The sequence below is a fragment of the Bos indicus x Bos taurus genome, chromosome 7 (assembly GCF_003369695.1).
Source record: "Bos indicus x Bos taurus breed Angus x Brahman F1 hybrid chromosome 7, Bos_hybrid_MaternalHap_v2.0, whole genome shotgun sequence".
NCBI lineage: Eukaryota > Metazoa > Chordata > Mammalia > Artiodactyla > Bovidae > Bos > Bos indicus x Bos taurus.
This window is the reverse complement of record NC_040082.1, coordinates 14,050,269-14,160,976: the sequence shown is the minus strand read 5'-3', so window position 1 is coordinate 14,160,976 and position 110,708 is coordinate 14,050,269. Positions and strand designations below refer to the sequence as shown.

Genomic DNA, 110,708 nt, shown 5'->3' with positions numbered 1-110,708 from the left:
GGGTGCCATTTTCTTCTCCAATGCATGAAAGTGAAAAGTGAAAATGAAGTCGCTCAGTCATGTCCAACCCTTAGTGACCCCATGGACTGCAGCCCACCAGGCTCCTCCATCCATGGGAGTTTCCAGGCAAGAGTACTGGAGCACAGGCGGCTGCGACGGGCATGCTAAGTGCGGCCAAGAGGAGCCACCCACGTCCGAGGTCAGGGGCAGAAGCCGGGAGGACCCCATGCCCGAAGGGCAGCGGCCAAGAGGAGTTACCCCACGTCCGAGGTCAGGAGCAGCGGCCAAGAGTGCCAGGCTGCGATGGAGCAGGAATGGCCAAGAGGAGATACCGAGCATCTGAGGTCAGGAGTGGGTGGGGGCCAAGAGGAGATACCCAGCATCCGAGGTCAGGGGCGGCGACGAGAGGAGTTACCCCGCGTCCAAGGTCGGGGGCGGCACCAGGAGGAGATACCCCATGCCCCAAGCCAGAGGACAGGGGCAGCGGGCGGGAGGAGCTACCCCACGCCCCCACACCCGAGGCCAAGGGCGGCGGGTGGGAGGAGCAACCCCACACACGAGGCCAGGGTCGGTGGCCGGGGGGACCAACCCCACGTCCAAGGAGCCATGGCTGCTCGGGCACAGGAGGGCCTAGAGGAGCTATCCCACGTTGAAGGTCAGGAAGGGTGGTGGTGAGGAGATACCCCTCGTCCAAGGTAAGGAGCAATGGCTGCGCTTTGCTGGAGCAGCTGTGAAGAGATACCCCACGCCCAAGGTAAGAGAAACCCAAGTAAGACGGTAGGTGTTGCGAGAGGGCATCAGAGGGCAGACACACTGAAACCATACTCACAGAAAACTAGTCAATCTAATCACACTAGGACCACAGCCTTGTCTAACTCAATGAAACTAAGCCATGCCTGTGGGGCAACCCAAGACGGGTGGGTCATGGTGGAGAGGTCTGACAGAATGTGGTCCACTGGAGAAGGGAATGGCAAACCACTTCAGTATTCTTGCCTTGAGAACCCCATGAACAGTATGAAAAGGCAAAATGATAGGATACTGAAAGAGGAACTCCCCAGGTCAGTAGGTGCCCAATATGCTACTGGAGATCAGTGGAGAAATAACTCCAGAAAGAATGAAGGGATGGAGCCAAAGCAAAAACAATACCCAGCTGTGGATGTGACTGGTGATAGAAGCAAGGTCTGATGCTGTAAAGAGCAATATTGCATAGGAACCTGGAACGTTAGGTCCATGAATCAAGGCAAATTGGAAGTGGTCAAACAAGAGATGGCAAGAGTGAATGTCGACATTCTAGGAATCAGGGAACTGAAATGGACTGGAATGGGTGAATTTAACTCAGATGACCATTATATCTACTACTGCGGGCAGAAATCCCTCAGAAGAAATGGAGTGGCCAGCATGGTCAACAAAAGAGTCCGAAATGCAGTACTTGGATGCAATCTCAAAAACGACAGAATGATCTCTGTTCGTTTCCAAGACAAACCATTCAATATCACAGTAATCCAAGTCTATGCCCCAACCAGTAACACTGAAGAAGCTGAACGGTTCTGTGAAAACCTACAAGACCTTTTAGAACTAACACCCAAAAAAGATATCCTTTTCATTATAGAGGACTGAAATGCAAAAGTAGGAAGTCAAGAAACACCTGGAGTAACAGGCAAATTTGGCCTTGGAATACAGAATGAAGCAGGGCAAAGACTCATAGAGTTTTGCCAAGAAAATGCACTGGTCATAACAAACATCCTCTTCCAACAACACAAGAGAAGACTCTATACATGGACATCACCAGATGGTCAACACCGAAATCAGATTGATTATATTCTTTACAGCCAAAGATGGAGAAGCTCTATACAGTCAGCAAAAACAAGACCAGGAGCTGACTGTGGCTCAGACCATGAACTCCATATTGCCAAATTCAGACTTAAATTGAAGAAAGTAGGGAAAACCACTAGACCATTCAGGTATGACCTAAATCAAATCCCTTATGATTATACAGTGGAAGTGAGAAATAGATTTAAGGGCCTAGATCTGAGAGATAGAGTGCCTGATGAACTATGGAATGAGGTTCGTGACATTGTACAGGAGACAGGGATCAAGACCATCCCCATGGGAAAGAAATGTGAAAAAGCAAAATGGCTGTCTGGGGAGGCCTTACAAATAGCTGTGAAAAGAAGAGAAGTGAAAAGCAAAGGAGAAAAGGAAAGATATAAGCATGTGAATGCAGAGTTCCAAAGAATAGCAAGAAGCGATAAGAAAGCCTTCTTCAGCGATCAATGCAAAGAAATAGAGGAAAACAACAGAATGGGAAAGACTAGGGATCTCTTCAAGAAAATGAGAGATACCAAAGGAACACATCATGCAAAGATGGGCTGGATAAAGGAGAGAAATGGTATGGACCTAACAGAAGCAGAAGATATTAAGAAGAGGTGGCAAGAATACACAGAAGAACTGTACATAAAAGATCTTCAAGACCCAGATAATCACGATGGTGTGATCACTGACCTAGAGCCAGACATCCTGGAATGTGAAGTCAAGTGGGCCTTAGAAAGCATCACTACCAACAAAGCTAGTGGAGGTGATGGAATTCCAGTTGAGCTATTCCAAATCCTGAAAGATGATGCTGTGAAAGTGCTGCACTCAATATGCCAGAAAATTTGGAAAACTCAGCAGTGGCCACAGGACTGGAAAAGGTCAGTTTTCATTCCAATCCCAAAGAAAGGCAATGCCACAGAATGCTCAAACTACCACAAAATTGCACTCATCTCACACGCTAGTAAAGTAATGCTCAAAATTCTCCAAGCCAGGCTTCAGCAATATGTGAATCGTGAACTTCCTGATGCTCAAGCTGGTTTTAGAAAAGGCAGAGGAATCAGAGATCAAATTGCCAACATCCGCTGGATCATGGAAAAAGCAAGAGAGTTACAGAAAAGCATCTATTTCTGCTTTATTGGCTATGCCAGAGCCTTTGACTGTGTGGATCACAATCAACTGTGGAAAATTCTGAAAGAGATGGGAATACCAGACCACCTGATCTGCCTCTTGAGAAATTTGTATGCAGGTCAGGAAGCAACAGTCAGAACTGGACATGGAACAACAGACGGGTTCCAAATAGGAAAAGGAGTACATCAAGGCTGTATATTGTAACCCTGCTTATTTAACTTCTATGCAGAGTACACCATGAGAAACGCTGGACTGGAAGAAACACAAGCTGGCATCAAGATTGCCGGGAGAAATATCAATAACCTCAGATATGCAGATGACACCACCCTTGTGGCAGAAAGTGAAGAGGAACTAAAAAGCCTCTTGATGAAAGTGAAAGTAGAGAGTGAAAAAGTTGGCTTAAAGCTCAACATTCAGAAAATGAAGATCATGGCATCCGGTCCCATCACTTCATGGGAAATAGATGGGGAAACAGTGGAAACAGTGTCAGACTTTATTTTTCTGGGCTCCAAAATCACTGCAGATGGTGACTGCGGCCATGAAATTAAAAGATGCTTACTCCTTGGAAGGAAAGTTATGACCAACCTAAATAGCATATTCAAAAGCAGAGACATTACTTTGCCCACAAAGGTCCGTCTAGTCAAGGCTATGGTTTTTCCTGTGGTCATGTATGGATGTGAGAGTTGGATTGTGAAGAAGGCTGAGCGCCGAAGAATTGATGCTTTTGAACTGTGGTGTTGGAGAAGACTCTTGAGAGTCCCTTGGACTGCAAGGAGATCCAACCAGTCCATTCTGAAGGAGATGAGCCCTGGGATTTCTTTGGAAGGAATGATGCTACAGCTGAAACTCCAGTACTTTGGCCACCTCATGCGAAGAGTTGACTAGGAAAAGACTCTGATGCTGGGAGGGATTGGGGGCAAGAGGAGAAGGGGACGACAGAGGATGAGATGGCTGGATGGCATCACCGACTCGATGGACGTGAGTCTGAGTGAACTCCGGGAGTTGGTGATGGACAGGGAGGCCTGGCGTGCTGTGATTCATGGGGTCGCAAAGAGTCAGACACGACTGAGCGACTGATCTGATCTGATCTGATCTCCATGGGAAATAGTATGGGGGTTCTCAAAAAGTTAAAAACAGAACTATAACTCAGCGATTCTACTGCAGGATTAATGAAAAACACTAATTTGAAAAGATACATGTACCCCAATGTTCATAGTAACATTATTTACAATAGCTAAAGTATGGAAGCAACGTAAGTGTCCATCAACAAGTAAATGAGAAAAATGTAGCATGTGTATACATATATATACACACACACACAATTAAAGATTAGTCATAAAAGAGAATCAAGTTCTGCCATTTGCATCAACGTTGATGGACCTAAAGAGTATTATGCTTAGTGAAGTAGGTCAGATAAAGACAAATAGTGAATGCTATCTGAAAATATAAAGTAGTATAATATTGTTAATCAACTACACTTCAGTAAGAAACCAAAAAGCATGAAAGTTATATAGTTTTCACAACTGAAATATCATTCACGGGGTCACTGAATTTGAGCAATTATAAGTGTGCAGTAAAATTATAAAAAGTGTGCAGGTTGACTAAGCTGCAGTGAGGGTACTTAGGAGAATAGACCTGGTGCTTCACAGGTGCTCAATTAATACTCTTTTCTGCCTTTTCTTTCCATTTATTTGCCTTAAACATGCAAAGGAATGAAGCACGCCCAAGTCTCCTTTTTAACTAGAAAATGTTATATATAACTTACAGCATAAGAGAGAAATTAGCCAAATTTTTTAAGATCTGTTAGTGCTTGAAGGAACCTTCCATATGACCTAGGATAACTCTGTTTTTACAGATAAATGGTGCCAGTAATGGCACTTATGCCTTATCTGAGACCCCCATCACATAACATTATGTGCTAAATTTATGTGTTTAAACTAGAAACAGTTTGTGTCACCTTTGAGACCAATGTACAATTGCCTACAGGATGCTCTCTCACTGGAGACAAGTGTATTAGAATTTACTATTGAGAGGAGGCTTTTCATTATTTTAATGTGAAGATAAATTAGGCTGTTCTAGTATTTTAACTTTGCAACTTGATGCGAACCATCCAAACCCTGTGATCTCAAAGGACTAGCCCTTCGTTTCCATGAAGTGGTTGCATGGAAACAATCTCTCAGGGTGAAGATACGAATGTGAGGGGGGTGTCAGACCGACTTCCCTCAGCACCAAAGGAGATACCAGGGAGAAAGGGGGTTGGTTAACCACAGTGAGGGGCCAAGTGCCATAATGGTTGATGAACTGGATGGATGGATCGTACACGTATTCTACGTATGTTCAACAACTACACGTAGAAGCTGAAAATGAAGCATTTTCCTAAACTATTGTGAGGTCAGCCCAACGTGGGCCTTCTGTCTCAGGGTTGGGCTGGGAAACATAGGCTCCTAGACCATAGGCTGTGTGTGTGTGTGTGTGTGTGTGTGTGTGTGTTTGTACACATTCAGTCATGTCCCACTCTTTGCAGCCCATGGACTGTAACCCACCAGGCTCCTCCATGGAATTCTCCAGGCAAGAATACTGGAGTGAGTTGCCATTTCCAGCTCCAGGGGATCTTCCTGACCATGGGTGTACAGCCTGCTGTGTTTTTTTTCCCTACATTTTGACAGACCTCCTCCTATTGCCAGAAGGACAGGATCTTCAAGAAGTTCACAGTCATGGGAAAAGAGACAATATTAAAACAAAGTTTTCAAATTCAGAAAGAGAAAAACAGATATTATTAACATATTAGCATATTAACACATCTGTGTGAAATCTAGAAAAATGGTACAGATGAACCTATTTTCAGGGCAGGAACAGAGAGGCAGAGAGAGAACAGACATGCAGATACAGGGGGGAAGGGGAGGGTGGGGTGAGTTGGGAGATTCACAGGTAAACACTACCATGTGGCAGATAGTGGGGAGCTGCTGCATAGCACAGGGAGCCAGCTCAGAACTCTGTGATGACCCAGGGAGACGGGCTGCGGTGGTTGGGTAGGGACATCTAAGGAGTGCGTGTGTGTGTACACACGGCTGACTCACGCCACTGTACAGCAGAAACACAACACTCTAAAGCAATTCATGTTGCTGTTCAGTTGCCCAGCTGTGTCCAACTCTTTGCGACCCCATGGACTGCAGCAATTATACTCCGATTTAAAAAAAGAAAATCACCTACTTCACACGTTTAGTCTTTGTTTAGGAGGATATAACCTGGATGTCAGTTGCCCCTTTCCTTCCCCGAGTCCACGCCTGTAGTCTTTTCCTGCCTCGAGCTGACCTGAACTCAAAGCTCAGCACCTCTTCAAGGTGACTTCCCAGAAAACTCACTGCAGCCAGAGCATTCCTGAGTAATGGAGTTTTTCGAGGATCCCACAGGGGAGTCTGAGGGGGAAGAAGTTACCCTCACATGCCACAGCAGACAACTTCATCCTCACTCGCTGTCTGTCTCTTCACGGCCTCTTCCTTACCTGGTCATTTCTGGGGGAATTGTTTTCACTTACAGTCCTCATCCAAAGCACCAATGCACGCACGTGTGCATACACACACAGGCCTTGGGGACTGCTCACTCTTGCTCTAGACATCCCCCAGAACTTGGCATGTCTCTGCTGTCCGTGGCATCGTGCCTCAAGCATCTGCATTCAGTGCACAAGGCCAAGTCCATCAGGAGCTCGAGGAAGCTAATGGCTTGTCATTAGCCGCTGGCATCCCGTGTGAAAGGGCTGGTCTGTGGCTTTGTGTGCTCTGGACAGACGCCTTGCAATCTCAACCCTTCCTCCCAGCAGCTGATCAACTATTTAAAACAAACACGTTGTTCTTATAAAAGGAAACTTCAGCTACTTCTTTGGACCGGAACGGATTTCTTCCTAGTTTTTTTCTAGGCTAGCCATGAAAACTGGCTTATAATAGTGGAGCGCACCCTGGCTCCGTGTGAGACAAAGCAGCCACAAATTGCACCGGCAGAACGAGGAAGCCAGGCCATACTTTTAACATGCTTCTCATGGATCATTTCAATAAATATTTATAATCATCTACTATGCTCCAGCCCCCCATGCTAGGTGGGTACATGAGGCCCGACTGTGTAATATGAGCAGCTGGCTGCAGCTGGGAGGATGCCACCTGGGTCTTATAAACACGGCCTGCGTGGTGGGTGGTAAATAGTTAAGGGCACTCGGGTTCACAAGGAACTGAAGTGAGGGGTGTCGCAGTGGGAGGTTTTAAGCTCTGAGACTGGACGCGGCTACAGCGCTCATATAACAGCAACTGTGCTGAGCAGGGTGAGCTTGGGGAACACTCATTCCCCAGCCAACATTCATCTGAGGCTCATTTGGGGGTGCAGTGCAAGAAGCATCTCTCCGGACGCTGTTGAAGTGTCCGCATTGAAGGTCTTGTGTCCCATGGGGAGAACCAAAGACTGCTCTGATCTGTGCCGAGTAACCACACAGGTATTCCTCCCTAGGGGTGTTCCAAGCAAAGGACGAGAGGCAGGAAGTTAATTGCCTGTTTCAGTTTCATGCTAGGTTTCCCCTAAATTCTAATTGGCAATAAAAGAGCCTGGCTCCCCTCAACCTAAGTTGTAAGGGTGCTTTCTGGTGGGTGTTCCGCAGTGTAGCTAAGCAAGAATAAGGAGAGTGTTTCAAGAGGAACTTATAAAGCAAGGAGTCTTGACTTACATCTAAGTTCATTAGCACGGAGACGGCCTGTAGCTGCCTATAACTGAGAACCCACAGATGAATTCCCACAGTATGATTAATTAAATACGCTGCACAGAAAAGGTACCATCTCCTTGGCTTCTAGATGAGAGGCACTCACCTCAGTTATTCTAATTACTACCCTCTAGCCTGGGTTCCCTGGTGGCTCAGTGGGTAAAGAACCCGCCTGCCAATGCCAGGAGATGCGGGTTCGATCCCTGGTTCAGGAAGATCCCCTGGAGAAGGAAATAGCTACCCACTCCAGTATTCTTATCTGGGGAATCCCATGGACAGAGGAGCCTGGTGAGCTACAGTCCGTGGGGTCAAAAAAAGGGTTGGACATGACTTAGTGACTAAACAACAACAACCCTTTAGCCTCAGTAATTCAGAGGAGGAGTTCTGATCTTTGACCTCTCCAAGATCCGGGACAGTCTGCAGTAGTCTTTTAGAAGATGCTTGGGATGCAGCTTCAGCTGGCCAGTGGGAGAATTCTGGTGACGTCTACCTCAGCCCAGAGCTCACCAGGAACAGTCTGGATAGACTTGTCTGTCACAAAATGGCCTAGAGTCCACACAACTCTCATGGGATAAACCCAAGATTTTCACAGAGCCTAGAGGAAATTTGGGCGAAAATTGAAGGAATCCTGGAAAGTGTGCTCCTTGTGGGAGGACACTGGGGAAAGCTAGTTTCAGACAGAGTGGCCAAAACTGAAGTACTTCCCTCTGTATTCTGAGATGGGTGCTTAGCTAGCTCCAAAGGACACCCCATACCATCCTGTGAAGCGGCCAGGCACAGCTGTGTTCCAATAAAGGCAGCTGAGAAATCTGACGACCAAGAAAACTGTCCTGAGCGGGACCTGCTGCAGAAGGGGTTCTGGAAGGTGGTGCTTCCCCAGGGCAGCAGCATCTCCCAGGGAGGAAGAGCCACCTCATCCCGGAGGTGGAAAAGAGCTGGCAGGGGTCCTCCCCAGCGTCCGTGAGACAAGGGCCCTCACAGGGGACGCAGGAAGAGAGCTGGTCCTCAGAAGCGTTCCTGTGTGGCACTGATGGGGAGATGGTTGTAGACGGTTGTCCCAAGTGACTGTTGGAATGTGGTTCTAAGCAACATCACCCGAGTACAGACAGAACTGCCTCTCGGCCCCCTCGACCTATAGCTGCTCCATGGAAATGTCCTTTCAGTCTCTACCAGGCCAGTTCGGCAAACAGGCAGAAAAACACAGGGGGTGCATTCAGACAACATTAGTGAGAGGGATGGGTGTTCGGGTATACTGGGCACCAGACTTCAGTGGGAATGCAGTCTGGCAAATATTCCCTGCATCATTTTTGCAGCTTCAGTCTTCACACTGTTCATTTAAGGTGATGTCTTAGAGACAGGTGTTTCATGTTTCAAATACTGAACTCAGAGATGCTCCATAAATACGAACTGTTCACTGTGCAGATCCTTAAAAAGGAGGAAGTGTCTCTGGGGTGGTGGAAACTCTCCTTTGCTTCATGCAGGCCAGCCATTGACTGGTGAGCAGCATGAGAGAAACAGGTGGGTCATGGTTTCTAAGTGGAACAAGTGTATGAGGCTGCTCAGGTACTCAAATTCTTGTGTATTCTTGTCTTATTCCTTTACCTACTGTTGGTTTTTAGTTTATGGCCCTAGCAAAATAGTAGAGGCAGAAGATACAATAGGAGAGGCAGAAGAAAACTATAACCCAATATCCTTTATAAATAGAAATGCAAAAGTCTTACACTGAATATTAGCAAACTGAATCTAACAACATACATGAAGGATTATACATCACGATCAAGTAGTGTTTATTCCAGGATTCAAAGGTGGATGTAACAGTTCTGAAATTAACCCAAATCATTAACACATCACAGAAAAAAATAAAAACATGATCGTCTCATCAGATGCTGTAAAACATTTGATGAAACCTTAACAAAAACCAGCACACTTTCATGATAATAACACAGAACAAATTGAGAATAGAGATCTTCTTCAACCTGCTAAAGGGTTTCTATGAAACTGATAAATACCACACTTAAAAGATTTAAAGATTTTCTCCTGAGATCAGGAAAACAACAAAGATGTCTACTCTGAATACTGCTATGCAATGTTATACGTGAAGATGTTCCCAGGACAATTTGACAAGATTAAAGAAGTCAATGATTAATTAAAAAAACATAGTAAAAACATCCAGATTAGAAAAGAAATCAAACTATCTCTATTGCAGATGATAAGCAAAATATGTAAAAAAAATTAGCGAGCTTAAAAGGTTGAAGATTTACAAAACTCAGTTGTATTTCTAAACACTAACAATGAACAATCCAAAGAAGAAATTATGACACTAATTCCATATGCTGCTGCTGCTGCTGCTAAGTCCCTTCAGTCGTGTCTGACTCTGTGCGACCCCATAGACGGCGGCCCACGAGGCCCCCCCGCCCCTGGGATTCTCCAGGCAAGAACACTGGAGTGGGTTGCCATTTCCTTCTCCAATGCATGAAAGTGGAAAGTGAAAGTGAAGTCGCTCAGTCGTGTCCGACTCTTAGCGACCCCATGGACTGCAGCCCACCAGGCTCCTCCATCCATGGGATTTTCCAGGCAAGAGTACTGGAGTGGGGTGCCATTGAAATCAAAAAAACTAAAATACTTCAGAATAAATTTAACCCAAAAAAGTTCAAGATTTGTACACTGAGAACTATAAAACACTGCTGAAAGAAATTAAGATTGGGACAATATACTGTTAGGATGTCAATACTCCTCAAATTAACCCTAGAGATAGAACTTCTGTTCAATCAGAATCCCAGCCAGCTTCTTTATTGAAATTGATAGGTTGATCTAAAATTCCATGGAAATTCAAGCAACCTGAAATAGTCAAAAACAATCCTGAAGGGAGAACAGATTTGGACAGCGAACACGTCCAATTTCAAAACCAGCTACAAACACACAGTACTCAAGACATCATGGTACAGGCATAAGGACAGGCGATCAATGGGATAAAACTAACCCTAGAAATAAACCTATACATTTACGGTCAGTTGATTTGACAAGAATGCCAGGACAATTCAGTGGAGAAAAGATGGTCTCTATTCAACACGTTGTGCCGGAACAATTGTCTGCTGCTGCTGCTGCTGCTAATCGCTTCAGTCGTGTCCGACTCCGTGTGACCCCATAGACGGCAGCCCGCCAGGCTCCACCATCCCTGGGATTCTCCAGGCAAGAACACTGGAGTGGGTTGCCATTTCCTTCTCCAATGCATGAAAGTGAAAAGTGAAAGGGAAGTCGCTCAGTCGTGTCCGACTCTTCGAGGCCCCATGGACTGCAGCCCACCAGGCTCCTCTGTCCATGGGATTTTCCAGGCAAGAGTACTGGAGTGGGGTGCCATCGCCTTCTCCGAACAACTGGATACCATATGTAAAAAATGAATTTGGACCACTAACTCACACCATCATATATAAAAATTATCAAAATATATTTAAAGGCCTAAATATAAGTGCTAAAACTATTAAACTCTTAGAATAAACATAGGTGTAAATATTTATGACCTCGTTTTACTTAACCAGGCTCATTTTGCCCAAAGTGCATGAGATGCCAAGGTTTGCAGCAAAGGAGCTTTATTCACAAGGCAGCCAAGCAAGGAAATGGGAAAATTAGTCTCAGAGCCACCTCCCTGAAGGCAGGGTGCAGGTATTTATGGGATAAAGAATAAAATATTTTAAATCAACTATACCTCAATAAAAAAATAAGTTTTAAAAAAGAATAAAGCAGCAGGGCTCTCTGAAGCACAGGGAGTGTGACGAAAGGTGATTGGAAAAAGGTGTGGTAATGGTTGTTCTGAGCAGACCTAGCTAAGCTACAGGCCTCTGCACTTTCAAAAATGCAGCCACTCACCTAAAACTATAAAACTCCTAGAAAAGGACAGAGGTGGAACACTCTTTGACATAACTCATAGCAATATATTTTTTTAATCTGTCTCCCAAGGCAAAGAAATGAAAACAAAAATAGACAACAGAAATCCAATTAAATTGAAAAGCTTTTGCACAGCAAAGGAAACCATCAACAAAATTAAAGGACAACCTACCAAATGTAGGCAATATTTTCAAATAATATGACTGTTAAGAAGTTAATGTCTAAAATATTTCAACAGCTCATACCCACCAGTATAAAAAAAGAAAATCCAATTAAAAAATGGACAGAAGACTTGAAGATGTTTCCCAAAAAAAGACATACAGATGGCCAACAGGCACATGAAATATTCATCATTAATCAGAGAATGCAAATCAAAACCACAATGAGACATCACCTCACACCTGTCAGAATAGTATCAGCAAGTCTACAAATAACAAATGTGGAGAGAAGTAAACCCTTATACCCTGCTGGTGGGATTAGAAATTGGTGTAGCCACTGGGGAAAACAGTTTGGAGATTTCTCAAAACACTAAAAATAAAACTGCCATGTGATACAGCAATTCCACTCCCATGTATATGTAAAAAACAAAACAAAAAAAGCAACTACTTCAAGAAGATACATGCACCCAAAATTCAGAGCAGCAATAGCCAGGGTATGGAAGCAATTTAAGATGAATGGATAAAGATGTGATGTGTATACGTATGTGCTGGGCTTAGTCGTGTCCAACTTTTTGTGACCCCATGGACTATAGCCTGCCAGGCTCCTCTAGCCATGGGATTTTCCAGGCAAGGAAACTGGAGCAAGCAGCCATTTCCCACTCCAGGGGATCTTCTCAAGCCAAGAATCAAATCCACGTCTCTTACATCTCCTGCATTGGCAGTGGATTCTTTACCACTTGCGATAGTGGGAAGTATACATGTATGTACACACACACACATATATGTATATATATACACACATACAATATACATATACACACAATGGAATGTTACTCAGCCATAAAAACTAATGAAATTCTACCATTTCCAACAAGATGAGCCTATAGAGTATTATCCTTAGCGAAATAAGAGAAAGGCAAACACTGTGTGTTATCATGTATGTGGAATCTAAAAACCACAGCCCAGACCAACTCCTGGCGGGGTTGAAAGGAAGACAGCATTCCTTTTTCTTTGAGCCTTCAGAGAAGGGGAAAGTTAGGGTTAGGGTTAGGGGTTAGTGTTGGGGTTAGGGGTTAGGTTTATTGTTAGGGTTAGTGTTGGGGTTAGGGGTTAGGGTTATCGGGCATTGGGAGCAGGGTCAGGTGGAGGCAATGGAAGATCAGCACTGCCGTCGCCCACCTTTGTATTAGAATCGAGAACAGGTTTCTCCCCCTTCCCATTCTGCTGGGCCATAACTTTCCATATTCTTTGCGCAGGTTGATTCTGATGAAAGAATGTATATAGGGTATTCCTTCCCATTTTTCTTCCTGTTTCCAAAATAAATCCAGTTGCAACGTTGTATTGTAATTGAAGGCCATTTTTCTCTGAGCCTAAAGGGTGTTTGCACTATGCAAGGATATCAAAAGACACCATCTTTTTCTTTTCCATATTCAAACTTAAAGTCATTCGATTTTGGGGAGTGGGGCCTAGAGGGCTGCAAGGGAGAACTGAATTAGCATTTCTCACTTTGCAATGGGGAAAAAAATAATCTCATTTTGTTTCTAGATGGTTGCTGCAAAGAATCTTTCTTAGAGTACATGCTATAGTCATCAAGAAGCTCAGTCTCCAAGACTCAACCCTTAACACTTCAGACAATTGGACATAGATAAGATAAGAAAGATCAAAAATCACAGCCCTGGGCCTTTAACCCGGATGTGGGCTGCTTCAGCAGCTGTAAACTTTTATACTGTCTGTCCGAATCCAGCAAGCTGGGCCTCCAACCCACCATCTGGGTGGGACAGCCAGGCAATGAAGGCACAGGTGTGTCTCTTTAACAAAATTACTCACCGCAAACACGTCTTCCAAACCCCAAACTCCAAAACCATTTCTTCACTGCAAAACAAAGCTAAATTCCGCAGGTTGGCGGCACCTGGCTGGGGAAATCAGGAGGACGCTTGCTGGAACAAATGGACCAGGTAGTTGCTTGGACTCTGAGTACCCATAAGGGGCCAAGGAACCACAGAGGAAAGGTGTGTCTGGACTTACCTTCTGGCTAGCTCGCCAAACCTGTCACTGAACCAGGTACTACCTTGTTCTACTCAACACACACCAAGGCAAAACTCTGAGACACAGTGCTTGGGTGCTAAGTCTCTTCAGTTCACAGCAGAGTATTTATTTGCAAGGCAGCTAAGTAAGACTGAAAAACAAACCTCAAACTGCCCTCCTTGGAAAGCAAGAGGCAGGGTATTTTGGAATAAACAGCGGTCTGAGGGGAGCTCTGAGGCACTGGGATGCACAGAATGGAGACAGGTGATTGGAAAAAGATCTGGTGCTTCTAGTTAGGCGCAGGCGTAGTTCTCCACTGGTGTAGTTCTGCGCAGGCATAACTAGGCTATAGGGTCTTCTGCTTGGTTCAGAGATGGAAGTGCCTAACAGGATCTGAAGCTCATCAACAGGCTTCTAAGCAAACAACAAAACGTCAGTAAGCATACACACTTGTGCATTCCCAGTTGGAGGACAGATTGTCCTGTTCAGTCTTAACCAGCTCACCTCCAACTACATACAACTGACTTAAAGTTTCTGGAAAATAACTCAGTCAAACAACTTATTGCTTAGGCTACCTGTTGCTTGTTACTTGGAGGACAAGCAAGTCTTTTGTGAAAGTGAACGTGAGTGAAAGTCACTCAGTCGTGTCCAATTCTTTGTGACCCCATGGACTGTTTAGTTCCTGAAATTCTCCAGTTGAGAACACTGGAGTGGGTAGCCTATCCCTTCTCCGGGATCTTCCCAACCCAGGAATCAAACCGGGGTCTCCTGCATTGCGGGCAGATTCTTTACCAGCTGAGCCATAAGGGAAACCGAAGAATACTGGCATGGGTAGCCTCTCCCTTCTCTAGGAGATCTTCCCGACCCAGGAATCAAACTGGCGTATCCCGCATTGCAGGCGGATTCTTTACCAACTGAGCTATGAGGGAAAGGCAGCCTTGATTAGGTAGGGCGGGTGAAAGGAATTGGACTGATTACCCATGGTTTCCCTTGGCTTAGGCAATGGTGGTTTTTTTTTTGTTTTTACTGTATCACACCAAAAGCACAGCAACATAAGGAAAAATAGCTTTGAGTTCATAAGAATTTAAAACCTGAAAAAAATTATATATTTGGCAGCGCCAGGTCTTAGTTTTTAGCACGTGGGAACTTTTTAGTTGCAGATGCAAACCCTTGGTTATGGCATGCAGGATCTAGTTCCCTGTCCAGGGATGGAACTCGGGTCACCTGCATGGGGGGCTCAGAGTCTTGCCACTTTGGACAAACAGGGCAGTCCCAGAATTTAAAGCTTTTGTGCATCAAAGAACAGCATCAAGAAATGAAGGGACAAACCGCAGAATGGCACAAAATTTTCAAATCATACATCTGATAAGAGTTTGATTTTGATATGTAAAGAATGCATACAATTCAACAATAGAAAGACAAATAATCCTATTCTAAAATGAGCAAATAGACATTTCTCTGAGAAAGATGTACAAATAGTCAATAAGTACATGACAAGACGTTCAGCAGCATTAGTCATTAGGAAATGCAAATCAGAACGCAATTTGATACTACTTCGTAGTTATAATTTGTAAAATATGGAGAACAGTTTGGCTGTTCCTCAAAGAGTTCAACATAGAGTTATCCTGGGACTTAGCAATTTCACCCTCAGCTATCCACGAATTCAAAACATACGTTCATACAAAAACCTGTACATGAAAGCATGAATGTTCATAGCAGTATTATTCATAAGAGCTAAAGAGTAGAAACAACCCAGATTTCCATTAACTAATGTGTGGATTAAAAAACAAGACAAGTGGTCTGTCCATACAATAGAGTAATATTTGTCTGTGAAAATGAATGAACTACTGATACCTGTTACAAAATGGGTGAACCTTGAAAACAGTATGCTAAGTGAAAGAAGGGTGGAGAGACAGCTCATTGAGGAAACCGAGAAATTTCACCTTTTTCCTCATTCTTTCGCTCTTCTGATCCTGGACAGAAAGCTTGTGCTGGGAAGCTCTGATTGATATGCTTTCATTTCCGTAAACCATGAATGCCCAACATTGCCTCTGCAGCCCTTAGAGAACTTGGCACATAAGATTGAGTCCTGTGTCTGCCTGGGCTCACTGTATCTCAGTCCAGGTTGACTGGCCTAGAAATGAACACCTAGGGCAGGGCAAACATCACAATTTGGGCAGATCGAATCAAGTTCTGCAAACCCCACGCACGACCTTGGGTCTTACAGGGACTCAATCTATCCATTCAGAGGAGCTTTAGGGCTGGATAAGAAGCTGATTTTCAAGGTGGTCTCTGAGGTAGTGATAGAATAACCAGTGTGTCCCAATCTGCCTGAGAATTTCCTGACTTTAGCACTGAAAATCCTGCGTTTAACAGGGACCCCCTTACTCTTAGGCAAACTTGGTGGTTGGTCGCCCAAGAATGTTTCACAAATCATTGTTTACCTTCACTATGTTCAATATTCTCTACTTTTATTCTATTTGATTTTTTTAAAGTGCTGCCATGAACCACTACATTGCTTTCACATCTTCCTTATGTGACAGGACCCGTGCTGTTCTCAGTGGAAACAGCATCTGCTCAGTAGCAGATCACCCAGCAACTCCATATTTGTTTGACACAAAGTCCCCAAAGCCCATCAAGCACCAAAGTTTTTGTAAGGAGTGAATGCATTTTGCTTTTCTTCCACCTTATACAGATACATTTTGGATTCATTTCTATTCCTGATTGAACTTTAGAGCTACAGTGTGGTGGGTGAAAAAGAATGCCCCCCCCCAGGCCCCCCACCAAAGATGTCCACATTTAAATATTGGGAAGCTCTGAGTTTATTACCTTACAAAGCAAAGGAGAGTTAAGTTTGCAGATAGCATTAAGGCTGTTAATAGCAGACCTTAAAATGGGAAGATTATCCTGGATTATCCAGTTGAGCCCAATGGAGCCACAGGGGTCCTTAAGAGGGGAAGAGAACAGATCAGAATGGTTGGGTGTGAACAGGATCCCTCTGGCTTTTGCTGGCTTTGAAGATGGAGGAAGGGGCCCCACCTGCCAAGGAATGTGGGTCACCCTCTAGGAAGTGGATCTTACCCAGAGCCTCTGGAAAGGAATGCAGCCTGATTTTAGCCGGGTGTGACCCATGTCAGGCTTCTGGCCTACGGAAGGACAAGCGAGTAATATTATATGCTTAAGCCATTAAAGTTTGTGACAATTTGTTACAGTAGCAGCTTCAAACTAATCTGAGTGCACTTAGAAATATTTAATCTGACCACTTGCTAAGAAACCGGTAACTACAAATCCCACAATGCTTACCTCTGAGGAAGGAGCTCTAAGCTTCAGACAAGTTAGTACAAATCCAAGTCGAGTTTCTTAGCAACAAACGTATAAACAGCTTCAGAAGCAGCCAGGTGGAGAATAGAATCGCCCACATCTTCCAGACTCTGTCCCTTGGTACAAATTTCTGCATTTTTTTTACTTTAAAAAAGAACAGAGTTAATTTGAAAGATGTAGAAATCATCACTCATGATAATTTTCTCATTTATGGGAATTCGTTGAGTGATAAAAATTGAAGAAATGACGCTTCTTAGAGAGTCCCTGAGTAAAGATTATATCTAAATCCACAGTTAACATCTCTTAGGTCACAGATTCATTTGAAACTCTTTTTCAAAAAATGTACTTATATACCTACACACACAGCTTTGCACTTGGTTTTGTTGGCTTTACAGCCTCCTAAATGTTTATCAACTCGAGTTACAGCAGCTGGTTTAAATGACTATTCTCATGCTATCATAGTTGATATCAGTGAGAAATAAACGTCTTGGAAAACATTCATCCAATAGAGCACAAATTAGCACACTAGAAACAATATTATCTTTATTCTGGTTAACTCTGAGGGACTGGATTTTCTTCAAAGGGCTTATTATCTTTTTGCTTTGTCGTCAGCAGGATCTAAATCTGATCCTTCACTGGGAAAGGATGTGGACTCTGAAATCCTACAACTGTGAGCACTGCGGGAGTGACTTTATCAGCGGCAGGGCTCTGAAGTATCACTTTCAACAGAAGCATCTTGGAAAAGTTCACCGTGAAAAATGTGACCAAGAAGTCCTGAAGGGGAAGCAGCGAGGTCACAGTGAGGTACAGCGAGCGAAAGTGGGGGGCGGGGAGCCAGAATCTCCTCCTTTTCCTAAAACACTTGTGCTTTGTGTTTGTTGGTTCTGTTTTTTTCATTCTCTCATGAAGATTTATTAACAGAAAACTGAAAGGAAAAACTCGTGGCCACAGGCCACAGGTCAGATGCAGTGGTTAAAGCTGCGTGTCTCAGCCTTCTTGGCTCTAAATGACCCATCCTGCAGAGCTGCTGTGAAGGGCACTGGGCAGAATTCCCTGGACCCAGGCGTTATACCCAGGGCAGGCGCTATCGTAATTATTATTCCAAAGTGCTTGTGTGGGGATGGAGTCCTTGCAACCCTAGAATGTTTCACTTTTAATGTGCCCTTAGAGGTAGACTAATTGACTTCCCTTGCCTCCTTTCCCCTCCCCCATTTTACAAATGAAGGATCAAAGACCCAATTAGGTTGAGTGATTAGCCCAAGGCCTGCAAAAGTAAACATCAAAAGAAGAACTGGGCTCTCATTCTTCTGATTTTATAAAATATAAACTAGTGCTTTTTTAAAAATACTTTTTTCAGCAGTATGGTTCTCATGGTTCATTGCTTTATTAATCTGCAGCAGTTTTCCATCTGTGTCAAAAAAAAAAAAACACCAAAAACCCAAACTAATGGACTTTGCTATGTTTTGAGAACATAGAATGAGAATTCTCTGTGCCCATGAATGGGAGCATTTAGTGAGAAGCCAAATGAAAACCAGCAGATCTCTGAAATAGCTCATATAATTCCTGGATTAAGTATTTACTTTTTCTCAGTCTACACGTGACAGGTCAACCATGGAGACACACAAGCTACACTGGGAAAATCTAGAAGAAAGGAATGGAAAATATATGGATACAAACATATCAAAAACATGTAGGATGTGTTCTAGACGCTTTGGGACAGTCCTTAGTCGGGAGAACCATGAAATACAAGACCATCACTTTACAGCCCGCAAAAGAGGTAATGGAGATGCCCGGTGCCTTCCCTGTATGGATGTTCACGCCGCATAGAAGCTGTCTTGTGGCTTCCCTACGTCAGAGCGTTACAGGTTGTTTCCAAGAATGGCAAATAGAGAGTGCAGAGGGTGGAGCTAGTATATACTTGAGATTGTATACTCTTGGGGCATGCATGTGTACTAAGTCACTTCAGTCGTGTCTGACTCTGTGACCCTAAGGACTGTAGCCCGCCAGGCTCCTCTGTCCATAGGATTCTTCAGGCAAGCATACTGGAGTGGGTTGCCGTTCCCTCCTCTAGGGGATCTTCCTGATGCAGGGAATCGAACCTATGTCTCTTAGGTCTCCTGCATTAGCAGGCGGGCTCCTTACGACTAGTGCCACCTGGGAAGCCCATACTCTTGGGGGTGGGGGGTAATTCTGTAGAGGCACCTTGGAGGAGGAAGCTGGGAAACTGAGGCGTTGTGCAAAGAGACAACTCAGAAGCAGCAACAATGGGATAGAATGTCGGGATCCAAGTGGGAGTCAGATTATGGTCTGTCCGTCAGAAATTACCACAAAACTAACGTAATACACCTTCTGCCCTCATATTTATGGTTCTGTCCCCTAAAGTAACTGGTGGTTGCTGCTCTGTGAAAGTCTTTTAAGATAAAACTTTTTTCGGGAAACAATAATTGGCTCCGAATATAAAAGAGTCACTGAAAAGTGATCAGTTTTTAGTGAAATGTCCATAAAAGGAATGGTAACTGTGTTTCAAGCAAAGGAATCAAAATGTACAAAAACAAAAAAACCCCAATCTGTTAATTTGGCATAATTGATGAAATTTAAAGAAGGGGCTGTGTATCCTCTGAGTGTTAATGTAAAATTTATTATTGTTTAGTACTATGTTCTGATTTATAGTGTGATTTCTTCTGTGATCTGTGACTCTTTTGAAGTATGTGTTTTTAAAACTTTCTTAAAGTATGGGATATATTAGCTATTTTGTTACTGATTTCTCATTTAATTGCACATTGGTCAGAGAATGTAATCTGTGTGATATCAGTTCTCTGCTAAGTGTTGAGTTTTATCTATAGCTGAGTATATATTCAATTTCTGTGAAACTTCCATATGTGCTTGAAAGGGAAGGATCAGTTGAAAGTTCATTTCCAGAAAGGATTAGTGAGTTCTTCTTCAAGGCATTTGCCAGAGGCCTCTTTATAATTAATTCTCCATGATAATATGAATTTGTTATATAAACCTAAATGAAAGCCAGTTTATTATTGCAAATTCTCAGGGATTTTTTTGGTGTGTGTATGATCTATCCTGATGTCTTAAGCAGTAGAGAATCCACCTGCCAATGCAGGAGACACAGGAGATGCAGGTTCAAACCCTCAATTGGGAAGATCCCCTGGAGGAGAAAATGGCAACCTACTCCAGTATTCTTGCCTGGAAAATTCCATGGACAGAGGAGCCTGGCGGACTAAAGTCCATGGGGTCATGAAGAGTCAAACATGACTGAGCACGCACACACTATGATGTATCGAGTGCAAATTTATGAAATTTTCTGAACTGTTGAAAGGCATCAGGTATATGCCATCTCAAAATGTGCCAACTCAGCATATTGATTATTTTGAACTTCCCAGCGTCAGGGTCTTTTCCAATGAGCTGGCTCTTATAAGGTGACCAAAGTATTGGAGTTTCAGAATACTCAAGTCTGATTCTTGGTAGTTTTCATTTCTTTTCTGGAAAGGACTCTGTGAACATTAAAAAAAAAATAAGATCAATAAAATCTGTATGCTTTTCCTCTGGTTAATCAGTCTATTGTCAGTTTTGCTCACATGCCCCATTTACTGAACTTAAGAGTTCAGTTATTCAGTTCCTTCCTGTGAAGTGTGTGGCCAGTCTCGTCAGCATTTCTGTCTTAAAACACAAACACACACATCCACTAGCATACACGCCTCTAATGTCCTCATTTTAAAAAATGTACTCTCTCTTGATTTCTAGCTGTTGACTCAGTTTCTTCATTTTGAAAACACTGTGCGTGTCTAAGGCAAACATTCCGCAGGTAGAATTTGGCCTGTGGGCTGGCAGTTTAAGACCTTTAGAATAGATGGCTTAACTTAGAGTGCTTTATCCTGGGATCATTTTATTGAAACTTGATAACATACATGTTTTTCATTTAGAAACTTAAAGTGATTTATGAATCAGGGCAAAGACCTTTTCCTGACATAAGAATGGATATCTCAATTTATTCTCAGAGAAATTCAGCCATTTCTCTGTTGGGACTTAGGGTTAACATGCCAGCTAATTCCAGAGGGAGTGAACTCTGCTGGTTCCCCTCACGCCCTACCAGCAGAGACGGTAGGTCTCCCTGTGACAGAACAAGGCAGTCCTGGTAATTAACTAGACGTAACTTGCGTACAAAATTAGATGCTTGTGTCAGACACACACATATCTATTTCTGTGCAGCAAATGTCAAATATTGATCTTTTCTCTATGAAGCCCAAATGTCCACAGGATTTTCACCTCATAATATGTTGGAGTGTAAAGGTCCCCAAGAGCTACAGAGATTTGCAGACCGAAAAATCTGCCCTGCCTCTGGTTCTCAAAGAGCTGCTTGTGCAGCTGAGATCGGTACCCTGCTCCAGCTGATCCAGACTTCCTTTCCGGTGCCGGCCTCCCGAGTGATCCAGGTAATCTGAGCCCCCAGCCCTCAGGCTGGACCTCGCAGCCCTAAGGAAGCCATTCCTTTCTCCTGGAGGTGACGGACATCAAAAGGGCAGGGCCATGTGTTCAGAGGCCAGCTTCGCCTTCTGTAGTGGCTGTAAGAGGCCTGCTAGGAGCCCTTTGAAATGCCAGGGCAAGCTGCCGGCTGGTGGGGCAGGCACTCAACCATGTGACAGCTGGAACCCATTAAAGTTGGCAGTTTTTGCCCAAGGGGTGAAAGTGCCTTTACATTGGCAGGGCCAAAGACTTGGCTCTCACTAGACCGATGCTTTTAAATGCTTAAGGGAATTTCAGGCAAAGGAGGTACGCCTGTCCCCCAGAGCACTGTTTCATGCCTGAGCAACCTGCCTATGGAAGTAATTAGGTGCTGTCTTGATGGACTTCCTCTCAGCCTAAAGACAGTTCACTGTGTCCGGGAACAGTTGTCCACAGAGCGCAGGGTCATTCTGTGAAAACTGCCTTGAAGGAAAATACCCTGAACACAATGAAGGGGTCCTAACAACAATGATGGCGTGATTTCCCTTCTATCATTATTATTTATAATGTTAGTATCACTACTACATAGTATCTAATCAGTGTTTAGAGGGAAAAAAAAATATGGGACATAGTTCTGAGGGCTTTTTTTTTTTTTTTTTTACCATTTTTCCATTTCTTCATTTTAAAGTGCACACGATTGTTATAAAAGTATCTTTAAGCCTTGTCTATTTAAAATAAAAATGTTAACTTTTAATGTAACAATAGCAAAGATGATTTAAGAGTATGATTAAATGCTACCTAATAAGCAGTGGAAAAAGCCTGAATATGAAAGAGCATATTTTCTTCCACAGAAATAAAGCATGATCACAGGAGCTAGAAATGGGGAGTCAGAGTTCTATTCCCGTCCCACAAGGTGAAAACAAGGGCTGGTGATCAACTAAGTTGTGAAATTGCTGTGCCCTATATTCCATTCTTACCCCACTCCAGTACTCTAGCCTGGAAAATCCCATGGATGGAGGAGCCTGTTGGGCTGCAGTCCATGGTGTCGCCAAGAGTCGGACACGACTGAGCGACTTCACATTCACTTGTCACTTTCATGCATTGGAGAAGGAAATGGCAACCCACTCCAGTGTTCTTGCCTGGAGAATCCCAGGGACGGCAGAGCCTGATGGGCTGACGTCTATGGGGTCGCACAGAGTCGGACACGACTGAAGCAACTTAGCGGCATATACCATTCTTGGAGGTTGACTGTACATGTTAGCACATTACAAACTCTCTCTGGTTAAGGAAGCACTAAAAACTACATTTCCCACATTCACTTGCTACTGTGACAAAATGGGTTTCCTCAATTAGTTGCACTACCACAAGACTGAGTCCAGAACCGAGTGAAGTCAGAGCAAAGGCCGGAGGGCACAGGGTGCCTATTTCACCTGGTCCAGATGTAGCGGGTGCGGGATGACTTTGAAGCCGAGGGTTCTGGCAATGACTTCCTGTCTCTGGATTTTTAGCAGGGCAGGCATTTCTGGGATTGCACAGGCAGCTTCTCGATCCTTAGGTGTCAGCTAAGGCATATAATCCTAGAGTCAGCAGTTGCCATCACAGCTCTCAGAACAGGCTCTATAGCACAGGAAGCTCAGCTCAGTGCTCTGTGATGACCCCCGTGGGTGGATGGTGGTGGTGGGAGGGAGGTCAAAGAGGGAGAGGATATATGTGTACATATGGCTGATTCACGTCATTGTACAGCAGAAACTAACACAACACTGTAAAGCAATTATATTCTAGAAAAAAAAGGTTGGCTAGGTCGGTGCCAAGAATAAAACTGGCACATTGCTGCTTGCTTGAGCAAGCCCCATGGTGCCTGACGGAATGGGCTGTTGGAAGTCCTTAAGAAATTAACATGCAATAAATGGCAGAGGACTGAGAGCTTTACAGTGTTTTCTAAACTTCTTGAGAAATTGTGTTGTCACAGTCTGTTGACAGGTCGCTTTTACCTTGTGGATGTAATGTTCCCCAAATCATACGTAACAGCTTCTTTTACTGCTAAAGAGCGTCCTTTGGGAAATTGCAACCAAAGTTTTCTTTGAGTGCTAAGTAGAGCAAGGCTGTGCTGCTAACTAATTTAAGTTTTGACTTTTATAAAATTATATTTAGTTAAGAGATTTGCAATAAGTACTCATTAATTATAATGACAGAATACTTTATTGAACTCATTGGTGATCTATTTGGAAATATAGCAAACAAACGCCCTCCAGAAGCACCAGTCACTCAAGGTTTCAACTGGTAGGAATGGGTTTATTTCAGGACACCTAGGTACCACATGTACTAGTGGGGAATTTAATTCCCGCCTTTGTGGACTCCTCACAATCAAGTGGCTCTCAAGTAGAAACTCTGAGAACTTCTAGCTCTCGTTATTCATAAGGATTTTCAGACTTTTCCTGCAAATTCTGCTTTCTTCCCATAACTGAACCTAAGTTTAGTTGTGAACCATCGTAGATGACTTTCTTCTCCTGTCTTTTTTTACACCCCCCCCAGGTTGAGGGAAGATAAAGTAGCATATATTTAAGCTATTCACAGTGTTAATTGACTGAAACATGCTACAGCCAGGAATCTACACTTCCCTCAAGGTTAGCTGAGCTTTCCCCCACATCGTGCCCGCTGTCTTCACAGGGTGGTTCTTATGTGAAAGGGACCGACACCCAAGGATGCTCGGAGATTGACATCATCCTGCTCAGTGAGGTGTTTGCCGATGTGAACCATTTCAAGAAACAACTGAGAGAAGGGTTGGAGACTCTGAGAGAAAGCTTGACGCGAACTGCATATGGGAACAGGTCTGGGTGAATGCACTTCTGTGAATTCTTCATTTCAAAGGTGAAAAAGACTGCCAGAGGAAACTCAGCACAGGAGACCATTATTGAGTAATGTTACTTGTATAAGTGAACATTAAATTCTTGGGAGAAAACTTGGAGGGATTGCCCCGGGGGCATTTTTTTTTTTTAAAGACTTCTAGCTAAACTTTCAAGGAAATTCATGAATTTGAGATCCTATGATTTAAGGACTAATTATATCTTCTCCAATGCACCTTTATTCAATTTCCCTCTCTTAGCTGAAATCTGACCCTGAGGAATGCAAACAGGAAGGACTGAGAAAGGTGCCTCCAAGTAGGAAGAATCTTTGGAGACACATTTGTCTGATAAACATTCCCTTCAGCAATGTCCTGGGGTCGTTTGCTGAAATGGCTTTGCTGACATTACACGCAAGCTTTCTTTGCCCTCAATGTTGAATTCGCCAGCTAGACAGAACTTTTGTTTTTTTTGGTGAGTTACAAAAAGAAAAGAAGAAAGAAAAAACCTTGACACGTTGCTATTTATTTTTCTATTTCAATTTTACATCTTCTGCTATTTTATTCAGTCTAATGAATTGTGGATGAAAAAAAAAATACAAAAAACTATGTCGTAAAGTGAGTAAAGCATTTTTGGGGGAGAAAAATAGACCAGGCTGTGTGCCACTTCAATCCTAAAATAAGATCCATGTTTTAAAACAACGTCCCAGAACTGTTTATTAATTTAAATAATAGATTCATTACCAAGCCCTTGCTTCAAATTAGTATACAGAACTAGTTTGAATGTGTCTTTTAATGAAAAACACTACCTTTAGGAATACCAAACACCTACTAAATTGTGGTAGTTAGCAAAGACGTCAGATGAATGGCATGATGGTGACTATAATGAAGCACGCTGGGGTTGGAAAGGCAAAAAGGGAAGTGATGGAGTTTCACATACGATTACACTTTGAACAGGGAAAGACCACCTTTAAGAAAAGAAAAAAAAAAAAAGAAATAGGAGAATGTGTTTTTCATTTTTACCCATTGCTTCTTCCAAGTTTTCCCCATTAGATTTGTAAACTATAGGTTACATTATATCATTGTTATTATTATTTATCAAAATAGGACAGTTAAAGTACTCTCAAGGCACATTAAAAATAAGAGTTGGGGTATACCCTTTCCCTGGTGACCTTATTTGGAATCAGAATCTTTGTCCTTCACTGTAATGTCCTAATTCTATACTCCCTGCCCGCTCAGCGTCAAAGACCCTAATTGATGAGCTCTCCCTAACTCCTTTTCCTCTCCTCTGGATATCAGGCAGGCACTCTTCTCCTGGACAAAATATGCTTGAAGCTTTTATTTTGTTGGATTTCTAGAATGAATTTTGAAGTAGAACCTATGAAAAAGAACAGCTCTGAAAACCTTCATTTACTTGTTCTAATTGTTCCTAAAAACAAGCAAGCTCATTTTCTAAGTTCTATTCCTTCTATGCTTTCAACTCATTAAATAATTTAATTGACAAGCCTTTAAAGTTGAACCGAATTCCCAGGTAACCACCATCCTTTCCTTCATGTTTATTAAATGCCTATTCTTTTTCTCAGAGTGATTTTTCAAGGGGCTATAATGGTTTTAGTTCAGCGCAGAATATACCTTATCCCCTATTTTGTTTTGCTGACGATTTTGGCAAAAAAAAAAAGGAGCATATTTGCAGGATGAATGAGACTTTAAGGCAGCCTGAGTGGAAAGGATTGTGAAGTCAGGAAAGGAGATAGATTGTCCAGGATGTTGCCTTGTACTAATATCTGTATACAGCAGTTGCTTTTTCTGGCTTTATTCTCTGCTTTTCAGAGCAACCAAGACCACACTGTGACTCACTTGAAGGGCAAATTGAATTAAAAATGGAAAAGAAGCAGATATGTGAGTCTGACAGTTGGTTTTGACTCCCACCCACTGAGAGAGTAAAAACGTTTATTGTTTCAGTTGATACCTGGTTTTTGGTGATATATTGTTTGTTGCTGTTATTTTTAAAGCTATTCAGTTACTTTATTTTGAAAGATGAGTGTGAGAAAAGCCTTTCTTGTCCTTTGGAACAAGTCCACGTTTTAACCTACCAGTAACAGCAACTGTTCTATGTCAGTCATTTTCTGGGCGCTGCTTATGAATGAAACCTCAGGAGACTTGCCCCGTAAGCCCAAAGTACTAGAAATCGTTTATGCACCAGAGGCACGGGGCTCCTTTCTGCACACACTGGTGTGTTTATTATTGAAAACCACAATGGGGAAACGTATTCTGAGCTTTTAATAAGACACTGCTGTAAAAAATGCATCATGTCTATAACTTGTTAGTTATGTTTGTGATTGGGATTTCTGCCCATTAGCTCTTATTTCTAATTGCTTTGATTTAGAGATCTTAGAAAAACAAGAAGCCCTCTTTATATTATCAGGTCAGATAACTTAAGACCCTTTTCTGATACATGACCCTTTTAAAGCCACAGGACAGGACAGAGTTGTCCTGACAAGACATGGCCAAGATAAAACATGTTGATGGATTAGGCTGAAATCAAGTGGACAGTGGCAAATATATCATCTGAGGACTCATGATCAAGCACTGCCAGGATCCATGTCCCATTTCCACTGATATTAATAGCAAAAATATTTTGAGATACTCATTGGATATTAAATTGCATGTAAATTAGCCTAGGATAGTACTGACATTCTCATTAATCTTGACCCATTCTAAAAGTGATCTGAACTCCCCAATTGATTCAATCTCTCATTTAAGCCCTCTGGCATTCACAAGAGTAAACTTTATCCACGTAGGACAGAGTCTACCAAACACAGAGTTTTTATATTGAGCATAGCAAAATCTGCCTCTAAATGATGATAGGAGTGTTAGGCTACTGGTTTGTTTCACTCCTTTCACCCTTCCTGACTGAGAGAGAAGGATATAGTCATGATAATAATGATTTAACATATTCCTTTGGTGGTGTGTGTATGTGCTCAGTCATGTCCGACTCATTGCGACCCAGTGGACTGTAGCCCACCAGGCTCCTCTGTCCACAGGATTTCAGGCAAGAATGCTGGAGTGGGTTGCCATTTCCTCTTCTAGGGGATCTTCCCAACCCAGGGATCAAACTCGAGTCTCCTGTGTCTCCTGCATTGGCAGGTGGATTCTCTACCACTTGAGCCACCTTCATGTTCTTGACATTTAGAGAAAAGTGCTGAGGGGATTTAAAATTTCAGAAATCTTGTTCAATTCAAACGAAAGGACATTATATATGCAATTTTTTTTTTTTTTCATTTTGGATGATGCCTTTTGGCTTGTCTTTCAGGTCACAGTCTCTTCTGCTATATGTAATTTTTGTTAAATTTTTCTGTAATTTCTTAAGTTCAATTATTTTTTTCGGTTCTGTAATTTCCATTTTTTAATATATAGAAAATCTATCTCTGGTTTAATTTTTCATCTTTTTGTCTCCTTGTGCTATCTGTTCCTCTGTTCACTGAACATATTAATCAGTTAAAATCTCATCCATTTATGCCAATATTTGGATCACCTATGGGGTCTGTTTCTACAGTTTGGTTTTCTTCTTAGTTTAACATGTTATAGCCCTGTCTCTTAGAATTCCTAGTGATTTGAAATTTCATTTCTAGTGATTTAAAGATTAAAACCAGGGCCCTGTGCATTAAACATCTTAGATGCTTTAGCTGATGGTCTCTTTTTCCAGAGAGGGGTATCCTTTCCTCACCAAATGGATAGAATAAGAGTTGATCACCCAGGTCGCACCCCCAAACCCATTGACTAAAACTATCTGGAGGTGAGCCAAGGCATCAATACTTCTTAAGGACCTCCAGCTGTCTCCAACATGCCGCTGAGTTCCTCAGCATTACAGTCCAGCAGCTTCACCAAGTCCTCTCCTCTAACCTTTGTCTCCACAGTCCCCGAGACTAAATCCCGATGCATGTTGTCTCAGCCTGGACAGACTACCTACACCTCCATTCAGCTTTTCAAGATGACGTTTTGCTTCATTTCATAACCATACCTGTCCCAGGCATCTTCAGAACTCAGCAGATGTTTGGAGGGAAAAGCAGGTCATATCTTGAGTTCAATTCTCCACCCTTCCCTTCTCATCATGCTTGTGATTTCCAAGTCTTTGCATTGCTTCAGCCTCATAAGCTTGATAAAGTTCTACTTGTTTCTTGAACCCCCAAAGCTTCTCCCTGTCCAAAGTCTTTATTTTCAGCTTCTTGTCTATTTCCCAAATCAGCGTATGTCCCCAGGAAACAAGGCAGCTGACTATGAGTCCATCTCTCCACAATCTGCCGCCCCAGTCCTCACTAAATCCTGACCTTTCTAGCAGCAACCCTCCAGTACCTCTAAGACACACATGCATATAATTTTTTAAATCGAGTTTTCCAGTTGTTCCCAATGAGCATTGGTTGGCTGTTCACTATTCCCTTATACTCAGAAATAGAAGTCTAGTTCTCTTATTTCATTTAATCATATTCATAATTAACAGTATCTTATGCCCCAATCCATGTTTAGATAATAATTCATTTAAAAATTATTCATCATCTACTATGTGTCAGATACTAGGGATAGAACAGTGAACAAAACAAACAGTTCCTGCCTGTGTGCACCTTATACCCCCCTACAAGAGAAATAAATAATACAATGCCAAGCGGTCCCAAGGCTATGGTTTTTCCAGTAGTCATGTATGGATGTGAGAGTTGGACTGTGAAGAAAGCTGAGTGCCGAAGAATTGATGCTTTTGAACTGTGGTGTTGGAGAAGACTCTTGAGAGTCCCTTGGACTGCAAGGAGATCCAACCAGTCCATTCTGAAGGAGATCAGTCCTGAGTGTTCTTTGGAAGGACTGATGCTAAAGCTGAAACTCCAATACTTTGGCCACCTCATGCAAAGAGTTGACTCATTGGAAAAGACTCCGATGCTGGGAGGGCTTAGGGGCAGGAGGAGAAGGGGACGACAGAGGATGAGATGGCTGGATGGCATCACCGACTCGATGGACATGAGTTTGAGTGAACTCCGGGAGTTGGGGAGAAGGCAATGGCACCCCACTCCAGTACTCTTGCCTGGAAAATCCTATGGACGGAGGAGCCTGGTGGGCCGCAGTCCATGGGGTCGCTAAGAGTTGGACAAGACTCAGCGACTTCACTTTCACTTTTCACTTTCCTGCATTGGAGAAAGAAATGGCAACCCACTCCAGTGTTCTTGCCTGGAGAATCCCAGGGACGGGGGAGCCTCGTGGTCTGCCATCTATGGGGTCACACAGAGTCAGACACAACTGAAGCGACTTAGCAGCAGCAGCAGCTGCCGGGAGTAGGTGATGGACAGGGAGGCCTGGCGTGCTGCGATTCATGGGGTCGCAAAGAGTCAGACACGACTGAGCGACTGAACTGAACTGAACTGAAGAAACATAAAACAGGGTAAGGAGATAGGGAATAGGGAAGGAGTTCTTGTTTTAAAGGATGGCCAGGAAAGGCCAAATGGGGCAGCAGGGACCTGAATGAAGCCGGCATCCAGCTGTGCGAATTATTTGAGTTAATTGTAGTCCAGATAGAGGAACAGAAACTGCAAGGTCCAGGGAAGGGAACGCCCCTGGCATGCCCAAGAAGGTGCCAAGGGAGCACCAAGGCTAGAAATAGGTGAAGGATGGTCAAAACTCATCTCATTTTTCTCTTTTCTTTCTCTAATCATTCATACAATGTCATGCTTCTTTTCTAAGGATACTAATGGGAAAGAGAACACCACTGTCTCTAAGATTCAGTTTTTTATGTACTGAAAGTCTTCACAGCCATTCCTTTGAGATCATGGCTTACTATGATATCCTGGGACCTACACCTTCCACAGGTAAGGTTTATTTGTTTGGTTTCCCAAGAAACCTTTAAAATGGCTATTGATTTAATATGTATTTATGGGGGACTGACCACATCCAGATACAGTACTGAGCTAGGCTTCTGGAAGAACTGAATCGCTTATTGGTTTTGGAAGTCACTTTTTTTCCCCTGCAGTGTATTAACACCAGTCATCCTTATGTTACCAGTTTTAAGAAGTAGGATCAAGTATGAACTAGTTGTCCAATATAACAAGGGCCTTCCAAAGTGGTGCTGGGGGTGAAGAACCACCTGCCAAGGCAGGAGATGTAAGAGACCTGAGTTCCATCCCTGGGTTGGGAAGATCCCCTGGAGGAGGGCATGGCAACCCCTCCCGCATTATTGCCTGGAGAATCCCATGGACAAAGGAGCCTGGCGGGCTATAGTCCACAGGGTCACAAAAAGTCAGACACAACTGAAATGACTAAAGCATGCATGCCAGTATAATAGAGTGGGAAAAGAACACAGAACAAGTTTGGACTTGGCCTGCAAGGAGCTGCTTTTTATTTATTTATTTATTTTTTAAATTGAAGAATAATTGCTTTACAGAATTGTGTTGGTTTCTACCAAATATTGATATGAATTGACCATAGGTTTACATATGTTCCCTCTCTCTTGAACTTGCATCCCTAAGATTTTGTGGTATCTAGAGTGAGATATCGGAGAAGGCACTGGCAACCCACTCCAGTACTCTTGCCTGGAAACTCCCATGGATGGAGGAGCCTGGTGAGCTGCAGTCCATGGGGTCGCTAAGAGTCAGACACGACTGACCGACTTCACTTTCACTTTTCGCTTTCCTGCATTGGAGAAGGAAATGGCAACCCACTCCAGTGTTCTTGCCTGGAGAATCCCAGGGACGGGGGAGCCTGGTAGGCTGCCGTCTATGGGGTTGCACAGAGTCGGACATGACTGAAGTGACTTAGCAGCAGTAGCAGCATCAGAGTGAGATATGAAGCATAACCACTAATAATACTCAGAAAAGGGGAGATAGAGTATCTCCATTTTAGGCAAAAATATGAGGGCCCTATTATGGATTGGATGTTTGTGTCCCGCAAAATTCACACTTTGAAGCCTACCCCCAGACGAGATCGTCTTGAGGTGAGGCCTCTGAGAGGTGTCAACAATTCGGTTTAGATGACATCATGGGCGTGAGGCCCAGTGATGGGATTCATGCCTTTTGTTAGAGGAGACACCGGAACTTCGTCTCTCAACCACATGAACAGGGAGTGGGAAGTCAGCCTTCACCTCCAAGGTAAGCCAGGAAGAAGGCTCTCACCAGGAACCAAATTTTCCAACACCGTGATCATAGACTTCCCAGCCTCCAAAACTGAGAAAATAAATAATTTCTGTTGTTTAAGCCACCTCATCTGTGTTATCTTTGTTTTAATAGCCCAATCAGAGTCTCAGATGACTCAGGGATTTATATAGATGTAAATGTAGCCTCTAGAAAACTTGGGGCTTGAGTGTAAGTGTCTGCTTGACTGAAACATTGGTATATTCTCTGCAGGGCAAAATGTAGAATGGAAAAGGCCATAGCAATGTGTGAGCCCTGCTCTGGCTTAGCAGCAGGTATCAAATATGTTCATTGATCTATTGATTCATATACTCGATTCAACCATCATTTCTGGAATACCTACCTCGTACCATTAAATACTTAACAATGAATTCCGTAGGAGCTCAATATTTTTGCTCTTTTGGAGCTCACATTTGGGAGAGGAGAGGTTCATGAGCCACTAATCCTTAAATATTTCCTTCCTCTCTCTGTGTCTTTGTACTATGTGTCTCCTGATAAACCTTTCTTGTCCCATCCTACTCTCAGCCTTGAAAGTTTCTCCTTACCCTTCAAGACCTGGTGCACCTCTGGTGACCTTCCTTCCCTCATCAGTCCTTTCTGGACTTGCCTCTTCTGTATTCCAATGGAATCCCCCATGGTTTGCTGCTGGAACATGTTCCCCTTATATTGCCATTGTGCATTGCATTTGGAGGTCTTTGAGGATAAATTTTGCATTTGTGCCTGAAGTGAAAATGAAAGTCACTCAGTTGTGTCTGACTCTTTGGGACCCATGGACTGGGATTCTCCAGGCCAGAATACTGGAGTGGGTAGCCTTTCCCTTCTCCAGGAGGTCTTCCTAACCAGGGATTGAACCCAGGTCTCCTGCATTGCAGGAGGATTCTTTACCAGCTGAGCCACCAGGGAGCCCGCATTTGTGCCTAGAACTTTTTTATTCAATAAATATGCATTGGAAAAGGGAATGAATGAGTATAGCATTGATCCTACCCTTTCTCAGCCAAACTCCAGTGGAATATGTTGACTTTCTTAATCTGGTTCTTTACTTATCAGCACTGTTGGACAATGAGCTGCTCATATTAAAATTCTGTTGTGCTATAATTTGTCAATACATATGTTCTGCATGCCTACCATGTTCTAGGAACTGTGTTAGGCCTGGGGGCACAAATATGAATAAGACATAGTTGACTTTATAGTCTGGAGGGCCTTACAGTCTGGAGACACACAAATAGGTCATTTTATTATAATATCATCTACATTGGGCAGAGATAAGGAGAACTCTGAGATAAGAAGGGCTACTAGGAAGGAGGGTGTGAACTCAGCCCAACCTGAGTTTTTAGTAACCCTATGATACTCTTCCGGGAGAAGGCAATGGCACCTCACTCCAGTACTCTTGCCTGGAAAATCCCACGGATGGAGGAGCCTGGTAGGCTGCAGTCCATGGGGTCGCTAGGAGTTGGACACGACTGAGTGACTTCACATTCACTTTTCACTTTCATGAATTGGAGAAGGAAATGGCAACCCACTCCAGTGTTCTTGCCTGGAGTATCCCAGGGACAGGGGAGCCTGGTGGGCTGCCGTCTATGGGGTTGCACAGTCGGACACGACTGAAGTGACTTAGCAGCATGATACTCTTCCTGAACCTATGATGTTTTTTAAATGTTGTGATTTATCCCACACCTATTACATGGCATATATAATTCTCATTGCCTTAAGATTAATCTGATAAATGAACCTGCACAAGAAACCTGAAAAGAAGCTATTTTCCCAGTTTGAATATTTAAAAACTGAGCCTTAGAAAAGTTAAGAAACTTGCCCACATTTATGTAGTTAGTAAATGTAAGAACTGGGATGACAATCCAGGTCTCTCTCCTTGTGTAGGCCCTGTGTAGACTGACATGACATCAAAGTTATGTAATACACAGTACATACTGGGCTTGAGGCCAAGTCTCAACTCTATTTCACATTATCTATGTGAACTTAGGTAAGTCATGAGAAACTCTGAAGCCTTGCTTTTCATCTATAAACTGAGATAAGAAAGTTACCTCAAGGACAGTTGTAAGAATCAAAAGATTTAATTTCAAATCACATAGCATGCAACTGTATTTAGTTCAATGAATATTTATTAAGAAAAGATACTTCCTTCTCCTTAGGTCTCACCATAGCCCATGAAGCTCTCATGTTTGTGTAAAATGCTTTTTTTTTTTTCTTGTGTGCAGACTTCAAAAGCACAATTGTTAGCCATCTCTTGGGTAGTCTTGAGAATCTGAGTTTATATCAGTAGCTCTGAAGCTAGAATGTCTCCCAGTGGGGCATAAGTATATTTTTACTCTGGCTTCTAATTCCCCTGAGTTCTTGAGCACAGTTGTGTGAAATGAATTTTTAAAAGACTGAAATTATTATGTAACCCTGCTTCTCTCCACTGATGATGGGGAATGGGTTTGACAGGAGAGGAGCAATTTAGAGAAGTCCTAGGATTCCAGGGAATTTTAATGGGCAGCTAAATGTTGCCAGTGATTGTCAGAGCAAGACTCAGATGATCACGTCAAATCCTCACAGGCATCTTAATATTATTCCCTGCACATCTCACATCTATGCTAGACAATTAATAGTTTGCCCCTTCTGCCACAATGAAGCCCAAAGCCATGAGGTTTGATAAGGGTGTGGTTGACAGTATTTCTGCTCCAGATATGATTCCAGATCAGCAGTAGCAGCATCACTTAAGAACCTGTTAGACATACAGAATCTTGGGCACCACCCTAGACCTACTAAGTTGGAAACTGCATTGCAAAAGATCTCCAAGTGACTCTTGTACTCATTAAAGTCTGAGAAGTATGGAATTAGCCTCTGATTAGGAAGCATTTGGGCTCAGATCTCACCTGTGACATAGGATAGTAAAATGGCATTAGATGGCTTGACTTCCTAGCTGTGTGACTTTGGGAAACAATTTCTCCAACCCTATTTCCTTATTTGTGAATGGGAGATAATAATAGTTGCTACATCAATGGTTGTTAAAGAGGAAATATGTTAATAAATGTAGAGTGCTTAGAATATTTACTTGACTAATGGCAAGGGACCCAAGTATGACTGTTTTACAAAAGATGATGGTGATAAAATAAACTCATCTAAGTCACAACAGAGTAGGAACAGACAGTCACAAGCCTCAAAAATAATTTAAGTTAGAGACCACCAACTTAGGTTCCTGTCAGTGAAGAATCTTGAAGTAGGGGAAATGTTGATACAGAGGTGGGTTTGAGTAGATAATCTCTGGGTCAGCCAAGACGCCTTATCAGATAATAGGAAAAGGTCATCAAATATCTGATACACCTATTGTATACCCAAATTTAAGTTAAAATATTGCTTCTCTACCTTTTATCATCATAAACCTGAGTTTTTGTCTAAGTCTGTTTGCTAAAAAAAGTTAGACCGTCAGTAAAATTCAAAGGGTATTTTAAGAGTTGTAATGACTGTTGCCTTGTAAGTTTAGGACTAGAATCTATTGGCTCTAACAGCATTTATGAGAATATTTGCCATAAACAGCTTCATTTGTTCATCTATATTTATTACAGGAATCTGATTTTACTCTCAATCCTGTTGATCATCAGTCTACTCTTCTGTCTCCGATTTGGCCCTAAACAAGTGGACCTGTATAAAAGGACTGTACAGACACTCTTAAAATTAGAAATCCAGATAAAGGCATAAAGCTTTTTTTTTTTTTTTTTTTACAGTGTTTTACAAGTAAAATAGTTTCTTGCCAATTAACCTAAAACTATGTATTGCAGAATCTAAATGTGCCATGATTAACAAGTGTGTCATTGTGTGACAATTTAATTGGGCAGGACAGGTACATATAAAGGTATACAAAATAGATTCATATTCAGTTCAGTTCAGTCCCTCAGTCGTGTCTGACTCTTCGTGACCCCATGAATCACAGCACGCCAGGCCTCCCTGTCCATCACCAACTCCCAGAGTTCACTCAAACTCACGTCCATCGAGTCAGTGATGCCATCCAGCCATCTCATCCTCTGTCGTCCCCTTCTCCTCCTGCCTCCAATCCCTCCCAGCATCAGAGTCTTTTCCACTGAGTCAACTCTTCGCATGAGGTGGCCAAAGTACTGGAGTTTCAGCTTTAGCATCATTCCTTCCAAAGAAATCCCAGGGCTGATCTCCTTTAGAATGGACTGGTTGGATCTCCTTACAGTCCAAGGGACTCTCAAGAGTCTTCTCCAACACCACAGTTCAAAAGCATCAATTCTTACATCCATACATGACCACAGGAAAAACCATAGCCTTGACTAGATGGACCTTTGTTGGCAAAGTAATGTCTCTGCTTTTCAATATGCTATCTAGGTTGGTCATAACTTTCCTTCCAAGGAGTAAGCATCTTTTAATTTCATGGCTCAAGTCACCATCTGCAGTGATTTTGGAGCCCCCAAAAGTAAAGTCTGACACTGTTTCCACTGTTTCCCCATCTATTTCCCATGAAGTGATGGGACCATATGCCATGATCTTCGTCTTCTGAATGTTGAGCTTTAAGCCAACTTTTTCACTCTCCACTTTCACTTTCATCAAGAGCCTTTTTAGTTCCTCTTCACTTTCTGCCATAAGGGTGGTGTCATCTGCATATCTGAGGTTATTGATATTTCTCCCGGCAATCTTGATGCCAGCTTGTGTTTCTTCCAGTCCAGCGTTTCTCATGATGTACTCTGCATATAAGTTAAATTAGCAGGGTGACAATATACAGCCTTGACGTACTCCTTTTCCTATTTGGAACCAGTTTGTTGTTCCATGTCCAGTTCTAACTGTTGCTTCCTGACCTGCATACAGATTTCTCAAGAGGCAGGTCAGGTGGTCTGGTATTCCCTTCTCTCAGAATTTTCCACAGCTGATTGTGATCCACACAGTCAAAGGCTTGGCATAGTCAATAAAGAAGAAATAGATGTTTTTCTGGAACTCTCTTGCTTTTTCCATGATCCAGAGGATGTTGGCAATTTGATCTCTGGTTCCTCTGCCTTTTTTAAAACCAGCTTGAACATCAGGAAGTTCATGGTTCACGTATTGCTGAAGCCTGGCTTGGAGAATTTTGAGCATTACTTTACTAGCGTGTGAGATGAGTGCAATTGTGCGGTAGTATGAGCATTCTTTAGCATTGCCTTGCTTTGGGATTGGAATGAAAACTGACCTTTTGAAGTCCTGTAGTCACTGCTGAGTTTTCCAAATTTTCTGGCATATTGAGTGCAGCACTTTCACAGCATCATCTTTCAGGATTTGGAGTAGCTCAACTGGAATTCCATCACCTCCACTAGCTTTGTTCATAGTGATGCTTTCTAAGGCCCACTTGACTTCACATTCCAGGATGTCTGGCTGTAGGTCAGTGATCACACCATCGTGATTATCTGGGTCGTGAAGACCTTTTTTGTACAGTTCTTCTGTGTATTCTTGCCACCTCTTCTTGTGTCTAATTGGGAAAATTTAAGTAGATTATGATAAAAGATACTGGACATTTATATATCATTCAGTTAGAATAAGCACAACCTGACTTAATGATGTTTTGTGAGATTTTATGATGTTTTATGAGTAGTAATAAGATAGAGATGTCTATTTGGTCATGCTTGCTATTTAACCTCGTCTTCCTCCCTCATTAATGTAGTGCTAACTGCCAGATTGTTTTCAATGTGACCAAAAGGCATCTTTTAAAGTCATCTCTATTTTTGTAAATAGAATCAATTCCTTCAAGTGTCCAGGTAGTAGACTGTCTTCTGAAAATATATATACAGATAATAACCACTTAGATAATTAAACAGAAGAGATTGTATAGGTTCTTGTGCACAGAGCATTATGGTATTTAGTTTATATGCTGGATGATATTTGCAAACGGTAATGAAATTTGCTTCTGAGAAATAAACTTCCTCTGCTGATAGAAAATTTTCCTCCTCAGATGAGAAAGATTTCCCTGCACTAGCGTTTGCTCCGTTTGAACTGCTCTGGCACCATAATGTCGGAGTTTCCTCTTTGAATCACTGGGGTAGACCGTGATAACTCTCCTAAGTACAGAAATGGTTTTGTTTTAAATGCTGAAGTTCTAACTAAACAGAGTAACATAGCTCGTTGGTACCGCGGGAAACCAGGAGAGGAAAGGAGGGGGAAAGTCTCACGGTTGTCTTTGTTCCCTGGTGTTTACAGATTTAAAACTTCACCTTTACTGCAAGCTATACCCTTGTAAGGACAGTGACGAGGCCCAGCTGTGTGCCTTGGCCCTCGTACGATACCAAGTGGATTTCGTCAAGGCCTCTGTCGTAAGGGTGAAGGAGCTCATTCGTTTAATGATACATTGGCTCAAGACATCATTTGCCAGCCCCACCGAAGAGAACAAGTATGTAACCAGCACATGGGTACCCGTGAGCCTTTCGATTTTCACGTTCCTTTTCTCTGCTCTTTCAGGTCCCACGTCTTTCTTTGGTAGGCAGAGCGAATACGTGTAGAGAGGGAAAGAGAGAGAGAGAAAGGAGAGAGAGAGAATGAGGGTTGTTATAAAATACGGAACATCTGTCTTCTATTATTCCAGGTATAACAAAACGATTTGGTAGAAACCAAAATACTCAGTGGCATAACCAAATGGGTTGCTGCAAGGAAGGAAGGCCCAGGAAAGGAAAAGGGAAACTGTTAGCATGATCTGCACGAGTCCTTCAGTGTTCACATTTGGTGTGCCTTCCACTGTAGGCGATTCTAACAGAGCAGAGTCATCCTCTGTGGAGATGCTGCTGCTGCTGCTGCTAAGTCGCTTCAGTTGTGTCTGACTCTGTGTGACCCTATAGATGGCAGCCTGCCAGGCTCCCTCGTCCCTGGGATTCTCCAGGCAAGAACACTGGAGTGGGGTGCCATTGCCTTCTTCTGTGGAGATGGGCCGCCTCCAAAGTTGATGATGTGGCTGTTGTAGTCTTTTTCCCTCGCTTTGATAGCAACAGACTCTAATGTAAAGTAAAGGGATGTGAGGGAGACTCAGATACTGGTTTTAAGTACTATAAGATAAACTTTTGAAAAACAGCTAGAATATAGTTATATGAATTCTCCATTTGGCAGTAAAAGCAGAGACGGGGTTTATTATAACATATTTATATATGGCCATTTTCTACATGGAATAAATCTTCATCTTTATATGAAGTTGTTAACAATCTTGATTTGTTCATCTGAATCACACTCTGTTTACTCTTTATATGTTTCTCTGTTTAATATTGATGATAATATTAGGCGGTTTGTTAAAACATACATTACTCCTGTGTAGTTACCGCCTATCTCTATGCATCTCTAACCATCCTATATATTTTTTTCTCTTTTGGTTGAGTAAAAATTTACTAGTGAAAACAGAAAAAGAAATAAACCTTCTTACCTTGAGGAGATTTTTGGTCAGATGACAAGCCTGGTTTTGAAATCTAACAAAAATTTTTTTTTTTTGGTAGTGGAAAGCATTTACAGGTCTGCAAGAAGAAACTTATGTATTAATGTAGCAGAAAAATCATTCTAAGACTTAAAAAGGTGGTATTGTGGGGAATTTGGACCACATATGTCCCAATATGATAATTGGTTTTCTATTTTGGGAAAGTAATCTGGCAATGTGTATTAAGTATTTATTATGTGTTAAGGATTTTAAAATATTTGAACCATTTGTCAACTTAATTCCCCTCTGAGTTAAAAAGAAAAAAAAAGGTAAAAGTCAGAAGTAAAATAAATATTTCTTACTATTTGGTTTTAAAAGAAGAATTGAGGCCATTTGTATTAAAATATCATTAAAAAAGAGTATGCAAAATGAAGATTTTAAAAAGAGAGATCCGAAATGCTTAGATGAACTACCCTTACAGAAAATAAATCACATTAAAAAAAGTAATTTGTGTAAGCATACTCAGAATAGTGCTACTAAAGATAATGAAAATTGGGAAGGAAAATTTCCCTGAGGTGCAAGTAAATTTGTCATATAATTTTGATGAACTACTATTCAAGAAAAGTTTGGGAAACATGGAAACATTTACATGAAACAATTTCAAATGACTAAAACAGGATACAAAATAATATGAACACATATCAGAGCTATATAAATATATATGTAATAATGGTATAAAAATGTGAAGTAAAATAGTTCAATGCTTATTAAGTCTCCCCCGACCTCTACTATATTTTCTTTCATAAAATGTGAAGAACATCTCCTGCTTGAGTAACTTCCAACCATGATTTACTTTGGGCATTTGGGAACATCAGTAGAAATGGATTTTAAATCCTGTGTTCATTGTTGACAGCCCCTGAGGGAGAATCACAGGGACTGAGCTACTGATTATCTGAAATCACTGAAATGACTCACTATTCATTACCAGGACAAGAGACTTTGTCTACTTTTAGTTTTTCTATTTCCTTCATTGAGGTAAAAACAAATGTTTAATGTAATAGTAGGAAAATGCTACTCTGTTTCCCCTAAATTCTATTAGAGGAAAAAAATTGCATAATTTTGCAATATATCATCAAAAGATATTTCTATGACTAATGGATGCCAAGGCAGTAAAAACACATATTTGGATATCAACCATTATGAAATCCTAAAATTCTCATGTTGGATTTTTTCCTCTTTTCCTCCCAAGTTTGTTTATCAACTTTCATTTTTTCCCCTGATAAATAAACTACAATTTAAAAGACTTAATATAAAAAAAGCAAACACATTTCTTTCTTCATCTTCAATCCCCAACTCCCAACAATGTGTTTAGAGCATATTCTCCAAGTTTGTTTTCTGTGTATGCTTAATTTTTTAAAATGTATTTGCTGTTTATTGTTTTAAAATTTTTTCGGTTAATCTACATTGTATCTTTAGATCTGTACATTGTGAGCTATCTTGCTTCTTGTACAGGACAACACTGTCTAAAATAGAAAGTGAGGTTCAAATACGAGCCTCATATGCAATATGATATATTCTAGTAGCCACATTAAAGAGGTAAAAAGTAATAGGCGAAAGTAATTTTAATATTTACCCGGTATATCCAAAATGTTATCTTTATAATATGAAATCAACGAAAAAATCACTCACATATTTTACTTTCTTTATATTTCTTGAAAATATAGTATATACTTAAACTAGCCACGTGTCAAATGCTCATATTCACATATGGCTGGGGGCTGCCATCTTGGACAGTGCAGTAGGACATGTACCATGAAATCATCTAATTAGTCCCCTACTGATAAACATTCCAGTATTTACTATTTCAAACAATAAAATAAAAAACATACTTTTGTTTATATCTGTCTTTGAGTACTTGTAGATGTTTCTACAGAGTGAATTCATGGAAGTGAAAAATGCTAGGTCAATAGGATGGAACAAGTCAAATTTTAATAGAATTGACTCCAAAAAATACTTTATTAATTTAGAGTTTCACCTATAGAGTGTTCATCTCCTCACAAACTCACCGATGTTGGATATTAAAATTCCTGCTTTTCGCCAATCGGGTTGATGGAAATATTGTTATTATTTGCTAAGTAGTGAGATTGAGAGTGAAATTTCATCCTGTTAATTGCCTTTAGAGCTGGGATTTTTCTCATAACTGAATAAACTTGTCTTCACTTTCTGGGTTCATTCTGTGTCTAGATTTCGGAGACTTCCCTCCTCTTACACAGTGGAGCTCCTCACCATATATATCTGGGAACGGGCGGAGAAGCCCCTGTCCTTCAGCCTGGTGCAGGGAATGAGGGCAGTCCTCAAACTTCTGGTTCAATACGCAGATATCGACGTGGTTTGGCACCGACACTATCCTCGCAAGTTCCCCGTTCTTGTAAAAGTTACCCAGAAGCGCACGAGGTAACTGTTTCTCTTCCCTACCCCCTTAGGATATAGGAAATGGGTCTGTCATCAAGGAAGGAAGTCTGGAGCAAAGAGTAGCTTTAATGGGATTCAGTGTAAATGAGACGGCCCTGATTACTACAAAGTCATTTCCTTTAATTGCTTCTCACAGAACTCTAATTCTAAAGTGCGAATTAAGAGGAATTTGAGCACAACGAATAGAATGTGGTTATAGACAACAAGTGAAGTGGAAACAGAAGACCTAATCCAGGGAGGACAGATTTCCTCAGTTGGGAAGGGAAAATGAGTAGGAGTCAGGGTTGGTGGGGTTCCAACAGGCCTGGCTGGTCCTCCCATGGTTCCCGGGGATTCCTTTTCTTAACAGAATTACATCTTTAACTCCAGCATTCCCCTCTTCTACCAATATGGCATCTCTGGTGGTTCAGACGGTAAAGAATCCACCTGCAATTCAGGAGACCTGGGTTCGGTCCCTGAGTTGGGAAGATCTCCTGGAGGAGGGCATGGCAACCCACTCTAGGATTCTTGCCTGGAGAATCCCATGGACAGAAGAGCCTGGTGGGTTACAGTCCATGGGGTCGCAAAGAGTCGGACACGACTGTAAGCACACAGCACAACCATCCGGCAAATTGAAACTGGTTTAGAAATGGAGAGTGGGAGGTTTGTTTTGCTTTGTTTTAGGCCATTCATTTTAGACCCTGTAAATCCTACTGTCAACGTGTGTGACACCTGCAATGCCTGGGATGAAGTTGCCCATGTGGCGAAACTTAGCTTACGGAAGCCTCTCTTCAGCGGAGTGAGAGCTGAGCCCCCCTGGCTTTTCACAGATGCCTGGTAAACTGGGTGAGGAGCTACTTACTGTCCTTGCATTTCTGTGGAGAAATAAAAAGGGTTCAAAACGTATTGCCAAGAAGAACACTCTGGATGAAAAGCAATGTGAAGAAAATTGTCTAAATGTAATTAACCACTTTAGTGAACCCAATCTTTAATAAACATCGCTTCAGATAAAGAGATCTGCTTCAGCCTTTAAGAGAATTGAATTCCCCTCCCCCATTTTTTGGATTCACTTGCTTTGGTGGCCTTGTGACCAGAAAACATTCAAAAAAAAAAAAAATCCAAGTGTCGACAGTAAACAAATAAATAAAGCCCCAAAATCCATTGAGAGAGGATTAACTGAAAGGGTAAAATAGCTCCCATTTTTTAGTTTTAGTTCATTAAAGTTTCAGGTTGACTTTTCTTTTTTAATACTTCATTTTTGTTTATTTGGCTGCATCCATCTTAGGGGTGGCATGAGGGATCTTTCTTGCAGCATGCAGGCTGTGTAGTTGTGGTATGTGGGCTTAGTTGCCCTGGGGCATGTAGTATCTTAGTTCCCTGACCAGGGATCCAACCCAGTCCCCTGTACTGGAAGGCAGATTTTTAACCCCTGGACCACCAGGGAAGTCATTCCTGTTAACTTTTCAATTCTGACAACTAGGTACTTCCCTGGGTCACCTGCATTTTCAGAATTTTCACTATGAAAACCTGCTCGCACTAAGTACTGTCTATTTACTTGCAGACATCATCTAGCTAATTACTACATGGAAATATGGAAATATCTGAGAGCTACACGAGGGATTGCCTCAGAATAAATTGTTTCCAAAAGCATTTTATGGCTACCTGCGTCAGAACTCCCGGGTCAGAGTGGAAAGGTTCGCACGGTGCTCAACCTTGAGTTGGGTGAGCAAACTCTCTGCGCTATTGCACTTTCCAGTTTTGCCACGACTGGTTTTCATTGTTGGGATCCACTGTTTTCTTTTTTATTAAAAGCATTAACAGCCACTGATAATGAAAGCCAGGACCCACCAGAAATAGACCAGAGGAAGTTTCCTGACTCCCCAGCATAGCAACAATTCATCAGCACTGAAGATACATGAAGTGTGACTGCAGAGTAAGGCCAGCGATCAGGCTTCTCCACACAACAGAACTCTTTACATACAAATGAGCACCATTCCCTCCGGCCAGCCCTCAGAGAGCCTGTGTGCTTATTGCAGTGCTGTGATTGGTCTGGAAACACTTTTAGATTTCCCCTCCAGGGGGAAAATGTTCTTTTGAACATCCTTAATGGTGACAAAAGTTGTTCTTTGAGGGTGAATTTGATTTTTGGAAATGGTACAATGTATTCAGAGTGAACATCTGGTCTACCCAGAATCCTGTTCCCCGACTAGTAGTTGGAGAGGCATTTCTTCTATTATTCACTCTGTCTCTGAAGTCTCTTGAGGAGAAACAGTTTCAAAAGTGCCCTGGGAAATGGCCACATTTTCCCTGTGTTCCTATCTGAACCCGTATTTGCCTGAGGTGACTATGGCTCCCAACCTGGTCCAAGTCACGGAGGTGGCCCTCCCTGCTTTATCACTAGTTCCGGGTGGGCAGACCTGAGACTTGGGTGACTGAGTCAACGGAAACGCCACTATGGTCCTCAGTTCTGGATTCACCACTGCCGGGAAGAGAATGTCTCACTCTGCTACGATGTAAGAATGAAACTGCTGGCCGCCATCTTGCTGCTCCAAGGGGAGAGAGCCTTACTAAAAATGGAGCCAACACAAAAGAAAGGAGATTTGAGAAATGAGTAGTGACACAAATGAATGTGCGCACATCTGTATAGTGAGAGAGATCAAGTACTGATTTATGCTCCTGGATCCAGACGTACTGGATCAGAGTAAGCACTGTCCCAGGACTCGTTTGTGTCAATAAACTCCCCCTTTTCAGACAATGGACTCCCCTTTTGGCTAGTAGGTTTGATTTGGGTTTGCCTTGCTGCACTTGTGCATGCTAAGTCGCTTCATTTGTGTCCAACTCCTTGCGACCCCATGGATTGTAGCCTGCCAGGTTCCTCTGTCCATGGGATTCACCAGGCAAGAATACTGCAGGGGTTGCCATGCCTTCCTCCAGGGGATCTTCCCCACTCAGGGGTCGAACCTGTGTCTCCTGCTTTGCAGGTGGATTCTTTACTGCTGAGCCACTGGATAATCCTGACTAATTAGTGAGTGATTACTAACTAATCCTATAGAACAAAGCCAGGTCTGATGAAGGAATTAACTGATCAAGCAAGGAGTAAGGAAGGCACCAAGGCACGATGACGATCATTCACTGAATGTTCCTCGAGTAGAAATTCAGATTCAACTATACTTACTACCTGCTAAGTATTAGGACTAATAGTTGAGATACTGAAATAAACTAGTCTGTTCAGGATGGTAAGGTGCTTTCTGCTGACAAAAGAAACTGATTTTATTCCTTCGCTCACATGGACTTAGAGGGCTTTCCCACAGAGGCGTTCGTGACAGAAATGTCTTTGGCAAAGACAGCACTCTTGAGCACTGTCAAATTACATTATTAGTTTTCCAAGGTGATTAATTTTTAAAGATGCAACATTTATTTGAGATTATGAATTCTATCTGTAAACATTGAATTCTATTTCCCTCTGTTCGTGTGGAACATGAGAACACAGGAATTTCTGTGAAGGGGAGGAAAAACACGAGGGTTAGCACATAATATGTAAATTTGTTGCAGATTTGGGAAGGCCTCCTGGCTGGTGTGAGAGCTTACATTGGGGGCAATGAGTGGGCAGAAATCTGACTCTCTTGCCAGGCCTAAGTCTGGTTTCCTCAGCAGCATTTCTGTTGCTTCTATTTCTACTGTTTTGCCTCATGTCAGTTTTCTTGGTCTCTTCTCAGGAGGAAAAGTCCAGGTAAATCTAGAGTCATTTTGCTCTGAAGTTAGTAAGGTGAGATTTCTTTGGTTGCCAAGTGCTGATCCAGTCAGCTAAAGAGTTAGTGAATTTACTGCCGGCGGTGTGGGCTGGCCGCTCTTTCTGTTTCCTCGGGGCCTCATAGTCTCACCTTCTAATTGTGTTTCTGCCTCTTTTTGCATCTGCTGTCTACACTGACCACCTTCTTCTCGTCCTCCTGACCAGCTTCCTCTGTTGACGCATCATTCCTTTTTCCTCATCCTTTCAACTTGCACAGCACTCGTCAACCTGACTCTTCCAATTGAGCTCCCATCTCGAACTGCCAAATTCCTTCCATGTTTCTTGGTTCCCATTCCTGAGGGGGATGGACTGATCAGTCCCGTTTGCAGTTTTGAGCCAGATTACCCAGAATCACTGGCTAGCTCTGGGACATCCGTGCTCAGGATGGGGCAGTGCCGTGGGGGTGTCCACTGAGGACACCAAGGAAGTAGGGGAGTGAAGGGGTGGGAGAGTGCAGCTCCACGTCCGGTGCCTGTGTCTTTTCTGCAGGACCTGCACAGAGGCTTAGTAGCTGCCATTTTTAGGTCATCCAATGTTCCTATTTCTAGTGATGCCAGTTGTTAGAAATTTTCAAAGTGTGTTTGTGGGATAGGCAGGAAGGAAAGCACTTCTTTAGTAAGTCAGCAAGTAGAAGAAGCTGTGATCGGAAGAAGAAACAAGTGATGGCAAGGGGTGGGGTATTGTCAAGCTAATCTTGGGGTGGGGGTGGGGAGCAAAGAGAAAACAAAGGGACTGTCTGGAGAACCAGTTTGAGATGAAGACATATGCCCTAGGGAGGTCTTCAGTAATATGCCTGAGACCCACAGCTCTCTCCCTTATTCTACTCTCCCCTGCCTACAACCTAGAGCTGTATTATGTCCCATAGATCCATTTGTAAATTACCCTGTTGTTTATATGGGGTTTCCCAGGTGGCACAGTTGGTAAAGAATCTGCCTGCTGATGCAGGAGATGCAAGAGACACAGGTTTGATCCCTGGCTTGGGAAGATCCCCCAGTGTTCTTGCCTGGGAAATCCCAGGGACAGAGAAGCCTGGTGGGCTACAGTCCATGGGGTCGCAAAGAGTCAGACATGACTGAGCACGCATGCATAGTGCATATATATATTTGTTTACATAGGCTCATCTGGGAAACTTGCCATCATTTATGACCTTGCTCCTGTGGAAAAATGCATTGTTAGGATTGAACAACTGAATTACAAATGGACTTGTGAAACATGCTTGCTGCTAAAATTGGGAACTGCCTATAAATAGATAGCAATCCAGGACTTTCACTTGGGAACCAACGATCACTAGAGAATCAACAGCTCTCAGGAAATACTTCTGCTTCCCTTTCCCACAACTTACTTTGCACCAAGAGAGAATGTGCTACCAGGGTTGGGTGAGGTTTAAAGAAATGACTTTAACCATAAGCTAATAGAAGATTTTCACAGTTTCCAGTAAAGAGATTAAAGCTAATTCCAAATGTTGGAGCCAAAGTGATAAAAAGAGTGGGAGCTACTCTCTTGGGAGAGAAAAGGCAGCTAGCCCTTCTGCTTCTCTGTAGCTCCAGGAGAGTGAAGAGGCAACCTCCCCTGTCCTCCTTTATTCCTTTCTGTACTCTCCACCAAGAGGCTGATTATGTTAGGCCAAGGCTGTGCTGCCTACTAAAGAATGTGCTAAGTAGCTCTTGGCCAAAAGAACTCAAATTTAAGTGTGATCAGAAACACCTGGTGAAGTGGTAAATAATCCAGACTCTCTCCTGGAATTTGGTTAGCGGGTCTGGGCATGGACCAGGAACTTGTATTTTTAAAGGATGATTCTGGTACAGGTAGTTTGTGTGGCATATTTGAGAAAAAGTCTGGACCTGGAACAGATCTGTCTCTCCTGCTAAGATAAGATGTGTGTGTGTGAACACACGCTTGCCCAACTTTAGTTCTGGGCTCCAGGAAAGCCTCTTGCCCAAGCAAAAGGTTTTGCTCCTACCTAAATCAGAAGAGCTCAATGTCTTTAATTTGGGGCCAGTGCCAAGTTAAGTAACAGCTCCCACTAGTTAGGCCGCAGGCCTTTGAGCCAGAACTTCCTGGGTAGAACCATGGTTCTAACCTTATTGCACATTGGAACTACCTGGGACCTCTAAAAAATACTGATGGCTGGGTCCCACTTCCAGAGAGTCTGATTTCATTGATCTGGGGATCGTCTGAATAGCTAGGATCTATTAAATCTCCTTGAATATTTCTAATGTGAGCCAAAGTTGAGAACTACTGGGGTAGGGAAAATATTTTCATTTCCCTGGAGCCCTGGCTAAAAATAATCTTAATATTCACCCTTTAAAATGGTGGACACCATAGAAGAAATCTTGAGTTTTGCATTTCTGCAAGGTAAAACAAAACAAAACAAAAATCAACAATATACAAGAGCTAATGTCTTAAATAGTCCTTACCTGTAAACATAGTCAGGGATAATAAAAATATTCTTAGTCTGGCTTCTTTTGTCATTTGGCAAGAAAGAGAGGCATGGCATGACAGAACTGAGAACCCTCTAAAGTATTTCAGAGATTAAGTCAACTACAACAATGCTCCTGATGTCAAAAACTTTCTCTAAAGAAATTGAAAGGTGTTCAGCTTTTATGTTTTCTTTCTTGTTTTCCTGAGACCTAGCTGATCAGATTTATCATTGATGTGGGTACAGCATTTCAAGAATATCTATGGCTTGATTCTTTTCCTTTTCTAGAAATAGGTGAATGAATGTAACAGCAAACATATTGAACAAATGGACGACCAAATTCTGATCATTAGAGGAACAATGACTTTATTAAATCTGTGATATTCTGATATGTTCATACAAGTTAAGTGACTAATTTTCTTTAAGCGGTTTTTTTCATAACAATCTGGGGTATTTGGGTTTTGTGAAAATTAAACTATCTCTTGTCACAAATCAGTGCAATTCTTTTTTTTTTAATTTTTAAACATTTTTTTTTTAATCAGTGCAATTCTGTATTTAAGGATGATGACATTGGTCTCAGAGACAGGTTAATGGGACTATGTCTGAGTTATATTGGAGCCCTGCTGAAAAGTTTAAGAAACTGTAAGTAGATATGCAAAAATTAAGAGTTTTAAACTGGGCGTCCTTTCAACAGAGCAATGTATGGATTTTGGGGAGTTTCACATACACTCTGAAACAGTCTGTGTAATTTTGAATGTAATTGTTTCATCCTGTTTTCCTAGGATAAGGTCCATAGCTTCTATCAGATTCTTAAAGAATTTATAACCACAAAATGTTAGAACCCAGGGTTCTATATATTTAAGTAGAGAATCCTCCACTCCAGGCCCATTCAACACAGTGTGTTATTGAGAAGATATAGAAAATGAAAAATAACAATAGTCTACTTTGCTGTTCAACCCTGCTAGTCTCAAGGCCAGAATTACATATGTTTGTGTGATATACCTTGGAAGGAAAGTTATGACCAACCTAGATAGCATATTGAAAAGCAGAGACACTACTTTGCCTGCAAAGGTCCGTCTAGTCAAGGCTATGGTTTTTCCAGTGGTCATGTATGGATGTGAGAGTTGGACTGTGAAGAAAGCTGAGCGCCGAAGAATTGATGCTTTTGAACTGTGGTGTTGGAGAAGACTCTTGAGAGTCCTTTGGACTGCAAGGAGATCCAACCAGTCCATTTTAAAGGAGATCAGCCCTGGGATTTCTTTGGAAGGAATGATGCTAAAGCTGAAACTCCAGTACTTTGGCCACCTCATGTGATGAGTTGACTCACTGGAAAAGACTCTGATGCTGGGAGGGATGGGGGCAGGAGGAGAAGGGGACGACAGAGAATGAGATGGCTGGATGGCATCACCGACTCAACAGATGTGAGTCTAAGTGAACTCCGCGAGTTGGTGATGGACAGGGAGGCCTGGCGTGCTGCGATTCATGGGGTCACAAAGAGTCGGACATGACTGAGCGACTGAACTGAACTGAACTGATGTGATATACCGACAGACATTAGGTCTTAGCTGATACTGATTTGTGATAAATGAACATCAAAGGGAGTGGCAAAGATTCTGACTTTTGCTTATTTTGCTGAAACTCCCACACCGTGGCGGGAAGAGTGGGCAGTTTTGACCAGCCAGGAAAAGTTAATAGTGGCCAAGCCAGAGCCTCTGCTTCCAGTGTACGGAATGGGTACAGTTTTTCTAACTGCCAGGCAGAGACTACATTTAATATTTTCTAGCCGATTCCTGTTCCTGCATCTAGTTAGATAATGTCAGCCTGAGGTGGTCATTGTTAAAGACTGCAAATGCAGTACAGAAGTACCTACTTTTCATCACACCTAACACGGGAAGCTGTATCTTTTCTGAAATGATAAAGAGTAATGACTTCTTAAAAACATTACTTTAAATAGGATGTGATTTAATTTTAAAATGTATTCACTTACAGATATTAATTCTAATTTCTATTTGGGAATTTCTTCTAGGTGGCATTTAGCCTCATCATGGGGAGGGATGTGATTGTTTTTTGTTAAAACAATATTTTAAATAAAATGTATCTAATATTATATAGTATTATGTCTGCAAGACATTTGAGTAGGGAAGGTATATAGCTAAATTTTTCCCTGGGGTGAGAAATCTGATGTGTGAAGTTAAGTTTTATTGATAAGGCTACTTCCAAAATACATGCTCAGTATACAGTTTCTTGGGGATTCAAGGAGTGACAGTTAGCATTGTAGATATTTAGGTATGAAGCTACAACTATCACATTTTTGTAAACATTAGTGTAATTATAATGGTTTCAGCTTTCATGAAAGTTAATGCGCATTTGCCTAAACAGGAAGAAAAGGAAATCTTATTGAAAACTGAGAAAAGTGTTTTTATTAAATTTGACATTGGAGTAAATGCAAGATAATCCATCCCGTGTTAAAACTAAGGAACTATGTGTAAGTGTTTAAAACTGGCACTGCTGCCATTCTTAAGTTTGAGTGACGGAGAACCATAAAAATGGTTTGCATTTGCTTTTGGTTTTCTAATCAGTTGGTTGACCCAAGCCATTTTAAAAGAGACATGGCAATGTTTTGTCCCTCCTTTAGAGAAGAGTCCAGTAATTTAAACGGGAAAGTGACACTACATCTGAGCTACTGGTGGCTTAAGTTCCCGAACAACAACAAAGACAATTAACAATTCCTTTTCTCTAATGCAGGAGAAACAAATCAAATGTAAATATAAGTACTGTTAAATGCTAATAATTTTTCAAAACGTTGTCGTCTTAGAAATGCCAGTAACTGTCCCCAGTATAGATATATGACTGAGGTGGCAGACATAAAAATAAAGCACTTCATCTGTTTGCAAATTAAAAATGCACGTGACTGAGGACTCACAAAAACTGGATATTAATTCTTCTTGAGGAAAACAAGTAAGGTGCTAACCTGGGTGCCATTTATCCCCATATGGAAGAGCGGGCTTTAAAAAATTAGGACAATGACAATTTAAGCCCCATTACACTTATATAGTATTTTCATACCATTACCACTTCAAAATCTTTGATGGTGGGATGTCCAGATAAAATCCCCGCTGAAGTTTTATGTTACACCTGCTGCTGCTGCTGCTAAGTTGCTTCAGTCGTGTCCGACTCCGTGCGACCCCATAGACGGCAGCCCACCAGGCTCCCCATCCCTGGGATTCTCCAGGCAAGAACACTGGAGTGGGCTGCCATTTCCTTCTCCAATGCATGAAAGTGAAAAGTGAAAGTGAAGTCGCTCAGTCGTGTCCGACTCCTAGTGACCCCATGGACTGCAGCCTACCAGGCTCCTCCATCCATGGGATTTTCCAGGCAAGAGTACTGGAGTGGGGTGCCATTGCCTTCTCCGTATGTTACACCTAGTGGAGTGTAAATGATCTTGCAGCTGACAAAGCTTAAGAAGAAACTCTGACTCCTGGATATTTTAAAAAATAATCCATATTGTTTATTTAATCCCAAGTATTTTTTAATTGCTATCATGCTACTTTCCCTAGTCCTGGCTGGTGTTTTTTTCGGAGTTGCTACACTGGTTCTTTCTTTGAAACAACATACGTAATCCAGCAAGGCACATGTCAGCCAGGCTTCAGGTTGAAGCCAGGCCTGGGAAATATTTTCCAAACAATCCCGTCTTCATCCTTTCGGCCTGAGGTGGAACTATTGAGAACTCAATGGGGAAACTGCACTGAGGGGGACGTTGGGTCCTATAAGGGTCCTACTATTCTTGAGATACTGTGCATGGAATAAGTGAGGAGAATTACTACCGCCTTCACATAGCATCTGGAAGTGCTAAAGCCTCTGATGACCAAACCTCTCCATGAGCTTCCTCATGGGAGAGTCCGGCTTCTGCCCACCTTGGGGGCAACTGGGACCTGGTCTTGCTAGTGATAGCCACAAAGGGCCGTGAGGCTCAGCTGATCATCACTGGGTGAAGAAGCGTCAGGATCACTGTAGATCTGCGTCAGGGCTAAACTCAGGATCTCTTTCTTTTCTTTGTAAAACCGTAGTTCTTGTCCTGCTTTCCTGGCTTCCTCCAGCTCCCTCAGGGCCATTCGCAGCTCTTGGGAGAGAATTCCTGGTGACTCCCGCTCCTTCATGATCCAGTCTAGGGCCATGTGGCTGCGCATCTTTTCATCCAGGGAGTACTGGGAATAATAGGAGATGACTTCCTGGGAACCAAGAGACAAGGTCCAGGGCATCAGTGAAGAGCAACAAAAGTACCTGGGCTCATGGCCTGCTGATACTTCGTTTCCTATGCCTCCACCCCCCACCCCAGCACACAAACACCCATGGGGGTTCTACCGACAACCAAACCTCTCTGATGTTCATGAACGGAAGCCCAACCCCAGGACACACCTCTTAAAGGATCAAAATGACTTAAGTTGGTACCCAAAGTAAAGGTCTCCAGGTTGAATCAAAACACTGCCACCAGGAATGACCTAAAATTATTCACAGAACAGAGCTCTAACCTCACTGGAAAATATATGTTCCTTTGAAACTGTATTGTTACAACAATTAGTATGAGCTTTACCTCATTTATTTATAATCCTTCTGCCCAACATTAGCTGCTTTGGCAAGATAGAAGGAAACAACTGCTCAGAAGGATTTGGGCAGAACTGGGTTTGGTCACACCCACTGTAGAAAACAGGAAGCTTTGAGTCAGGACAAGACTTAGACACCAGGAGAGTCAGCTTCCTACCTGCTGTGTTGTTAGCATAACGAAGATGACAGACTAAACAGCTCACAGTCACTATGGGAAGGACCCTAACAATTATGGAAGATAGGTATTATCATCACTGATATCATAATGGTAACTTTATGTGCACTGTCTCTTACTTTCTGCAGACAATGCAAAATTAGTCACTATCTTCCAATTCTCGTGTTTAAAATTCGCCCGTACACTGTAATGTCATGTATAAGTTTGATGAACGCTCTTTAAAAAGACCTTGTGGACTGGATGTGTTGCTTATTTTTATTTTCAAGAACATATGGTATTTATTTATGACCTTAACAAATTAAAAACAATCACGGAAAAGTGTTTGTAACCAACTCGGCATGTTTCAAAGGCTTTTTATGAAATCAAAGGAAAAGAAAAAAATAGCCAAAGCCATTGTCAGCTACTCATTTCTTTTGCATCTTTGACATTTTGAAAGCCAGGCTTTCTAGGCAAAGAACAAAAACTCCTGGGGCAGCAGCGCATGGAAAACTTTTACATCCGCCCTCATCTTGCTGCCTAGTAGAGGCTGTGCTCCTCATACAACTTCCTGTTAGCAAATTCTCAAAAATAAACTACTATCCTCGAAATCTAGTGGGATAAAGGAAGAACAAATCTTCAGTGATAGTAGGGTGAGAACCATTAAGTGCATGGGAGGGGCTTGCCTTTGCCACAAGAAAGGGGGCAGGATGCTTTTCATAGATGGCTAAGAAATAGTGAGGCCCTGTCTCTGAAAAATAAAGAAGGAACTTCCAAACCCCAAAACTGAAGTGACTGGAAAAAAAAAAAAAATTGAAGTTATAGAAAACAAAAACAAAAAATTGAAGTGATGGAAATACCATGTCTCCCACCTTTATAATCAGTTCTGTTACCCACTGGGAACATTTGGTGGGGGTGAGAAGAATCCTCCTGCTATAAATAACTACCTGTTCTCGGTGAGGAGGTTTGGAGGCGGCGCAGACTCACATTTCTTTCTGCTTTGAAGAGTGGGAGGGGGCACACTGCATGGAGTAGATGCCGTATCTGACTTAGGAACGAAATCTGTCTTACTGATCCCTCCATTCTAGCGTTCAGTACAGGTGTCTAAATCTGTCCTATGGCCAGCCGACATTCTTCTTAGTGTGTGTGGTCAGACCCTGATGCAACCAGACTGATATATCTAGATCTAAATCTAGATAGATATATCAGAGAGAGAGATACCACATAGAGATATACCATATATATATATATATATATATATATATATGTATGTATATGTTAGTACACTTATATGTTGCACATATAGTTATGTGCACATAATATTACATATATATGTTAGCATATACATATATACATGTTAGTATACGTATACTTCCCTGGTGGCTCAGACAGTAAAGTATCTGTCTGCAATGAGGGAGATCTGTGTTTGATCCCTGGGTTGGGAAGATCCCCTGGAGAAGGGCATGGCAACCCACTCCAGTATTCTTGCCTGGAGAATCCCCATGGACAGATGAGCCTGGCAGGCTACAGTCCAGAGGGTCTCAAAGAGTCGGACACAATGGAGTGACTAAGCACAGTATATATATATATATATATATATATATATATATATATATATATATCTCCTCTGCTTTTAATAAATAAGGTGCTAAACAGAGAAAAATTCAAATAAAGGAACCTCAGTGGAAGATGCCATACAACACAAACCTGCTTTTTATTGGCAAAATCTCACCTGTCGGGAACATTTTGTTTCACGAAGGGCTTTGAGGCTTCCATTCCAGTGCAATAGTTGGAAAATGGTCATAAGCTCCTATAAAACCCAAATGTTTGTCATTAGTCTCAAAGCAGAAATGTGAAAGAAAGTGCCTCAGTGATTGCTGAAGAGGTCATAACCCTAACTCCAACTATATCAGGCAAATGGAATACACAGTACTGTCAGAACACTTTGAGACTTTTCAAATACCACAGTCGTAGGCTTCCGGAGCGTTTTTCCTTCCCTCCTCTGTTTTATCTATATTTGGCACGAACTATTAAATAATGGACAAATACCTCTCAACAGTGTAAACACATACGCTGTAACAATTTTACACCCAGGAAGCTATATAAATATACCAGCACATCTTCGAATAATGTGTAGGCAAGGCTATTTATTGCATCATGTAAAAAAAACTGCCTGAGACTGGCAATATTTTAAATGTTCATTTTTAAAGGAATGGTTAAATGAAATGGTTACAAAAAGGAATGGTTAAATCCTGAAGTGTAGCATAATATAGCACCCCCAAATATGCAACTTTGGTATATTGATTATTTTGAGCTATAACTACTTAAAAACTGCAAACAGAGGAAGAGGCTTTCTCTGAACTCCCCTTATGTCCCAAAAGACAGATCCTCCAAAAGGAACTTAATTGGTATAGATCCCTTCTCCAGAAGTTTTATCAACCAGGGTATACTGACTCTTATCACAGAAGTAGAAACTGAAGTCCACTCCATGCTCAGCCAAACTTTGTCTCTATCATATCTCCTATCTATTCCTCTAAGGATCAATTCATCTTTCTTAAAGATTATCTCCTTTCTCCTAAGGGGCTTCCCTGGTGGCTCAGCAGTAAAAGATCTGCCTGCCAATGCAGGAGATCTAAGAGACACAGGTTCGACCCCTGGGTGGGGAAGATCCCCTGGAGGAGGAAATGGCTGCCCATTCAAGTATGCTTGCCTGGGGAATCCCACGGGCAGAGCACCAGGTGAAGCCTGATGGGCTATAGTCCGTGGGTTGCAAAGATTCAGACATGACTGAGCAACTGAGCAGGCGCACATGCGCTTTCCTGAGAGGCCCACACCCCCTCTCCCCTCCGTATTAAGATAGAATTTAATCCTGAATTCTAAGCCACCTTGTGGAGGTCCTCATTTTTCCCTGGGTATCTCTCACACATACGTGAGGTGTACTTCTGTTTTTCTCTTCTGAATCTGTCTTTCATTACAGGAGTCTCGGCTAAGAATTCAGAAGGATAAAAAAGAAAATGATTCTTTCTCCCTTACAACATGGTCGTCCTAGTAAATACAAGGCAATCACAAAGGGTGAGAAGGCTCTCTCGTTCTAATGTAGAGTCTCTGTGTGGTGTTGTTAAAAGCAAGGTGTCCAACATGTATACTGAGTGCTACTACTTGATTAAAAAAGAATTAGAAGATGCCTATAAATATTTGCTTGTAAATGCCTAGAAGAGTTCTGACAAGATACAAAAGAATCTGGCAACATGAGTCGCCTCTGGGGAGAAAAATGGAGCGAGACTTTCCTCCGACACTCATTTGTACCTTTTGAGCTTTGAACCAAGTGACAATATGCCATATGAAAATAATTTAAATTTTAAAAAATTCAGGCCAAAAAATAAATATAGAGCATATAATGGACAAACTACAGAAACTGTAAAATACCTCTGAGTTTATAAATTCAGTCAAGAAAATGCCTTAAAATATGACCAATAAGGATGAATTAATATTAAAGCCACCCACAGTTTTCACATTCAACGGCCAGGGCTGAGCACAGCATTTAGCCTTTCTGTCAGCATCATCCTTTCCCTGCATGATACCGAGTGCAAGCTAACATGTATTCAACATACTGAAGAATTTGTTTTTCCAATCTGATTAGGATTAGCAGTCTTCCGTAGGAGTCGGACACGACTGAGCGACTTCACTTTCACTTTTCACTTTCATGCATTGGAGAAAGGAATGGCAACCCACTCCAGTGTTCTTGCCTGGAGAATCCCAGGGTTGGGGGAGCCTGATGGGCTGCCGTCTATGGGGTCACACAGAGTCGGACATGACTGAAGCGACTTAGCAGCAGCATTGAAGTTACCTACATTTTTTTTTTCTTTTTTGATCAGAGAAACATCTACAGTGGATTAGTGGTAGTACAAACCACAGCCACATACCTATTGGAAAATAACAATACAGTTAAGGAACTTCCTGGTGATGAGACAACTTATGAAAGCTTAACATTTGAATAGATGTCTATGCCCATTCAAAAAAAAAAAAAGTGGACTTTTATTGTCTTTATGTCTGCTTGCTCTGGAAAACGTTTTCACTATGAAATCTGGAGACATAAGCTCAGTTTGAGATTACAGTTTCCTTGAAATTATGAGGTAAAATTTAAAGAGATAAGATCATCAGAATAAATATTCTCATGTCTAAATGTCTCATGTCTGAATAGCACTATTCTCATGTTTAAATTGCCCCTAGAATGTAATGCTTTTCTTCTTTTCAGTTTAGGATTTCGTGTATGTATTACTACACGGTAAGCACCACAAGAACACACTTTGTTAGTCGCTCAGTTGTATCTGACTCTTTGTGACCCTATGGACCGTAGCCCACCATTCCTCTGTCCATGGAATTCTCCGGGCAAGAACACAGGAGAGGGTTGCCATTCCCTTCTCCAGGGGATGTTCCTGACCCAGGGATCAAACTCGGGTCTCCCACACTGCAGGCAGATACTGTCTGAGCCATCAGGGAAGCCCAAGAACAGACAGAGACCTTGGTAAGGGCAGAACCATGTGTTTCCATTAATTAGAATCTGACATGGACACCAGCTGAGCCACACACTGACCCCATGTCTGCATGCCCAGGGTCCTGGGTCCAGGGCCCGGGGAACTCACCCTTCTTATGGCTCCTCTCCACTTCTCTCTGCCCCCTTCCAGATTTCCACTCTGTCACAGCACTGTGCTGCTTTGGGAAAGTGAGAATCTTTTGTTCCCAACCAAATCCATAATCTATCTGGCTCCCACCACTGTGCCTTTTACCAAGATAACCCCAGTGGCTGAGGAAGGCAAACTTGTGTTGCCCTCCTTGCTATACCCTCAGGCCTACTCACCGAATGCTTTGCAGACATAAAAAGAAATGGATAGGAACGCTGTTTACGTTCTGATATGAAGCAGTCTCCGTGGTGTTACAGGAGGGACAATATTGACAAATGTTTTATTTTAAGACTCCTCTTAAATTTTGCATTTTATTGTATATGTCTGTTTCCTTAAAGAAGACAACGAATGCCACTCCTCTCCTTTCCTCATCCTGCAATCTTCACATAATGTCGACAACCCAGAAAGAGGTATTGAGTTTATTCTGTGACTTCAGTAACCCTCCTGGCATCGTCCTTGTATCCATGTGGCCCAGTTTGAGAAACAACCTATTGCTAACAGAGCTCTTAATTCCATCCTTTGATAACTGTCCCGCCCTCACAATGTATTTTCCCTCCCATGTCCTCTAAGCTTTCATTCTTATTTTTGTGCCAAGCCCCTCATCCATATAAATTTCTGTTGTGTCACTCAGCAACCCTCCTAACACTGTGGAACTCACAATTCTGTGAACAGAACTGGAAATCTTTCTCATATCCCTTGGCAACCTACCCCTCTCATAAAACTTCCCCACTGAGACTTGGACTGTTTTTGCCTGCAGGAGGAGGATTATCCTCCTCACCTCCTCTGGTTTGTCTAAATTTCTATCCTGTCATCAAGCAGTTCTTTCCTCTGCAGTAACACAACTGCCTCTTCTTCCCTGCAGCTCTTGTTCCTAAATCCCCTAGGAAAGATAACCTTCTTTCTACCTTCTTACTTTGTGTCCTGATCTATAGTGCTTGCCCTCCTCTCTGGAGGAGGATAACAGATCTTACCATCGTTACATGAAGTATACTGAAATATTTCCACATTCTCCCTGTCCCATTTCTTTATTTCCCCTCCCATGACCAAGAATTGATGCTTTTGAACTGTGGTATTGGAGAAGACTCTTGAGAGTCCCTTGGACTGCAAGGAGATCCAACCAATCCATCCTAAGGGAAATCAGTCCTAAATATTCATTGGAAGGACTGATGTTGAAGCTGCAATTCCAATACTTTGGCCACCTAATGCGAAGAGCTGTCTCATTGGAAAAGACCCTGATGCTGGGAAAGATTGAAGGCAGGAGAAGAAGGGGACGACGGAGGATTAGATGGTTTGATGGCATCACCGACTCAATGGACATGGGTTTGAGTAAACTCCAGGAGTTGGTGATGGACAGGGAGGCCTGGCGTGCTGCAGTCCATGAGGTCGCAAAGGGTCGGATACGACTGAGTGACTGAACTGAACTGACCTGAACTGACCAAGTTTGCTATCTTCAGATCTTCCTGAAGCTGTGTGAACCCTGGCTCAACCCCAGGAAATCCTTGCGTGCTTATCATTGATGCCATTGGAAATCCTTGCATTATGAAAGACTGGCAAGGAGAGGGTGGCTGTGGGCTTCTGTGAGGACTCAGTTCCTAGTTTTCCCGTGACTCCTCACTGCCTGGTCTTCTCAGCCTTGTTTTCTACTTGTTGAAGCCCTATCATTTTGAATGAAGTCTGTTTGGTGGGCTTATCTGTCCTGCTTCTTCCTCACTGAAGTCTTTGAGCTGTGTTTGTAACGTAGGCTGACCTAGAAGCCTGGCTCCTCTCCATGGGCTTACAGATAAACAAGAAGCTGGCCTAGAGGTGGGGTTAAGACTAGGGCCAGGTGAGTGAAGCAAGACTTAAGGTGAGTCACATAAGTTCAGGGTCTGTTATTTAAATCCTATCTTTATTTAAAATTTGGATGTTTCATTTGTCATAGATTTTTGCACATTTATTTTGAGTTTTAAATGTATTACATTATAATATTATTTGCCTTGATTACTGAATTTTTGTTGCTCCTTTAAATTTTGTACCCCAGTTGAATGCTTGACTCTTCTTACCCTAGTCTGGGCTGTTCTGGGGATCTTGTGTCAGGGACAAGGGCAGTTTCACGAGCTTGTGATCTGTGCAGTCACACAGGCTTTGAGCTTGGTTTAGTGCTTTACTATCTTTAAATTCATAGCAATTTTTGAACAAAAGGCCTTAAACTTTCATTTTGCACCAGGCCCCATACATTATGTAGCCAGTTCCCTTTACCAAATATTAGTACTCTTGCCTGGAAAATCCCATGGACGGAGGAGCCTGGTGGGCTGCAGTCCATGGGGTCACTAAGAGTCGGACACGACTGAGCGACTTCACTTTCACTTTTCACTTTCATGCATCGGAGAAGGAAATGGCAACCCACTCCAGTGTTCTTGCCTGGAGAATCCCAGGGACGGGGGAGCCTGGTGGGCTGCCGTCTATGGGGTCGCACAGAGTTGGACACGACTGATGCGACTTAGCAGCAGCAGCAGCAGTTGCTCAGTTGTGTCTGACTCTTTGTGACCCCATAGACTGTAGCCCACCAGCCTCCTCTATCCGTGGAATTCTGCAGGCTAGAATACTGGAGTGGGAAGCTATTTCCTTCTCCAGGGGATCTTCCTGACCCAGAGAACGAACCTGGGTCTCCTGCACTGCAGGCAGATTCTTTACTGTCTGAGCCTCAGGGAGCCCCCATAAGTAAATTTGAAATCAAATGGTGAATTGAGTCCTGTGTTTTCTTTCTCTCCAGGAACATTGGAGTTGTAGCTTTTGTTGTACAGCTTTTCTGGTTCATGTTGTCATTAAATTAGATGTCATTAGATTCATTAAATCTAACCCAACAACAACTGGGGTCTGTCCTCACAGAGCTTCCTGGTGTTGCCTCCTACGAGAAACGATGTGTGGCCTCCCAGCTACTTCGCAGGGAGAAAATGAACACTGCTTCTCTCTGGAACTCTGTCTGGGAGACTGGCTTGGTTCTGTGATTCATCAGGAATAAGAAAAACAAACAGTGTAAATGGAGAACTTGAAAAGCAGGTGGGCACCATCTCCCAACCCAAGAGAATGGATTTAAGAGGAAATTTGTTTATGGGATGAGGTTTTAAAAGGCAACCTTGAGAATTTAGCAAAGATGTAAATAAACAGCTCATCTTTGGATTGCATTAGGCTTCAGAATAAATATATTAACCAGCTTCAGTCAAAGTCTGCCTTGAATCTGACCTTGACAAGACCCAGTGGCTAGAGCTGCCACCATCCCACCCCTGCAAACATGAGGCAGTTTCTCTACGGAGAGAGGCAAGGCTACCTTAAGCAGGCACCCCAGCCTCCCGCCCTGAAGTGAAGGTAAGCAGAAGCCGATCAGGTTTCTTCCGAGCTCTGCCTCCTTAAAGGCCCCCCTGGAAAGCCTGAGGGCAGTCAGGAGACACCAGGCTTGTTTTTAGACTGTATAGTCATCCGTAGCTAGATACAAACACACATCTATTACCCACCAGGGGGACTGAATTGCTGTGTTGACTGCAGACAGCCCAGGCCTGTGGTCAATTCCCATTATGAGCAGAAACAAGTTGAAGCATTTAACCCAGGCCACGGAGGAATGTGTAGGAAACCAGCAGGCAAGCTGGGGCTGGAGGAAGGAAGAGGGATGTACTTCATGGCCCTCCCTGTGGGTTGCCAGCATCCCTACTGGGAGGAGGGAGTTTGGATTTTTCCTGCTGTCATGTCTTCCTCTACCTCTGTCTCTCATCCGGCACCCAGCCTCCTTTACAAGAATTTATGAAGCATTTCCACAATATGAGTCAAATTATTATTTCACATTCTTAAATACCTTACTACGCAGACCACACAGAAGACATGCAGCCCATCGTAAGGCAATTAAAAAAAAAAAAGTATTACTAAAAGGTGGTTGAGTACAGCCTTTCATAGTACTTGGACAGAATTTAAAAATTAAAAAAAATTTTTTGCCTTCCTTATATTTGGCAGACTAACCCACTGCATTTAAAAAAAATCATTCTTGATTTTTCTGAAAAGAGTTACTAAATCCCATACAAGCTACCATGTTCTTGGCCAGGCAACACTCATTCTGTAAGGAAAAAAAAAAGTACAATATTCTTTTGTCAGGGAGAGAGGAGAAATTAAAATAAATGATTTCTTTCTTAGGGAATCATTGTGCTAAATGCTTTATAAATGCCACATTGTATAAGTCCCACAAAAAGTCTACACAGTGGACATCATGATTCTTATTTTGTAGATGAGAAAAACTGAGTCTCAGAATGGCTGAGTTCACAGGCGACAAGTGGTAGAACAGGCTTGGCTCTTGGATCTGTATGATTTGTTTTAGTTTGTGTTCCTTCTCTTGTGTCATGCGCCTCCCTTTCATGTTTCCTCTGACTTTAGATTGTTATGGGATATAAAAAATGACTCTTGCCAGTTTCACTCTTGTATTCTATAGCAGGGCTTCCCCCATAGCTCAGTTGGCCAAGAATCTGCCTGCAATGCAGGAGACGCAGGGCCCTGAAGCATTTATTGCTGGGAAGCTACTTTGTCCTCTTCTGGAGACTTTAGGTTAGATAAAGCTGTCAGGGGAGTCCATCCAGTAGCCTCTGGCATTTCAAGTAAAGCAGTCCTTCTTCAGAAATATATATCTATCAGTTGTCATTTTTTACTGAGCATTTGCCATATGCCAGGAACCGTTCTGAACTCCCTATGCAGTCTCGTTTAATCTCCACAATGGCACAGTGAGGTAGCACTGCTATTATTGCTACTATTATTCTTCCTGATTTATGTACAAATGAGGAAACAGATTTAGAGGTGGGCAGCCGAACCCACTCCCCAGCCAGGGCTGAGAACCACTGGCTGCTGCAAGCCGCTGTCTACACCAGAAGGTGAGCTTCAGGGTCTTTTGCAAACCAAGACAAGCAACATCAAAGGTCAGTGAGACCACAACTGCTTAAGGAGAAATCTGGATGACTGAGATCTTCCTAGGAAAGGATGAGAAAAGAGCGATTTTGCTTTAATCAAACAAGAGAGTGGTGAGTGAAATTAATGAATTTTAATGGGCAGGATGGACATATCCACCTGAGAAGTGGCTGTGGCACTGTAATCGGAAAAGAGTTTGAAAGGTACCAAAGATGGTATTTGAAAGCTGGCTTTAGGGTTCAGCTACACCACCACTGTAAATTATACCACGATGAACATTTTTGCCCATAAAACTTTATATTCTGATTGCTTCTTGGAATCTAACCTAAAATAATATAAATCTTGGAGGAAAAGTCTCCTTATTATAACACTGCATATTGATTCTTAGTAGCATTGATGTATATGGATGGTCAACTGTATTCAAATTTAATTTTTTAGAGAGCATACTTTTCATTCTCAACCACTATTGAATTTTTGTCTGTCAAGCCCAGTATAGGATAATAGTCAAAATATGAACTCAGAAATCAGACTGCCTGGGTCTGAAGCCAGGCTGTGCCATTTACTAAGCTGTATGACATACTTCCTTCAGTGATGACATGGGTATAATAAATACTCATACATTTACCGTAAAGGTTAAATTATGGTAAGATTTGTTAAATGCTTAGCACAGTGCCAGACAAGGTGAGCATTCGATGAGTGTAAGCTATTCTTCTTCTTCTTACTACTAATATAATTAATTTACAAATAACAGGTAATATAGTGCCTTAGCTCTGGTATTGCTTGTCAGCATGGAATGAAAACAGCTAGAGCTTGCTAAATTTTTTTATTTACTTAATGATAGGAGATGGCAGATCTTGTTTAACAAAAATACCATAACGGATGGGGAAATTATTTAATATACATTGCAGTCACCTTCATCTATAACTTCTGAAAATTAAGAACCAAACAGTCATGAGCAGTATTTCAAGCTGTTTGATTTGATTTAAAGGGGAGCTTTATACTGAAAAGCTGGTAAAGTCTTAACAGGGTCATAAGATGGTAATGTTCCCTACCTGTTTCTTAGCTCAAGTCTTCTACTTTCTTTGAAGAAGCAAAGATCGTGCCTTGTTGACTTGTTTGTTTTAGCCTACTACAGTGCTGCTAAAAGAGAGTTATAGTGCTGGATTCTAAGACGGTTAAATTAAAATGACCAAAATAAACAGAGAGCTGTTTGTGATAAGACTGGCATTCCCCCAGGCTTCTAGGGGCTGTGTAGCAAAATAAACATGTGGCAGGTACCTGAAACTCTAGCATGGTCTTCCCCATGTTTGACTCCAACATGTAGTGATAGGCTCCGATGCTGGTGCTCGGGTCGTCTGCATCATCCAAAGTGCCCTTGGGAAGGAAGCAGGAAAGGAAAGCGTCACGGATGTTTCTTCCTCTTCTTTGGGGGTCATGAATGAATCCTGTGGCCCCACGGTGAAACTCCTGTGCTTCTAACCCTTCAGGTGTGCACCTTATAACCATGTCCAGCTGATCTGGGATAAAAGCCTTAATCTCACCATCTCTAAGTGAAGAGGATTTTGAAGTTGATTTGAATCTAGCTTTTCATTAGAATGTTAACTGATTATATACTCAAAAAGAATAATGATACTAAAGCAGAAATTCCCACACCTCTATAGGGTTTTTGTTGGTAGTGGCATTAATGCCACCCTAATGAGCGGCCATAAAATTAAAAGGCGCCTACTCCTTGGAAGGAAAGTTATGACCAACCTAGACAGCATATTAAAAAGCAGAGACATCACTTTGTCAACAAAGGTCCATCTAGTCAAGGCTATGGTTTTTCCAGTGGTCATGTATGGATGTGAGAGTTGGACTATAAAGAGGGCTGAGCGCTGAAGAATTGATGCTTTTGAACTGTGGTGTTGGAGAAGACTCTTGAGAGTCCCTTGGACTACAAGGAGATCCAACCAGTCCATCCTAAAGGGGATCAGTCCTGGGTGTTCATTGGAAGGGATGATGTTGAAGCTACAACTCCAATACTTTGGCCACCTGATGTGAAGAGCTGACTCACTGGAAAAGACCCTGAGTCTGGGAAAGATTGAGGGCAGAAGGAGAAGGGGACGACAGAGGATGAGACGGTTGGATGGCATCACCGACTCAATGGACATGGGTTTGGGTGGACTCCGGGAGTTGGTGATGGACAGGGAGGCCTGGCATGCTGTGTGGTTCATGGGGTCACAAAGAGTTGGACATGACTGAGCGACTGAACTGAACTGAACTGAATGAATGGTTGCCCTTTGAGGCTGTTTTCATCCATTATTGAAATCTTGAAATGCTGACTTGCTTCATAGGATTCTAATGATCACCAAGCAAATTATGTAATTAACAGGGAAAAAATTCTCCAGTTGTATGGACCATTCATATTTTACCACTATGATCCTTTTTTTTAAATTTATTTATTTTTTAATTTGAAGGTTCAAGAGAGAGGGGACATACATACACCTATGGCTGATTCACGTTGATGTTTGACCACCGTGATTCTCAATGGGAACTTTTCATAATAGGCTGGTGTTCAACCCGGAGACATGGATTTTGGTTTATATTTTTTCAATTCTGGGCCACTTAATCTTTAAGAAACAAGGTGGGTGGGTGATGGGGAAAAATGAAATTCCCCTTCAATATTTGGTTATGGGGAGTGGCAATAAAAAAGCTAACATGAGCTCTGGAATGGCACTGGGGCCTGCCCTTCAATATCCCATGGCCTTGGATTCCTGGGAAGGTGGGCAATGGCTTTGTGAGACTGAGCAAACAGCTGCCAGCCTCAGATAGCCGCAAATTTATAGCTTTTGAATGCAATAACATTAACACACTACTGCCGAAATATTTATGTTGGCTTTTTAAATATCCCAGAGGAAATCCATCCAGAAGCCTATGAACCATGTATATTCTCCTTCCTTAGAAATTTCCATGAAAAAAAAATGATAAATTACATTTACACTGAGGACCCCTCCCTGCTCCTGAGTAAATTCCACACATATAAATCAGGCATCATTTTCCTAACTTCTCTTCCTCAAAGGCACTTGAAATTTACAGGGTAGAAAAATAAAGGCTTCCTTTCATCCTCAGAGCAGAGACAGACCAGAGCTCCCTGAAGTCTCTCTGCCAGGACAACCACTATCAGTCCCTGCCGCTCTCCCCCTCATCGCTTCTCTGTGTGATAAGAGCATTTATGAGGGGGGAAGGCAGCCAAAAAGGTCACAGCTGGTGTGATAATGTCACCTTCCTTATCAGTAGCTTCTCCAGAATGACAGAACCTTGACTTGCACAGTCAGGTTAAGGGAAGCAGGAGTGAAAATCTCAGGGTTGATCCATGCTAAAGGCGAGGCAGAAGGTAGCTTATCTCTTTGGTAATGCCCTTTGGTTTCTGCACTTTTGGTAATGCCCTTTGGTTTCTGCACTTTAAGGACACATAGGGAGACGCCTGCCCCAGGTGAGCCCCAAGGCTTCCTCCGTGGTAAAAATGGTTTATAGTTTGGAGGTACAAGGATCAGCAGCACCAAATAATTCATGGAGCAAATAATCTACTCCTAGATTGGCGAGAAAATGTCCTGTCTAAATATCTAAGACATAGGTTGGCTCTCAAAGTACTTTGCATTTAATTACATCTATTACAGAAATTTCCCGAGCTCTCGGAATAAAGTAATCGATATTAAGTGTGATAACTCTAACATCTAACAAATATTAGGCATACAGCTTTTCTCATAGCTAAGCAGTTAGTGGGTTTCCCTTGTGGCTCAGCTGGTAAAGAATCTACCTGCAATGTGGGAGACCTGGGTTTGATCCCAGGGTTGGGAAGATTCCCCTGGAGAAGGGAAAGGCTACCCACTCCAGTATTCTGGCCTGGAGAATTCCATGGACTGTATCGTCCATGGGGTTGCCAAGAGTCACACACAACTGAGCGACTTTCACTTCACTTCACTTCAAGCAGTTAGTATTTCCTTAAAAACATAGATTGCAGGACCTCGTGCTGGCTGGGGAATTGGCACTTTTAACAAGCGCTTCAGATAATTTTTATGATTAGTCAAGTTTGGGAAAAACTGAACTTCTTTATGTCTAGGTTAAAGTGGTATTCAACTGCATGCATCCTTAGGCCCTAAAAGAATCAGTGCTCCTCAAACAGCAAATACCCAAATAAACAAATCAAGATGGATAATTCGATCCACTTTGATAGACAGTGTGATTAATTGTGATCCAGGAAGGCTAAAGAATCTTGCTGAGACATGGCTAGGGAGACAGCCCCAATATCATGATTTTCAATCTAAGTGCTCTTTTTGTTGAAAATTAATGATTTAATGGGTTAAAAAAAAAAAAAAAAAAAAAACCTGCACAGTTCTTAAAGAACTTGTACACATTAGCATCTCCCAAGATTCAAAGGCCTCAGTACTCGCAGTATAGCCAGCTCCCCCTTCCCTGGTGGGTACTCACGCTGGTGGAGGCAACTGCTTCCTGCACACTCTCCATAATGAATTCCTTGGTGATCCGGCGAGAGGGCAGCTCGTTGAAGAGGGAGTTGATTAGGGCCACTTTAGCTGCATCCCGTCTGGCCTCAGCTCTACTTAAGCAGCACTTAAGAAGGGAAGGAGAAAAGGAGTCGTTAAAGAATCTGGCATCTCATCATTTCGCCCCAACTCAATGGGTCTCTGGACATTTATTTCTATTTATACATTTACTGTCCGCATCTATTCTTCCACAGCCATTGCTAATCCCCTTGATGATCATGCAGACTTTCTTGCAGCCCCAGAGCCCATGCAAATGTCTTGGTTAGTCTTCAAATGTTTTAGTGTTATTTCACAGTCACTGAATGCCTACTATGTACGAGAGGCTTTCACGCTCTGTTAATAAATAATAACAAAAGTAATAATGGCAACTGTTCTGTGCTCAGTGATTGCACTCATTACCAGGGCCCTCCTCAAATCTTTATTTCAGAGAAAAGAAAGTAAGGAACGAAGGAAAATGGGAGACACGTTTAATACCATAATTAAAAACGTATATTCTGGAGTCAGACTCCTTGGGTTCCGATTCCAACTCTGGAACTTACTAGTTGAAAAACCAGGGACAAACTTGTCTTTCTGTGCCTCAATTTCCTCCTCTCTAAATGGGAATAATAGTGGTCCCTGTGTCGTAGGGTTGAGGATAGGCTCAATTCATTAATATAGAGAAAGCACTGAAAATACTCAGAATGTGGTAACACTCTATGAGAGTACCTCAGGCTTACGTGTTTTTAACTTTCAGGTTAGGACCAAGTGGCTTCTGTGAACGATGGTTTGGGCTTTTGCTCTTTAGTGTTGGATGGCAATCTACAAGCTTTTCAGGTTGCTTCAGGCAGCAACGCCCTTCAAGCTTTGGACCTCTCTTAAGGTTTAGGCCAGCTGCCTCAAACCAGGGCTGTGGAGACTGGGAGAGGTGTCTCTGCAGTTATGGATCTGGCTGGAAATATTTGTACAGGATACGAATTCTGAGTCAGTAGTCTTTCACTAAAGCTTGGGTACCGCCTCTTCCAGGAGACCTTCCCTGAGCACTCCCAGTTGCAGGCTGGGAAGACCAGCATCCATAAGAGGCACACACCACACTGAGGTGTAATTGTCTACTAGCGCTCTGCCGCCCAACCCCAGGCTGTGAGCAACCTAAGGGCCGAGTCTTTGACCTAATCTCTCTCTGTCTTTGCACCTGCAACATAGTTTGTTGAATGAATAATTGAATATAGCCTAGGAAATTGAAAGCACCCATCACTAAAGTGACTGACAAAGTATTTAAGAAGTCCTCTTAAAGAAGAGAATTTAAGATATACACTTATTAATTTTTAAAAGTCCCATTTCAATATACCCTTTGTTGTATTCATAATCCAGTAATAGAAAAATATACTAATATGTGAATTGCAGAGGGGAAAACTGGCCTTTTAGTTAGGCGCTCTGAGAGTACTCGTTTTGCCCGAGTGTAGGATATGTTTATTATTCTTTGGAAAATCAGTTTCCTGTTAAAAAGCAAACAGAGTTTTTGCAAATATTACCTGACATCTGTAAAAGCAGCTCATTTTAATAAGAATTTGCTGTATGAAACATATAATAATGCCGTTGGGGTTTTAGAATTTAGAGAATTAGATTCAGATCTGGGCACTCTTAAGAAACTTTATATAACTTTCTATCTAAATAATAGCAATTTAAACCATCTTTCATAGAGCGAGACCTAGTAAACACGACTTAGATAAAAGAAGCTATCTATTTTAAATAAGACCAGCTAAGTACTAGATCAAAGGCGCCACATACATTTACAACCAAATGGCACTGCTTCTGAGATCAAAGTGCTGCAGGGCTGAGAGAACAGAAAAAGCCTTTACCCAGAAAGCATGGAAAAGGACTCTGAGACTTAACCAGTATCGGGATTTTTAAAGAAGACACATGTCTTTACTTATTTTATTGTTTCAATGTACAGAATCTTTGGTTAAAATGGGGGAGAAAGTGTACCAATTAATAAGTACATAAAATAAAATAAATTCTGAGCCATCAAAGGCTTTCCTTGCTATTGTTCTTTGCATTTCTGAAAGACAAGTACTTCAAAATGTCTATAATGTTAACCAGCCGCTTTCTTTTAAATTTTGGAGCTACAAATCCGAGCCAGTAAAACTGCATATTTTTCTTTAGGGATCTTTTAGTGGGAACTCTCAAACTGAAAGGACCTATGTTTGGACAAGAAATTTGGCCAAAAGCAATCTGCTTGGCAAATCTAAATCAGAGTGTGGATTGTGCTGTAAGCACAGGCACTGTGAGAGTTACCATCAAACAGTGGGAAATGCTGCAAGAAAATAAAATATGGTAAGTGACAGGACGTTTTATTGATGTGTCCAAACTGGTCGTCAAAGACATCATTTGGGGAGTGAATGAAGTATGATGTTATTTCAAAGCAACTTCCTGCTGGAATTGGACTCCCCAGGTTGTATGGTTTATTCTTGCTGTTTGTCAGCCAGACCCCAATCATAAATACAGATTTGTAAACCATGACTTATCCGCTAACATTCTTACTTGTTAACACAGAGAGACAACTTCTGTCCTTTGCACTTTGTGAAAGTGCAGGGCTGGAATATTTAATAGTCAAGGTTTTACTAAAGTCAGCTGTGGATTTCTTCAGCATGTGCAGCCACATGTTTTTCAAGAGGCTAGAAGACCCCACTCAGACATTTATCTTGATGCTTGGATGCCTTTCATTTGCCGGTAGATTATAAACAACTATAATCATTTCAAAGCCTCTCAGCTCTAAAATTAAAGCCAAAAAAAAAAAAAAAAAAAGAGCATCTGTGGCATTGCTCAGGAAACTATTTAAAGGTGGGGGTAGCCAGCCTCTGAGAGAACCCCCAGTGATCTCTGCCTCCTGGTATTCACATACTTGTACAGCCCACTCCCATACTGTATGGGGTTGGTCTGTGTGACCAACAGAATACAGCAGAAGCTATGGTACGTCACATTTGACATTAGGTTATAAAAGGCACTGTGGTCCTTCCGGTCGCACTTGCTTTCTCTCTAGGAAGAGTGAGCTGCTGTGTTGTGAGTAGTCCTACTGAAAGGTACACATGCAAAGAATCTAACTGATTCCTACTGCCAAGAGCCTTCTGAGGGAGATTGGAAGCTGATCCTCCAGACCCCATCAAGCCTTTAGATGTCTGTGGCTCCAGGCTTGACTGCAACCTCTGGGAGACCCTGGGCCAGAACTACCCAACCAAGCGGCTTCCAGATCCCTGATCCTCACAAAGAGTGAGACAATGAGAAGTTTTGTGGCGATCTGTTACCCAGCCACAGATAGCTAACACAGAAGCTTTGCTCCCACCAGGTAATCGGGAACTTCTTCAGCCCACCCTTGAGGTCTGTCTGTCCTAGTTGCTCAGTCGTGTCCGACTCTTTGCAATCCCATGGACTGTAGCCCGCCAGGCTCCTCTGTCCATGGGATTTTCCAGGCAAGAATACTGGAGTGGGTTGCCATTTCCTTGAGGCAGAGCTCACTAATAATAATCCTTGTTGCTGGGTGCTGAGCTAAGCTGTTCCAGGTGGTGCTAGTGGTAAAGAACCCACCTACCAATGCAGGAGACGTAAGAGACGTGGGTTTGATCCTTGGATCCAGAAGATCCCCTGGAGGAAGAAATGGCAACCCACTCCAATATTCTTGCCTAGGAAATCTCATGGACATAGGAGCCTGGCAGGCTATAGTCCACGGGGTCCCAAAGAGTTGGACACGACTGAAGTGACTTGGCATGCACGCACAAGCTGAGTGTTTTATGTCGATTGTCACATTTAGTTATCACCACAATCTTGTAAGGTTTATTTTATTGTGATCCTTACTTTTCCCCTTGAGAAAACAGAGGTTATATAGCCCAAAGTCATACAACTTAAAAAATTATCAAAGCAAGATTAAACCCCCTGTCTGTCAGACTTGAAAGCCCAGATTTTTAACCACAACACTATTCCTGCTTGTCGCAGAAATGGTCACCCACCTTGGAATAGAGAAGAGATATAATTTGGCTAAACTCTCCCAGCATTCCCCAAATCAGTATAGATAGTACTTTGAGTGAGTGAAGTCGCTCTGTAGTGTCCGACTCTTTGTGACCCCATGGACTGTAGCCTACCAGGCTCCTCTGTCCATGGGATTTTCCAAGCAACAGTACTGGAGTGGGTTGCCATTTCCTTCTCCAGGAGATCTTCCCAACCCAGGGATCGAACCCAGGTCTCCCGCATTGTAGGCAGACGCTTTACTATCTGAGCCACCAGGGAAGTCATACTTTAGCCCAAGCTAAATACTTGGTACTCTGTGGATTGTTTTGACATAAGATTCCAAGAATATCTCCTCCCATTCCCACATGATGAACTCAACTCCTTTTAAAAGAAAAGGCCAAGGAAGAAGTAGTGTAGTGTCTCAAGAAATTGTCCTCAGTGATGCAGGCATGTGCTAACAATTATATTAATATCATCTTCTCTCCTATGTCCTTTTGGTTCTTTTCTTCACCTGGACTGTAGGGATAAGGAAAATGGAGAAAGACCAGCTGTGACTAGAACAAGAGATCAACTGTCAGTCCCTGTTAGAATTTTCTTGTGCTGTCTGGAATTGTTCCCTTGGTTAAGAATGGAGCCAAGAGACTTGAGAGTTTTACCACACAAATTTTAAGGGTTTTACCTCAACAACTTTAAGATATATTTGGTAACCCTTCAAGAGCAAAAAGTCATTTAAATTAAACTTCTCCGGCTCCACCGGATGAGAAATTCTCTCAAGACCAGCTCCTTCTGGCTCTTTATTTTATTTTGGATGTGAGATCATTGACAAGCTACTAGGAGCCCACAGGGTATGTTATAAAGACCATTGCTAAGCCTCAGCTAGCAGTCCAAACCAAAAATTCGAAACCTTTAGTTTTCATCGTAAGATCACCTGGGGAACTTGATAACATGTACATTCCCAGTCAGAGTCTCTTCAGATGGACTGCAGTTGGGGTCTGCATTTTAACAAGCTTCCCAAGTGATTCTGAGGCAGGTGGATCCAGGACTATCCTTAGAGGAATGCTGCTCTAGCTTCTGTCCGTTCTGTGTCTCATTTCTAATCAGCAGAGGCGGAACCAGGTTTTGTGTGGGACCTGAAGCTTACACAGTTTGAGGGATTTTGTATGAGAAAAGCAATAAGAAATCACACATTTTAAAAATTGGCCTGTGATTTGAAGTAACCTATGCAGCAGAAGTTTCACTGGCTTCATGGTTGAGAGGGAGAACAGTCTCTGGTCACCACTGTATGTGGGGTTTTCCTCTTCACACCAACTAACTCTCTTGTGCCAGCTGGGTATGCTACAGTTCAGTTCAGTCACTCAGTCATGTCTGACTCTTTGAGACCCCATGAACCGCAGCACGCCAGGCCTCCCTGTCCATCACCAACTCCCGGAGTCCACACAAACTCATGTCCATTGAGTCGGTGATGCCATCCAACCATCTCATCCTCTGTCATCCCCTTCTCTGCCTGCCCTCAATCTTTCCCAGGATCAGGGTCTTTTCCAATGAGTCAGCTCTTCGCATCAGGTGGCCAAAGTATTGGAATTGCAGCTTCAACATCAGTCCTTCCAATGAACACCCAGGACTGATTTCCTTTAGGATGGACTGGTTGGATCTCCTTGTAGTCCAAGGGACTCTCAAGAGTCTTCTCCAACACCACAGTTCAAAAGCGTCAATTCTTCGGTCCAACTCTCACATCCATACATGACCACTGGAAAAACCATAGCCTTGACTAGATGGACCTTTGTTGACAAAGTGATGTCTCTGCTTTAATTTAATATGCTGTCTAGGTTGGGTATGCTACAGTTTAACTCAATTCTGAAACTGTCCACCTGGAGATAGCATCAGATTCCATAGATGGCTCTGTCCTACCAGATGACCCCACTTCAGACGCCAATCACACAAGTCCAGGCTGTGCCCTGTGTTTCTGACCAAACTGCTAAAAATGACAGACTCCTACAACTCCTTCCTCAGCATCCATCATTTGCTAGAACAGTTCAGAGAACTCATAAAAATTAGTTACCTACTAGATTATTGATTTGTTATAAAAGGATACAACTCAGGAACAGTAAGAGAAAGATGCATAGAGCGAGGTGTGTGTGGAAGGACTCTGTGCTTCCACACCTTCTCCCAGCACCACCAACCTAGAAGCTGTCTGAATCCCACCATTTAGGACTTGTATGGAGTCTTCATAACATAAGCGTGATTGACGAAATCTTTGGCCACTGGTGCATAAATCAATCTTTGGCTCCTCTCCCTTATCAGGTCAGAGGTCGGGGCTGAAAATTGTAAACTTCTCATTATATGGCTGATTCTCCTAGCAACCAGGCGCCATCACTATGAGCTTCCCCAAAAGCCACTTCATTAACATAAACTCAGGTGTGGTATAACCCTTTATTTGTTATGAATACTAAAAGATACCTTTATCACTCTTATGACTTAGGAAATCCTAGGGGTGTCAGGGGCTGTTGGGCAGGGGCCAAACCAAATATATATGTCATTATCAATCTCAATATCGCAATAGTATATCCACCTCTGCTAACATGAAACAGCCTAATTTCTCACTAGAGAAATTACTTTTACACAAAAGTTAGGGACAGCAGCATTCAGGTTGAAAAAAAATCATTTATGACTATTCTTCTAAAATTAAGCCTTTAGGAATTATATAGGCTCTTCTAACTTAACTAAAGTCTCAATATTCCTTTTTACTCAGCAGTTCTTATTTCATCATGATAATTTTCCATGTGTCATACTATACAACAGAAAAATTAAACCAAGATTTATTGGTTTAATAAATAAACAGGACAGTCAGTGGGCTGTCCTGAAATAAAATGGTAGTTAGTCCATTTTTTTAGGATGTACAGAAATTTTAAAAATTCATTGAAATAAAATTTTAGCAGTCATGTACATATTATAAACATAGAAATGCCTAATAAGATACTAGTTTTATTGTTAATTATTGATAACAATAAAAATTGAAATTATTATAAGTGCATTACTACTCACAGAAACATTTTCCAGCCAGGATGACACAGTTTATATTCTGAATATTAACTTTCCTAGTATTCCTCATTTTATTAACAGTTTTTCCCATGCTTTGTATTAGAACATGTATTGAGTGACTGTTTCTGGATACTAATATTTTTCTGTCCATACACCCCAACTATAGGGCTTTCAAAAGAAAGTCTGTGGAAAGATATCAATATAAGTGACTTTTCTCCGTTTTAAACAATAGACTTTTTAGAATTTTTCACATTTGCATTTTAAAGACATCAAGAAAAATAAAAGTGTGCAGATCCCAAATCAAGTTAGGTACACTTTATTCTGTGCCTACCAGTGGTGGCTGAGGAGCTGAAAAGTGGTTGTTAAGGAGCAGGTTTTTGCAAAAGACCCGTCGTGTATTATACATTTGACAGACTGTGTCTACATGTAGACTCGGAGCTGAAGACGCCATCTTCTCTGGGGCCAACAGCAGGTCAGTGTTATTTAGTGGCCTTTGCTCAATAGCACATCGGACCCAAGGGGCTCTCCCAAGCTGGGGCTTTGCAGGTGGCAAAACCAAATAAACGGACTCTGTGCGAGGTGAGAATTCTTGCCCAGATTCTTTAGGCTGTCAAGCCTGTCATTCAGGTGGTGGGGGGCATTTGCTGGTATGACTCCGAGTCCAAGTCTCAGCAAGCGACTTGCAGAGTTTGTGTGTACGGCCTGCCAGCTCTGGTCAGTGTCACCAACACCTCGGTTTCATCCTGACAGCAAGCCATCAGCACAAAGAATGCCACACAAACCAGGCCCTGATGCTAATTGTCCCCCTTTCAGTTCTTTAAGACCTCGACTGCCCTGGTCTAAGCATGAACATGTGCATATGCTCCAATTTATCTAATTGTGGATATATTAGCTTTTTTTTTTTTTCCTTCCCAGATGGTGATGAGAAAAAGGGCAACCGTTAAGACTCAATCACCCAAGTTAATATGGTGTCTCTTCCCCCATAGGTCAGGCTGGCTGTAAATACATTGGGAACAATTTGGAGCTCTGTGTGTGCTGGGAATGGGGTGAGGGGCGGGGGGTGGGCGGGCAATGGTTTTTGCTAGCTGTGGGGGAGGGGCTGGTCTGGGAGTCCAATTTTCAGGGAAAACTCACCCAGTTCCTGTCAACTGAAAGAAACGTTTCACGCACATGGTGGGTCAGAATGTTATTTTTATAATATAAACCACCTGGCCTCCTCCTCCTTTACCTCTGCTGCAAACGCTATTCTACACACATACCTAGACCCAGGTCCCTGGCAACTATTACAAAACCATGTTGTGCTTGGCTCCTGGAGGTTTTTTTTCTTTTCCCTTTTTTCTTTTCTTCTTATTCTTTTTTTTCAAGTTAAGGTGAAGACAAGATGGATTGATCAGAGCTCAAAGTTTTGGTTTATTTTTACAGTTGCTTTGATGTAAAAGGACTTGGCTCTGATTGTGTGGAGAGAGATGCAGGGATGGAGTGGGGAAAGGTGAAGTCAGCCTTTCTTCCTCACTCAGCAACTCCTAAGACTGTGAGCATCTTCCTCAAGTTTAACAGCAAAGGCTGGGGATTGTCCCTCTGGAGATTGTCCCGAGTCAATTTACCTGGAGCCTTTCCCCAAGCATTATCTTTCACTATATGTGGAGGTTCTATTAGGAACAGCAATAACTATCTCTGTTCACTTTGCTTGATGAAAAGTCAGCAAAGAGTTCTGGGTGATAACCAGGTCTCATTAAAACAATACTCACTTCCAGTTTCACAGGCAAGCCATTAAAGCCTGGATCATTAGCTGACATATGACTTTCAAATGGGAAGGGGTTTTAACTAATCTTCCTATCTTTGAGTCTCATTAGTTGCCAAACAGGATGCTTTCCTGTGGAGATTTCTACCAGGAAATACCTCCTTTAGAAGTTAAGTTACATTGCATAGCACGTCGTGCGTCTGCGTCAAGGTATACACATCCAGTGACAAAGAAGAGGTCGTGGCTGATTTCAGACAGTAATAGTTGACATTAAAACAGAATTAGTGCAAGGCAGTAGTCTCAATTTCATGGCAGGAACTAAATCTTTCTTTGGAGCATGGAATGTTAAGGCTAGGCCTTATTTAATAATCAGTAAAAAGAGAACATTACAATTCCATTTAGCCATGACTATGAATTAATCAAATTTTCTCCTAGTCCTTCTCTCTTGGGAAAAAACTTAATTTTATAAACTTAGTTCATTGTGATCTAATACTTTAGAACAAAAATAAGAATCATGCAACCTATGAAAGTCTAAAATATGTTTTATATCTGATAGTAAAGTGCGTTTATTGCCTTAAAAATGTTGTTGTTCAGTTGCTGTCATGTCGAACTCTATGCGACCCCATGGACTGCAGCATGCCAGGCTTCCTGTTCTTCACTATCTCCCAGAGTTTGCCCAAACTCATGCTTATTCAGTCACTGATGTCATCCAACCATCTCATTCTCTGTTGCCCTCTTCTCCTCTGCCCTCAATCTTTCCCAGCATCAGGGTTTTTTTTTTTTTTTCCCCAATGAGTCAGCTTTTCGCATCACATGGCCAAAGTATTGAAGCTTCAGCACCAGTCCTTCCAATGAATATTCAGGGTTGATTTCCTTTAGGGATTGACTGGTTTGATCTCCTTCCTGTCCAAGAGACTCTCAAGAGTCTTCTCCAGCATCAGTTTGAAAGCATCAACTCTTTGGCGCTCAGCCTTCTTTATGGGTGGTGGCATGGAGTCAAGCACATGTGCTAGAGTCAGGGGAGGACTTGAATCCTAGTCCTGCTGATGTAGAAGTGTGCTTTAAGGTGCTCCTTTCACTCTTTTTGAGCCTTAATTTCATCATATATACTTTTGGGGAGGGGTGTGGACTAGAGATACTATAGCCCTGAAAGTAACTAAAACAAATGAAACATACCTATCCTTCTTTTGGGTAGTATGTACCTTGGAAAAGTAGTTTTTCCAGGTGACTGGCTGTAGAAGAGTAGTCTTTCCAGGCAAAGGCTTTGGTGTGAAAACCAACTAGCATGAACATGGAAGGCCTCTCAGAGACAGTGCTTTGGAAGAAACTCATCTGCTCCGAGTGTTTTCCCACTTACTTCTCCCAACTGTGTGACCTTGCTACACGTGCCATATACCGGTTGAAAATGAAAAGAAAAGAAAAAAATCAATCAACATATTTTTATGGAAATATTAAATGTTTCAATTTTATATGGTGCTTGGCATGATACAAAAAGCCCAAGTACCACAAAATAGGTGAAAAAAAAGTATGGTACCGTAATGAATTAGTGTTCTAAACGTCAAATAAATTAAACTATCACATCAATGTTTTAGCCAGGGGATATATTTTTTATACGATCAAAACTCATATACATAAATAATCACATGGTGTAGTATTATACTCAAAAGAGTTTTTACTTTTTATTCCAAATAAGAATAAAATGCACTAACCCAAATCATTCTAGCAGACTATAGGGAAGCCTATGTCACTGGCTTGAAAACAAAAACTTGAATCACAAAACTTTTAATCAAAATATAAAATAAGAGAAAATACTCAATTAAGTTCCCCCTTTTGGATTTGGAAACAAAAACAGCTGCTGAAACAATGAGTGGCTTTCCTTCTGAGTTCATCAAGAGGGGAGCCAGACGTTGAGCTGATGGCTCTTGTGTTGCTCTTATTGTAAAAAATGGAAATTATTGCAAGTTTTCATGGTCATGATATGTGGCTAGGGAAGGATTAACTGCCTAGACAAAAATGGCATGGAGAGAATACATCCAAAATGCATGAATTCATACTCAATGCCTGCAGTATTAGAAGACAGTTTCTTTTATAAAAGACAATAAGCACTAATGTGTTTCAGTATAACTTTCTAAAAGAAAATAGTTGAGTAACAATAGATTGTTCTTTTTATTGTTTAGAAATTCAAAAACAACTCATATTTTCACTTCTCTTTTTCTATACCAAAGTCGTTTATGAAGACATGGTTAAAAGACAGATTTATGGTTGATTTATCTCCCTCTGGCTCTGTTTTTTAGGGGGTTGTGGCATAAAAACTAACTGAAAATTCTTCAATTAGTCTTCTTGGACACAAGCCTCCCATTTACTTCAGTGGGAGGTTTCTTTTCATAAAACCAGTGGTTTGTGTCCACCAGAGCCTTTTGACTGCTTTCCTTTGATTAATCAGAAGACTAAGCTCAGTCTGAATACCGCTTTTCTAAAGAATGAATGGGCGTAATCTCTTAGAGCTTTCATGAACCAGAAGGATTAATCCTGCAATCCAGTCCCATACTCCACTTCAAGTATTTTCAATTACTTGGCACCATTGGAGGTGACGTCCATGGCTCAGTAAGAAGGCTACTGCTGGCATAATGATTTCTCCATGTCCCAGCACATGGTCTTGGCGTTAATAATCCACAGTGAAATGATTTGCAATGCACAAGGGTGACATTTGATTATGTGAGAGGCATTGCAGGAATGAGCATGTAGGCTCTCACAGACCAACTGCTGGCAAAAATATGATGAAATGTTATGTGGTGAAAATAGCATTTAAGATGGTCTCTGAAGAACCAAGAAAAGTGTATGGACATTGGTTTTGGAGAAATTTTGTTTTTCTCTTTTTTCCTTCCTGGTTTTCCTTTCTCAAATCACATTTTTGGGAGCCAAATGGGTTAAGATTTGGCAGCCAATCACCCAAGCACATTTTCAAAACATATTTGATTCAGGAAATTCTGGATCTTTTAAAGCAAGGATGTTAACAATCCTCCTGAGAACCTTAAAATATGATGGTTTAAACATAAGGAAAAGGAAACCCTGAAATGATCAGAGAAATCACTAAGAGGCCACCTTGCTGAAGAGTTCAGTTTTTAAAATTTTGTTTCCTATTTTTTAGAGACCACAAGGAAGATGGTAAATTTACTACATATGGAAAGTCTTACCATTTGGGATAGAAATTTATGGGATGATTGGGAAATTCATAGTTCTCAAGGCAGCAAATACAAAAACAAAACATTAAAATTTCTTAGACTTACATCCTCTAGATCTATTCACAGATCTGTCAAATGTATTATATTCTAAGTACATTGTAATAAATGTAGTTATTACATATGAACAAACATAACACATCCCTGGTGTGAGTATGGCCAAATATTGGTTATGTGAGATTGTGGGTGGAGGAAAAGTTACTTTGCATAAATGAAAGTCAGAATTAGAAGGCTTTTTCTTAAATCAATAAGTTAAAATTAATCCATTTTACAAACTAATCACAGACAGGAACACAATGATATCAGCTGATTTTAATGTTACTGATTTTTCCTTCCTAGCCCACCATCTTGCAGAGTTAGGTGAAATACCTTAGTTGATGTATTATGTTGTATATAGTAGTATACACTGTTTTGTATATCAGTCAATAGTGATAATATTCTAAAAAAGGACAAATATAAACTTCATTGATTTTTTTGATTTGTTATTCATCATTTAGTTATTCATTCAACTTCCCTGGTGGTTCAAATGGTAAAGAATCTGCCTGCAATGCAGGAGACCTGAATTTGATTCCTGGGTTGGGAAGAGTCCCTGGAGAAGGGAATAGCTACCCACTCCAGTATTCTTGTCTGGAGAATTCCATGGACAGGGGAGCCTGGTTGGGCTACAGTTTATGAGGTTGCAAAGAGTCAGACACGACTGAGCAACTATCACTTTTTTCCTTTTCAATAACATTTATTAGGCACTTACTATATGCAAAACACAGTACTTGACATTTTAGCGATATAAGGATAGAGACTCTGTCCCTGGGGCACTTACGTTGTATTCTAGAGACGGAACATGCACATAAGTAGCTGTTGTTGCTGTTTGGTCACTAAGTCATGTCCCACTCCTTTGTGACCCTATAGGTTGTAGCCCACCAGGCTCCTCTGTCCATGGGATTTTCCAGGCAAGAACACTGGAGTGGGTTGCCATTTCCTTCTCCAGGGGATCTTCCTGACCCAGGGATTGAACTCAAGTCTCCTGCATTGTAGGCAAATTCTCTACCACTGAGCCTACGGGGAAGCCCCATAAGTAGCGTAAGGTAAAAAAACATTAAATACTAGAAGAGAAACAAGGATAACTGCTTTGGAAAATCAGAGGAGGTAGAGACTTCTAATAGGAAGATTCAGGGAAAATTCATGGAGAATGTGCTATCTGAGTGAAGTCTGGGAAGGCAGGCAGGGTTTAGACATGAAGAGAAGGTGGCGATAGAACTTCATAAGTAGGTCACACTCACAAATGTCTTTCTTATTTATCTTTTCAAAGATATAGTTTTTGATTTTGTTGACCAGGTTTGCCAGTTTGGGCCCTATGTTATATCAGATCCCCCAAAGGTATCCTACATATAAATCCAATCTACCTTAAAAGAAATCAAAATCCCCGCAAACAGTGAAATCAATGACGAAAGTCCTTTGATCCATGAACAGAATGCTGTCCCTAAGTCTCATGCAGTCACAGAGTTGTGTAACTTTTGTTATGAACTTGCTTGGAATATAGTGGGCCATTTCAATATGAAAATCCGTGCTGCTTTAAGTCAAAGAAATTTTCTTTGTCTTTGTATTAATACAAATTCTTCTTTGTATTTATTTCTTAGTATTTGTTTCGTCCCCCTATTTCCTTTGTCTCTTTCTAGAACTCTTATTGGGAGAAGGCAATGGCACCCCACTCTAGTACTCTTGCCTGGCAAATCTCATGGATGGAGGAGCCTGGTGGGCTGCCATCTATGGGGTTGCACAGAGTCGGAGACGACTGAAGTGACTTAGCAGCAGCAGAACTCTTATTAGATGAATGTTTACCTCCAGGATTAGTCCCACGTTTCCTGTCCTGTCTTTTTTCCATCTCTTTGTCTTTTTGCTCTAAGTTCCAGAAAATTTACTTTGTTATTTAGTTTTTACTTTGTTATCCTTTATCAGTTTGTCTGTGATCTATGTCTCAGTTCAGTTCAGTTCAGTCACTCAGTCGCGTCCGACTCTTTGCAACCCCATGAATCGCAGCACGCCAGGCCTCCCTGTCCATCACCAACTCCGGAGTTCACCCAGACTCACATCCATCGAGTCAGTGATGCCATCCAGCCATCTCATCCTCCATCATCCCCTTCTCCTCCTGCCCCCAATCCCTCCCAGCATCAGAGTCCTCTCCACTGAGTCAACTCTTCGCATGAGGTGGCCAAAGTACTGGAGTCTCAGCTTTAGCATCATTCCTTCCAAAGAAATTCCAGGGCTGATCTCCTTCAGAATGGACTGGTTGGATCTCCTTGCAGTCCAAGGGACTCTCAAGAGTCTTCTCCAACACCACAGTTCAAAGGCATCAATTCTTCGGCGCTCAGCCTTCTTCACAGTCCAACTCTCAGATCCATACATGACCACGGGAAAAACCATAGCCTTGACTAGACGAACCTTTGTTGGCAAAGTAATGTCTCTGCTTTTGAATATGCTATCTAGGTTGGTCATAACTTTCCTTCCAAGGAGTAAGCATCTTTTAATTTCGTGGCTGCAGTCACCATCTGCAGTGATTTTGGAGCCCCCAAAAATAAAGTCTGACTATGTCTACTTATCTATTTACTCACTTTTTTATTTTATTGTTCCAATCTGGCAATGACATTTTAAATTTCCTGTTTTCCTGCTTGCTTCTTTTTTCATAGCTACTTTAGGGATATTTATCTTTTCATAATTTTCTGAAGATACTTTTTGTAATACTCTTTTAGGTACTCTGCTGTTTGAATTGTTTCTGTTCTTTTATTTGTTTGCCTTTTTTCTTTTGCTTTTCTTCAAATGTTTGGTGATCTTTAGATTTTGACATTCGTGGACACAAAAATAAAACCCAGATTATTTAAGCAGCTGGCAAGACCTTGCTCTGTGGCCGAGTAGGTCTGTTTTCTTAGGAGGCCTCCCCTGAATGGAAGTCTGATGCAAGCTCTGTATGAGTGGGCAGCCTTCACCTTGAATGCTCAGCGATGGACCCGCAGACTCACAAGGATTAGAGAATCCTCTTCTCAGTCGCTGCCTTTCTTTCCCCTCCCCTGTCCCTCATTCATGCCTAAGTGTCTAGGGTTACATCAAGTTCTGTTCTAAAGCTTCTAGACCACTTTCAAATCATCCTCATCAGGCAATTCACTTTCACTAGTCAGATGTAAAAATCTACTGCTGACCACAGCTCAGGGCAGAAGAAGGCAAGACCCCACTGGCTGGCAGTGTCCAAAGTTTTGAAAGCAATTCTTTAAAATTACCCCATGCTACTGTCAGAGTAAGTCTTCTGAAACATGTTTGAATATATCTTGCACCTGCTCAGAATCTTTCAAGGGTTTTGATTTTATATAGAATAAAACCTATTCTTCATTGCGAAGCATGAAGACACTTACAGCTTGATGTGAGAGCCTAACCATCTACCATTTCATTGCCACAGACACACTTAGGCTCCTCACATTCCGAAAATGCCTGTGGTTCTCTCATTCCATGCCTGTGTACACTCTGTTCGCTAGGCTGAGAATGTCATCTTGCCTTCACCAATTGGCAAAGACACCCTCAATTGCACATCTCCGTTTGTGATTGCTTCCTGTGAATTCTTTTTTGACTTTCCCTAGGCAGACGTAGGGTTGTGGGTCTATTTATTAAACTACATCTTCCCTTCACTCCACAAAGGATTTGAAATAATATAAAACAGATACATGGTAACCGGATGAAATAAAATGAGTGAGGCACACTGAGTTCAAAGGGAGAGTAAAAGTAGAAATATAAATAATATCAAGTATGTGATTAGTCCTAAAAATTACATGATGCAGAGTTTTATAGATTTATACTACAAACAGATACACTGAAATCTTGCCTCTGAACTTCTTAGTTGTCAAAACTAAGAGGGGAAATTGAGTTCTTCTGAGTTTCACATTGTCCATAAACTACAGTTGAGGCATTTTTGCCAGCTATCGAAAATTAAGAAAGTTCACTGCACCAAAGGGCTATTTACAAAAGTAATTGGTAAACTGAGAAGTTCTTACCTTTATGCCTTCATTGACCCTTGAATATAATGATGTAATCACTATAACTTTTTTTGTACATTTCTTTCCTCCAAGTATGGACCATATATCCTCATTACTTGGCCCAGTGCTTGGTATTTCCTAGTCACTCAATGAGTATTTGTTGCACACACTGGATAATCTGATGCTGATTGTTTGTACAAACCATCTAGGGGTACAGCTAGAAATGTATCATCATTTATACCCCTTTCATAAACATAATAAAGAATTAACCAACTGGAAGAATCTTTATACTAATGATCAGAACAATACTTAGAATACCTCTATAACCAGATAAACACGTTGCATGTATATCTCATATGACTCCCAACCAACCGCATGGGTACTACTTCCTATCTCAAAGTCAGGGAAATACATAAGCGTTTCCCCAAGGTCTACAGGTATTCAGAACAGAACTTGGGATTAGCACAGGTGCCTTGAACCCAGCCCTGTGACTCTCAGCCTTTGCTGTAGGTTCATGCTCTGGTGTGTAGTAGATTGATTACTATTTGATTACAAATTTCATGAACGTGAAGATTTCCTACTGATGGAAAGGCCCTGATGGAAGGACTTTGCCCAAGTTCCTTTGTTCTCTAAGGCTTATTCCAAAATGTTTGAGGGAAAAGGGAGCAGCTATCAGGCAAATAAAATGCTATAAAATTCATTTTCCACAAAGCAATATCAGGGGATAGCACCCTAATTAAAAACTACTCAATTTAAAAGCCAGAACCTCTGACCAATTTTTCTCTTATGTAATGGCATATGGCACAACTTTTTTTTCATTACAACCAAGAAAACTTAATGATGTTACCATTTTATAAAAAGGCTTACTCTATGTTATCTCCATCAACTTTCACTGATCAGTTTATGGTTTCTTACCTGAAAATTGCCAAAACAGCTTCCTCCTGGGAGGGTCACATAACTCACGTAGGGTGGCCCAGGAGATGGCAGCGACTCGTAGACCACCACACCTTCACTTGGGAACGCAGCCCTCCGCTGCTGCTTGCTTTCCCAAAATTCCTGTAACATCGACACAACATTCACTGAAAAAGACAAGAAAAATAATCAGTAATTAAGGGTGGATATAACCCTGGCAAAAACAATATTTTATTTGTGGGTTGGATCATGTAACATGTCATTTCCAGTGTAAGGAAAACAGAGTATGTGTATGTTCTGGTGGGGTGGGGGTGGAGTCCTTTCAGTTGTGAAAGAGGCAAATACTATTTAGCACAAAATTGTTTAATTTTTCATGAGCATGGCTGAAGGGGTTTGGCACCATAATTCTAATGACATTGCAGTCTGTTACAATTACAATTTAATTTTTGATATCAAATTAAAAATCTCTTCCTTCTTTGACAATTTTCCTTAAAAATTCTGTCCAGAGCTATGATTATCCATGAATCCCATTTCTTATAGATCCTTAGACCTGCAAAGGGAAAGCTAAATTCAAAGGTAAAAATACAAGCAATGAAACTTTCATTGGAACTCACCTATTTTAAGATTTAAGAGGAGAAAAGCAGAGAGAAGAAAACTCTTTCATGCTCCTCTCCACCCTAATCTAAAAGAGAATGAAAGCAATTGTGTAATAAGCAAGAGGCTGGGGGCGGGAAAACAAACTCTGAGTGAAACTAATAACATGGAAACCTTGTTAAGGACCACGTCTGTTAGATGACTTCAGAAAACATAGTAATGGCCACAGCCATGTGTTTTGGATTAAATGACCTGTGATAGCCTGCAGAAGTTCCAGATCAAATTAGCTTGGTTTGTTTATCCTCTACTGCAAATTGAATTGTGGAAATTAACAAGGATAATAGAATTGTAGAGGCAAAGGAGACCCTATAGGTCACACAGGCGAAACTGCTCCATGCCTGAATTCCTTGCACAGCTCCACTGACAGCTGCTCATCTGCCCTGATTCTGAACATGTGGAAGGACCTGGTCCTTGGCACATCGTAAGGTGGACCATCTCAAATGCTAATGGTTTTAACTATAAAAAGGTCCTTTTGGGGAGTGAGCTGAAATCTGCATTCCTATAATGTTCCTGCAAGCGGGCTATCTCTCATTTCTGGGACTATGACCTCAGAGAAGTTAATCCCCATCTTCACAAGAAAACCCACTATGTACTTGAAGGTGGCATAGGAAATATGTTGTTTTTGCCTACCTAGCACTTGCTTTTCCTCTTTGTAGGAAAAGCCTAAAAGCTTGCTTTAAAGAACCACCCTTCTTTCAATCATGTCTTCTCCAGGGCTGAAGGATGGATATTACCTGAAAGTCAAGTCACTTAGGGTCAATAATTTTTGTTGGGAATAGTGGAAGACTGGATTCTCCTTTTTCACTAGATTGTTGAGGGTATGGGAGAGAAGTGTGGTGCTGCCCCAGAAAGGGGGAAATCACGGCTGAAAAGAAAGCCAGCATAGAGAAGGGCAGAACCAAGAGACAGGGAAAGAAAAACAGTTCTCATGTCATAGTTTGAGCTCCTGAACCAACACACCTGCTTTTTCCTTAAGCCATTTTGAATTGGTGTCTCTCACTTGTATATGAAAGCGGACTAATGTAGAAAGCTCTCAGGTTTCCTCAAGTTCTAGATTAAATAGCTTTTTTCTTTCAAACATTCTTTGTGTAGTATGGTGTCTAGGCCCTTTGACATCCTCCTGATATATTTCTGAATATATGTGCTTCAAAATGTAGGGCTTTGCTATTTTGCAGGAAATTAGGAGAGTCACAGTTTGATCTAGAGGCAAAAATATTTCACAACCACCTTCTAAGCTGTTGAATAGAGCACCTGGCTCTTTTACTTCATTCTTAGGTCACTGATCAGCTTCCAGTTTACAGGGCATAGTTCAGGAAAATTATCGAGATGCCTAAGGAATTGGATGTCTGTATATATTTAAGAACTGCAGTTTTTAGTATTTAAGATGTGTTTTGGGAAATAAACTGGGAAATATAAGACTGTCAGGGGGGATAATTGAATTAACCAATAAAATGTATGCTGATTGGTCAAGGTGAGCTTGGTAATTACAGACATTTTTCATTCATTCAAAAATATTTGAAGTGATATTTTCTACCAGTTGACGTCACTCAGAATAGAACTTTTATTTCCTAAATTGTATTTCTGCTCCCTATCTTTCACTCCCTCCCATGTCCAGGAAAACAAGTAGTTTTTGAGCCAGCTGATCTGTCTTTCTACTTGTAGGTGACCTCCAGAATTCAGCAGTGATGTCTTGAAGATTAAAGCAGTGATGTCTTGAAGCCTAAAACCCAAACCAGCGGTCTGTGGCTCTGATAGTCAGCAAGGGCCATTAGGCTGCTATTTTAAGTTAGTTCATTGCTGAATGATGTTCAGCTAAGACCTGGAGTAAGTAGATGAAGACTCATACTTATCTAGGTAAAATGAACACAAGAATTTTGGCATGTAAAACTGTGTGGATTAGAGTTCAAAGTACATCCTAAGTAAAATTTATGGAGGAATAAATGTAGCAGTTTTCAGATCTTTTATTCTGCAACTTTGAAGGATTTCTTTGATGGTCTTATGTATGTCATCACCTCTGAAGAGTGCAACATATGTCATGCACACACACAACTCATCTTTCTATCTCTATCTCCTCTTGTCGACTGGAAAACCAGATGAATGGAGTGCAGAGGGAAGAGGGCCAGCTTGTTGTTTGGAATTCCCAAGATCAGCATATCTGAAGATGCTTTATTTATGAAACACACGCTTCTTTATTTTTTTGAAGTAGTAACAACAAAGTTCACCGACAGCGTCAAAGAGAACGCTAACAAAGGGTCAACTCTGCTGAAGAAACCACCCAAACTTGAGGAAAGGCCTCATGGCCAGTTTAGACTCCAGCAGCAGCTGCACCTTCATGGACCAGCCAATGATCCTGACTTTCTCGTTACAAACTTAGGCCACTAAGCATGCAATATCTCTCCTCACATCTAGGGACCCATCTGTGCCTGTGCTCAGGTCCACCTTACTTCCTTCAGTCTCACATGAATTTGTGTCGCTTCTACTCGGCATTGTTCTAATAGTCATTCTCTTGACCTTCTATTTTTAAATGTTTCTTCTCCTCCCTGCTTCTCAGCAGCCATATGTATGCCCAAGACAACAATAAATGAATAATCAATCAAAAGAAGTACTCGGCCTTGGGACTACTTTTGGTTACTAGTTATTAAAATTTTCTCAATATAGCCCAAGCTGCTGGAAAGAATATTCTGTATTACTCTCTCTGCTTCTCTATCTTCCATTCATTTTTAACTCACCACAGTCTGGCGTTCTGCTACATTAAGCTTCTGAAACGACTCTGGCAAATGTCACTAATTCTAATTTTCAGTCCATATTTATTTGACCTCTAGCTGCATTTGACACAGCTGATAAATTTCTTCTAGACACTTTCATATCCCTAGCCTTTTTTGACTGTATTCTCCCTGTTTCTATCGTTTCTTCTGAGTCGTTTTTATGGGTCTCTCTTCCTCTGCTCACCCTTCACGGTGTTTTGCATGAGAGTCTTGTCTTTGTCTTTTCTTGCTTCACTCTGTTGCTCTTGAATGACAGAAACTATTTCTATTCATCCATCTACCATAATATATGCCAGTGGTTACATTCTCCTGTAACTTCAGCATTGTTAATAGATCTTTCCGTTTTTTTGTTGCTTAAATTCAACCTATTGCTCAAACTCAACCCATTTGCTTTTCCATAAACTCTTTTCCTGAGCCACTTAAAAAGTGGTATTATCATCTACCCAGTCACACAAATCAGAAAACTGACAGGAACTTTCAACTTAATTTCCTCTTTCCAGACCTAATAAGTGCTAGAGTTCTGTCACTTCCATATCCCGATGTCTCTGATCACCACTTCCTCTCCATTAATATTGCCATTGCTTCATGGGTTCACATCTCACCGTATATACTGCAGTACCCTTCTGACTCCAGCCACCCCCCATCTAACCCATCCCCAGTGGTTCCCAGGTAATCTTTCTGAATGTCACGGTTGATTAAATCACTCCCATCTTAAAATCCTTCTGTGAGTTCCTCATTACCTGCAGAGCAAATAACTCCTTGGTAAGTCATAGAAGGCCCTATATCTTGATTCTCTTTCTCATTCCAAACTTCTCTCCTCAAATCACACCCCAGGCCCCCCTCTCTCTCAGGCTTTTTATGCTACTAGCAAGCCCCTTACTTCTGTTTGCCCTCTTGAATGCCTTTCCATTCTCTGTCATCTTCCTGGCTGGCACCTACTCATTTTTTTTTTAAGATCTGCCTCCAGAAATAGCTTCTTAAAAATGAAAACAAACCCAAAATAATCTCTAAACCCTTCCCCTGGAAATTGTAGTTCTCTGAGAGATAGCATGGATATTACTTGGGGACTTGTTAGAAATGCAGGGTCTCAGGCCCCACTCCAGACCTACTGAACCAGAGTCTACATTTTTAACAAGATTCTCAGGCAATCTGATGCACATTAAAGTTGGAGAAGCCTTGGGTAAGGTAGGAAGAAGTTGCTCTTCTTGTCTCCCTTATCACGTGCCTATTATATGCCAGGTATTAGGCATTTTCTCATTTAATTCTTACAACACCTTCTAGAAATAGGTATTATCATCCACAACTTAGAGATAAGAAGTTAAAAGATGCTCAGGGTACAGTCCAGTCACACAGCTATTAACTCTCAGCCTTGGGATTTTTAACTTAGTTTGGTCTGGATGTATAGTCTTCCTCTTTGCTCATTCTGAGCCACTCCTAATTATAATGGAATTTAAGTTGTTTTCATGCGTGTCTACATCTATCAGGAGGATTTTAGAAGCATAATAAATGTTGGTTGAACAGCTGATGCCATGAAAGTTATGCAAGACGTGCTGCCTTTGTGAAGTCGTCGGTAGGGAAAGTGTAGGGGACCCTGCACAAGAATTACCTCACCTACCATTTTCGATGGACCATTTTTCTGATGCTTGTCTTTGGCAGTCAAACAAAGCAAAGGGTTCATATTTGTATTTCTCCATGTACATGATTCGACACATTTCCAGCTTGGAATTGTCACAGTGAATGTCAGTCTGTGTCATGTGAACAGGTGTCCTGATCAACCTTCAGCCAATACTCTGCTCTGGCTAAAAGCAGCACTGTAAACCCCCAACAGTCACGGGCTTCAGAAGGGGCTGTGATTAAGTCTCACATTCCAGTCCCTCCTTTCAAGGAAAAATGACTAAAGAAGAGACCACAAGAGGAACAACAGCAAATGACAAAAGACTGAGGAAGGCCTTGGAACCGGCTTCCTGGGAAGAGGGGCATGAACACAAGTCAAGGTCAAGTCTCTCTGCCTGGTTGTGCCTTCTCCCTGGGGGTCAGGGGCCTATAGTCTGGAACACATACTTTTCTGGCTATGCATTATTTCTCCCAAAGTTTAGTGAAATTCTTTTTGAAGAGTTTCTACATTGTTTGAATGGACACTAAAGGAAAAGGGCTTTTATTCATAAGCCAGGACAAGATACACTAATCATTCATGGGGAGTCTTGACACCAGACAGAAGAGAGGCAGTGAATCCTGAGCTGGAGATCCAGAGAAATCAGATGGGTAACAAGCTGGCTGATGCTGGAGTCAGGACAAGTTGAGCGACCCTCCAACTTCAGGGTTTAACACTCATAGGCCATACATAGGTCTTACCTTTGATGAGGCTACTGATGTTTAACTGGAAAAATTACTATACAGAAATAGAATATCAAATGGCTGACGCTAGGGGTATGAGAAGAAGTGGAAGGAGAGAGAATTGTTGGGGAGATCCTAGGAATGATAGCATGAAATCCAGTTCCTTTTTGTAACTACTATCAGATTATAATATCTGAGAGTTAAAAAAACAAAAACAAAAACAAATTAACCCCTGAGTTGACTTTGCACATCAGATTTTTTAATCACACTCCATTGCTCCACATTGCTTTCTCAGACGCATATAATAGACCCTGTTCTGGACTAAATATTTGTGTCTCTCACACATTCATATGCTGAAGCCCTAACTCACAATATGATGTTATTAGAAGGTGAGGACTCAGGGAGATAGTCAGGTTTAGATGAGGTTATGAGGGTTGAAGTGAAGTGAAGTCGCTCAGTTGTGTCCTACTCTTTGCGACCCCACGGACTGTAGCACACCACGTTCCTCCATCCGTGGGATTTTCCAGGCAAGAGTACTGGAGTGGGTTGCCATTTCCTTCTCCAGAGGATCTTCCCGACCCAGGGATTGAACCCAGGTCTCCCACATTGTAGGTAGATGCTTTACCATCTGAGCCACAAGGGAAGTCCTTATGAGGGTTAGATGTAACCTTATGAGGTTAGATGTAAACTAATAGCTCAGCTGGTAAAGAACACACCTGTAATGCAGGAGACCCGGTTCGATTCCTGGGTCTGGAAGATCCCCTGGAGAAGGGATAGGCTACGCACTCCAGTATTCTTGGGCTTTCCTTGTGGCTCAGCTGAAAAAGAATCCGCCTGCAATGTGGTAGACCTGGGTTTGATCCCTGGGTTGGGAAGATCCCCTGGAGAAGGGAAAGGCTACCCACTCCAGTGTTCTGACCTGGAGAATTCCATGGACCATACTGTCCATGGGGTTGCAAAGATCTTCATGGCAAATAGATGGAGAAACTGGAAACAGTGACAGACTTTATTTTGGGGGGCTCCAAAATCACTGCAGATGGTGACTGCAGCCATGAAATTAAAAGACGCTTACTCCTTGGAAGGAAAGTTATGACCAACCTAGGCAGCATATTAAAAAGCAAAGACATTACTTTGCCAAGGCTGTGGTTTTTCCAGTAGTCATGTATGGATGTGAGAGTTGGACTATAAATAAAGCTGAGCACGGAAGAATTGAAGCTTTTGAACTGTGGTGTTGGAGGAGACTCTTGGGAGTCCCTTGGACTGCAAGGAGATCCAACCAGTCCATCCTAAAGGAGATCAGTCCTGGGTGCTCATTGGAAGGACTGATGTTGAAGCTGCAACTCCCATACTTTGGCCACCTGATGCAAAGAGCTGATTCATTTGAAAAGACCCTGATGCTGGAAAAGATTGAAGGCAGGAGGAGAAGGGGACGACAGAGGATGAGATGGTTGGATGGCATCACCGACTCAATGGACATGAGTTTGAATAAGTTCCAGGAGTTGGTGATGGACAGGGAGGCCTGGTGTGCTGCAGTCCATGGGCTCGCAAAGAGTCAGACACGACTGAGCAACTGAACTGAACTGATGAGGGTTAGAGCCCCACGATGGGACTGGTATCTTTATAAGAGTAGAAGGAGACACCACAGCTTCCTCTCTCAGCCTTGTGAGGACACAGCAAGAAGGCAGCCATTTGTAAACCGGGAAGAGGGCTCTCACCAAAACGCTGATTCTGCCAGCAACTTTATCTTGGATCTGTGAGAAATACCATTATATTTCTGTTGTTTAAGCCACCCACTCTGTGGTATTTTGTTCCAGCAGCCCAAGCTGACTAAAACAAACCTCTTCAGAGGTTTTGAATACTTTCCTATCAATAAGAAGACAATTTGCTATGCAGCTGATGGGCATTATTGTGGGTACTTTCTTTCTCACTGTGTTTTGAAATTTGAACACGAGAGTCTCCAGAGGAGTGACTAGATCTCCAAGTAAGTCTTTCGTTAAGTGAGGTTTCCCCCTTCCTCCAGCTTTCTTTCTGAGCATAAAGTTCAGCATTAAAGCTTCACAGAAGGCACTTGACCAATGAAGACATCCAGCAATGTGGAACACCTTAACCGTCCAACCTTTGACCCTTCCTAGCAGAAAGCCTCCATTAGCTTCAGCAAAGGCAGTGACTTCACTTGCCCTTGAACACATACTGCACGGTTTTTCCCCCTGTGCTTTGGTTCAAGTCCTCCTTCCTACCCTGAGTGTTGTTTCTGCCTCTCCTTTCTAGCCATCCAATTTACTCTCAAATTTCAGAGGAAATGCCACCTCCTCCATCATGCCTTACTGCCTGATTCCAACCCACATGAATGGCCTTTCCTGTGCTCTTATTCCATCAGTGGCCCAGTGTCTTAGCACTTAATCTCCTATAAAGCATGCTAACAAAATGGATGTGGTGCTCCTGGCTAAATTTATCAAGTCAGATTTGGCTGGGCTTACTTCTGGCCAGAGGAATGAAATGCCTTGGGATAACAATTCATCTTATAGAGAACAGTTGTATGTTATTTACCTAACAGCAGATTGTGATTCCAGAGGACAGGAACTCCGGTTCATTCTTCTCTGTATCCTCCTTGGTATCTAGCACAGGCCTGTTCATGTAGAAGCAGTTGCTGAATTCATCTGGACTCTAAACAATACTACATATCTGAACCGTGCAATTGAATGAACATACAGAAGAGAGGTGAAAGTACTCTTGGAGTACTTTTAAAGTACAATTCATGGAGAGATTAAGACTTCCTTCTAGAATAGGAGATTTCTTATAAGAACCATCATGGTGCCCACCCAGCATGGGTGTGTTGGTGGCAGCCATGTCTCAGCTGGAGATGGTTGAGCAGGTGCAGGAAGATGAACCCTGGGTAGGGTGATTGCTAGTTGCTTGCCAGCTAGGATTTTACTTTCATGATAACTAGAGCTTGTGGCTATCCTGAACAGAGATCTAAGTACTTTTGTCTTAAAGTGTCAGTTCTCCATTTATGTTGACTGCCTGGAGCATAGTGTTGAAAAGGATTTGAAAGTAGTCTCTCTGGGATCAGTGGAACAGAACACCAAAATTAAACAGCAATGAGGCCCTGGTCTATCTGGGGACCCTGACCTTGATGGCATAGAGTCAAAAAGAAAAAAAAAAAACAACTCAAAATAGGCCTTTGCACATAAAGATTTACAATTTGATTGCAGAAATAATGAATTCATAATATAATTTGTTAACAAAATATTAGACTGCTACATTGTATAACAGAAATGATTTTAAGGTAATATTTAGAGCTCTAAAATTTATGGCACAATAACTAAGTTGGACTATAAAGAAAGCTGAGCACCGAAGAATTGATGCTTTTGAACTGTGGTATTGGAGAAGACTGTTGAGAGTCCCTTGGACTGCAAGGAGATCCAACCAGTCCATCCTAAAGGAGATCAGTCCTGGGTGTTCATTGAAAGGACTGATGTTGAAGCTGAAACTCCCATACTTTGGCCACCTGATGCGAAGAACTGACTCATTTGAAAAGACCCTGATGCTGGGAAAGATTGAAGGCAGGAGGAGAAGGGGATGACAGAGGATGAGATGGCTGGATGGCATCACTGACTCAATGGACATGGGTTTGGGTGAACTCCGGGAGTTGGTGATGGACAGGGAGGCCTGGAGTGCTGCAGTCCATGGGGTCGCAAAGAGTCGGACACAACTGAACTGAACTGAACTGAACTAAGTACATTTAAGGGGAAATGTAGATAAATGTGGACTGAAAAGGACAGAAAAATTATGCAGAGGAGGAGAGTCTAAGTTGAACCTCCCCAGAAAAATGAGATTTAGACCAGGATGGGGAAGGGGGTAGAAACTAAAAAAGTGAGAGTGGCATTTGACAAAAAGAGTAGGAAAAATAGTAATGCCTCAGTGGAGGAATTGTGTGTGGGAGTGATAGGAAAGCATGCCATGAAGAAGGGGGTACGATTTGATAAGCAACACGGCAAGGGGACGTTGCCTCTTTTAATAATTGGAAATTAATTATATTGTTCCGGTGCCCCAGGCTTATGCAAGCGGGTGAGAAATGCAGGGGCACCGATTTTCTTGTCCTTTGTCTGTGAGGTGCTGTGCTGTCTGCAGAGGCTCCATTCATAAAAACAAGGGCACAGACACATGGAGAAACGTGTGGCTGCTCTTGTGCATCTGGGTGAACCCAGGAGAAGTGTTTCTCTGGTGGGAGCTTGGGCAGAAAAATCTACAAGGAGTGGGTAGGAGATGGAGCAGGCAGAGTGCTCCATACCTACTGAATGCCCCTGTTCTCTCTGTAAAAGGCAGTATTTACAGGGTTGCTGTAAAGCTTAAAATGGAAAATGCTCAGAACAGAGCTTCACGCATAGTAAGCACTAGAGGGTTAGCTATTATTTGTGGTTGGAGAAGGTGAAGGAAGAAAGGAAAGGGCATGATTATATGCTGGCACATTGCATCTTTGAAACTGACTGTTCCTAGGTTGGAAACCATATCATTAAATATTCTGAAAATAGTCTCAAGTCTGAAAATTCTCTAATTGTACACATTGGGCTATTTAATTTGTGTCTAAGATATGTGAAGAATTCAGAGATGGAAATGAGAAAACTCTTTTAATATCATTCACTGGTAAAGTCAAAGCTTCATAATAGCCAGAAAATAAAGGGAAGAAATACTACATGTCTCAAAATCTGGAAACACGGATGTTTGTCCAATTTTTCACTTTCTGATGAATGCTAATGGTAACAGACCTGCTGTTAGGAAAAACTACAGAAAGGAACTAATGCTTATTTCAAATTAATGTTAATAACTCTTATGCTTCGGGAAAGTAGAAATATTATAGTTCATTGCCCAGTTCAATTACCTAATATGAGGTAAGTCCTGACTGGAAAGACAGTCATTTGTCAGCAATAAGGGATCTTAAAAGTATGTCATAAATCTATCAGAAAAAAGAGCCCATTTTTTTATGCCTTACATGAGAAAAAATTCTAGCTGGGTAAAAATTTCCTTTGCCAAAAACTAAGACAAATTGGAAAGGCTACCATTTTAGGATAAACCAGTTAGAGGCTTTCAAGATGAGAAACATAGTTTCAAATCGATTCTCTGCCTCCATACAGATGGATTTATGGTATGTAATGTTTTAACATAATCTTTAACTATAAATTATTCTTAGCAGGTGATATTTTTAAATAAAATGAACAGCATTTTCTGTTCTAGTAATTCAATCACATATACCTTGTTTTTGTAAATGTGATCCCCTAGTTTTGTTGAGGAGAAACAGGAAAAGGATTTCCAAATAATTTAAGGAGCAAGCTCAAGGCATCTTACCAATTTGACATTCATGCAAAATTGGGTTCCTTTAGGTCTTGTGCTTGGCTTGGCAAACACCAGGACAGTGACCAACAGAGCCAGCTGTCTAAACATTTATAACCATTCTCAGGCTCTGACAAGTTCTGATCAGGCTAACGGAATCTTGCTGACACTGCTTATGTGTCGTGTACAACATGTAAGAAACTTGGGCCATGTCTTCTTTTCTGTAGACACTCTCTCAAAGGTAGCCACAACCACACACAGATATGAGACAGCCTAGAGTCTTGCTTTGTTCCCAGCATTAGTAGCTTTCTTTTAGTTATCCTCCAAAGTCAGTGCCTAGCTCCTGCAGCAGTTGGGCAGCTGATCATATTTCTTCTTTTGTTTCCTTTTTCTTTTCTTCTGATCTGGTCCCTGTTCTCCATCCTGAACACGTTTTCTAAGGGAATTAAATCTGTTGGGTTGTTTTACAAAATTAACCTCTTGGAAGACTCTCCAAAAAAAAAAAATTACATCATTCTTTTTGCTTTGATTTTCACCTTTAGAATTTAAAGTTGAGCTATAAATCATTTAGGGGAGAAATTGAAACAATACTTTTTTTATTGGAGGATAAGTGCTTTACAATGTTGTCTTGGTTTCTGACACACAACAACATGAATCAGTCATAATTGTATCTATCTGTCTAGTCAGGCTATGGTTTTTCCTGTGGTCATGTACAGATGTGAGAGTTGGACTGTGAAGAAAGCTGAGTGCCGAAGAATTGATGCTTTTGAACTGTGGTGTTGGAGAAGACTCTTGAGAGTCCCTTGGACTGCAAGGAGATCCAACCAGTCCATCCTAAAGGAGATCAGCCCTGGGATTTCTTTGGAAGGAATGATGCTAAAGCTGAAACTCCAGTACTTTGGCCACCTCATGCGAAGAGTTGACTCATTGGAGAGGACTCTGATGCTGGGAGGGATTGGGAGGAGGAGGAGAAGGGCACGACAGAGGATGAGATGGCTGGATGGCATCACTGACTCGATGGACGTGAGTCTGAGTGAACTCCGGGAGTTGGTGATGGACAGGGAGGCCTGGCTGCGATTCATGGGGTTGCAAAGAGTCAGACACGACTGAGCAACTGAACTGAACTGAATTGATCTATCTATCTATATATATATCCCCTCCCTTGTGAGCCTCCCTCCCGCCTCCTAGCTGACCCTCTAGGAGCTCCAGAGCTCCAGAGCTCCAGGCCAGGCTCCTTGTGTTAAATGAAACTTTAAAAAAAAAAAAATCTTTGGAAGTACAAGTTAACTTTTTAAGAAGGTAATTTTTTAAGAGAGAGAATATTAAGGAACAAGATGGAATCACAAAGACAAAATAAAAGGTCATTAAATATACCACCATTAAACAGCAGCACTTGAACTCCCAAGCGTGGTTTTCATGTACATCATGGTTCAGATGATGTCATCCAATCACAAAAGCTACACAGACCTGAAACCTGATGTAATCCATTTAAGCAACTAGGAAGTATATATCTTTCCCACGTACCCCTGGGCATTGCATTTGCACTGTAAGTCAGAAAGAGAAAAACAAATATCCTATATTAACGCATGTATGTGGGATCTAGAAAAATAGAACAGAGGAACCTAGTTCCAGGGCAGGAATAGAGACACAGACGTGGAGAACAGATATGTGGACACAGCGAGAGAAGGGAAGGGAGCGTAGAATGGATGAACTGGTAGATTAGGCTTGACATAAATAGACGACCATGTGTAAAATAGATAGCTAGCGCGAATCTGCAATATAGCATAGGGAGCTCAGCTCGGTGCTCTGTGGTGACCTGCATAGGTGGGGTGGGGGTGGGTGGGGCTATATGGATACACATGGCTGATTCACTTGGTTGTACAGCAGAACCTAACACAACATTGTAAAGCAATTATATGCCAATTAAAAAAAAGAGAGAGAGACTTTGTATGACTGTTGACTTTAGATAACAACCAAAGATCCAAGAAAACAAAAAACAAACAAAAGAGCAAACACTGTTGCTTTGCCGACCAGTTCCGTTTAGTTAAAATGGTCAGATCTGTGCAAATGTGGCTTTAGGTATGTCACGAACTTTCCCCAGGTATAGTCATTATAAGAAAGCTATTCATGACCCTGCCACAGCTATTTAACTGGGTTTTTGTACACGGCGCAGACAGCTTGATGTACACAGCCTCTGGTGATTCAGAGTTGAGGGTAGACCGAGAGAATGAAAATAAGAACTGGCGATCTGAGTCACTGTGTCAGTGTGGTGGGATAATTTGGGCTGCTCTACCAAGGCCAGGGGCTTCCTGGGTGGCTCAGATGGTAACGAATCTGCCTGTAATGCAGGAGACCCGGGTTCGATTCCTGGGTTGGGAAGATCCACTGAAGGAAATGGCTACCCACTCCAGTACTCTTGCCTGGAGAATCTCATGGAAAGAGGACCCTGGCGGGCTACAGTCCACAGGGTCACAAAGAGTTAGACATGACTGAGTGATATCACAATACCAAGGTCAACCTGAGGCAGTGCTCTGGGGAAGTCATCTGAGGTGGCTGTGTTTATTTTCAGAACCCCTTCTTCTTCTTCTGAAGATGCACCCTCCTGTCTCACAGAGCTGTCAACTGAACCCTGTGTGCAATTAGGCTATGATTAAGGTGTCAATGGATGATGGCTTAGTAAGTCCCAGTACCATTTATTTCATCGTATTTCACCTGACAATGGGAAAAATCTTCCTCCTTTTGGAGAGGGAGAAAACCAGTGAATCAGCAACCAAAAAAGTCTGTTGTACACCTGCAAGGTGCCTGGCCCCGTGAGGGACGCCTCTGGTGGCTACACAGAAGTGCAACGTATGGCTTTGCCCTCCTGGGAGTCGCAACTGAGATGTGGAAAAAACATGCCAGCAAAACCATAATTCATGGGGCAGAGCCCTGTGAGAAAAACGGAAACTACACTATGCAGCCCGTAAGTGCCAAAGGAGTGGTGACTAAATGATGGGTTCCCACAGCTGTGTAATGGGATGGATCAAAATAGGGATCAACTGATTATCATCGCAGAGGAAGGGAAAAACAAAGCGAAACCATAATGCAAACAGGATTCCAAGGACACCAGAAAGAGAATGTAGAAAACGACAGGGACTGTAATAATTGCCTGTTTTATCATTATTAAACTTTCAGTAGGATTCTTTTTCCCCCCTTTTTCTTTTAAAATAGGAGTTTTAAAAACTACCTTGACAGATTAAACTGATGTGAGCATTTGAACATGGAAGAAAGGGAATAAGAGCCTTTGGGGTTAAAATGTCAATATGAAATGTATTCAATAAAGAAGATTCTTTTATGAAAGGCTTCTAAAGTTGTCTTACATTTCTTAAATCAATCTGTAGCACATAATCAGTAAAACCGTATCATTTAAACAGAAAAATCATAACTTAGAAACTCACCCTTGTGCAGCTGTATCCTATTATGGGCTGTAACTTAACACATGAGTTTCAGAGGTTGTTAAAGTTGAGCTCAGGCTAACAAATCTTAACTGTTAAAAAAAAAAGCCTATGGTGAGATGAGACTGCAGACCATGGAGAAGCAACAGACTTGATCACAGGATTGGTGTCAATCAATATTCTTTTTGATTTGTTAAATCTTATTTATATATTAAGAAATAAATGTATTAAGACAGATGTTGCCATTAAGTGATCAAAAAGCCTCTTCCTTTTTTTCCATTTTGAAAAATTTTCCTCTGACACTATTAGTATTTAAACTCTGCCAAATGTATCTTTACTGAAAAAAGGAGAACAGTGCTTATGTCACAGATAGCTGAACTGAAACCTGCATTTTTCTCTTGAAATAAGTCAAAATAAAAATAGTTGTATCCTACAATAAAGTAAAACTAGCATTTGAATTGGAGAAGGCGATGGCACCCCACTCCAGTACTCTTGCTTATGGATGGATGAGCCTGGTAGGCTGCAGTCCATGGGGTCGTGAAGAGTCAGACACGACTGAGCTACCTCACTTTCACTTTTCACTTTCATGCATTGGAGAAGGAAATGGCAACCCACTCCAGTGTTCTTGCCTGGAGAATCCCAGGGATGGGGGAGCCTGGTGGGCTGCCTCCGATGGGGTCGCACAGAGTCGGACACGACTGAAGTGACTTAGCAGCAACAGCAGCAGCAGCATTTGAATAGTCTTCTTCAGTAGAACAGGCATCCAGAGTTTAGATGCTAAAATTATCAGAGTTCAAATTATTGTAATTAAGATGTAGTCATTAATCCAAAATGAGCTAGCAAGAAGTAGAGGTTTTTGTTTTTTGTGTTTTAACCATGCTCTTTCCAGCACACTTTCTGTGATGGAATGCAACGCAATACGTGGAGGGCTTTTACTGCACAAGTGCCTTCATCTCTCACTTCCTATTCCATCCCTTTATGTGAAATGCAGAAACCATAAATGTATCATCAAATTTATAGATTTGAGATAACTATGCTAAAAAGCATGGGGCGGGGAAAATACTTGACTCTTGAGAATTTTTCTTCTCTTGCATTCTATACAGCCAGAATCACGATTACTAAGATATTTAAAAGGTCTATAGTCTGGTTCAATTTTTCCAAAGGGTAAAAATGTACTTTTTGAGGTATTCACCTAACTGGGATAAATATAAGCTTTCATACAGAAAAGTGTCTCCTCAAATGGAAGAGTTAACAAACTTCAAATACGTGACAAAGTTTTCTTCTCATTGTGCAATGTTTAGTAAAGGTTCCACCTAATTTGTTTTCATTGCAAAATTTTGGGGAACATTAGTGAAGTCTAACACATTACTTTATAAATCAGTGCTAGAAACCCACACATTCTCAGGGTTTCAGTGACAACTAAGATAGTTTGTAACTATCTGTTTGAGAAAGTTTGTCATAATTTTGGCTTTATTTAGTGACAGTGGTTTCTCCCTATAGGCATGTTTACATTTACAGCTCTTGTATCTTGCCTGAATGGGCAAAAGGACTCTTGCTGTAAAAAAGCTGCAATTCTCCCCAACTTAATATCAGGAAGTGTACCTTCAACAGATGTCAGTACAATCTTTTCCCCAATACAACATAATGCCCCATGCTTTCAGAACTAATCTAGCACCACTGTTAGCTCCAACAGCTCCCTGTTGCCTGCACTTGGGTGTGATTCCACCTGCCTTTGTAGCCTTGTCTCCACCTTCCCTGATGCGTCGTTCTTGTATTGCCTGATCTGCCTTTTGGCAAACTGTTCTCTCTCTTCAAAAATTCCCTTCCCCTCTCACTCTCCTGTTACATTGCCACTCAGATAAGCTTATTTAATGGACTCTCTCCAAATACCCAGAAAGGTCCATTTCAGTCCCACCTCTGTTTTCCTGACAGACACTGCCATGACCACACAAATGACGTGGCAATATAAGTCTTCTGAGAGGCAATGTCTTGTATCAGTTAAAGGTGAGAAGTTGGAATATAGAATTTGAATCCTGGCTGTATCATTTCATTAGGTGTGGCCTTGAGCAGGTTACCTTAAGCTCCAGCAACTTCACTTCTCTCACTATAAATCACAATAGTACCTACATTATTGACATGCTGTGAAGAATAAACATTCTTAGCATACTGTCTTAATCACAGGATGAGGACTTGACATCCTAGCATTACTAATGATGCATGAAGAAAGATCCCAAAGATGGCAGATAAGCTTATGATGCTCTTGCTATTTGAAGAGTTAACAGGATAGGATCTGAACGTGAAGACATCTTGAAATCAGGGGGTGGTGACTTCCTTTGGGCAAGCATGTGAGAATCTGTTAAACTATGGCCAACAGATAGTAAGCTTACACACAGACTCAAGACAGCTGACCAAGGCTGCTTTCAGGATAGCTCATCTTAGGTTGTGACGCATGACACAAGAAAAGAAATTGGATGTTGCATAAAGCCAAGAATGGAAGGCAACATGGACATATGCCTTACTTCCTCTGCACAGAGATTCTGCTGGGCGGTACAGACTCCTGGAGATACCTGTTACGAAGTGGAGACATTCAGGCAGTGGAGAACAGTCCCGTGCCAGCTTAGACGAACAAATGACAAATCGAGAGCCCACCTCATTTAAAATTTCTTTCCATTGTTTTTCATTTGAAACTCGAAATAGAGGAAAGGGGGAAAATGTCATGAAATTCATTTCCTTTCAGGAAAGAAAATAAACAAATTACAACTTTTGTCAGATGAACACCTTGCCTAACACAAACTAGAGATTCAGTGCAATAAAAAATGCCATGTGGAGGACCTCCTTGGCTGAGAAAAGCATTCATATTTTATTTCTTTAAATGAATATAACTATCCCCATGTGCATTGGTCCCAGACCAGAAAACTCTCTGGGTACTTTTCCTGAACAACTTAAAGAGAAAATTCAATTTACTTTTGCTTGTTTTTATACAAAATTGAAAGCCAAGTGAGGGCAACAAATTAATCAAATGTACCTCTCTTGTATTCTATGTTTCAGAAGAATAAAAAGAGAAAAAAAAAACTACCTTTGCATGTACAGAAGAGAAATTTAGAAAAACACATTTAAATGTTATTATTTTTCTATGCTCCCTTGTTCAACTGTGTATGGTTTCAAACATGATTGAACTGGCTTTTCATCTTGCAGGAAAGCAAGGCAGTAATTTTTCTTATGGAGTTGGCAGTGATGTGCTGAGGTGCTCAGTTCTTCCCTTCTGGCAGAAAAAGGCTGGCCTGGGGCGGGGGGAGAAGGAGCCAGGAGTGACTAGAGGAGAGGAGGCTGCTTAGAACCTGCTATTCAAGGCTGATGGGGACTTTTTACAGGCCGGGTAAAGCAGGCGTGCGGTGGTAGCGACTTACGGGTGTGCCAAAGAAAATGAGTCCATGTGCTAAACCCTGGCATGTGCATGGTAGCTTGCCAAGGCACGGCATAGGCCCTTGTGAAGTCTGCCTCGGCAAGTAAGTGAACCTGTTCCCATTTATTCCACGAGGATGGTGAGTGGTTGGATGTTTCGATAACATAAAAACCCCTGGCACAGAATTCTGCCATTTGGCTTCCTTTCATTTAGTCGTTTTTCAGATTAGAAACACCTGAAGGGAGAGGCTCAGTAGTTAAAATTCAAGCCTATTAAGCCTTGCGAGCAGAGTCGCAGAGTGGCAGCCCATTCTAGGGTAAGCAGGCAGTGCTCTCTGATTAAATTTAAGTTCAGTGTTAATAAACGAAGTGTGTGACACTTCTTTTCTTTGCTGCATAAAAGAGTTTCCACAAAGGCCTAGATGACAGGGCATAAGTTACGTTTTATTTGAACCTTTTTCTATCTTATTTTCTCTGGTAAACTGTAAACAGCTGCCGAGATTTAGTTGGATTCAGAAAGTGGTCCACATAATTTCAGATGAAGTTTCTTAAATTCACAATGAACTCAGTGAAACATTTTACCTCTATTTCTTTTTACTGTTTCCACTATCCAAACCCTCAGCGCAAGATCCCTGGTCCTCTACAATTAAAGTCGTAGCTCGAGAGCCCTTTTACCCTTCACTAGTGAATTCAGTGCTGTGATAGGAGATATGCAGTCTTTTCTTGCCTCTTCACTTAAAAAAACATGCCAAACCTGAATAGATTCCAGGCTAGACGGGAGGGGGTGGGGAGAGATTTTTGTTAGTTCTAACACAGCTATTGACACATGCTTGAAAATAGTATTTAAAAGCAAGCAAGAAAATTAGGAAACCAAGAGAACAAGAGAGAAATAAAGGAAGAAGGAAAAAAGAAAGAGCAGGTTTTTCACTTGATGCCTTAGAGGGCAAATTGGTTACAATTTAATTTCTAGGAAGAATATTTGGTAGAATAAAATTGCCTAACATTTCTTCATCACACATATGAGAAATATAAACTAAAAGGACATCTGGAAATGAACATTATTCAGCAATCAGAAAGCAAAAATCCAAACCATTGATGTTTTGATGGAGACAAACATATGAGATTCCCAAAGAAGAAAGCTGTAACTTATTGAAGTTAAAAAAAAAAAAAATTCCATATGCATTTTACCTTTTGGGCAGCTCCATAGCAAAGTTCTGTTTCAGAAGCCCTTTGTAATATGAACCCCACTGTAGATAAGATACAAGGCGAAGATAGTCTGTCTTGCAGCAGCAGGAAATCAAATTGGTTCCAGAAACAAAGTTACATGACAAATGGTTTAATAGTATTGCCAGAATTGGAAATCTTGATTGAATTATTTTTCATAATCATTAAAAAAAGATTTTGAAATAACTCTGCCATGCATAGTTGTTAGTTTGTGTGTGTGGCGGGGGGAGAAGCGTGTTGTTGCAGAGGTGGGAAGACATCTTATTTTATTGGCCTTTTAACGAAAGTGTTATCATTTGTTATCAAAATTTAAGAGCTCAGTGGTGATTTATTGTTAACTTTTGTTTGCAACAAAACATTTCAAACACAGTACCTTTTTAACAAAACTAATACATGGCATGGAGGACTAAACAGGTTTAAAAGGGGATATATCTTATTATCGTCTTCAAGTTATTTTTTGTTTTAATCCTAGTAGCAATCAGCTTTGATTTATTTTAAAGAGCATCTGGAAAAGTTCATCAAGTCTGAGGCGAGTCTTAGACTTTAGGACAGACTTCTAAACGGTTAGCAAGATGTATCATTGAAAAAAATAACCCAGCGACTGATACCCGTAGGTGAAATGAAATCATTCTCCTGACTGAAGTCAGGAACAAGTTAAATACCACTTAGACCACAGCACACGACTACAGAGATTTAGGAGAAAACATACTTAAATAAGATGTGACTAGACATTTAGGACTATTTTCTAAAAAAGTCAAAAAAAAACTTTTTCCCCTGCAGTACTTACAGTCTTTGAAGACCAGAGCCGGGTCTCTGTGAGGCAAGACTTGGGCAATGATGTGTCTCAGGGATTCCAAGGTTCTGTCCATCTTGTGTCTGCCTGTGCGAGCCTGCAGCACAGTGCCCTCATGCCTGGATTCTTGCAGCCCTGGTCTGAATTTGTGCAGCTCATTGATGCACAGGATTACCAAAGAATCTCTTTTAACATCTGCCAATCAGACATTTCCCAGAATCTAAAGACCCCTCAGGGGGCCCTCCTCCCAGGCTCACTTATCTTTGTTGTATGCTGAGCTAATTAGCTCTAAAGGCTGGCTGACAGGCGGGTTCCCATTGCTTCCTTCTGTTAAACACACCCACCTACAGGCTAGCTGGGGAAGCTCTCTAATCATGCGAACAGCCTTCCTCTCCAACCAGATTCTGCCTGAATGGTGTGCAGCTTTCCGACTTTGATATTTCTTTTGGTCGTTCATCTTCTGATGTGCTGTCTTCGGGTAAATAGAATCAGGGAGATGATTTCTCAAGAAAGTTTCCTTAGGAGCAAAGGAATTTCCAGCTTAGAATCCATATAATCTAAACTCTTCTTTGGTAAAGAAAAAGCACTATAAAGATTGTGGATGTAGCCAGGCTCTAGATCATGCTTTCAGTTTGAATTCAGGAGCATCTCTTTGGGAGCAAAGTGTTTAATTTTTTCATCCACCCAAATTATAGTCACTTTTGATGGGCAGTGGCAAGTAAAATTTCATAGTCTGTCTTTTGGCTTTGCCTGGGAACATTTGTTTCCCTCTTTATCCTTCGAGGCAAATCATTCTCAAGATTGATTTTAATGAATTCTGATATCATTCACTTCTCTTCATGATAACTTTTTATACTAAAAATTTCCGGAGAAGTAAAAGTATATGTTTCAAAGAATATAGGTGGTTATGAAAACATCTGAAGAAAACAAAGCTGCTTTTCTATTGAGGTCCTACACTGCTCACAACAATATTAAATAGTCTTTTCACAGGAGACATGTCATAGAATTCCACTGCAGTAATAAGGTTTTACACCAGATATAAAAGAACTGATTTCAGTGGCTGTAACCTACGTTAGTTGAAGGATTATTTAGGACTTCTTTACTTTTATTTAAAGTATTTTTCCAGGGTAGGCACAAGAGGTTGCTTTCCAATTTCCAGATTCCATCATCATGTTGTACCATACGATTAACTGAATGCAGTCCTTTAAAGACTATATACAATGTTTTCCATGTGATCAGTTTCTTCAGCTAGTTGGTAGAAGACGTGGGCTTAATAAAAGGAAACAGAAGGAATGAGACTAGAATAGTAATTCCTATTATAAGGACTGTCACTTAGTAAATCCCCACAGGAATATGTATATTCCACAAGGGCTGCCTCAGAGTGCAAAGATATTATAAAGAAAATCAATTGAAAGAAATCACACTTCACGTTAAGACACAGGTGTACTTTACATGTGCTGTAATACAAAATCTTCCATGTCTCTGCCATCTAGTTTATAATTTAAGAGAAACTAGATGGCTTGTAGATGAAAAACTATTAATATATTGATTGGACATGAAGTATAAATGAATGCATAATATTTTCAGTGTGATAACTGAATTGGAAACATTCCCATTGGAAGAACAAGAACAAGAACAACAAAAAGTACAGAATTCTCGGAGAAGACTGATAATCTAAAAGTAGAAAAATTAGAAATGATTAACGCTGGGATTTCAATCAATAATGGACTTTTCAATGGGATTAAATTCCAGTAGTACTCTAGATGTGTACGGTGGTGGAAGGAACACTGCATTTGGTATTACTATGATCTGGGATTTGATTTTTGTGACCTGTGTAACTTTGAGAAAGTCACTCATCTTCTTGGGACTTGGAATCCTCATCTAAAAAATTAGGGGTGTGTGCCAGACGCTCTCTTTTAGATCCAACATCTGTGACTCTATGGCTACATTGCAAATGAGCACAAATATTAACACACATTTTCTAAACTTCTGGAAAGTCATAGATTTATTTCCTAAAAGCTAGATTGTTTTCAAACAGATCACTTTTGTTTCCATAGTCAACTTCGTATCCCTTCATCAATAAAAAGGGACGCATATTCATAGGGTGAAATCAAAGGCACCATTAATGCTAACTAGAAGGAAGGTAAGCCTTTATTAAAACCTGTCTTCAACCTCCAAAGATTTTTCTAAAAAGGTAACCTATGAGAATCTGCTTGCTGTTGTTTTCAGTTGCTCAGTTGTGTCTGAGGCTTTGCCACCCCGTGAGTGTAGGCTGCCAGGCTCCTCTGTCCATGGGATTTCCCAGGCAAAAATACTGGAGTGGGAGGCCACTTCCCTCCTCAGAGGATCTTCCTGACCCAGGGACCCCTGGATTCTTCACCACTGAGCCACCTGAGAAGCCCGAACATCTGCTAGAGAACCCCAAAACATCTTTGCAAAGACTATTTAAAAAAAAAATCATGATCTGTAATGGGTTCTATTTTAAGAAATAATATAAAACAAGGGAATTCTACAAAGGTGGATATACAACATTCCAGTTGGATAGTATGGTTTCTCCTTTTTCATTAGGTCCACTCTGAAGCCTTTGCATATTCCCTTTAAAAACTTCTCACCTTCCTTAAAGCAGTATTGTGAAAGTCTAGAAAAACAACTCAGTTTCTCACCACTCTCTCTCTCTGATGTAGAAAGCACCTGATGAAGATGAAAGAGCCTGAGAAAGCCCTGTGCTGTGCGCCCATGTTAGTACAGATTCTACGGTTCACACGTTAGATCCCACCATCTCTAATTCATACGCCAAAAGCACAATTAGTAAAACAGGGTAGATGACTATAGTGAAAATACAAAATGATGTTTTTAGAAATCCTGTTAAGAATACCGCTTAGAAGTATGAGAAATGGCATTCAACTGATATATTCAGTGTTCAAAACTTATCAGCCAGTAGTAAAAGGGGAAGGCCGGGCGCCACAGCATGTACTAAGCACCCAGAGAGGATGGTTAATAATACAGATGAGCAGTCTCTTGTTGTTAACTAGCTCATTACAGGTAAAACTGATAAGGAGGCAAGCCATCAATTAAAATAAACAGAATAAATGCAACAAAGAATCATCTTCAGTTAAAACAGGAAGTATCTCCACTCTCCTGCTTGCGGTGTCACTTCATGCAGTGCCTGGCCCTGGAGGAGGAAGATGCGGTAAGTGAAACAGGAGAGCTGGTGGGTAGATGAGGCTATAGTGCAATTGGTGGGAATACAGGTCCTGAACGATGTTAGCGCAACGTATGCCAACTCCAAAGAGTCAGTTCAGTTCAGTTGCTCAGTCGTGTCCGACTTTTTGCGACCCCATAGACTGCAGCATGCCAGGTCTCCCTGTCCATCACCAACTCCCAGAGTTTACTCAAATTCATGTCCATCATGTTGGGTGATGCCATCCAACCATCTCACCCTCTGTCATCCCCTTCTCCTCCCGCCGTCAATCTTTCCCAGCATCAGGGTCTTTTCCAATGAGTCAGTTCTTCGCATCAGGTGGCCAAAGTATTTGAGTTTCAGCATCAGCATCAGTCCTTCCAAGGAATATTCAGGACTGATTTCCTTTAGGATGGACTGGCTGGATCTCCTTGCAGTAAGTGAGCCTGAGCCAATTTAGGACTATTCAAAACAAAAACAGTGGGGAAAGATTGACAGCAGCTCCTTCCAGATTCCAATGGAGATGTGTAGGGGAACTGGAAGGTCCGAAATGCCAGGTTGGCCAAAGAGGGTCAGAGCCCTGTGTAGTGTTGCTGGGGGTATGGGGGAAGGGGAAAAAGGGCAAGGCCAGGAAGAAACTGACTTTGCAGAGGTAATGACTGATGACTGTTCAGTGTCAGCTTTGTTTAGCCTCAACTAGGAAGGGGCCAGTAGGAAGAATGAATGGCTGGTTAGCATCAACTTTGTTTACTCGTAGCTGTGAAGGAACAAGTAAAAGGAATGAAATGGCTGCTCAGTGTTAATTTGTTTACTCTCCTCTGGGAAGAGACCAATGAAATGTTTGCATCAAGGAAGGTATTTATGAGAGGGGTCAGTTGGGAGAGGCAGCTTCAGATTACCAGACAGAAGAAGCTTAAAAACACAGGCCACATGAAAGAACTTTATCTCAGATTATTTGTTCATTGATATTTTTCTACATTCAGGATATTAAGTATTAATCTGTTAAACTACATAACTAGAAAATTAATTCTCCCATTTATAGATTAAAGGAATGTATATTCTCTAATTTTTATAGCAAATTATGAAAAATGCTTTCCTGAAGTAATTTCCCTCCCCACTGGACAGAACCACTCTACTGAACTGCCCTTTATCTTTGCCAGGGCAGTCAGAGTCAACTCTTCACCAAAAAGCACAATGAAAGGAAACCCCTCATTTACCTGAGGCTTACGTTTCAAAGTATTTGAGGATCCTGAATGAGCCGACGCCACGCTGGTTGTTTTGTGTAACCAAGTACTCAGCCCTATCCTGGTATTTGGTCTCTAAAGAGAAGTACAATTGATTCTTTAAGAAGTACTTTGTACATATACACAACGGAGTATTAGTCAGCCATTGAAAAGAATACATTTGAATCAGTTCTAATGAGGTGGATGAAACTGGAGCCTGTTATACAGAGTGAAGTAAGCCAGAAAGAAAAACACCAATACAGTATACTAATGCATATATATGGAATTTAGAAAGATGGTAACGACAACCCTGTATACGAGACAGCAAAAGAGACACTGATGTATAGAACAGTCTTTTGGATTCTGTGGGAGAGGGAGAGGGTGGGATGATTTGGGAGAATGGCACTGAGACATGTATAATATCATGTATGAAACGAGTCACCAGTCCAGGTTTGATGCATGATACTGGATGCTTGGGGCTGGTGCACCCAGAGGGATGGTACGGGGAGGGAGGAGGGAGCGGGGTTTAGGATGGGGAACACGTGTATACCTGTGGCAGATTCATGTTGATATATGGCAAAACCAATACAATGTTGTAAATTAAAAAAAAAAAAAGTACTTTGGAGGACAAAGATATCATTGGGGGAAGACTTTGTTAGTTCACGGGTTAACAGTTCCAGGATAAATTTCAGAGTTTTTTAAAAGGTGGAAGAATCTGGAAGCTCAAATTTACAAGACTGGACATGACAATGCCAAACCTTCTTGGGTCACGGGATACGTGTTCTGTGGAGACGGAACTGACTCCTGGCTTGCTGTACTTCCAGGATACTATGTACTTTGAAAGAAGAGTTAAAATTTTTCTTTTAGCTTGTTAGAGTGGACTTTGCCAGTGGCCTTTACAACAGTATTTTATCTTCCAGAAGACTTTATCTGATTATTGGTTCCTCTCCCTCTCCCTGTACTTTCTCACAGGATCACCACCCCTGTTGCCTCTGCTTCCCGCTGTCCAGGACAAAAATTTGAGTGTTGGGGAAAAAACTACATAAGCTATGGCTATTAAATGATCAGCTGGATCTTAAAAGAGTTACCTGAATTCCATTTGAGTCTCAGCCACTCTGTATAAATGAAGAGATGTGGTCTTCTGTAACGGGCATGCTGGGGGGTGAGACACACCGGTTTACATGGGCTAATTAGCTACCTTCTTTCTTCTTAGTGTAATGCCACACTTCTGGGTATGAATTGCATGAAATGCTTAAAACTTTGCAACAGTGAGCAATTTAAAATGAAAATCTAGACTATGAAAAGAATTAGTTATTAGATTAAAACAAACCAAGGGAAATGTTTTTGGCTATGAACAAATGACAAAGCTGAGATTAGTTGATGGCAACATGAAGTTCAAGCAAGCCAGTAACTTCACAGCTCCATATATTTCAGATGAAGCTTCCGGTAAAGACTGCATCATTAGTATACTCTCAATTTAATGCAGGCCACACTTATGGATATGCTTACATTAAGATAAAAGCCCATCCATTTCGCACTGTGAACTATAATTTCCATTTCACTTCCTATGCAGTCACTGCCAGAGCACTGCACTTAGCGTGCGTCCTGCTGACACAGAGGAAACATTATTTCTTTCCAAATTTGTTTAAAGAAGGAGGGATAGAAAGGGGAGCTATTTTTCCACAAATTGAAAACTGGAGAACGACCAAGTCAGAGGGAAATATATTCTCTCATCCTCTCAAGGTGCCGCAGCAGACTTGAGCTCTGCTCAAGGAAAAAGAACTACTCCTTCGGTATTACCCTGCTTCCTGTCCACCTCCTCCCATCAAAGAAATTCCACTCAGGGCTTCAGTCTACTGACATGGGTTTTCTTGGGCCTGTGAGAAGATGCAAAGGCTTGTTTCGGAAAGATAAACAACAAAGAAAAACCAACCGCTTTCTAAAAATGGAGGAACTTTGTGAAAGACAGGACTCAAAGCCGGGTCTGGCTATAGGGCTGTCTTTTCTCATATCTCCACTGCACAGGAAGTCAAATCAGTCTGTGGCGCTTAATCACTTGTAGAATTGAAAAGCCCTAAACCAGCCGAGAACACTGCTGCTCCTACCATTTGCCTAGCTGTTAGCATGAATTTTATCTTTTCTCTCACTTCCAACTTTATCCAGTCAATGTGACTTTGGGGAAGTAAGTTTACACCGAAAGTTTTCTTATCTCTAAAACAAGAATAAGACAATAAAGACTAAAACTCTCGTAGGATAGGATTCTATTTCAGATTGTCTTAGTTGGAATACTTAGGCTGACACAGGATTAACACTTTAGATTTTAGTTTTCCTTCAATCCACTGTCTAACTTTGACAAAGTTCCCTTTAGTTCCACCCACTTGTCCTTTTTTTAAAACCAAATAATTGCACTGCTTAAAAATCTATAATCATACATTTTCCTAATACACCAAGTTAAACTTTTTAAAAATATATATACAATGGGTAAACAAGGTGCCTTCTCTACAGGACTATATTCAATATCCTGTGATAAACCATAATGAGAAAGAATATGGAAAAGAAAAAAAAATGGAGTCATTTTGCCATACAGCAATGAACACAACATTGAAAACCAACTATACTTCAATAAATTAAAAAAATTTTTCAAAATCATCTTTAAACTTTTGGCGCACACCACCTTTCTCCACATACAGTGTAACAAGCTTACTACCTTAATTTCTGTCGTCTGAATTTTCTGCATGATTTCCTCTTAGCAAGCTCTTTCAGTCTACCTATTTAACCAAATCCCCCTTGCCCAAGATAGCTCACCAAAACACTCTGGCATTTCACTTTTGTCCTTAGAAATTCCTCAGCACTAGATTCATGATATCAGGCTCTTTAGTATAGTCTACTTTGAGACGTTTAGTCAACAAAAATTTCATTAAAAAAACCTGTGTACCCCTTCCCCGGATGTCACTTTATACCACACCAAACACTTGGAAAACTGGACGTTTTTCTTTTTCCGAATGTAG

At 41.6% G+C, this 110,708-nt stretch overlaps 2 protein-coding genes across 4 annotated transcripts; one reads left to right on the top strand and one right to left on the bottom strand.

The window, feature by feature from the left end:
* Positions 1-17,052: 17,052 nt before the first annotated feature.
* LOC113894976 (2'-5'-oligoadenylate synthase 1-like) lies at positions 17,053-44,209 on the top strand. Of its 2 annotated transcripts, XM_027545542.1 has the most exons (10): positions 17,053-17,184; positions 17,680-17,868; positions 18,655-18,841; positions 21,316-21,506; positions 24,184-24,344; positions 30,080-30,204; positions 37,699-37,888; positions 41,135-41,344; positions 42,026-42,187; positions 42,903-44,209. In XM_027545542.1, exons 2-9 carry the CDS (start codon positions 17,710-17,712, stop codon positions 42,180-42,182), a joined length of 1,380 nt encoding a protein of 459 aa, XP_027401343.1. In that variant the 5' UTR covers positions 17,053-17,184; positions 17,680-17,709; the 3' UTR covers positions 42,183-42,187; positions 42,903-44,209. The 2 variants fall into 2 exon arrangements, with proteins under 2 accessions (XP_027401343.1, XP_027401342.1); XM_027545541.1 differs by lacking the exon at positions 42,903-44,209 and having other exon boundaries at positions 42,026-42,603.
* Positions 44,210-47,899: 3,690 nt separating this feature from the next.
* Positions 47,900-103,741, bottom strand: LIX1 (limb and CNS expressed 1). 2 transcript variants are annotated; one of them, XM_027545539.1, is made up of 6 exons: positions 103,291-103,741; positions 83,366-83,529; positions 66,370-66,510; positions 63,181-63,276; positions 54,036-54,113; positions 47,900-51,779 (listed from the first exon to the last, which is right to left on the bottom strand). In XM_027545539.1, exons 1-6 carry the CDS (start codon positions 103,370-103,372, stop codon positions 51,492-51,494), a joined length of 849 nt encoding a protein of 282 aa, XP_027401340.1. In that variant the 5' UTR covers positions 103,373-103,741; the 3' UTR covers positions 47,900-51,491. The 2 variants fall into 2 exon arrangements, with proteins under 2 accessions (XP_027401340.1, XP_027401341.1); XM_027545540.1 differs by lacking the exon at positions 103,291-103,741 and adding an exon at positions 83,977-84,053 and having other exon boundaries at positions 51,069-51,779.
* Between the last annotated feature and the right edge of the window lie 6,967 nt (positions 103,742-110,708).

Coding starts and splice junctions, on each gene's coding strand:
- LOC113894976 (XM_027545542.1), top strand. CDS start 17,710: ATGTGGACTCTGAAATCCTACAACTGTGAGCACTGCGGGAGTGACTTT. Junction 21,507..24,183: donor CGGCCTCCCGAGTGATCCAG/GTAATCTGAGCC, acceptor CTGTCTTCACAG/GGTGGTTCTTATGTGAAAGG. Junction 41,345..42,025: donor GTTACCCAGAAGCGCACGAG/GTAACTGTTTCT, acceptor GCTTTGTTTTAG/GCCATTCATTTTAGACCCTG.
- LIX1 (XM_027545539.1), bottom strand. CDS start 103,372: ATGGACAGAACCTTGGAATCCCTGAGACACATCATTGCCCAAGTCTTG. Junction 83,530..103,290: donor GGCTCTGGTCTTCAAAGACT/GTAAGTACTGCA, acceptor TGTCTTTTTCAG/TGAATGTTGTGTCGATGTTA. Junction 51,780..54,035: donor AAACAAAATGTTCCCGACAG/GTGAGATTTTGC, acceptor CTTGGTTCCCAG/GAAGTCATCTCCTATTATTC.